At 41.0% G+C, this 120,937-nt stretch overlaps 6 protein-coding genes and 1 long non-coding RNA gene across 14 annotated transcripts; 3 read left to right on the top strand and 4 right to left on the bottom strand.

The window, feature by feature from the left end:
• Positions 1–6,213: 6,213 nt before the first annotated feature.
• Positions 6,214–9,784, top strand: rbbp9 (retinoblastoma binding protein 9). Its single transcript, XM_084686046.1, has 5 exons — positions 6,214–6,369; positions 6,460–6,502; positions 7,669–7,774; positions 9,238–9,323; positions 9,461–9,784. The coding sequence occupies exons 1-5, from the start codon at positions 6,274–6,276 to the stop codon at positions 9,682–9,684; spliced, it is 555 nt and encodes a 184-aa protein (XP_084542172.1). The 5' UTR covers positions 6,214–6,273; the 3' UTR covers positions 9,685–9,784.
• Positions 9,785–9,849: 65 nt separating this feature from the next.
• polr3f (polymerase (RNA) III (DNA directed) polypeptide F) lies at positions 9,850–18,904 on the bottom strand. 2 transcript variants are annotated; one of them, XM_084686045.1, is made up of 9 exons: positions 18,770–18,904; positions 18,090–18,207; positions 13,757–13,824; positions 13,604–13,671; positions 13,305–13,417; positions 12,696–12,839; positions 12,375–12,482; positions 12,009–12,200; positions 9,850–10,650 (listed from the first exon to the last, which is right to left on the bottom strand). In XM_084686045.1, the coding sequence occupies exons 2-9, from the start codon at positions 18,144–18,146 to the stop codon at positions 10,573–10,575; spliced, it is 828 nt and encodes a 275-aa protein (XP_084542171.1). In that variant the 5' UTR covers positions 18,147–18,207; positions 18,770–18,904; the 3' UTR covers positions 9,850–10,572. The 2 variants fall into 2 exon arrangements, with proteins under 2 accessions (XP_084542171.1, XP_084542170.1); XM_084686044.1 differs by lacking the exon at positions 18,770–18,904 and adding an exon at positions 18,371–18,727.
• Positions 18,905–19,269: 365 nt separating this feature from the next.
• Positions 19,270–45,513, top strand: dzank1 (double zinc ribbon and ankyrin repeat domains 1). 4 transcript variants are annotated; one of them, XM_084686040.1, is made up of 21 exons: positions 19,270–19,404; positions 21,189–21,308; positions 21,586–21,739; positions 22,085–22,211; positions 23,013–23,085; positions 23,416–23,525; positions 23,959–24,041; positions 24,206–24,323; positions 29,419–29,532; positions 40,705–40,797; positions 41,019–41,141; positions 41,511–41,675; positions 41,794–42,025; positions 42,363–42,466; positions 42,675–42,758; positions 43,704–43,812; positions 43,973–44,055; positions 44,303–44,425; positions 44,568–44,695; positions 44,817–44,891; positions 45,222–45,513. In XM_084686040.1, exons 2-21 carry the CDS (start codon positions 21,200–21,202, stop codon positions 45,388–45,390), a joined length of 2,376 nt encoding a protein of 791 aa, XP_084542166.1. In that variant the 5' UTR covers positions 19,270–19,404; positions 21,189–21,199; the 3' UTR covers positions 45,391–45,513. The 4 variants fall into 4 exon arrangements, with proteins under 4 accessions (XP_084542166.1, XP_084542167.1, XP_084542165.1 ...); XM_084686041.1 differs by lacking the exon at positions 19,270–19,404 and adding an exon at positions 20,649–20,759 and having other exon boundaries at positions 44,342–44,425; XM_084686039.1 differs by lacking the exon at positions 19,270–19,404 and adding an exon at positions 20,649–20,759.
• Positions 45,514–45,663: 150 nt separating this feature from the next.
• kat14 (lysine acetyltransferase 14) lies at positions 45,664–51,312 on the bottom strand. The gene is made up of 10 exons (XM_084686043.1): positions 51,054–51,312; positions 50,599–50,720; positions 50,247–50,368; positions 49,914–50,086; positions 49,090–49,521; positions 48,051–48,631; positions 47,705–47,838; positions 47,284–47,459; positions 46,505–46,695; positions 45,664–46,306 (listed from the first exon to the last, which is right to left on the bottom strand). Exons 1-10 carry the CDS (start codon positions 51,310–51,312, stop codon positions 46,133–46,135), a joined length of 2,364 nt encoding a protein of 787 aa, XP_084542169.1. The 3' UTR covers positions 45,664–46,132.
• On the bottom strand, positions 50,770–54,297 carry pet117 (PET117 cytochrome c oxidase chaperone). The gene is made up of 3 exons (XM_084686047.1): positions 54,066–54,297; positions 53,372–53,561; positions 50,770–51,336 (listed from the first exon to the last, which is right to left on the bottom strand). The coding sequence occupies exons 1-2, from the start codon at positions 54,159–54,161 to the stop codon at positions 53,403–53,405; spliced, it is 255 nt and encodes an 84-aa protein (XP_084542173.1). The 5' UTR covers positions 54,162–54,297; the 3' UTR covers positions 50,770–51,336; positions 53,372–53,402.
• Positions 54,298–59,405: 5,108 nt separating this feature from the next.
• rrbp1b (ribosome binding protein 1b) lies at positions 59,406–89,125 on the top strand. Of its 4 annotated transcripts, none has more exons than XM_084685113.1 (30): positions 59,406–59,471; positions 62,015–62,695; positions 62,948–63,105; positions 63,651–63,773; positions 65,174–65,326; positions 65,964–66,082; positions 66,415–66,568; positions 67,394–67,532; positions 67,789–67,982; positions 68,153–68,190; positions 68,298–68,411; positions 68,552–68,594; positions 68,767–68,804; positions 69,137–69,224; positions 69,447–69,575; positions 69,829–69,869; positions 69,982–70,069; positions 70,571–70,663; positions 70,924–71,016; positions 71,155–71,253; positions 71,368–71,457; positions 71,760–71,852; positions 71,944–72,015; positions 73,968–74,060; positions 75,274–75,357; positions 75,902–75,973; positions 76,971–77,054; positions 88,082–88,162; positions 88,386–88,529; positions 88,632–89,125. In XM_084685113.1, exons 2-30 carry the CDS (start codon positions 62,044–62,046, stop codon positions 88,668–88,670), a joined length of 3,408 nt encoding a protein of 1,135 aa, XP_084541239.1. In that variant the 5' UTR covers positions 59,406–59,471; positions 62,015–62,043; the 3' UTR covers positions 88,671–89,125. The 4 variants fall into 4 exon arrangements, 3 of the variants coding, with proteins under 3 accessions (XP_084541239.1, XP_084541241.1, XP_084541240.1); XM_084685114.1 differs by having other exon boundaries at positions 59,428–59,518; XM_084685115.1 differs by lacking the exon at positions 75,902–75,973.
• A 16,713-nt stretch (positions 89,126–105,838) lies between these two features.
• On the bottom strand, positions 105,839–106,652 carry LOC146238018 (uncharacterized). The gene is made up of 3 exons (XR_014740519.1): positions 106,514–106,652; positions 106,097–106,299; positions 105,839–105,990 (listed from the first exon to the last, which is right to left on the bottom strand). It is a non-coding gene; the product is annotated as an uncharacterized LOC146238018 (long non-coding RNA).
• Positions 106,653–120,937: the final 14,285 nt, after the last annotated feature.

Genomic DNA, 120,937 nt, shown 5'->3' with positions numbered 1-120,937 from the left:
CCCATAATCATTTCTACAGCAGACCCCCGAGAAAAAGGTGGTTAACTTTATTTTGCGGCTACAGCGGAAGTTCATCAGTACGATTTTGCACGTACAGAGCCTATTCGGTCGTTTGTGGAAGAAGTACAAGTACTATAGCGACTGCCCTGATGCCTACGGTCGGTGCCACTTGTGTAAAATTCGCTGGCCAATGTTATACCAGTAATATCTGTTTTATTTCTACAATAGCATTCTTGTGTCATCTAAGTCAGTGTTATGGAATATGACATATCAAGTCTCAGTTTATAGCCGGGTATACACCGGCCGGTGCAGTAAACATAGGGGGCTATAGCTGCTAGCTTGCTTGCTACAATTTCAGTACAGTAATATCAAAGATTCTTGCTCAAAATTTCTCAACGTTGGTAAGATTCTATTCACAAAATGCAACAAATAGTACTGTAATGGTAAATATTACTTGTGAAAAGTAATCCCCTGAGCCCCATTTAAGATGGTTCGCTGATTAGAGCATGAATATGCTGCACAGTGTTGCGGCATCTTGTTTATTCTGCTGCTTGCCTGCTTTTTAAAAATTATTTTAAAATTATTTTAAAATTATTTATTAAATCTTTATTAAATCTTCACGATACAAACAGTAAAGACAAGCAAACAGTCATTAATACACAAAAACATAAGTCAAGAGGGGAGCCAGGGGGAGTTTCAAGTATATACATTAAAAATAGAGCATAACTGAATGGTTTTAGCAGCTTTCTTATTTTCTGAATCATACATGGTTTTGATGTACTGTTCTGTTTCCCTACCAAAAGCAATACAAGAAGGTTTAGAGTTACTAAATTTGGCTTTGTGAATATGATATTTCCCTAAAATGATCAATAAATTAATTAGGTACATTTCTTTCTGTTTCTTACTTTTGATGTCATGGAAACCAAACAGTACATCCCTCCACAACAAAGAAAAATCTAAGACAAGTTTATCAGAAATGTATTGAGAAAGATCTTTCCAGAAAGTGGAGGTGTAAGGATACTGCCAGAACAGGTGCACCATTGTTTCTGGACATATTCCACAAAAAGTATTTGTAAGGAAGGTTCCGTATATTCCCCCAATTCAGGTTGTCAAAATAGTTAGACCAATAGGGAACAACATTAGGGGTGCTGGTGACATCTCTCTGGAACAAAGAGCGAATGTTGCAATTATTATTTCTCGTTGCGGTAGCGAAACATATATTACCAACTGAGGTCAACTTGGGGTCCAAAGCTGGTAGGCAATCTGGTTTTCCAGTCCCTTTCAAAAGAGTTAAAATACCAGATGGGATGGCATCCATAACAATTGCAAACTCTCTTGGGGTGACTGGAATGCTAAAAGTGTGAAGGAATTCAGAATAATTCAGCAATGATCCATTATCATTTAGTAGTTGGGATACTAGAATTATGTTATTGCTAAACCAGGTTTCATAAAATAAAGATTTATTTTTGAACATAATCAGTCGATTATTCCAGATGAAGCACCTATGTGGGGAGAAATTATGTTTGTAAATTAACGACCATGCTAAGAGCATTTGTTTATGGAATTTAGATAAGATTATGGGAATCTTGTCTATTTTATAATCACATAAAAGTAAATATTCTAGACCACCAACCTTAGAGAAAACATAATTAGGTATAAAATTCCATGTAGATGAGGGATTATTTAGAAAATGCTTTATCCAGTTTATTTTAAAAGTATTATTAAGGGTTGTAAAATCAAGAAAATTCAGACCACCACGTTCAAAGGGGTTCATAATTACAGATTTTTCACATAATGTGTCTTGTTTTTCCAAATAAAATTGAAAAGTAATTTATCAATGGAATTACAGAGCTTTTTGTTGACAAATAAGGGGATAGCTGCATACGTAAGACGGGATAAACCTTCTGCCTTTGTCAACAAAACTCGTCCTTTCAAAGATAAGTCTCTCTGAAGCCATTGATTAAGTTTCTTCTTTGTCTTATCACTAATCAAATCAAAGTTTACAGAGCATCTCTCCTCCTCATTTTTCATTATAGTAATCCCCAGGTAAGTAATCTTATCCTTGATTGGTATGTTACATATCTGGGAGGTGTTGCTATCTTTAAGAGAAAAAAGCTCACACTTCTTCAGATTTAAGCAGAGTCCAGAAGCTGCGGAAAATAATTCTATTGTTTTGATAGCGATTGGCACTTGGCTGGCATTTTTTTTAAATAAAGTAGTATCATCTACAAGTTGTGTGAGGATAACTTCCCTTTCTGCAATTGAAATTCCTTTTAAAGCACTATTTTTTATATGGGCGGAAAGAAGTTGTGTACATAAAATGAATAGGTAGGGAGAGGCAGGACAGCCCTGCCGGATACCTCTTTGCAGCTCAAATCTTGGCGATGTCCCATTTTTTTATCTGATAGAACATTGTACTGCAAAGGCAATAGCTCTAACAGCTTTGCAGAAAAAATCACCAAAACCAAATTTCTCAATAGTCTGAAACAAAGTTATGTTCTACTGTGTCAGAGGCTTTATAGAAGTCCAAGAAAAAGATAAAACTATCATCAGGACACAAAAATGAATAATCAATTATATCTAAGACAAGCCGAATGTTGTTTGAGATATGCCTTTTTCTCATGAATCCTGATTGGACTTCATCAATAACAGGGTCTAGAACATTTTTTAATCGTTTTGCAATAATTGAGGCAAAAATGTTGTAGTCAGTGTTAAGTAATGAAATAGGTCGCCAATTATCAATAAACAATGGATCCTTTTTGGGTTTGGGGATTAACGTGATTAAGCCTTGGGTCAGTGAAGGAGGTAAAGAACCTTTTTTAACACTTTCTAATATTACTTCAAGTAGAAAGGGAGTTAAATCTTGTGTAAAAGCCTGATAAAACTCTGCAGAAAGGCCATCCACTCCAGGAGATTTATTAGTTTTACAATGTTCAATTGCAAACGTGATTTCCTGCAAGGTTATAGGGTCATCGCAGAGTTTCTTATCTTCTTGAGAGATTGGTGAGACGAAAAGAGGGTTCAAGAATGTAGCGGTTGATTGATGGCAATAATTCGATTTGTATAAAGTTCTATAGAAGTCCGAACAGAAATCAGCTATGCTTTTTGGATTATCTGTTACAATACCGTTAATATTAAGTTGCTGGATTAAATTGACTTTCCCATGATATCTATCTAAGCCGAAAAAATAGGCAGAGTTCTGTTCCCCTTCTTCAATCCACCTTTTTCTTGACCTTATAAAGGCACCCTTTGCTTTGTTGGAATAAATCTCATTTAGTTTAAGTTGTTCCGAAATTAAAGTTAGCCTTTCCTCCTCTGATATATCTGCAGGTTCCTTCTGGTATAAAGATATTATTTTAGAGACCACTCTTTCTTCCTCCAATTTGCGACTTATGGATAAGATACTGCCATAATTCCTCAAATATTGGCCAGTTTTAAATTTCAGAAGTTCCCAATTGCTACCAAAAGCAACCTCGGACTTTGCTTTATTCCAAAATTTCAATATTATTATTTTTATGTCTGACTTTACCACATCATGTTGCAAAAGCGAACTGTTAAGTTTCCAGTAAGCATTTCTACATCTTGTAGAGGGGACAGAATGCAAGGGGATAAAGATGGAGACTGCAGTATGATCTGTTAAAGGGGTTGTGATGATATTAACTGATATTTTCTCAATATTCAAATGATCAGAAACTAGCCAATAGTCCAATCGTGAACGTCTGGTGGCACTTCTATTACACCAAGTGAAAGCATTTGTGTTAGGGTTGTGAAATCTCCATACATCAATCAAGTTAAATTTCTGCATAAATAATTTAAAGTTTACATTTACTGCAGTGGAAACCCGCGAAGGCCAACAGTCAATATTGTGGTCTAATATCATGTTGAAATCCCCCCCTATTACTACACCTGAATTTGGAAAGTCAATAAAGGCATTTTGTATATGCTTCTCTAAGGTTTCAAGCATTATGTCGTTCTCATGGTTAGAGTTATAGCCATATATGTTAACAACTATCAAAGTAAAGTTTTCAACGGACAATACTTGAAAGACAAAATGACCTGATGTATCACTGACAGATAAAATAATATTCCCTAGAAAATTATATTTTAGAGTCGCAACACCGGCAGAATGTTCAGATCCATGAGCCTGCCACAGATCATTTCCCCATTGGGATCTCCATAATCTAGCATCGTCCGGAACTGAGTGTGACTCTTGAATAAAACAGAAATCAGATTTGTGCTGCTTGACAAACAAAAATAACGCCTTGCGCTTAACAATATTCCTAATCCCCCTGGCATTGAGAGTAATTATAGATAATGATGTATTAACAACAACAACAGCTAGAACAATGTAAGAAGTAAAGTTGGATGAAGCTAGACTTTAACCTTACCATGAGGAGCTGCACCATTTTAACATATATAATGTGCATAGTGAAACTTAGTAAAGGAAGGAAAACAAGGAGGTACCGAGGTTCTCAGTCGACAAATTAACACCTACCAGTTATTGGTAATTACATTACAGAACGTGCTAGTCTCAAGGAAAATGCAAAAAACTGGATCGAACGTAATAGATGTTGTCTAGTGAACATATTCAGTTGAGTGTCAATAGTGTGCTAATCAGCCCATAGAGAAATATTTAGAAAATAAAGTGCTTCCCCGAACAGATCGAAAAATATAAACACAGTGCATGACAAGCATTTTGGCTGTCATAGCTTAACTTTGGTGAAGGCACATGTTGACACAGGTGTGGCGTTTACCACTTTCAGGTATCTGGATACAGTTCGGCCCCGTTGGCAAAGGCTCGATCTCCCACGAAGTAAGCAGCTTTCCCTTGTTCTCGCGCATCCTCCGCTCTCTGACTGCAGGGGACAGGTCTTCGGCAAAACGTAGGTTGTTATTTTGGAGGAAGGCGGACTTTTTTGCAGCTTTCCAGCGTCGCGGTATATACGAGCACCAAACTGTAGAAGTATCACTCGAGGCTGGGCGGCATCTTTCTTTAGTTGGCCAAGACGGTGCACTGAGTCAATAACATCGGGGAGTTTGGCCTTGTGCTCCGGAAGCACGGACTGACAGATGTGTATAACCTCTTGGCGAACGTTCTGGTCTGTTTTCAGCCATTCCATAGAGACGCAAGTTCCATCGTCGCGAATAATTTCCCAGCTCAGTTGTTCCAGTATATTTGCCTTTTTCTCCGCCACGTTGACTCGGTCATCAATGTGTGTCACTTTACCCTTCACTTCACGGATCTCAGCACAGGCAAAGTCAACAGTCTTCTTTAGCCCCTCAATCTTCAGAGTATTATTGGAAATCATTCTTTCCACACTTTTTTCCAGAGAGTCGATCCTCGTGTTGAAGATGACTGAGATTTTCTGCACAATACCTTCACTGTCAATATCTAAAGAGCGCTGCGACTTCATTTTCTTTGAGGCAGGAGGTTTGGAGGGAGTTGTGGAAGGAGTTATGGGAAGAGGGGTGAGATCTGGGTCACCGAGGGAGATCACAGGTGCATCTGGCATGCAGTAGTCGTGTAGGTTATTCATAAGCGGATTCTCCGTCGGAACCTGCATGCTGCCGTAGTTATGGTACGCTAGCTATGCTGTTAGTCAAAGTTTCTTTTCCCCCACGTGCTTTGTTAAGATGCGAGAAGTCTATACAATACGAGTTACCAATAAGTTGCCACGATTCACTCAACTCTGCATTAAGATACCTCCAATAATATATTTTAAGTAACTATATTTCACTGATATGTAAGTCTGAAGGTGGACAGCTCCAAAGCATGCGTGCACTCACACCGCCATCTTGGAAGGTCACCAGCTCCGAAACTGCTGCTTGCCTGCTACGCAACTGGGAATTTGACCTTTCCAAGATGGCGGCCGCATTTCTCGCGCCCAGCAGCCAATGCGGCGTCTACTCTTTATTATGTCAATGATTGTAACCATATAAATCTATGCTCGCGACTGGTTGTCGCAAAGTATGACGTGTACAGTTAGTTGCAAGCGTGCACGAGGTCTCGGAGCAAGGGAAAAAAAGAGCCACTGTTTAAAGCTAGACCGGAAGACACGGAAGTGGAAATATGGCCGCGTCCAGTCTCGCGCTCACGCTTGCCTCACTGCACCACTGAGCACTTTTCATAGAAATGAATGGGGACGCCATCTTGGAAGACAAAAGTATCTTACTCTAGTTATATTAACTCTATGGTTCATCCGTATGCCGATCACGTGGTCATGAGTTAAGCAGGAAGTGGTTTCTATTTATTTCAAACGTGAAGTTAAAACGATGCCTTTGACCAAAGCTGTAATTGTTCCAGGGAATGGGGCTGGAGATGTGGAACGGTGCAATTGGTATGGTTGGGCCAAAATAAAAATCAATAAGGTAGGCTATACACCATATGACAAGTTGACTTGCATTTTGTGAGGTTTTGTTTTTTACTAGCCTACAACTAATACTTTCGTTGATGTTTAGATTCCAGAGATGACTTGCCTGCTGGAAAACATGCCTGATCCAGGTTTGTAGGTTTTTTAACCCTTGTTATCTTCGGGTTATTGTGACCCACTGTCGTATTGCGACAACTTTTCCTCATACTAAGTTGTCCAATGTCGCCGGCCGGTATTCATATTCAATGAACTGCGAACAGGTGCGCATGTCAGAAGGGAGCGTGGAAATATTAATGCAGCCTTAAATATTAAATATTAAGGGCCTTGCGAGGAGGAGGAGGAGGAGGAGGGTGTCCCGCATTTGGGGTTGAGGAAGTTGGCAACCCTACAGACCCCCCCACATTGCTTAAAGAAAATTGTTTTTGTATTGGGTAGAATGGGGTAAACACAACCATGGTTCTTTATGAACCTTTGGGTCATGTGACCCGAAGGCAGCACATGGGTTAAAGGCTATCTGTGACAAGGGATGGATTAACCAACGGGCCTACCGGGCCCAGGGGCCCATGAGCTCAGGGGGGGCCTAACCCAGAGCCTCTGCGTATGTTTTGCGTATGCTCGCTGTTACTAACTTGATATGTACTAGTGTATTGATATGATGATATGCGCCGTAGCTGGTATATGCTAGGCTTAAGTCATTAATGTCTTTAAAAGGGCCCCAAAAGTCCTACTGATTAAACAAAAAAATAGCCTAAACATTCAATTTGAAGATGTCACAAGAAAGAAACCATCATGATACCTTTCAAGTGAGTGTTTATCCCCTCAGTGTATCTATAGGACTTTAGAGGGGCTGAGTACTCCATACAATATGGGCCCTTCAACTTTGTAGGGAGAAATCCAAAAAGCAAGTGCAAAACAATAGCATTAGAGCTGTGTCTAAGCACCCACAACACACTATTTATTATTTAATATTGTTAAGCCTATGATGGTCATTTTTCAAGAAAGAGAGACGGTTGTGTGGGCTACAAATGTACACTCGAGTCTATGGTTACAACTATCAAATATTTTTGGAATATAGACGTTGTTTATTTTGTTGATTACTCGAGTACTTTTGCGTTTTTAAACAACAATATCAATATTATTCCAGATTATTTTTTGGGGGGGCGGTGTGTGTGTGTGTGTGTGGGGGGGCCTTGACACATCCAGGCCCAGGGGCCCGTGGTTTCTTAATCTGTCCATGTCTGTGACAGTCAACGTGGCAGTCGCTAAAAGAGCCAACTGAATTTTGTTCTTCATACAGTGACAGCTCGAGAGAGCATATGGTTGCCATACATGGAGTACGAGCTGCAATGTGATGAGGAGACAGTAATCATTGGTCACAGCTCAGGAGCAGCCGCAGCCATGAGGTAAGTGATAATCATCATATTGCTACTGTATTACAAAAGCAGAAGCATTACAGTGGGGTCAGGGACAGATTCAAGAAGTCGAAGAACAGGTTTAGCAAGGTGGTGAGGGAGGCTAAACGACTGTACTCAGAGACACTGTACGCAGGCCCCCCTGCCACCCTCAAGAACTGTGCTGACCAGCTGTCTCCGGTGTTCACCTACATTTTAACACCTCCCTGGAGCCAGCCATGTGCCAGCCCTGTCTCAAGTCCTCCACCATAATCCCTGTGCCCAAAAGGCCAAGGCCTACAGGACATAATGACTACAGACCCGTTGCCCTGACTTCTGTGGTAAGGAAGTCTTTCGAGCACCTGGTGCTGGCACACCTTCATAATCCATCACAGACCCTCTACTGGACCCCCTGCAGTTTGCCTACAGAGCCAACAGGTCTGTGGACGATGCAGTTAATCGCCCTCCAATTTACAGCACCTGGACTCCCCAGCATCCTACGCCAGGATTCTGTTTGTGGCCTTCAGCTCTGCATTCAAAACCATCATCCCTGCCCTGACCTGGTGCAGCCAGAACAACCTATAGCTCAATGCTCTCAAGACAGTGGAGATGGTTGTGGACTTTAGAAAAAATACAGCCCCACTCACCCCCATCACCCTGTGTGACTCCCCAGTCAACACTGTGGAGTCCTTCCGCATCCTGGGCACTATCCTCTCCCAGGACCTCAAGTGGGAACTGAACATCAGCTCCCTCACCAAGAAAGCACAACAGAGGATGTACTTCCTACAGCAGCTGAAGAAATTCAACCTGCCAAAGACGATGATGGTGCACTTTTACACAGCCATCATTGAGTCCATCCTCACCTCATCCATCACCATCTGGTACGCTGCTGCCACTGCCAAGGGCAAGACCAGGCTGCAGCGTATCATCCGCATTGCTGAGAAGGTGGCCGACTCCTCCCACCCTGGACACTCCCTGTTTTAGTCACTCCCCTCCGGCAGAAGGCTGCGGTCCATCAGGACCAATACCACACGCCACAAACTGTTTCTTTCCATCCACTGTTAACCTCTTCAACAGGGCCAAGGGTTCACACTGACCTCAATGACTTTAATGTCTTAAACACATTGCATTTTGCACTGCATTCCACAATTGTATCTCTTGTACCATTTGTATTTTTTGTAATATTTGTATCTTTATATTGTAACATATTTATATTCTTCTTAGTTCTAAATCCACGTACTATTGCTAGTTTATGTACCCTTGGTATAGTTAGTCCTCATATAGTAATCTTAAATGTAATATGTTTAATGTATGCACCTTCCTGCCAAAGCAAATTCCTTGTCTGTGCAAACTTTCATGGTGATTAAAACCCATTCTGATTCTGCACACAATATTTAGTCAGTTGTATTCCAGGCATGAGCTAGGACTAGCAAATAGCATTGTGTATGGAACATCTCTGTAACTTTGCTGTACAGGTATGCTGAAACTCACAAAGTGTTTGCCATTATCCTGGTGGGAGCATACACCTCTGATCTGGGAGATGCAAATGAGAGAGAAAGTGGTAAGTTTACAGATGTTAATCATAAACTAAACCCTTCTGTATGTACCAGTCAAAATTATATGATTCACCTCCATCCAAAGTAGTTAACTTTCAGGTCAGAATTGTTCCTCATCACTCATACAATACTTTCTGCACAGGATATTTCAACCGACCCTGGGAATGGGAAAGAATAAAGGGGAATGCTCGCCATATAGTTCAGTTTGGCTCAACAGATGACCCCTTCTTGCCTTGGGACGAGCAGGAGGCTGTTGCAAAAGGCTTGAAGGCTGACCTGCGCAAATACACGGACAAAGGCCACTTCCAGAACACACAGTTTCCAGAGCTGATCAACGTAGTGCACAAACTGAGAGCCGGTACATAGAAGACAGCTGGAGATATCACCTGCAATAAAGGATGACTGATCTTGTGAAACTGCTAAAAGTCAACAATGACATTAAACACACCACCATTTATACACTGCATTTTTTGGTGTGGAAGTCACTTTTAGTATGACACTTTTTCATAGTGATACATTTGTGAAGACATACAATATTGACATTAATTTATTAAATTTTTCAAGAACACATTTGTTTGGTAGCTGAGCAAACCAAGGCTAATCAATGTCAAGGGCAGTCATACAAACCTTGGTAAATGACCAGCATTTTGCTTATAAGCAATATCACAATCAATGCTAGTGGTAGTTGTGTGTACAGTAGCAACTGCCAACAGGTGGCAACAATTCCAAAGAGAATGTCAAAGCTGGAGAACTCTGGAGGCTGCGAAAGTGAAGGACAGTCTCTCTCTCCATCACAGCTTTAAGCATGACCAGATTTGCCATAAAACAGGTTTTCCAGACTGACTGCTGTGCACAACATTTATTATTATTATTATAAGAAGGGAAAAATAATGACAGCAAAACTCAAAGGTCACCAGGCTACTTTCCTACATTATAGAATCCATTGAATGGGCAGTTAACTTCTAGTTTGACCAAATTCCTTGATATGTTTCAGTGCCCATCACATATTCAAAGATCTGAACAGAACATTTAAACGTATGTTTTAATATGCCAGATAATGATATTTGGATTTTGAAGGATTATTTATATAATGTTTTTACAGGAAGATAAGTGGAAATACTGCTGCAATCATCTGTTCTTTGGATGTGTAACCAAGCGTCCTATAAACATTTAATTATGTTCGTAGCTGTAACAATATGCAGATTTACTTTCTCCACAGAGAAAAACAATACCAAAAAAATGACATGTCGCTTCTCAAAAGTTGAGCCATTCTGTCATGTAGATACAGTTGGAGGGTGAAATCTCTCCTCCTTCGTGACAGTCATCAAACACCTGTGGAAGATTGAGACAGACATTATAATGAGCATTGACTTTGAACAAACATGAAATATTAATCATTTAAAATAATACATTTTCGGCAATGTTTCCATTGAAAATGTATTCCTTTACCAAAACCAAGCAGACGGTCTTGGGTCTTGTACTTACATTTTTTTCTGCCCAGACATAACTAGTTGGAGAATTACTTAGTCAAGGGCAACAGGGGATTACACATGTACTTTGGTTTCCTCAGCCTCATATAGGGATTATGCTTGTGTGCATTTCCCAAGCAAGGACCCCATAATTATTTAGATATACCATATCTTAACATACCATTGAAACTAACATACTTAATTTCTAAATCCCTCAAAAAAAGTTTGGAAACGTTATTTCAGTCGATTATTCCTCCCTTTCACTAATACCAATTGGTATTGTAATTTATATAATTGGAAAGTCTGATTAGTCACCTGTATAACGAGGTACAACTTGTAAGGATTGTGCTTTTGTGGAATGAGCAACACAGAATGGGTAGCGGCCCAAAAATATGTGCAAAAATCCTCTGCAATATTCTTCTGTTGGTATTCATTCTCGTTTTGAGTTGCTTGGTGGACTGGATACTTAAACTCTCCCACAGTAATAAGGAAAAACCAATACATATTGGCCATATTTACACTTTCAGGGACCTCAGCAGTGTGTGGAAGATCCATACGCAGCCACAACAGCTTGGCACCTCCTCCTCATGCTGGTCACCAGCCTGGTCACACACTGCTGTGGGATGGCATCCCATTCCTCAACCAGGATTTGTCGCAAGTCAGCCAACTTGTTTGCGTTGGTCACTTTGGCACATACAGCACGCCCAAGCTGATCCCACTTGATGCTCAAAACGAGAGTGAAGACCAACAGAATACTATTGCAAAGTATTTTATTTTTGGGCCGCTACCCACACGGTTAGCAGTGTTGCTCATTCCACGAATGCACGATCCTTACAAGTTGTACCTCGTTGTAAAGGTGACTAATCAGGCTTTCCAATTATATAAAATACAATACCAATTGGCATTATTGCAGGGGAGGAATAATCGACCAAAATAAAGTTTCTTGAGGAGTTTATATTAGGCTGCTATATTGTATACTATTTTGTATATTTAGGAGGTTTATTTTAGCTTATCATAGATGTCATGTATGTTCTGAGTACTTATGTTATGCCAGGTTGCTTTACGTTGTCTTAACCCAAGAATTTCAGTGCCCAGTCTGACCGTGTTGTTCTTTGCATCTGACAATAAAAGACTTGAACTTGATCTAGCCATCTCAGCCGAGGGACTTCCAAAAACAAGACTGTACTATTCAAATGAGCCAGCTGTCTGGTGTTGGCTCACCGGACAGAGGCCACAGGGAGCCTTCACCAGGCCCGTGGGCTGGATGATGGGGTTGACTCCTCGGTACAGCTTCACCTGGCCGTCCACGCTGCCCACCGTGCCCTCCTTGGCTGCTATGATGGTCATCTCAACCTTCCCGTCGTAGATCAACGTGTTCAGGATGGTTTCAATGTCTTCCATCGACAGGTCAACCTGTGGTGAGCAGTACATTGTTGACGCATGAGTATAGAACTCTATTCATTTCAAGCATTTAATGTGGTTGCAGGTCTTCATGTACATTGGAACCGGAAGCGCGCAAGTATGAAATAAAGGAATGTAAAGTGAAAGAAATAAGTGTCTAAAGCCCATTGCCTGAATTGGTCTCACCTTGCTAATCCCCAGTTCACAAATATACTTCCAAACTTCATGAGAGGTAGCAAAAGAGCTGTTCCTTTGCACCATGGGGCTCTGTTTGCTATCCCTTGCTGCGTCAGCCTAGGTAAGAAAGGCCAACATGACTGGAGTACAGAGTATACAAAATAAGAGTGGCTAAAATCCAATTCAACTATCCAGTTGTAATCACAGGTGCATTAGTAAATAGTATCCATTTGTATCTGTAATGTTTTCATACAGAAAACTTGTATGCTTATTATAATCATTAAAATTCCAAGTGTTTGCCATTCCAGAGCTGTGTTCCAGTCAGCATACCTTGCTCTGGAGGAACTTGAAACACTGCTGATTGAGAACCTCAACAAATTCAGACTCAAAGTCTTGGTCACTGTACCAGGCTCCCCCAGTCACGGAGCGGTCAGGCTGCAGGTTGTACAGCATGTAAACCTTCTTCTTTGAGGCCTGAATGACCAATTTGGACAGTGAAAAAGTGCACACTGGGATCTGATCAATGAAATCAACATTTAGGTGAGAGATTTAGATTTAGTGACAGGTTGGTTGTGCCCAAAAAACTTGAGCTGCGATTGTTAACCATTACCCTATATAATATGCTGTTTATTTAGCTGATACATCAATATCTTCTCCTTTATTAACCTTACATCATGAACATGTGAAGTACTTTGAAGAATTACTTATTATTATTTTGGAGGCTGGTTTGACTGAGTAACAGTGTTTACTATCACAAGTGAACAACTTCACTGATAGGCGACAGCAAAGTATTCACCCGTGTCTGATGTTTGGCATGAATGGTTTTGAAACAACTTAAATCAACTTCAAATACTTTAGTACTAATACAAAAACATTTTGAATCCCTTTATTGATCCCGAAAGAAATTCCAAGAAAATTGCGAAGAGAGTTCTCACTCACAGCCACAGACTTGACAGCCTTGATGAGCTTCTTGCTCTCTAGATTCTTGAGGATTTTGTTTATCTCTGTTAGAGGAAGGTTGCTTTTGTATCTAATATCTCTGCTCCATATCCCTGTGTGAAGACAATGCATGAACAACAATGAAGAAAAGGGCCACTCATTAAATAGAGGACAATAAAAACCAATGAATGGCATCATTATTAGTGTGTGTGTGTGTGTGTGTGTGGGGGGGGTGGGTGGAGGGGGGGGGGGCAGACATTTCAAAATCACATCGATTTTGTTGGAAATAGTAAGAATACCTTTGTTCCCTGCATCCTCTATGACCTGATACACCAGCTTCTCTTGATTGTCAGAGCCTTTCATTTTGCTTGAATGGTAAATAGGAAGTCAGTATCAAGCCCGTCAATTATCATAACATGTGTAATGAAAGCATAATGACAAAGCAGACGCACCTGGCTGTTTGGGTATTTTTCATCCGGTACAGAAGTCCAGAGCTGTTTCGTAGTAAGTCCAGCTGACCCTGAATAAATTCATATTTGGTTAATTCAGCCTCATGGTTCAATGAATAAGTATCTGACCAAACCATGAATCTAACCCTGCTGGTGTCCTCAATTCCAGCCCCTCAAATAGCCTGACCGACAGATTGCTAGTCGAGTATTTCACTCGCATTTGCGCCTAAAAATAGGTATGTGCGAAGCAGAATGCGCGAGTGAAAGGCTGTTGTCAATACACGGAACAACAGCGTGATGAAGTGAAGCATACCATTGATTTCACATTAAAAGCAAGTGACGGAGTCGCGACTGCACGATGTGAACATAGCATAATGACGCCTGAGCAACAATTGGAAACCATTGGGCCAGAGACATATAAAAAGAGATCTACGACACTCTTTGATCTCGCCGACACGTGATCACTTGGTTCAAGTGGCTCGCAAAAAAAACACTGCTGACAACCTGTTTGAATTGTTTTCAACGGGACAGACAGCAGCAGCATCTCGATTTACTGACATTTTCGGTGTACTAACACGTAATATCAATTGGTTACTGGTGTGTTGTATTATGTATGTCTGATACTTGATTAACATTTATGTATTACATTAACATGCTCTTGGTCAGCAGGTCCTGCTTCCACATCGTCAGCTAAGTCTAAAATGTCTCTCACCAACTCCCTAGAAAGTTCATGAAGATCCTCCATCGTCTCTATCCAGGAACTCTACTTCAGACCAACGCAATGGATCGGACTAGATATGCGCTAGCCCCACCCACTGACTTTGATGGGCGAGTTTGACAGATAACACAATAAATGAAGCACTGCAACACAACTCGTTGTGAAATGTAGCATTGGGAAATGTAGCATAGGGAAATGTAGCATTGGGAAATACCATGTACCATGTAATACTTAAATAGTGAAATAATTATATATGTATTTTACATTAAATTAATTGGTATTTCAATTCATGACATTTAAGAACACATGTATTTAATTCCTATTTAAATTAATTAATGACCGTTTAATAAATTAATTAATTACACATTTAAGTCATTATTTAATGGTGTATTTATTTAATTCATTGTGGCACTTTAAGTCCTCCATACTAATCAGATGTGCATTTGGAATCTAACAAGCTATATCTTAAATAAACTTTAAGTAAAGCCAGCTGTATAAAATTTGGGTGTGACCAGACGTCCTCTTTTACCCTGATATGTCCTCTTTTCGAGACCTAAAAAATGCATCCGGCAGGGATTCCAAAATTGTCCGTGATTTTGCCTTTTTTATATGGCCCTGGGTCTACCTAGCTTTGACTACCAAGTATTTTAATCTGTGGCGTGCCTACATAGTCTATAATGTCCCAGTATTTTAAGAAAATATGAACTATAACAATATACATGTTTCTTAAACTATGTGTTTTAGTTCTATCAGAGTGAAAGTTGCTAGTTATCAGCATTAACTGTTAAGTCAGTGGCGTTAGACATAAAACTGTACTGGGGCACAGGCCCCTATTCACATCCCTTCTTCCAAGCGTGTTGCGCACAATGTACCATTAAAGGGGCAATTGACTGCAAAACCGATTTTACTTTGTCATAGTTGAATAACGACAGTTCGGTGGGTAAAAGGAACATACCGTGAATATCAAAGTCCATTGACACCTCTTTCCTATTCAAATCTCAAAAAGAAAAAATTTGGCTGTAAAACGCTAGCTTTTCAACAAAGCTAGCGTAAGGGGTCCCATTATCGTCCACCTAGCTCTCGACGCTCGTTAGAAATGTTACCAAAATGTCGTTATATTTCAAATTAAAAACTTTATGTCACAGCTTTGTACTTTAATATATAGATACACACCTATATTATAACATTCCGGTTTTGAAATCCAATCAGGATATGCCTAGAAATGTTACTTTCCTGATTTTAGCAGTTAGCCAGGGGGTCCCATTATCGTACACCCAACCACTTACAATGGATAAATGTCAGTTTGACGCTGCGGAAGGCAGATGCTACACATACGGTTTGAGAGCGTATTTACATACTCAAATCTCAAAGTAAGAAGCTGTAATTTGGTGTGCAGCAATATAAGATGTGTACATATCGATGAGTTACTTTCTTTCGTTGCTGCTGCATATCTTCTTTAAGAAATTAACGGAAGAAACGGTTGTGGACGATAATGGGGCCCCGAACATTGGAGATTTAGAGTGGACGATAATAGGGCCCTTTACACTACCGGTCTGACGTAGGACCGGGGACCGCCCTTTTTGGCTCTGGTCTGTATCTTAGTCACGCCCCCGAATTTACATCCAGACCAGCCCGAGGTAGCGTCTATCTCCGATACTAGTTTACCTGCGCGCTGCTCTGTGTAGGCTACTTATAAGGAATTACAAAGAAGAACGTTTTGAATTATAACAAGGATATTGAAAATGGACCACGGTCGTAAATGCTGTGTTCCAGGCTGTACAGGGAAGGCTAACACTCACAGTCTTCCCAAGGAGCCAAACATTCAACAGGCATGGCTGCTGTTGTCTATGAGAAGATCCCGGCAATCATTCATTTGCTCTGAACATTTCACCCAAGACAGTTTTGACAACCTTGGACAATTTCAAGCAGGATTTGCTGGGAAGCTGAGCCTGGAAAGAGGTGCTGTTCCGACCGTATGCTCATTGCAACTGCAAGCTATAAGGACAGTATGATGTTGTGCTAACAGTTATTAGCAATGCTAACGTTTCCTGTATATAGCATACCAGGTAGAATGCGAAATAAGTTTCTACACACATCAAATGACTCTAGCTAGACTGGCTGTAGTCGGCATTAGAAGGGAAGCTTCCGAAAAATAGCCAGAAAACGAACAGCAGTCTGGCTTAATGCCAACGCCTGTCTAGATAATCTATTTGAAAGAACTGGAGAAAAGGCAGGTGCTTGATACAGGATACGTTAGCATTGCTAGTAACTGTTACTAGTAACACCTAGACTGTAGGCATGTAAACAAGTTTAGCTTGCTAACGTAAGAGCATAGGTAGAATGTGTGATAATTTAGCCTAGTTTATTGGCAATGGGGCTAACGTTGATTCATGTTCCTGACTGTGTTTCATTCAAATAAATAACCTGTGTAATGTAAATCTACAATTCACAATGCATGTTTGTCCAGATCTTTGTCATGTTATTTTTCAGCAAGTTATTTAGAGCTAGCTAGCTAACTGAAGCCGAGTAGAATCACGATATGGTTTGGTTGCTAAGCTGTAGCCTAACGTTCTACCCACCCAAGTCAATCCAGTTTGCTTCAACAACAGAAGTGGAAACAAGTAATGTTATCATCTCAAATGATATATAGTCAGTCTGTTGAAAACAGTGTTGTGTAGACACAATAGATTTATTTGCGTGTTTTTATTTCAAGTCTCCAACTTTGGTGTTTCAGCGAGTGCTGCTGTTGGCTGTGTTGCGTTTTTGCTCCCCAGCTTCACTCGCTGAAAACCAACCAATCAGCGCGCAGCTTATCTAAGTATTAATTAGCATACCATAAATGGAGAAAAGCTGGTGTTTTTTAAGGGAACATTTCAGAGGATTTGTCAGTGGGCATAGAACAGCACATGGCTTATTTTCAACCCAACCAATGTTACATACCCTATTTGGAGACCTTAAGGAACAGTGTGAAATACCCCAAAAAACCCAGTCAATTGCCCCTTTAAGCTATAGAAACTCCCTTGCTTAACCGACTATACAACAGTTCAGGGCAGCAAGTTTGATATCAGCTTTGGCAGGGACATCTATAGTTAATGCAAGCTTTGTGTTTTCGGTTAAACTGCTTTGATTTTACAAGCGTTGATTGGGATATTGCGTTCATTTCTTTCGGGATTATCAACCTTAATTAATGCACTGACTAATAAAGTAAATTGTTAAAACTCAAACTTTAGATTTTACTGGGGCACAGCAGATTTATAGTGGGCACGTGCCCCTTTAAAATGGGTCTAACGACGCCCCTGTGTTAAATTATGTTTAATAAACGAATACAATAAATAAAAAACACTGTGCACCTACATTTAATTTGTGTGCTCCAAAAAAAAAAACATTTAGGAGCACCTGTACTCCTTGATGAAAACATTAGCGTAGATCCCTGTGCACACAGATGTTGTCCTGTTGAACTGGTCAAGTGTCATTAAATCTATATGGCACGTTTTTTTGTGTCCAAATGTTAGCCTAAATTGAAACTCTTACCAACTAGTCGTCAAATATACACTTTAATTTAAACTCGTGTCAGTGAATCAGTTAACCGGATTGATGACTACTGCAACTGTTACATACCAGTGACAAAAGTCTGTTGATTGCCATGGCTCTGAGCTGTGCTTCCAAGTTTGGCATGTCATTCTGGATGACCTGGTCAGTTATCCCGTGAGGGAACTGTTGGCAGAGTTCTTTTATCCTGTGTAACAAGAAGCATGTATGAAGACGACAATCAATCAATACAAAGCGTATTCTACATATCTACACAGCTAGCTACAATAATCGGTCTTAAGGAGTCGATTTGAGCTAACTGGCTAATTAACCAACCAAGCCATAGCAGGGTGATGAAACGCCAAGCCAACCTGTTTTCGATGTCAGAAACATCTGTAGATTCTTGTTTTACTTTGACATCCGTCATTGTTGAGTCAATTTAAATCCACCTTCTACAAACCTCAAATATCATGTACACAAAAGTCGTTAGCATGCTCAAGTTGAAGTATTCATGTAAAACCGTCAACATTCGAACGTGCAATACTGGGTCCTCTGTCTCGTAGCGTCAGAAAATGTCTAATAGAGAACTGCCACTCTCGGGAAACTTCCGGGTTCTGAACTGGTTGAAGTTCCATGTGAGGGCGCTAACAAGCGAGTGCAGAATGAATGGAGGTCTATGGAGCGGTACTGTCAGGTCAAATTGCAAATAGTGTCCTAGGGCCAAATAGTCAGAGCCTGTTTATTAGACATTATCTGAAATAATGTCCTACCTGACGTCACAATGCCGTTCCGAAGCAAGGACGCGTCCGTCGCTATGCCGACCTTAAATTCTTGAGATCTATGCAGGCTAGCAGGAAACTGTCATGGTTGCTATACTCATCTATGGCTATACTGGTTACTTGGTAGGAAGTTTTGTATTTAGGCTTATTTAAACCAGTTTATTCTACTCTACTATTCAAACTTTTCACTCGTTTGATAGCTGGTGCTAGCTGGCTAGTTGTTTTCATTAAAAATAATCTTATTTAGCATCAATTTAAACAGACCGGGAAGGCAACACTTACTTTTCTACCTGCGCTTTGCTGTCTCGGGAATGTCGAACGAGTGAAAACTTTAAATAGTAGAGTAAAATAAACTGGTTTAAATAAGCCTAAATACAAAACTTCCTACCTAGCAATGACAGTTTCCTGCTTGCGCGCGTAGATAGGCGCGTTCATACAATGCCGGCGGCGCCGACAGTCGGCTGCCTTGAATCTGAGAACGTAATTGGCTGCTTCAAGTCAGCCGGGCTGCAGGCGGCTGCAGACAACGCAGGCGCTGCATGAAGTCGAACGCACCGGATATCTCGGAATTTAAGGTCGGCATAGCGACGGACGCGTCCTTGCTTCGGAACGCATTGTGACGTCAGGTATGACATTATTAGGCCCTAGGACACTATTTGGCCTAAATTTAGTAACTTTAAACCTTCTTGTATTGCTTTTGGTAGGGAAACAGAACAGTACATCAAAATCATCTATGATTCAGAAAATAAGAAAGCTGCTAAAACCATTCAGTTATGCTCTATTTTTAATGTATATACTTAAAACTCCCCCTGGCTCCCCTCTTGACTTATGTTTTTGTGTATTAATGACTCTGTTTGCTTGTCTTTACTGTTTGTATCGTGAAGATTTAATAAAGATAACAAAAAAAAAAAAAAAAGACACTATTTGGCCTGACAGTACCCCTCAAAATCCACTTTTCTCAGGATTTTTGTCTAGTAATTTGAATCCTGTATTCGAAATGGGAGGCAAAAAAAAGGGCATCGACAACACAGCTGACAGGTTGGGCTCTCCCTGTCAATACACATGCTAGAAAGAGTTTTGGCATAATGTTGTTGCTAATGTTGCTAATGCTCTGACATTCGGATTCCGCTTCGGATGCCATCAAGCGGGAGTTCTGGTCGTATCAGTCATATATTGTATGTCCTTCACTAACCAATCAGCATTAATTAGCAGAATGCTAGCGTCTTATGGACAACAACGACTCACCCTTTAAGAAATCAAAAGGACATAAGTACTCGTTCATTCAACTTTCGACCTATAATCCATGTTGAACATGCAAAAACTACAATCAAATCGGAGATTTCTCAACGACAATCAGGCGAAAGAAACAAATTTCGCCATTTAGCTCCATAGACTGCCATTCAACATGCACTTGCTCGCGATCACCCCCAGTGGAACTCTGGTGGAACAGCAGCCAAATTCGGTACAAAGGGGCTTAATAGGGAGTGGCAAGGCTCTCCTTAAACAGGCTCTGGTAGCGTGGTCTCATATGAGTGTTTGGCAGTCCCGACTTTGCCTGATAAAAAATACAATAGCATTCTCGACAAAGGTACGCTTTATAATTATTTAAAACTGGATTATATCCGTAGTCTTTTATTTAACTAAAAACATATAGAATAGTCATTCACGGATCCACTGTGTAAAGTTGATAAAGTAAATTAGAAAAAGATACACGTTCCCGATAAACCCATTCCAGTAAGTAAAATACAACTATATATTCACTCAATTATTTACGTTTTAAAACAATAAATAAACAAGATATAAGGACAATGATTTCATTTTGTTGAGAATATTGCTATTGGTTGGTAGCGTTGCTAAGGCGTTTGATGAAGACCAATGGTGTTGGTGAATGCACAGTGCAGCGTCGCTAGATACATTGCCAATATCAGTAGGCTACAACTAATGACCTTAAACATTCTCTTTTCATAGACGTGGCAACAAGGTGAGAGCTTACATCGAAACTGTTTAATAATAATAATGTTTATTACCTAAATTATGATGAATATCCTACGAATTGTTCAATTAAATACTTGCCCTCACCAAATGCTTAACCTACCAGATGTAGCCAACAGGTCTAGGTTAATTGTTTTTGTTATGGTTATAGCTACTGCTTGTAATTTTTTTTTCTTTTTATAAATGTTAATAGGGGAAAAGTAATCCGTAATCTAATGCATTAACAATTCAAATTGGTATTTGTAGTATTTGTAGTCTTATTTCCATGGGTGCCGTTTCTTTTTAAACATAAAAATGCAAATATCAAACAAACCCTAAATATTGCCCAGGTGAGCATTGTGTGGGCCTATTTGGGGCATAAGCCACTAAGCCAATCACTTAAATGTCATCATTTTAGACGTTTAAATTTCTTGTCCAGCATCCAGAAACATGACTGCTGGTTCCATCGTGGTGCCTCACATCATACCCATTCGCAATCCTCAACCTGGGAAAGCGAAGCACGAGATCGATACCACAACTGTTGTTGAGATCAAATCAGGTTAGAAATTTCTCATGCTTTTAAAAATGTTTCTTCTTCTTAAAAATGTATAAATAAAACACACTTGTAGTTTTTAACTTTCAAACGTTTCAGGTATAAATTGTATAGAAGTTATAGAATATTAAGTATTGAAACAAGCCATATTGTCTATAGCGTTAAATATTGTGTATAGGGTTAACTTGCCATGGATAATTAAAGTAAGCTACATTAACAGCAATGTTGATCAGTGTGCCCCATCAGTGTGTCCTTTAAAATAAAATCATTCATTTTGGTCCAGACACACTGGATGTCACCATCTACTACACTCTGGATGGAAGTAAACCTGAGGTTAGGAAGAGACCTGGGTTTGGGGAGAGCAGCACTCTAAAGTACAGTAAACCAATATGCTTACCTGACGGCAAAGTGACTGTCAAAGCAGTGGCTGTCACCAGGTGGGAATGCTTCAGAAAGATTATTGCAAATATTCCATAATGTATAAGTAATAACTGAAGTTGTCTAAAAGTTGTCTAAAATGTATAACAAAACATGGCAGATTATGTAGGCCTACTTAGTGTCCCCTGCTCTTTTTCTCTTTTCCTATCTGTTTTTCTATCTGTGTCTGTCTTTCTTGGGATGTTTTTCTCTCTCCACCCCTGTCTTCATTCACTCACTCACTGCCCCACCAGCTGCCCAGTAACCCCAGTTTCTGTAAATGGGTTTGACCCTCAATCCGAAGTATACTGTGCACGAGGGACAATTTTCAGAACTGAAATGATCTGATGGTCAATTGTCTTTAGAGATGGCAGGGAGAGTGTTGTTGTTACCAAGCTCTTCCTGGTGGAATATGTGCCTCCAAGCGATGCATTATCCACGGACGACAAAGAGGAACATGTCTTGAAGGACCATGAACTAGGGATCAAACAGGTATTCTACACTTCTGTTGAAAGTTTCTCTTTTAATCTATCATAATCACAAGGGCGTAACGTTTAAGACATTGGAGGGGTCCAAATGAATACCCTTCCCCATAATTGTTTTTGGTTGTTAAGTGCATTGCCTACAGTTCTATATTTATATATGAAAATTTGCACCTTTAGAACATAGTTTCGAGGACTACATTTACCATTTCAATTTACATATAAAGCAAGAGTGTAATTTCTCAGAGACAGTGACTGCCCTTTTGCTTACACATTTAGCTCGGTATCACGTTACTTACTGTCTGGAAAAAAACGTATATGCTTGGCTGCTGGTCCAGTTTTCTCCGCTTTTTAGGAAATCTCAAATCCTCCATTACTCTACCTCCTCTCTAACAAGTTAACTAACGTTACTTTCTTTGCTCTTAACTGATTGATGAAAAAGTGTTAGGTAATCATGATAACGCAGAACGACGCAAGGTGGATTCAAACGATATCACACAAGTGTACAATTAGGAGGGGGGATTCAAACTTATGTTTTTCATAACAAACTACTAACTAAACTAAATTGAAAATAAATAAGACATAGCAAGAGACCGATCCATTGACAGGGTTTACAAAAGGAGAACATATATTTTACATATTTTCTGCTGTATATTGGGGGGGACAGATTGGTATTTTCTCAATATTGTGGGGACACGCCCTTGCATAATCATAATTATACCTCTTCTAGATATCGTTTGAGATGAAACATTCAAACCAAGAAAGTGGAGTCTATGCTTTTGTTACTTGTCCAATTTGTGGGTTCTCAAAGGAAACTAATGGCAGCATCGCTTGGACTACGAGGGCGGAACATGCTTCAGGAGAGTCTTCACTGAGGCCACAGGGTGTGTGGATGACATTATGGCGTCATATCATAACTGTAATACAACTAACTCAGAAACAGAATCCAATGCATTGAAAAGATGAAAGTACCATGTAACAATAAAGTGTGTACAATAGGATCTAAATAAATTAAGAGCCATACAGGATGTACAAAAAAATCACTGTATGAAGTAACTCAGACTACATATTGGACTTTGAATTAGAATTTGGACAAATTTGCCACTTAAACCACAAAAGTCACAAAACCCAAAATGTCCTGTTGACAGTTTCGAAATGTCATTTGACTGTTACTGTCAGTCTATACTAACAGTGTTTTTTTATTTTGTTTTTAGGACCGAGGATGAAGGAAGGTAACGGTAAAAGAGCCCCTAAAGCTCCTCGCTTCCTCAACAGTCATCTGGGCCTCACATCTGAGCCTGAGCCTATGTCATCTCACACATTGGTATGCCTTATTTTACCCTGTTGTACAATAAATTCTTGAATTCCTATCCCCGCCAGTCTGGCCACTGTTAAATCAAAGGGTAATAGAGGTAAGGAGTGTAGAGGAAAATTAGGTTAGAGACAGCAGAGGAGCAAACAGCGATGCTGGTGCAAGTGTTAGTAGGGGTCCTCACTGGTTAAATGACAGCTAGTGCAGTGATTCAGCCATAAGACTGACAAACAGCTAACGTTTGTCTTTGAACACCAAGACCCCACCCTGATAGATCCAGAGGAGAGTAGGTCTACATGAGATGCCGTTATCTTCTTGATTTTGGGAACCAAAAAATATCCAGTTTTTGTAGAGACCAGAATGATTTTAAAAACAATCCCACTATTTCTGTTATTTTAAATGGATGGCCAGTTTATTTAGATTAATCATTGATCATTCTTTATAGAACGCAAGCCTGGAAGAAAGCATCTTCAATAACCTGACCAACACGCAAATATCCAGGATTCAAAGAGAGACAGATTTCTTGAGGTACGCATTCTAAAAAAAGAGATTGATTTGAATCATGGTCAGGTTAGGTGTCATATGGTCAATTTGTTTAGTTAGGACTTGAGATATAGAGATAATTTTGGAAAAGGAATGAAATGTCTTGAAGACGGACCATCATTGATCTCTCCGGTCTCCTGTCTGTGCAGGTGCACCAAGTGCTTAAGCCTTCGTGCGTCAGACCCGTTTGCCCGCTTCTGTTTGCAGTGTGGTACTGCTGTACCACTGGTGCCGGGGAAGAGGCTGTCACCCACAGAGGGTGGACAGGTACACTGCTCAACTTGTGTACTATTATCATTTACACTGTTTATGAATACACATTTCCAAACGTTATCAATTTCCATAGTTTGGCGCCAAACTTAATTTAGTTCAAATGGGTTACCTTACTGTAGCAAAGGAGCCCAGGCTGGCCACTGTCAAATGGTATGTTGCTCGCTAACGCTTAGAGGCAAGGAGTGCTATCCCTAGATACATCCACTCCGCCAAAGTCAAACCTATTTCCATGCCTATAAATGGTGAATTCTATGCTAGTGTCTTGACTGAACTAATAATGTGTTGTTCACCCTGGACACACACTGTTCCAAAACCTCACGCCACAGGAACAGTTTCTTTCATCTGCAGCTGGCCTAATCAACAAGGCCCAGAACTCCCAAACAGGGCCGGCCCAAGCCTGTATGGGGCCTTAAGCAGAATTGATTTGGGGGCCCCTCTGAGTCGCTTTTTATAAAAAATAAAAATAAATTACATTAAACTGTACTTTCATGTGCTCTTGGGGGCCCTCTGGTAGCCACGGGGGCCTTAAGCAGCCGCTTAGTTCACTTATGCCTTGGGCTGGCCCGCTCCCAACTGTCACTAACACTGTCATAAAGTCCATCTGTCACTTTATTGCACATTGCACAATGCACCAATCACATTGCACTCTTCTTCTTTATATCTTATTTTATATTTAAAAAAAATACATTATATAGTATTGGTTATGGATGGGGATCGATACCCGGTTCTCTAAGGACATGATTCCAAATTTCTCAAAACCCGAAGATCAATAAGTTCAGAGCTTATCGATACCGCTATCGAGACTAGGTAGGCTAATATAATGTAAAGTCATGTCATTTAAATCAAATCACTGGGACACAAACATACATCGATTGTCTAATAAAATTACTAAATTCAACTGAATGGTCTGTCAAACTCCTTTAAACTAAAAGAAGAAGAATTTAATTGGCTCACGCCCTACTTCGCTTTATTTCTAATTGTGTTGCTAGCTACGATGACTGAACGTAGTAAGCGGTCCAAGGCTTGGCTGCATTTTATTAAAGCCAAAGTTAAGGACAAAGCGTATGCAACGCAGAGTTAGTCAAAATTAAATAAATAAATAGGTAAATAAATAGATAAACACATACATAAATAAATATGGCTATGAAATAAATTCTGAAATTAAAAAAGATGGCAATAAATATATAAATATTGCATTGTATACTTATATAGCTGAATCCATTTACCGACATCAATAAATAAATACATTTATTTATTTCAAATTGATGTTTTTGTAAAGACAACATTTATTTATTTCATGGGACTTTTATTTCCTAATGCCACATTTATTTATTTTTTAGACTTTTACACACCACATTTATTTCCACATATATTTCCACACCACATTTATTTCTGTGCTGTATTTATTTCCGATCTAACATGCAACGAGAGGGGCGTGGTTATCTTCAGACCAACGCAGCTGCACACAAGATCGAAGGCAGATATAGGGACACCTAGATTCGGTAGATGATGGAAGACATTAGTCGTGTCAGAGATCGCATGCTGGCCTTATAGATTAAATTGATCAGCATGGCTTGTCAGGATGTATTATTTTGGCTCACATTGTAGATTTTGTAGAGGCATCCCCTGAAGGGGGAGTTTGAGCTCTTGCCTTCAGGAAGAAGGTATAGAGCTCCCACACACAGAACAAAAAGATTTGGGGACGCTTTTGTTTGTTTTGCTATTGGGAGGCTAAATGTGCATAAATGAATGGAATGAAGTTTTTTATGGACGGAATCTATTCTGGGTTTTCAATATCAAGTGATCCTTGTACTGTATTGTAATGTATTGTGTGTTGTCTTGTGTGGTGTCAGGTATGCTGTTTATGTAGTATTTATTATGGATGGAATGTGTTTTAATACCTGTCTACAAGCAAATTTCCCCTAGTGGGATCAATAAAATTGACTTGACTTGACAAGGCCGTAGCCATGGAGTCAACATTGGGGGGGGACAAACAATTTTTTTAATGATAATTTCAGACAGCGTGCGTGGTTGCCTGTCGTAGCGTAGCGCATTTATATTTTTATATAAATGTATTGGCAGGGACATTTTTACCAGATTTGAATATTGGGGGGGGGGGGGGGATGTGTCCCCCCAATATGTATTATGATTATGGCTTTGCTTGGGCGGATAAGTGCTAAGTCTTAAATGGTTTGAGACTTATCGAGCACCGTGTTTGTGTGCAAGACGGCATGTGTCGAAAGCCACAACAAGAATCTTTCTTTAGGGTTTAGCGTATTTTGATCGTAACCTATTGTCTGGGTTCACAGTGACGATTTAAGTAGGCTCATTTGTAAGATGTAGTTTCATAAGGGGCTGTGGTATCGTGGGACATTTGGCTATTGCCTCAAACCAACCCCAAATAGGCCCACGATAACCAGCTGTTTTTGATAAACCCAGGCCATACTAAATGTTGCATAATGTCAATAAATGTGCGACTACAAGCTCCTTTCATCCATGAGCCTGAATAGCTACAACGGACCAACAATCATGTGTTTTGCTCTCGTCGATCGAAACCCACTTTATGCCAGCTTGCAACAGTTTTATTTTCTTAGGCTACAAGAGCAAATATGAGATGCAACTTCAAATTCGCCAATAATGTTGAATGTTGTGTGAATTTGTGACAAATCTGGTGATAGAGGCCAACGGCAGCTGCTGCTGTTAGGTGAACGCACAGCTCGCATGCTTACGGAAACCAGGTAGTCTGGAAACCAGGGCGATAACACCGCGGGTGTCCAGCTCCTAGCTGTAGAGCTACCTGTATGGGGGTGACAGTGGCATCGCACTGCCGAAAAGCATACAATGTAGACAAGCTTTGCCCACAATGTCTGTGTCGTCTCTGCCTTTTTAGCTTTGGTTCCCAATGGGAGTGATGGCAGTGACCTAGTAACCTAGTAGTCTGGGAACTTGGTCTTTGATAACTGCGACTGAAGTTACTTTTGTAAACATTGCTTTAGCTCGTGTGACGTGTAACTCGTCTGCAAAGCTAACAATCACTGCCACCACAACGTCTTCCTAGGTGGTATTTAAAACTTCAATATCTATGTTCTGTGTAGAGCACTTATCCGCCCAAGTACCTCTACAAAATCTACAATGTGTGCCAAAATAATACATCCTGACAAGCCATGCTGATCAATTTGATCTATAAGGCCAGCATGCAATCTCTGACACGACTAATGTCTTCAGAATCTGAATCAGAAAGGGATTTATTCGCCATGAAGGTTTGCACAGACAAGGAATTTGCTTTGGCAGGGAGGTGCATACAATAAACATATAGGAATCTTCAATTTAAATGTGGTATAACTATACTAAGGATACATGAACTAGCAATACTAAGTGGAATACAATTTAAATAGAATATACAATAAAATAAAACATAAGTTGCCAATTTACAATATAAAATACAATCTATGACAGCTTCCATCATCTACCGAATCTAGGTGACCCCATAGATCTGCCTTCAATCTTGTGCTGCGTTGGTCTGAAGATAACCATACCCCTCTCGTTTGCATGTGAGATCAGAAATAAATATAACACAGAAATAAATGTGATGTGGAAATAAATGTGGTGTGGAAATATATGTGGGAATAAATGTGGTGTGTTAAAGTCGAAAAAATAAATAAATGTGGCATTAGGAAATGCCCATGAAAGTCCCATGAAATAAATAAATGTTGTCTTTACAAAAACGTCATTTTGAAATAAATGTATTTATTATTTATTGATGTCAATAAATGGATTCAGCTATATAATTATATAATACAATATTTATATATTTATTGCCATTTCTTTATTTCTTTATTATTATTTCATAGCCATATTTATTTATGTATGTATTTATCTATTTATTTACTTATTTATTTAATTTGGACTAACTCGGCGTTCCATAGAAGCGACGTGTAAAATATGTTTGAAGATCATTTCTTGTTGGGGGGAGGGGGGGGGGAATACTACTGCAATGAATAAGCACCTCAATGTTGTGCATCAGTTAACGTAAAACGCATTAGTCTTCGAGAAGCAACAGTGCCAACTCCAGCTGCCGTTGCAGGACAATCCTCCTCCTCCACCCAAGGTATGCATGGTGAGCACAGTCAGCGCACTCCAACTTTGTAGCAAGTATCCATCGTTGACAATAATAAGCCTCAATAATAAGAGCCAGGGCTCTACAGTGTATCTATTTCACTCGCATATGCCTAAAATTAGATGCGTGCGCGAAACAGTTTTTTTTTTACGAGCACAGTCAGTGTGTGAGTAAAGACTAGCCTCCCCCGCCCCACTGATCATTCAAAACATAGTCACCGGGAGCATGGCACTGTGGGCTGCTTTAGCATCTTGTTAAACAATAACAGAGACAGAACAAAATAGGGATGGAATAAGAAGGTTTGGTTTGGTTAGCTGGTCATTTAGCTATATCAGGTGCCTTTTGTTGAAACTTGTTGAACTTTTCACAAAGTCTTGAACAATGACAGTTTGTCAATGTCACTTTTTGTCAAACAACCAATCACAGTCATTATACTACTCATCCAGGTTGTGGATAGTACATCTGTAGTGGACAATTGTAGATTTAGCCAGAGCCAGGATCCATTGTGCCAATATGGGCTCCTTTTATCCAGTCTCCTCCTGAAAGCAACACGTTCCCCTTGTTCTATTTGACATCCGTTTTACTTCAGTTATTCTTATAAATGTTGTTCAGTAATCTTGTTTATATAAAGTGTGGCATGGGTTGTGTGGGTGCTGCTATATTTAACATTTGCCAAATTCATTCATTCAGATGGTGGTTAGCTCAAGCTCACCCCAGAAAAGTTTTGATAGTGGTATCGATAAAGACTCGGATTGTTAAGCAGTGTCAAAAATGGTATCGATATCGATAAAAATGTACAATCCCCATCCCTAGTATTGGTTAGAAATTATTTAGATACTGTTTACATTTTCAACATTTTATATTTATAATTCTTATGTGTTTACCATATGCACCTTCCTGCCATAGTAAATTCCTTGTTTGTGCAAACTTACTTGGCAAATAAAGCTGATTCTGATTCATATTTTTTTTTAGTTGGGTTTGTGCCTTCACTGTAAAACCATAGTGCCCATGAACACTGTGTTGTGTGTGGTATGTGAAGCCCCTATTGGCCCACAACTGCAGCCTCAAGCCAGCCTACGACTGCAGGTAAGGACAAAGGAAGCTAGCAAAAACACACTCTTACAAACATTACAGCAACATTACATTTACATTTAGTTGACCCTCTTATCCAGAGCAATGTACAGGGACATTCCCCCCGAGACAAGTAGGGTTAAGTACCTTGCCCAAACGTCATTTTTATCAGCTGGGAATCGAACCGGCAACTTTCTGATTAATAGCCCAATTCCCTAACCACTCAGCCATCTGACCCCCACTGCCACAACATGCCACACATACACAGCAACATGCCACACAACATACTCAGAATTTTGTGAACCTTTCTGAAAACCTTTTGGAGTCACTCTGCTGTGCAAAGGCTAACCACTGTAACTTTTTTCAAAAATGAGTTATAATTAGGGTTCCTCCATAAGGAGGAAACCTATTGTTTTCGTTAGTTTTATTATCATTATTATTATTCCTCTTCTCCTTGCGCCACAATAACTCAACATGGTATTGGTAACAAATTTTCTAATTTGGCACAGTGATACTAAACTGAGTGGGTACCCCCACACCAACTACGGGCCACATCAGACCATAGGGGGCACCACAGGAAACGCCCAAAAGTCCGATTTTCAAAGTGATAGCATTTCCACCCCATTGCTCAAATTCTTCTGAAACTTGGTGTGCATGCCTTATTTCCCATGGCAAACATAAAAGCCTCAAGGACCCATGAGGTTCGCCTGATGGATTTCCCTGTACAATGATAATTTGGGAAAACCTTCAAAATTCCTCTTCTCTTGAACCAATGGTCTAATTAACTTGACATTTTGTACATATATGTATCATTGACATATTTAAAAACGTTACTTATAGCAATTGAATGAAATACAAAATGGCTGAAAGGGGTGTATTTATGTAAATGTCCACATTTCCTCAATATGTTTGTGTCACTAAATCAAATGACATTTTGAATGATGGGTTTTCAAACCTAATAGGCTTTAAGGCAGGGGTTTTCAAAGTGGATGCCACGGCACCCTGGGGTGCCGGGACGCATGCTCAGGGGTGCCGCGGAATGGCCCAAGACTTAATGACTAAAAAAAATAAAATAATAATAATAATTCTATATTCATTTTATTGATATTCCATTAGGCTATTTTGGCTATTTGCGGCACAAACATCAATCGGCTACAGTTCACAGTCGATTCAGGGCTTAACGTCAACAACAGTTCTTTGGGTTGACTTCGTTCTTTATTCCGTATTGACAGCAGATGGAGAAGCGCAGGTAGGGGCAATGGGTACGTTTTTAAAGAGAATGCATCCACCTCCACAAGAACAGACATCGGAATCGAATTCAGCAAAGAGAAAAGTGAGGCATGATAACGACTCGTACCTCCAGTAGGTAACGTGCCCCACCCCAGTATGTCTGGTCTGCAGGGAGACGTTGGCTAATGCAGCCATGGTGCCTAGCAAATTGGCAAGGCACCTGGGGCCTCATGTATAAACGTTGCGTACGCACAAAAAGCTTGCGTACGCTGGTTTTCACGCACACTTTGTGATGTATAAAGATTTACTTGACGTGAGAATGCGCGGGCCTTCACGGAAACTTTTGAGCAGACGTGAGAACCTGCGGACCGTACGCAGTCTTGTCTGGCTCTGTAACATGGCGAATTCTAACTGAAAAGTGCAGAGACTCACCAAACATTACAAAATAAAGTTTCCTACGTTTATGACGTTGACTATTCAAAAAACATTAAAATAAAAGTTTGATCATTAATGTGGATAATCACAACAAAATGCCAAAACCCAAAACGGGAAATGCTATGTAGCCTTCTGTTTATAATACCGCCACCACTTAATAACTTCTGTTAAACTTGAGGCTGTCAAACGAACAACAAAATCACTCAGGAAATGCATGTCACGCAACCCTATAGCTGCCATGCTGTTACAATGCGCTACCACTCGTTACTTCATTTGAAGTTTTATATCGGACCATTTCTTCTTAATTTCTGCCATGGTTTTTTTTTGACCGCACGTGAACGAGCCACTGACCCCGCCTTGCCTCCTCCCATAAATTAATATGCAGATAAACTATAAATGCGCTCCTGAGGTCATTTCTTCGAAAAAACGCCTTCCTCGAGGAAAAGCCGGACCAAAAATGAAAGTTAAACGCTGCAGCGTTTATTCGAAGAAATACGGGGACCGTGAGATCGAGAGAGCATTTTATAATCACTATGTAATTACAATGTATTTACTCTACTTTGAATTTGTCCATAACGGGGTGGACATATTTTGCCATTTGCATGTACATTGTCTGTTTGCAGTTAATTTATAAAAAGTGTTGGAGCTTGACCATCATGCATTTCTAACAGCATAACATCTATTTAATGAAATAAATATGAAGTTCAATGAAAAATCTAAATTTTGGGGGGGAAATGTGAAAGTCTCAAAGGCACCTTATGGTGATATTGACCCACACGCACGGTAGAAAGCATACGTTCGCTCTGTGTGGTATTCTGTGTTTTAAGTCTTTTAAAATATTCAATGTCTTTGTTCTGGTGTGCCGGGTGCTTGGTCTCCAGGGGCCTCATGTATAAAGGATTGGGCAGCTTTCATACCAGAAGATGGCGTACGGCCAAAATTTGAAAAGTACCTACGCACAGAAATATTCACATGTATTTGGTAAAAAAAGTATTTGGTTAATAATAAAATTATGGCAAACCATTTGTTTCTCTACAAAATCTGCAAGAGTTTCATTTTATTTTCTAAATAAAATCTAATAACAAAGATATCTGGTCAGACTTTCAAACAATACTAATTGGCCCTCATTTGTTTATAAAGGAATCACACAAAAGGCTTTGCTAACTTGTGAAAATAATTTGTTTATTTTCATAAAACATGAAAATGACCGGGTGGACAATGACATGACAGAGTGGACCTTGGGCATGACAGGGTGGACATGTTGTGAAATACCATTAAATTGGCCTCATAAATGCAATACGTGATGTAAAAAAAACAGTTGGACAGATTGGTTTTGATCCACTCTACCTGCATGCGGCCACTGAATAAAGATTCCTTAATTTGAGCCAATAATGTGGCTTTCTAGTGTTTAACTCTGTACATCATTTTTCACAGTGAAAGTCAAATATTCAACAAAAAGAAAAAAGTGGAGAACGGTTAAACATTAAAACATTGAAAATGGCATGTTACAGAGAGATCACTTTCTGCAGAGACATGGCTCAATTCTGCAGTTGCTGTTCCACATACTTCCAGTCAGACGCTTCAATCTGTACTGAGTGCTTGTTCAGAGCCTGTGGTTCTGGTATTAGGCAAAGTATCTGCCAGTCATGGTACCAACAGATATCCTCCCGGAGACTTGGCCAATGGAACTTGTTAATGCCATTGCGGTGCATACACTTAACTTTCACACTGTGCCCTTCTGCATCCATGATGACACCTGGGTATGCTTCTTTGTCGTAATTAACGATGCACCACTCTCCAATGTGCTTTACCTCAATAATTTCTGGTCTCCTAGAGTTATCTGTCTTGCCACATGCTGGGAACTCATCAGATGAAACAGGAACATCCGCTAGAGTGACCTCTTGAAGGTTAAAGCAGGGGCAGTCTAAAACACCTTCCTCCCTTTTACACAGACATGAAATGTCTCTGTATTTCATCTGGCCGGGTATCAGACTGATAGCTTGGTGGATACTCGTAGTGCCTTTTACGGCAGCTATTGCAAGTACCTATAGTGAGGGGGGGGGGGGGTATCAAACATTAATACACTTTACTTAACCTTAAGACATGAAAGGATCAGATTTGACAAAGTTTGTCTGTAATCTGGATGGGAGAGGGGGGACAGGGACCTATAGCTTTTACCTCAGTCTTTGATTCAATATCCCTCTCTTGGACGAAGAACAGCTCTACAGATGTGTCAGATGTGAAATTCCACGTTATTTCTTTGAAGCCATACATGTAGGGTTCCGTTGACAGGTAGAAGAAATTTCCCTTCTGTCGATACTGCGCTGCAGGACCGTCGCTGAAAAAATGAAGCTTGCTGACTTAAGGGTGTCATTCTCTCACTACCTTCAGAACTGAATCAAGATGGGCCCAGATGGCCAAAGGATCGTGTCTTCTGGAGGGTGATATGGAGCAGAAGGCATGCGGCGCTTGTTCACCAGCGGTGTAGAGCACTCCAGTGTGCACACTGGCCTGCTGGTGTGAGCCTCCAAAATGCACAGATTGTATTTCTTCGCCGTACTTGCATGTGTAATTTTTGCTGAAATCTATATGCAAGAGGGACTCATTGTGCTTCAGGCTCCTCCTGAGCTCCCTGTAGGCATTAAACTGCCATTTAATGTTGAAGACATGGCGCCTAAAATGGAGAAGCCTCTCCTGGAAATCTTTGTTAAGGTCATGCTCCATTGTTGTCGTCTCCCTTTTCACTGTAATTGTTGACACCTTCTCATCCTTTGTAATCTTCTCTGTCATCCACTGAGATAAACAAATGTTCTCTTCCCCAGTAGTTTTCAGCATTGGGTGACAAGTTCAGAGGCATTCACTGCACTCACCATAAGCACAGACCTTGGATTTCGGGTCGCACGTGGTTGCTTCAGACATTTCCTCAATGTTTCTTGAGGACAGAAACCCTTGGCTCTGCAAGGCATTGGCCATGAATTGCAAGTTCTCATGTTTTTTGCAGAGACGTGTCACGGTCAGAGGAAGAGGGGGTTACCACCCAAAAGGGTCTGAGACGGCAAAAGGAGGTTTATGACACATGGCCAATGTGCTCAGAGAGAAACCTCCTATGCAAGTTTTTCCTTGTATCGGTAAGCAACCTCACCTGCATCTTTTTCTTTAGCCGTGTGACCATCTGTTTGCGGCCAGTTGTCATTCGACTAACATCATCTCGAAGAAAAAACGATGTGACGTTCTTCTTGATCTCATTTTGACTGACGCACCCCCTCCCACTGTAGGAAAGATCCACAGAATACTTTGCTCTCTTCTTAGAGTAGCCAAAAGCAGTCTGGGCATGCTTTTGGAGCTTGTATTTCTTTAGAATGTTTCCACTGGGTACGTTTGCTATCAACTGCTTCTCCCTGTTTGTTTTAGCATTTTTATATTTATTTCTAATGTCTTCAATCAGGGATGTATGAAAAAGAAGAGCTCTTTTGATGGGTGAATTCACTTTTTGACGTCCCAACAAAGAATTGACTTTTGAACGTGGTGATTTGGACGCACTTTCTTTCTTGGTCCTATGGAACCTCTTCTTATATTTCTCGGTTTTGGTTTTCTCTTTTGCGAGCTGTGCCTCCAATATTTCGATCTGTTTTCTCAGTTTCGTCTTTGAACTCCTTCGAATGCTTTCCCCTTGACGCCGTTGCCTGAAACACAAAATATTTGTAAGGATTTTAACAAATTAGTTATCAATATGTTATTTTATGGGGACATTAACGACGCGAAGCGGAGTGCCGAAAACCCCCTTACCTGTTCTAAAATCAGCGTAAACCACGGCCTCTTGGGGCTTATTGCTTAATTTTACAACAGCTATTACCCACATTTATCAGCATGTGGCATAAACTATTTGCAAGTCCTTCCTGTCACGAACCATGTCCACCCTGTCATGGAAGGCTTGCTGACAGGGTGGACACTGACAGGCTGGACATTTTTGGCTAACGTTAGCATTTAATGAGCACATGGCGGACCTTCAGTTAGCAACATGATTCAGTTAGCAAGGTAACAGTTTACTGTTTAACAAATATATTTCGAATTTCTTAAAAGTTTTTATATTAATTGATATTTCATTATGACAGAGAAGACATGTTAAGCTTTATAACATCCGACTACACACATAATACGATGAAAATTAAGAAATATAAGTGTAAATACTTACTCTGCAACAAGCCACTGTTTCAGCCTTGATTGAAGAAAGACAAAATTATGGTAGTGATGTCACTGAGTACATTAGTTGGTTTCTTAAAGGGGCATTTACCCCATAATGACAGGGTGGACAGCAATTTCAGGGACACACGGAAAATGTTCAATATGATTATGAAAATAGTATATACATGATCAAAATGACTAATTTTATCAAGTAACCTGTTGTGGACAATACAACTATATAATTTTTTTTTGAATTTAGTCTCATTTAAACACACATTACACATACTGTAGTTAGCAGAGCTGTGCGTGGGCCAAAATCAAGTACATCCAATGAAAAAAAACTGTATAAAATGAAGGAAACACATTTCAAGAGGCTAATCATTGTACTTGTATGTGTTTAAATGTTTGGTCATTTATAATAAGACCTCAGAATTTCATTAGTCTGCTACATTTTCATGCTGAGTGAGTGTTTCTGATGAGGACACCAAAGGCACCGTTTGGTGATATTGACCCGTGTATGAGAAGGCACAAAAGGCTTGTTTTTTTTAGTTGCCCAGTTGTTTGCTAAATCCAAAAAGCCACACACTTTAGCAGTTGCTCATATTACCAGCCTGCAAAAAAATGGATGAGATGAGATATTCAGGGTGACAGTGATATAATTGTGACACGGACAGACGTTGTCTGTTCATATTCTGTTCACTATTTATTCAAAAGTTCTATTAAATGAGTTGAATTAAAGAGAGTGGTTCATATGAAAATATAACAAAAATGAGAGAAACCCCACTTTCTCAATGTAATGCCTATAATAAAAGCAGTTATAGCCTATTCAACATATCACAAGGTTAAATCAAATGGCATAAAGTACAAATATGACACAAAGGAGGTTGAGCGTAAAAAGTAAAAAATAGGGGTGCCGTGGATGGAGAGAGATATGTTTAGGGGTGCCGTGAGCCAGAAAAGTTTGGGAACCATTGCTTTAAGGTGACACGCCCCTGAAGTACCATAAACAATTTCACCTTGATATGTCAAAATATGACTGAATTACAAATGTTTGAACTTTGACCAAATCTGACAATGCTCGCCATGGGAGAAACCGCTTTTTTTATTATCCAGTTACTGAACTTTTTGTATTCCATGCCTGGGAATGGCTCAATTGACAATTGAATCAAATACAAAATGGGTGAAAGAGGTGTATTTATGTGAATGTACACATTGCCTCAATTTCTTTGTGTCAATAAATCAAATTTTGACTGATGGTTTTTCAAACCTAATAGGGTTCAAGATGACATCTCTCTGAAGTACCATAAACAATTTCACCTTGGTATGTCAATATGATTGAATTAGAGCAGTTTCAACCTTGGCTGAATTGAACAACGCTTACCACAGGAACAACAGCTTACTTTTTTGTACAGTAACTGAACATGCCAATATTCAACACTGAGAATAGCTCAACGAACTGGAACGGTCACCTGCAAAGCATAAGGTCGTAGGTTCGAATCCAGCCACACTGAGTCTGTCTTAAATTTGAATATATGTTTAGTTAAACAGGATGACATCGTTCTGAAGTACCATGCACAATTTCACCTTGATATGTCAAAAGGTCATTGAAGTACAGCTGTTTAAACTTTGGCCGAATCGAACAAGCCATGCTACAGGAGATACGGCTTTTTTTTTTTTTTGACAGAAACTGACCAGAATTTTTCAGCCTTGCGGGTAGCTCAATGGGTTGAAAAGTTATCCTGCAAAGCGCAAGGTCACAGGTTTAAATCCAGGCAGTCTTTTGGCCTGTCATAATTTTGATTACTTGTTTAGTTAAACAGGCAGACATCATTCTGAAATACCATGTCCATTTTCATGCAATTTCACCTTGAAATGTCAACCATTTCTTAACCTTTGTCCCAAAGCTGACCAAAAACTAATACTCATATCACGCAGTCAGAGCACAGCTAGATAATGAAAATCAGCACCCTTGGGTACCCAGCATGCAGTGCGACATGTCAGAAAAAACTTAGGAAAAACAACGTAAGAAAAAGATATCCGCCAAATTCATGAATGCTTGAAAATGTGTTCCTACGCAGCAGAAGTTTTCTGAGCTGTGCTCCCCGGCAAGAGTTTTCTTAAGTTGAAAGCGCGTCCTCGTGCTCCTGAATTGGCATACATACATGCCCCGACAGCCCCTTATAATGGCACGCAACAGCAGTGACTTGTGCCGTCAGAATCAACACAATTAGGAAAGCAACAGGAACGCAAGTTATGTCCAAGCGAAAAGCACCGGTGCAGAGGTGCATCGAGGATATCTGTTATGGCAAGCTGTTTTATCATTTAACCAATGAATTGTTGATATGAAGAATTCATGTTTTTGATATCCAGACTTGCATTTTGGATATCAAGAATTCAAATTTTGAATATCAAGAATACATTGGTCAAATTATAAAACGGCTTGCCATAGTCTGTAGAGTTGATGTGAACGCAATTGCCAACGATTTCTCACAAATTCACTAGCACTTCTAACAAGGAGAGTTTTCTTAAATGCGATTCCCCTTGTGTTTTTTTAAGGAATCGCATTTGAGACAACTCTGGGCTGCGTTTCCCGATAACGATGGATCGTAGCTGTTACGAGGGTTTTCTACGATCAAAATAACAATCCATCGTTATTTCTTACGTGCGTTTCCCGAACATGCTCGTAAGGAGAACCATCGTACGTGTCTCTGAAGTTGCACTTAACAAGACGCTGTCCATTGTACTGAAATGTGAATCTTCTGACGCAACTTTAAGACTTTAAAATTAAAACGTTAACTAAAATATTTAACGAATTACGGTACACAAAAAAATATTTTCTGTCGCTAAAGAAAACGTTACATTTATTGTAGGCTCCTTATTTGAGTACTTATCAATGTACATTGTATCATGCTACATGAAGCAAAGACAATAAGGTGAACGTGCAAACTATGCTGCATCTGAGTTTTACACCGGTGTTGAAACCCTGCAATCAGCGACACAGGATGCTAAATACCAATAGGAGGTCTTGGAAATTAAGTGGTCTTGTCTCCAAATTGAGGTGAGGAAGCTCTTGTTTGAAGAAATTAAGTTCACAAGGCCCTCCATTTCTTTGCCTAGTATTCTGCCCAATCAAAAAGGTAGTGTCAAATTTAGGTTACCTTATAGCCTAAGCATACAATATTTATTTAAATTAAGTAAAGGCTGAATTGTGTATTGTATCATATATTCAGTGTTGCCTGTCCAATCCTTACATGTTTTTTCACCTAGATCCTTGTGAGGAGCAGCAGCAGGGAGAACAAACTCCCATAAAACAACTATTTCTCAAATTACTTGTGCCTTGGTTTTTAACTTTTCTTGGTACTACACTTTCCATAGGCAAATATATATACGAGTCCTATATTTACTTCTTGATTGAACTACAAGGTTAAAAACCATGCATATAAATGGTATCACACATGGCATGTCCCAGCTAGCAGCCTAAATAATTCAATGTACAAATACAAACATCTCAATCCAACATATTTACTGTCTTATTTTGTAGTGCTGACTATGTCTACAATCTTGCATAGGCCAACAGCTTTCCAAGACCATGTTTGCAATCTCATAATTCTCAAATATTGGCCACAAATGACATTGTGACAAATGACAAACACATAAGTAATGAATACCCCATATCTTCAACATGGAATCAGTGTTTCTGACATGAATAATCAACTCTAATCGATGGTTGATCAATTAAGATATGTCAGATGACATCATGATATCATGATGCTCCTGATCCATAGAAGCAGACATGCAGAGGTTTAACAAGGAGGTCCTTTGCACTGACCCCTGCAACCCAACTACTGGCAGTTTTAAGGTTCTATGCCGCTGGCAGTTTTCTGGAGGTTATTGGAGATGGACATGGGCTCTCCAAGGCCCCAGTTTCAAGATCTGTGCAGGCTGTCACAACTGCATTACTTTTCCACATCCCAGACCACATCCAATTCCCCACAACCAGAGGGGACAAGTCTGCGGTGCAGGATTTAGGCTATCTTCAATGGCTTTTATGATTTTAGTATTAGTAGTAGTTTTCACTCCCTCCTGGCCCCTTCACCCTGTGTGACTTCCCAGTCAACCCTGTGGAGTCTTTCCATTTCCTGAGCGCCACCATCTCCCAACATCAGGCTCGGCTCTGCCACCACCCTCTTCATCCACCGGGCTTGGCGTGCTACTATCCCTATAATTCTAATAAACATCTTCAATGTTCAATTGTTGTTGTGTTATTGTACTCGTAAAAGCGTTACGTTAAAGCATTTCTAGTTACTATTGCATATTACAACAGGCATATTTCAATTTTATAGTATTTTGAAGACTGATAAATAAATAAAAATACCTTCATTGCATGCGCCAAACCCACCGAATCAAATTATTTTGTGTAACCTAAATTTACTTGACAATAAACCGGATTCAGATGTTTTCGGCGCTTAAACTTGTATGGATTAACAAATATCCCAGTTCCGTCATAACTGTTGTAAAAAGAGAACCAAAATAATCTTATTTCCATCGGAAGTAACTTTCAGCATGAGTTTAATGTAGTTTTCATGGTCGGCCTACGTGTGTCTCCACTGAGTCTCTGTGCTACGATGCATTTAGCGATCTACGACTGGTCTGGAGCTCTCGTTAATCTACGACGATTTTCAAGTGCCTCTTTAGCTACGATGGTTTCGGGAAACGGCCCGTACAACTAAGATTCATCGTACGATGGACTCTACGATCAATTTGGCTTACGATGCTTTCGGGAAACGCAGCCCTGGCCGATTTACGACTGGTATTTCGAGTTCGGAAAGTCTTCTGAAGTTCAGAACAAATCCCTGATGAGAAAACTTTCATGAATGCCAAATGTTTTCCTAAATCCAATTCAGAAGAAATTCCTTCTTAAATTCTTCTTAACTGCGTTCGAGAATGAGGCCCATTTTTCTCAGTTTCACTGTTTGCGTAGTTACTGCAGTTAGCTTTTGCAGGGCAGTACTGTGTAAACAAATGTTTCACCGTTAGTGAGAGAGCCATCAGGGTTTTTTCCTTTCTCAATATTGAATCTATCCATCACTGTAATATTATGGTGTGGATTGTGGAGTATCTAAATAGGCATAGGACCTTTTGTCCTATATTATTGAAAAAGTTACAAATGTTATTCTATCCATGTTCAATTTAGTGTAAAACTGTATAAAAAGTGAACAACAGCCACTTGAGCACATAACACACTTATCACACACATTCACAACACACTTATCTAGATTGATATATGAGTCGTACAATATGTGATAATGCACATGATAAAGTCTTGTTGTTGTGGTTTAGGACAAGCTGATTTGTCAGTCTTGTGGAACTGGAAACCCAGCACATATCTCCTTCTGTGTCACCTGTGAGACCAGGCTACCACAGCCCGCTACTGTAAGATTATAGGAGATATAAGATGGAGAGAGACTCCATCTCTGTTGGCCTCATTCTGTATGCTGAAAATGTAGTTTTCGTTTTTTCATTTGACTACTTTTATGTCAAACTTTCTTCTGGATATTGCTTGTTTCCCACAGTATTTGTTTCTTATGCATTTAGCCAATAAACACACAAGAATGTATCACAATTAGCTTGAATGCTTTGTATTTCCTCACTAGGCTGTTCTGAGTGGTCAGAGTGCTCCACCTCTTCCTTCAGGAGAAAACAAGACGGTGTCTTGTCGTAAGTGCAGTCGGGTCAACCACTCTGACGCACGTTTCTGCGATTGGTGCGGCGCCAAGGTAAGAGAGGTCTTGCTTCGATCATGTACACTGCACCACTGATGAATAGCAATCTGGAGTTTTAAAAAGCTGGAATTGCAACGAAAGTTTAGGTAGTGGCTACACTAAACAGACAACCTCACACACTAACATTCCTTCTATTTTTGACATACCTTACATACACTATAATAATTCCCATAGCATGCTCAGTCAAAAATAATTTGAAATCTATTCCTACGCCCATGAATTCCAAACCCACCATCCTTTTCATTCATCCATACAACCAACCTACATCCATCTCTGGCAGGTACTATTTATACTATAACTTGTTTCCGTCGCTCCTTATGTTTTATCCATATCTACTCTTTGTTTGAACTTATCTCTCCCCAGCCCGGCCATGCAGCCAGCTGTCTGATTTGCTCCCGATGCGGGGCCAGCAGCCACCCCTATGCCAGCTTCTGTGGCTCTTGCGGGGTGTTTATGGAGGGACCTTCCAGGGGTGAATCCCGTGCCAACATGGTCTATTCCACCGGGGGCGCTGTCGAGCAAGAACAGGTATGAGGCTGTAGAGCCGGAGGAAATCCACACTGAACGTGTTTGTCTCCAACTGTAAAGACGGTCTCTTCTGCTCCCTCTTCCGACTCTCTCCGTCACTGTCATGCAACGTCTACAGCCATCCACCCAGCCCTCAGACGCTACCACATGGCAGGCCGTGCTTCCCCCTGGATCTCCCGTATTGGGCCCGGCGCCAGGCCACGTGGAGCAGCACACCCAGACGACAGGCCTCTTCTACCCGTCCAGCACGGAGCTCCACAGGAAGGGCCAGCAGGCGTCGCTAGAATTCAGCAGACAGAACCAGATGAGGGACAGAAGGCCGCTGCTCACTGCTATAAGTCCAGGGAGAGGTACAGAGCCGTGGGCAAAAACAAGTTCCCTGGTTCCTCTGCTCTCTACTCTTCTCGCAGTATCAGAGGAAAACAATGAGATAAAGAGAGAAAACTTAACGCCTCTTTTGGTCTTTACTTGCATGTGAACTTAATGAGTGGCAGATGTTGATAAGCTTTTTAAATATTGATATCATAAATTTGAGTAAAAAAAAAAAGGTTTTTGGGATAGAGTCTCATCTTGGGTTTGGTGGGATTTGGATGAATCTGAGTAGATGTGCTTTGCTGTGTCTGAGGATTACCAGTCTAATCTCTGAACCTCTTTTTCCCTTTCTCTCTTGGTCTCTCTCGGTCGCAGGCTACTGGAGGAAACAGTTGGACCATGTGTGTGCACATCTGCGAAGCTACACCCAGAACAACACGGAGTTCAGAGCTCTCGTTGGGGAACCTCGAATGGGCCGGGTAAGATCAGGGCCCCATGAGGCCTCCACTACTGAAGGAGTCTTTTTCAGATGTCAGTGTTTATACTCAAATAATGGGACTGCAGGGTTATGTACCCAAGTAGGTTGTAAAGCAATATTATTATTACCTCACCTGGTTGTAGAACTAGGAACATTTGGGAAGGAACTGTCAGTATAAGAAATTGAATAGTTTGGTAACTTTCCTATAGATGGTTTCAGCTGTGATTGAGGAAGACAATTATGAAGTCAGTCTGAGGATAAACTTTGTCTCAGCTGAACATGAAAAAAACAAGGTTGGTTGTTATGTTTCTCCACTCTTTTATACTTTTTTTACACTAGATGTCCTAACATGTTATATAACATTCATTTAGCATATGATTGTATCCAAAGTAAAGTACAAATAGTGCATATAGATAAGTCAGATAAGATAAGTACAGTAGAAGATCAAGGATCAGAAGTGCATCATTCTACAGTAATCAGAGTCAAGTTACCGGCCACATAGTAAAGCAACCACATCTCGGCCATCATGCACGGTTCAACAAAAAAATATTACAATTCATCAATAACATCTCAATGACTTGATTACAGTCATGGCCAAAAGTATTGGCAGGTGACATACATTTTGTGTTTGCAAGTTTTCTGCTTCAGTTGTTGTGGCGTTGATTGTCATTGTTACTTAATTATTGTGCAGAGTGATCACGTGCATTTTAAATAAAGCTACATCAGACAAAAAAAAGAACATCACAAAAAACAAATTTCACAGTTTTTGGGCCCTGGCATAAAATGATCAGCTAACATAATTTCACTAAATCACATGATCAGCACATAGGAAGAGTCAGGTAAATTCACTCAATCACTGGATTATAAGAGCAGATTGATTGCCATACACAGCCTATTTAAACGTGAAATGTTTGTGATTTTTCTCCAGTATGACATTGAAACTTACAAAAATAATCTACAAAAACTGAACCAGCAAACTTTGCACAAGACTAAATTGGTCACTGCCAATACTTTGGCAATGGCTGTACAGTGCAACAATAACATCTCAATTACAGCAGCTTGCTAATGAATGTATGGTGAATGAAAGAAAATACTACAGTGTAATAATAAGGTAAATTCAAAATATAAATATTTAACAGATAATGTAGGGAGAGGATTAGAATGGAACATGTAATTGTGTTCTCGTCACACATTTGAGTCCACACTTTCCATCCTCTTCTCACAATCCATGGGGTCAGTTATGCCAGGGGGGCAAGCCTGAGAAGAGCATCGCCCTATCAGAAAGCCAGAACCTCAGCAGTGTGACAGAGGGCAGGAGTGTGTTGTCCTCCATTCAGACCAGTCTGGGTAAGCATGGTGACTCTCACACGCCACTCCGTGATCCTGCACACAATCAAATGGATATGGGCACACATTTAACACATTTAGACAAACATTTCTCAACTGTGGTATTTACATAGGTTTATTTTTAACCAAATGCATGTGTTTATTGTTATATTTATGGTAGGTAATGACAGGTCTGGAGCCAATGGAAAGACATTAAAAAAAAAAAAAAAAAGCTTGTCCTCAGATGTCATAAAGCAGGCACCGGTATGTGAACCTGTCTGTCAAGGGCTCTTCCAAAACAAATGTCTTTGTGTCTGACTTGTTTCTGAGTGAATGCAGATTCAAGTGCTTCTCTCTTGGAGCTAGTCCAGATGTTTAATAATTGAAACAAATAAATTACAGACAAATATAGTCATAATTCCTTTTTTCTACTGGATTTGTGTACAAATATATTTGGTAGCTTGCAAATTCTTATGTCATGTCCGTAACTGGGGTTCCATTACCAATTCAGGTGATTCCTGTGCAAATGGTTGATATTTATTTTTCTCAGCCAACCAAAGACAGCCAGCTTCTAAAGGAAGTGGGCCATGAAGGGAAAGGGCAGATCTCTGTAGTCCAACAACTGCTTGACGAGGTAAAGTATCACTGGTTCAACATCCATCTTGATACCTTTTCAAGACACCATTTTTATTACGCAAACAAACATTCCTCAACATAAAATTTGCTAAATTTGAGAAGTGGCCAGGTGCCTTGTTAACACGGTAATGTCATGCCAGGGGGCTGATCCAGTGTGCCAGGGGGCCGATGGGCGTCCTGCCCTGGTTGTTGCTGTGGTGAATGGGCACACTGACGTCATCCCAGTCCTGGTGCAAAGGGGTGCTGACATCAACCAGCAGTCTGGACCGTAAGGGCTTCAGTCCAGAGACCATCCATTCTTACAGTCATTCTAGAGCGCCCTCAGCTCAAACGAGAGGGCTCTACAAAAACCAACCAGGATAAAGAGAAAATCTCCTTCTCTCTCATAGGTCGAACAATACAGCTCTCCATGAAGCGGCTTCCATGGGGATCAAAGGGTTGCTGTGTGCTGAGACACTACTGGGGTAAGAGGTACTTTACCATACAGTCAACTACAGAATTATTGGCACCCTTCAATTGAAGTTAATTTATTTTGAGAAATTTATAGTGAAACCATGTGTGCCTATTGTAGCATGTATTCCTTCTAAAAGACAAAGGTTGGAATAGGTAATTTTCTAATGTTTCTACCTCAGATAAAGACAGGCCATGGTGTTTTTAGACTTTTTGCATAAACAGTAACAACTTGACTATCATGAAGGAGTCATCCATCACTTCCTCGTATGTCTCTATCGTATTATTGCTATAATGTCTACATCAGTACACTGAAAACAGCCGTCTCTTCATCTGGGGTTTAGGTGCAACGCCAGCATCATGAAGAAGAACAACAGAGGTCTGACTGCATACGACCTTGCTGTCATCACCGAGTGCAGCCCCGTAGTGTCTCTCCTAGCTGCTAGGATGGGCCAGGGGATGCTGGACAGGCTGGTCAGACCTAGAACTAACCTAGGACTAGACGTGTTCTAATGAGATCACTGCTCATGGTTGCTTTTCATTGTCTTTGTCATGTTGTGTTAAAGTCCGACCCATGTGCCATGATGCAAATAGACATTTGTTAGTGGCCTTGTTATTAAATCCAGTTTCCAGCAATCTTTCCAGCAATTTTCTTGAAATTATTTAATTTGTTAGACATCACTGTTTTCTAGTTAATTTATGTTTTCAGCAACGTGAATGAATATATTTGTTTCCACCCTAACTCTCAGCTGAGGGCCAAAGATGAGACAATGAGAGGAGTCGGTGTGAATGTGACTATCTTTATGCAAAAAGTGAGCTGCAGAAGTGTGCATAAGTGTGAGTTGTATTACAAAACCATAATAAAGCATGTCCTTTAGATACAAAATCAAATTCTTAGTTTAGCAACCTAGAGCCAGGGGGCTTACATGTGTGTAAACAACATACCAATATACAGTACCAGTCAAAAGTTTGGACACATTTTCCCAAATGTGTCCAAACTTGATGTGTCCAAACTTTTGACTGGTACTGTACATGTATTTCACTGAACACAACAAAGGCAACAACTTTACCATGACAATATACAACAAAGACACACAACCAAATACAAACATACATTCCGGACACTGATATGGTTGAAGAGAATATCAGTTGGCTCTCGTATTAAATGTCCCAATTACTCAATTACTTTTTCCGTTAAAGACCTCAGAATTCCTTCAAGTCACGCCCAGATGCTGGCAACCTCTCAATTCCTGGGTCAACGACGTAAACGCAGGAAGAAAGCGTGGCGACACTCCTTACTGTCCACCGGGTAGTACTTGTCATAGAAGTCCAAGATGTATTCCTCCGTCTTGAACCCAAACTTCTGGTAGAGCAGCATGGCCGAGTTACTGGCTGAAACGTGCAGCGTGACATCCTTTCCCATGCAGGTCTGCACAACATACACCAAGTACACAAGATACAGAACGACATCTCAATTCCACAATATCCCCCCAATAATGTCAGCAAATACCTCCCACAAACTGTACAATTTTTTATACTTTATTTATTCATGTTCACAACAAGATGTGTTTTTGATATACAGTGTGTATGTGTAACCGTATTGTTGATAGAGAGTTGAGCTCCAAACCTGGATAAGATGGTATATCATGAAGGTGGCAATCCCAGCCCTCCTCCACTCGGGGTGCACCAGGAGGAAGGAAATGTACGCCTCGTTATACTTCACGTCTGGCACCATGAAGCCAAAACCGATCACCACCTTCTTGTACAGCACCACCACACTGAAGTCTGGGTACTGGAGACACTCTGAGAGATCCACTCCTGACAGAACCACAGGAGGATAGAAGTCATTCATAGAGCCCACACCCTGTTCCGGTTGTGTTTACCCTTCTCACTTAACAAAACAGTCATACCTAGCCACAAAAACATAAACTGGCTCAACTGTGGATGAGGTGACATGCATCAAAGAACATAAGTGGTATTGTCTTAGAGCAGTGGTTCTCAACCCTGTCCTCAGGGACCCCCCTGTCCTGCTTGTTTTAGATGTTTCCCTGCTCCAACACACCTGATTCAAATGCATGTTCGTTACCAGGCTTCTACAGAGCTAGATAACGACCCTTTTATTTGAATCAGGTGTGTTGGAGGAAGGAAACATCTAAAACATGCAGGACAGGGTTGAGAACCACTGTCTTAGAGGTATACAAACCCAATGGTAGTGGTGATACATTAGAAAGAGGCACACATTTCCTTAGCAAAGTTCTAAACTGTTGTCTTTAAGTGGTTAAAAGAGTCAGTTAACATTCCCAAGTTGAGGTGTGACTATTAGAGGAGTCCACAGGCCCAGAAGGAGTGACATTGGTGGGGGTGTGGCTAGTGTCGGGAACTCAGCCTGCTCTACTGCTGCTCTACCTGGCCAGAAGCTGTCGTGGCACATGGAGTTGACGGAGGGGATGTGGTTGGGCCGGACGTAGCAGTAGTCGATGGGGGCCTCGGGCTCCGGGGCCCAGCCAAGCTCCGTCCTGTGGGGGTGGGCCCGGATCTCAGCCAGGAGCCGCAGCTTCAGGGGCTTGTTCTCGTAGTCTCTCCTGGAGGCGGCAGAACACAAGCAGGTTTGTTCTTATGGTCTAGCTGTGGTTGTGTGTTGAATAATCATGTTGAAGTGGGTTAGCAGCCATGACTCATGACAGAGTGAACAGATGTGTCTGTGAACGTAAGCTAGAGAAGTAACACTGAAAATCAATGAATCTGTCAGTCATCACTCATGTGACTCATCTTTTTAGTTTTGCTTGCTTTTACATTGGACAGTATTATTGGCACAGCCTTATTGTACCTTATGTAAGGTTTGAGGATTCGGGAGGTGTAAGGGCTTTTGATGCCCTGGTCCACGCCAGCATCAGACCCCATGAGCCTGTGCCAGAACGACACAGAGGGTAGGTGATAGCCCCTCCTACTGGACATGGTCGTCTAAAGAGATCAAACACACAGCTCAAAATATGAAAACGTTTTTTTTTTTTTTTTATGACTATTGCAAATTGAAATTGATCATAGTATCCATAGTTAACATATTTCGTAAACGATGTGCTGTTCATAATCATAACAAGCTTGTAAATTCATTAAAGGCATGCAGTCACTGATCCCAAAAGCCATATAAACTGGCCTCTGGCAGAGAGCAGCACCTGGAAGCGGTCAAGGACTCGGAGGTCGTGGCTGGTGGTCCGGAACCTCCCCCCTCCAGAGGCAGAGTGTCGCCCGCACCCCTGGGCCCCATACAGCCCCCCCACCAGGCTGAGCATGGCACTGAGCGCCTGGTCCACATCCAGCAGGGGGAGCCCTCTCTGGCGCTTGGCCTGGCGCACCAGCAGCTTCCTGTGGAGCCTCTTGGCCTGAGGGGTGACGGCGAGGGCCAGAGGACACGCCTCCAGGCGTCGCAGAAGGATCCGCTCCTCATACAGGCTGAGTGGAACGTAGCGGGGGCCAGCACTAGCCTCCGCACAGGGCCCCTCCCCTTTCTCCTGCAGGCCCCTCCTCCTGTCTGCGGCCCCTCCCGGCCGCCCTCTGCCGTCGTCCCGGCCGCCCGGGGGCTCGCAGTCGATGTCGTCTCGGACGCCACGGATCTCCTCGTCCTCACTCTCCGCCTCTTGCTTGATGTGAGCTGTGGAGGGGCGGAGCTTCTTGCGCACCGCCAGGGCGGCGCTGGGAGGGGGGAGGTACTCCATACCGGGGTCAATGACCCCTTCTCCGTCCAGCTCCTCATCATCTGTGGCCCATAGAGACACAGGGGGTTGACACGCTTCCAAAACAGTTATCTTGTTTACATCACATGAAGATTCTTAGAAATACAATCCTTGTGTAGTATCTGCTTTTGGTAGTGTTGCACATAAACAACAATGTCCTTTGAAGGATTCAAATTGTGGGACTGAGATTCATTTAATTATCGTGTTTCTGGTCAAGGTAACCTTATGTTTTCATACAAAGAAAGATTAGATCGTTGTACCTGCTACAGGTTTATATTGCAATATCCGTTATGATAATAAGTATCATAATACTTACAGGTTTTTCATTATGTCTAGCCATAGGCTTGCCTTATACTCTATGTACCGGATGATATTATATTTGAAGTATGGGCGCATTTACAATAAAGAATAAAGAAAAATAACAAAGACACAAGAGAACAAAGAATGACACCATAATGAGACTGCGGTGTGACTGGCTTACCATGAAACAGTGCCTGTGGCGGCATGACGTCCGGGATGAGGTCAGCCTCCGACAGCAGGCTGGGCGTGGCAGAGTGGGACGCTGGCGTGCCAGGGGCGGAGAAGTCCGGGGAGGGCGAGGGCGAGGGGCTGGTGAGGGGCGTGCGGTCGGAGGAGCTGAGCGAGGAGAAGTCAATGACCTCGCCCTTCTCCAGCACCAGGTCGGGCCTGCGCCCACCCCCTCGCCCCCCCCCCATCTTGACGGGCGTGGAGGAGGCGCTGCGCTCCGTGTAGCCGCCCCCCGCCGCCTCCTTCTGGGCCCTGCGGATGTCCTTGGCTTCCTGGGTGCGGCAGCGCTTCTCCTTCAGCTGCATGGCGTTCTCCACCGGGTTCCTCACACCACGCTTCCTGAGGCCCTCCACCGTGATGATGGGCTCCACCGACGGCTTACAGGCTGCAGAGCACAGCGAGCACACAGACACAGGGAGACACAAAGAGACACAGCAACATAAAGACACAGGTGACATTATAACAATTGTGCAACTAAATAAAAACAAGTGTAACTTTAAAGCAAAACCCTCTGTATTCAAGTGCTGCATTATTTACTTAGTATAACGCCACTTCTAGGATTGCTGTTCTAGAAACAGGGTGCAGCTAAATAAAATGGGTCTCCAGGCCCATATATCTGGGTTGCAAGGCTAATCCAACATGAATTCATCCTTTTTTAATGAATTGTTCTATTTAACTGAGTCAGTTTTGTAACTGGATGAAGTGGTGTGGACACATGAAGATGGTTTCATGAATTCCGGACCCTGGTAAGTGGAAGCACCAAACACAGTTACCAACCTCTGGCCTTCACAGAGGACTTGTCTCCCTCGGGGCGGAGAGTGGGAGGGCGGTTCTGAACCAGCTTCCACCAGCCCGGCTCTCCAAACTCCTGGGCCCCTGAGCGGAAGAACGTGGGGCTCCCCACGGACAGACAGCCTGCCACGGTGCTCCACCAGGTGGAGGTCTTCTTCCTGTTAGAAGAGCATCGGGTCAGCTTTAGGGTGTTGTGTGTAGCTTTCCAGAGGTACTCAAAAAGATAGAACCGATACACAAGGTCACATCTAAGACACAAGCCTTCCTCTGCACGTTCAAACAATTCACTGCACAGGTCATCAACGGACAGTCTCTCACCTAGTTCCCAGTAGGAATGTCCAGTGTCTTCCAATGAACGCACATATGTCCTCCTTCCATCTGAAGTAGCCTTGCCGCCCAGTGCCCTCTAGTGACAGGTTATACATGGCCAGCATCACCACCTAGAAGTGAAAAAGATAGTATAACTCAGTCCAACTCCTGATGTTTAAATGGAAAGGGCAAGTAACGAAGGATAATTTTATTTTTTATGTGTAAAAATGTGTCCAAATATTTTGGATTCCAAGCCTTTGTGAAGAACTTTGTGCCCTGCAAATATAAGCATTATGCATCATTACTTAACTGTCAAACGCCCACAGAACCCCCTGGCCTGTGGAATGTTTAGCCTCCGTACCTGTTGCCAGGTGAGTCTCATTCTCTCAAACGTCTCCTTGCCGTCCTCTGAACAAGCATAGCAGGTGAATTTGAAAAAGTTGTCTCCTTTAAGGTAGCTAGGCTGCTCGTCGTGTAGCTGCGCTAGATTCCGGGATTGGAGAGAAATACCAAAAACTGCTCAGAGACCGAGCGCAATCATTGTTGTTCTTTATTAGAGCAGCGAGGTGAAACAGAAGACAGCATTTCAGTAAACGCTGCAGTATCAAGCATACTGTGATCCCACAACCCACTAACTAACAAGGCTAAACCAGCTGCAATCCTGTGCAACAATTATGAAGCATTCATGGTTCAAAGCAAACACCTATATTCACAAGAAACATCTATTAAAGTGCTGAATTCTATCTGGTTAAATACGGTGGGTGCCCCAAAGGGGAAGGCCTCTTCCTCTCCAGCTTGTGCAGCTAACCCTCTCACCGGTGGGGATCCACTTGTGGCACTTGTCACAGTAAAAGGCCATGTCCTCGCACGCCCAGCCGCTCTCCCCCTCTTCCCCGACGTCGCTGTTGAGCGAGTCGCCGCTGTGGTCGTGCGATAAGTCCACCGAGGCCTGGTCCTCTGACTCCACGATCAGCAGCGTCTCACCCTCCACCTCTCCCTCCTCCAGACCCTCCGACGCCGAGGTGCACACTGCCTCGTCGTCCACCTTTCCCCTCTGTTCTCCGCCACAATCCATGGTCCCAGCTGAATTGATCAGAACCTGGGAGAGGCCAATGTGGCATCAACGACCAATGCATTCAGATCAGTAAGATTAAGGGGATCTTTGTCGTCCCACAATGTAAAACATTTACTTACACCCATGCTGCAGCCGGACACGACAAACATTCAGAATACAAATGTGAGTGAAACATACAGCGAGGTTTCTGCAAGCACACATACTGTGCACAGACATGAAAAACATCAGTAATTGGCAAAAAATCTGCACCCTTTAATACGAGCAGAGATCCTCCATTCTGTCCTGGCCAAATCCTTTTCTTATCTGCCCTTATTTAAGTCTTACGGACACAGCATGGGCGTCGCCGCAATGTAACTTGGGGGGGGGGGGGGGGGGATGTCACGTCCCCCTCACTTAAAAAAAAAAAGTTGTTTGGACCCCCCCACATTTGCGATCAAAATATTAGTGCATGACTGGTCTACTAGTCCAGCGATCTTTACATTGCATCACAAACAAATCCGTTCCACTTTATCAACACCCATAGCAATAGAATTCCACTCCGCGTTTTCTAGACAAACAGCGTCACACACGCAGATTCAACTCCCATACTCTTTGATCGACGCATCACGCTTGCAGCTAGCACTTCAGAAATCAACTGTTCCACAGACAAGATGAACATAAGGTTTTTTCGAGGAAGAGGAAAGCAAGTCAGAGTTGCCCAAGTTTTCCCTTCAGTGGCCAAAGCACCCTTATGAGACATTCTCTGACTATAATAGCATTGGTTAGCGTTAAGTCACAAAGATCCTTCTGCAAACATTAAGATTGTAGCTAGCTAGATAGCTAATAAATTAAATAATAATAATAATTCGGTATTGGTAATTGGAGTATATGGATAATACTTTTTTGGGCTGTGCCATTTAGGGAAACTGATTCAACCACCTAAACCATGTATTTTCTGAAAGCTTACATCCTAAGGATGAGATCTGTGAAAAAGACTACAGGTTTGAACACACATTTCTAAAACTGTTTGTTCCCATCCTTGATTGTGATTGGCTATATCGCGTTCCATGTCGTTGTAAAATCCAGCATAACCTCACAGGTTGTCCTCATAACATTCTTTAACATTCCATATTACTGCGCATCGAATATTTCAAATTGAAAAAGACAGCAAAGATGTCCATCTGGCTGTTGCGTGGCAACGATTTATGTAGGAACTATACTTTGTAGTAGTGGAAGAATTACGGTTTATTATTAAACTATTTTGTTTCTAATAAAGTTTTTATTGATGAAACCATAGGCTATCAAATATTTGTAGTAACAGTTTTAGAAAGCAATAAGCCCCAAGAGGCAGTGGTTTACGCTGATTTTAGAACAGGTAAGGGGCTCCGCTTCGCGTTGTGCCTAACAACTCCCCTTACCTGTTCTAAAATCAGCGTAAACCACTGCCTCTTGGGGCTTATTGCTTAATTGACCATTTCTGAACTGTCCAGTAATGCTTTAAGGAGATGCTATTTTTTTTATGTAACCTACATCATTATTAGGCTACTAAGCCTATACCAATTGTGAATTTGATATGCTGATAACATTCAATGCATCTCCATGTCTCCTGATATAGCCTAGGTGGTTGAGATTGAGAGTGAATCAGAGGCAGGGGCAGCATGCAGGAGCAGTGCAGACAGCTCTGTTGCTGAGGTGAGTGCTGAAAGGTGACAGGTAGTTGAAGATGTCCCATTGCTTATTGGGAAGTTTAGTTTTCAAAATATTTAAATATCCAGCCCCTCAGTATATGTATAACAACTATGGTAAATAGTTGTGGTAAATGCACCAGAATGCAGGAAATTGCATCTACATCTTTAAAATTAACTCTGGGGGACAAACCCCCAGATCCCCCGGCAAAATGTGTCCCCACTCTCAAAATGCTGCTGACGCCCATGGTACACATTTATGGTTACATCTATTTAAACAGCAACTCAGAGTTAGTGGTTACTATCATGTTTTTGGTCTGAAGGCTTGAGACTTATTTTAGTCAAAAGACAGATCTGCCTTTTCAACTAGCGCTGCGCTGGGGTTTGTCACTTACAGTAGAGGAAGCGGTAATTGTCTACTTCTTGTTAGGCGTGTGGCTGATCGGGGCTCTGAAGAGCTGCCGCCCTTCGGTCACGCTCTGCCTCAAGCTCCTTGGTTAAAGTTCTTTGTTCTTCAAGTACTCTCAGATTCTCTTTTTTTCTTTCCATACGTTCAAGATCTCGGAGTACACCTTCGTGAAGTCTCTGTGGAAAACAATACAGAAGCAGTGCTAGTTGGTTTTTGTGTGCTTTTTAGTGATCATGTGTATAAGATTGTATATCAATACAGGAATCCAACTATACAAGTCAAGCTATGAATATATATGCCATAGCTGTAAGTTATACTCGCATGATAACCAGTAACTTATTACTGAACTTAATGAGAAGCACATTTCTTCTGGCTAAATGGAAACAGGCTGTACCGTTGTTAGAGACTGGGCACCTACTGTTGCTAGTTTATCCGTTTTAATAGAGGTAATTAACAGAGCTCTCTTAACCTGTTCACGAAGAAATATAATACTGCAAGGTATGTTAGTTACTAGCAATTTCACTAGCTGGTGCAGAACTAAAACGACGTGGTAGAAACAGATACATTTGGGGAATAGCTTTAATATAGCTAGCTCTAGCTATCGTTTGTGCTAAATTTTTAAAAGTAGGTTAGCCAGTGTTAGCTAACATCAAGGGCAGCTGACTATGCTACTTGTTTACCTCTCGATCCCAGGTTTGCTTTAAATGTACTCCCGCTACGGTACTCAGTGTAAGCACAACAGACACGCCAAGTACAAGTTTTGAGGTTTTAGACATAGCTGGAAGCTATGGGGGATATGGTCACTTCTACCATAACAGTCCCTCAGGTCGACGTTTTCAACGGTAGCTTTAGCTAGCTAGACAGTGTGTGCCCCACTGTCCTCTACAGGCTGTGCAGTAGATCATGAATGAGTCAGTTCGTACAATTGATGGTAGAGTGCATCGAGCACTAGGACGTCATTATCAATCATCGTCATCATTACTACTAATTAATGAATCAAAATATCATTCTGTTCTTTAGATTAACTAACTCGATGTCAAACGTCATGTTTGGTTCGGTACACATTGCACTTTTTCTCTAAATCTCAGTTTATGGTCCCATGACTGGACTAGCTCTTTTGATACCCTATACCCTGCTCCTCTGTAAGTTTGAAAGTCTAACCGTGCGTGTCCACTACAGCGGAGCGGAGCGGCGCGGCGCGGAGCGTCGGCTTCCAATCCATTTTCAATGAAATCGGGCGTTGACGCTCGTGTAGGGCATTGTGGGAGTGTACGCGAGCGTCAACCCCCGGTTTCATTGAAAATGGATTGGAAGCCGACGCTCCGCGCCGCTGAGCTCCGCTGTAGTGGACACGCACGGTAATGATGAACAAAACAGGCAAGCAATACGTGGATGCAACTGTGCCGTTCATTTTGACCTGTTTGGCAATCTCCCTTCATATTTCTACAGTAGTCTAGATGAGGCATTGAATGAATACATTTAGGTGACACGAGATGTTTAGCCTGGATAGCAAAGCTTGCACCATACGGTCTTTGTCGATATCGTTAAATATCAAGTCAATATCAACCAGGTGAATCGCAAGTCTAGCGCACACAAAGTTTCCCAACTGTATTTGTGTAAAAATGGTAAGAAAAAAGTTCTGAAAAATCATCACCAGTGTCCTGGCTAAGATAAGGTAATCTCAAAAGCTGCCCCTTTCTGCACATTTATGTAACATTCCATTGCATAATAATGAATTTAAACGCACACCGAGGGTATAATGGCCTCCTTATCTGAAAAGTTAAAACATAAGTAGGATAACCTTTGTAACTGCTATTCTAGTTTAATCCCGAAAATATAAGTTGCAGGAACAGTTTAGTTTGCAATCGTTCTCCTCAAATAAAAGTGTGCCTCCATGTGAACATGACTGTAATGTATCCCCCAGTCGAAACCCTCCCCTCACCGTCTTGAACTAAAACCAAAGTGGACTTTTCAGCACAGTACACAATGTTCCAAATCGCACTACAGCAACAAGAACTCTTAATAATCCAGACTGACTACACTTTTTCATGTGGCAAACACTGAAATGTGTTAAGGTTTTTTTTGCTAACATAGCACCTAATATTTTTGCCATTGTGAGTACATTTTGAACTTCAGTGCAATAGCCATGCTTTCACTAATTGCAACATTGACCATTCTAAACAGAGACAAAAAACGAGCTTCTCTTATCGTTTATGATCAAATTGGACCCTTTCAACTTCGGACTTTGAAATTTGACTTGTCTTGACAAGCCTTTGGCATGTTGGGGTCACATAATAATTAAAGGCTTGCTCACCTTTACCTTCATTAGTTCAGTTTCTGGCTGAAGCCATATGGATTGTGTATCAGAGTGTGACTTGTGAGTACGCACACATGTGTGTGTATGTGTGGAGTACAGGCGTCTTTTTTTGGATACACATCTGTGAAAGCTAAGGCAAACAGCGAGACTTCAGAAATATTTCATACCAACCCTAACTGTGCCTCCCTACACCCAAGATTTCCATCTGTTGAACTAAGACCACAATTAGACCAATGTCACATTTTCCATGAACAACAACATTTTGTTATACATTTTTAACAAAATCCCATGTAAAAATTTTAACCTAATATTTGAGACTTTTGGTAGAAGTTTCCATTTATTTATCAGAAGTTGTGTGTTTATTGTCCCACATTGTGCTTGGCAAATCTGTGTTTTGTTGTCAAATTCTCAGGTTAAGTGGATAGGAAGAATATTTGACATTTCACACTTTCTTTATACAACAAAAATATTTCTGCAATTTTTTTTTAGGAAAGAGTCCACTCCCAGCCAGTACACACCTTTTCAAGCAAATGTGCTGAGCAAACACTTCCTAGGGTGCAGGCTTAATGTTACTTCAAATATGGTTTTCCATTCCAATACACATTCAAGCATTTCAGCACACATCCTGCATGCATACATTTTTACACACTATCTAAATATTTTTCTCTAGCATTCCTTTTCTCTCAAATTCTGATTCTGTTTACCATTTACCTCAAATATGCTTATATCCCCACAAGACTTGACATTTGAAATGCATAGGTTGACAAACATTGGTCAACTGGTGTGTTGGGGGGGGGGGGGAGCTAGAAAAAGAGAAAGAGAGGATAGCCGGGAAGGGGGAGTTTCCACAACTTTGTTTGTTTTTTCACCTCTCTGAACAACCCATCTCCTCCAGTAGGGGACTGGCACGTCAACATACTGGGTGTAAGGCCAGGGAGCAAAGTAAGCTGTGTCAACGCACTAAGCACAAAGGTATGTCTGTGTGGCTGGATGCAATAGTAAGCAAGCACACTTCAAGCAACTAGCTACTTAACACTACATAGTATTTGGAATATATTTTTTTATGTAGAACTTCCAGTTGAAGCATTAGATGATCGGATGAATCTTAACTATGTTGAATCTTTGTGGGTTTGATTGAGTTACATTTACATTATATTTAGTCATTTAGCAGACACTCTTATCCAGAGCGACTTACAGTAAGTACAGGGACCTTCCCCCCCGAGGCAAGTAGGGTGAAGTGCCTTGCCCAAGGACACAACGTAATTTGACGGGAATTGAACCGGCAGTCCACAAATGATCTCAAGATAACTTTTTCTTGAGTGGTTGGGAACATCAGTTCATTTAGTACAGTAGTCTGCTATTTGTTTAACAAATAGAGGTAATGTACTCTGAGGTGGTATTTTTGCTCATAGACTTGGTACTTCACGTGCCTAGGAAGACCACTACATCAGTTTTGCAGATGTGAAATTCAAGTGACTTTTACAGTAGAAGTACTGTCACAACAAGCCTTTAGGTGTAATATTTAACTCTATGATATAACACATGTACACATGACTATGTTTGAGTACATTTCCCTGCCTCTGACAGGGTACCGAAAAGCTAACAAAGTCAGACTTGCCACTATTTATCTATTTCACTATTTAATGCTATGTTACCTGTGTCCCTCTTTCAGCATCCAACTATCATAGAGGGAAACCTATACTATATCTTGTATACAGTATAACAACACTTGATAGGGCAACATGATATGATGTGGTGATACAAATGTTCTGATACTTTACAGCAAGTTGAGCTTCTTGTATTCATGTTACTAAGCACTTGATTGGTTGACTCAAATAAAATCTACTGATGAAAAGCCAACTACCATTGAATGGAAGCCTAGTTTGACTAATCGCTGCTATTATCAATAATGTAATCTTTAGGGGAACTTGAAAATAAAAAGGATGATGTAACCCCCTTTCAGTGGTGAGATTGTGACCTGTAGGTTATGTAATCCAGGTAACTGTAACTTGAGCCTTTGCAACACTATAATTCTTCCATTAGCTACTTCCTGGCTACTAATGGAAGCTTTGTGCGTTGGTTCATTCCCATGAAACTATAGGTGTTGTGATATGTGATACTTTTTGCTGGAAATATAAGCCATCTCTTCATTTATTTCTGTCCAATTTAGACTTGCAAGGTAAAGTTGCACCCAATGGAAGTAGGCCAACGTTTTCCAATATAATTTTTTGGGGGACTAAGTATCTGATAAATGTTCCAAAGACTGTCCTGTATTGTGAGATGCTCCAATGCACAATTATTTAGAAGTCCTAAGGTTTCTCTATGTGCTTTTAATTGAAGGTGAGACATCAAGTATTGTTGAGAGTTCATAATGTGAAGACATTAAATGAAAAGTGTCCTTTAGTCTCAAAATATAATGCATGAAGCGTTAATGAAACTGGCTCTCACAAATGTGTTAGCAAGTGCAGGTGCTCAATTGTAGGTTCACAGCTGACACAAAGCTGCAAACCCAAACCATCTCTTAGTCATCCACTAACCTATCTTTGACCATTAACTTCTTTCATTCATTCATTCATTAATTCATTCATTGAAGAAAAAAAAAATCTTCCATTCTTGAAAAAAGACCCATACATTATACCTTCAAAAATATGTGTACTTTGGATTAAAACAAGACTACTCCCATAAACACAGAAATGTATCACCTCACTTCCACAGAAAAATGCAGGGTCCTTAGGAAAACTCAGTTGGTCCACTGTGAGATGAAACAGTAGACAAGCGAGTCTCCAAACAGCTGTTTTTATTAAGCCGAACAATAGATTTTGGTGTTTCAAAACCCATTGACATTGTATGACTATGTTTAGCTTGTGTTCTGCTCCTCTCTCTTACCAACCGTCTCTGGAGGAGGGGATCCCTCTCTGAATTGCTCCTCCCAAGGTTTCTTCCATTTTTCTGGGAGTTTTTCCTTGTCTTCCTTGAGGGTTTAGGTTGGTTGAGGGGCAGTTCTATGGGCGTATGTGAAGCCCTCTGTGACATGCTTGCGTGTAAAAAGGGCTATACAAATACATTCGATTTGTATTTGGTGACCTTCTCGAGACAGGAAGTTAAGATAGAGACGGGAACTTTAGAACTTCTGGGCATAGTTGTCTTCATGTTTCTTAGATCAGCTCAATCTGGGCATCCTGGTGATAAAAGAGAGGCTCTTGTATTTAAATCCAATTTGAGTGTTGTTTTAATTTAGTTATTTCAATATGACTCCTTCATATAAAAAAAAACTGTACTGAACTGACAGTATTATCGGTCACCACAGCAAATATCAACTTTAGTTGATTGTTTTAGTTAGTTTGCCGAACTAATACTGAGATATATGTTATGCTGTGTTTGCTTTCTGCATGCATGTGGTAGTGCATGCTTATTTCAGTGTGTGTGAGTACTACGAAACAAATTGAGGAGTATGTGTGCAATGTGGGTGTGCCTACGTGCATTTAAATGTGTGAAAGTAACACGTGGATCACAGAGCCATTGAAGCAGAAATGTAAAACTACAAATCCCAGGAGGAGTAAGACGTTCCTTGGTCTTGCCTCTTCGTTTATGTGCAGCCTTAGAATGACGTGATTGGTTTAAATTCTTGTGATTGACCATTTCTGCACCCAATGAAATCTCTTTTTGAAATAAGTTTTTGGGCAGTAGGCAGGCATTTTACCAGCTCAGAGAAAGTGCCACGACTCCACACTCGTCGGCTATTCAGAAAGAGAGAACTCAAGTCGTTGGGGTAAGAAAGTTACATTTCTACATCATTTGTAACGTGGCAAAACATTTGTAAGTATTTTTCAATTCAATATGGTGTTAGTAACTTCCAATTGACGTCCCAATGCCAGTTTTATAGGAGGTGCAAAAGGACGAATGAGTGTAGTTTGAAAATGAATAAATTTTCTCACATCAGGAAAAAATGCCCCCTCGAAGTGGAACATTTTTTCACAGTTACAGTGTTGCTGGATATTTTTTATTTAACAATTCAGTGTGAGCTTGAAATTGGATTCACTAACCTGTGACTAAAAGTTTTTCTTTACTTTGCAACGGGTTTCTGTGTAAACAATAATAAGCCGTTTGGGGCAACTTACGACCTGCGATTGTTGATCTTGAATCATAGCAAAATGTTTTTTATAATTGTTTGTCGAAGGAAAGATTTTTGTAAAGTAAAAAGTTTAGTTTTATAATTGATTGTGTATTAACCATGGGTGTACTTTCACCCCTCGTGTATTACTGATTGTAAAAGAAACGAAAGATGCAGACGTGCAGAAGGCAGTCAGGACTGATCAATCAACATCCTCTAATAAAATAAGCTACTGTAATGAATCTTCGTCTGGAAGAGGAGGAGGAGGAGGAGGTGGTGGAGCATATGGAAAATTGCATCACGACATTAGGAATCCTTTTCGACTTGTCTGACTCGAGAACCCAGTAAAATATTTACAGTGAAATTACACATTTATGTTTCTGAACTGTTACCAGCGAGAATAGAATGTTTGAGTGTGACGTTAACATTTCGATAACCAAATACTGTTCGACTAGGTGGTTAAATTGTTCTGTTGTTGACGATTAATTAATGTATTTATGTTATTATGTGTGTGTTAAATAAGTTATTTTGTAGCAAATAAGTCGTAAAGTTAACTGAAACGTAAGGCAAGTGTTGTACTTTGTTACATAAGTTCCAGCACAAGGGGTTAATTGTCTGTAAAGACACGTAGCCCCCTTCAACTCCATGACTCTTTAGAGACTCCAATGTCAGCATAGTCAGTGTTTGTAGGTGGCCTACATTTTACAGTGTCAGTCATACAATTCCGATTAGGGCTAATTTGACACACACACACACATATATAAATGCAATCTATTTATATATATGTAATCATTATTTATTACTCCTAGGTTTTACAATTAATTATGTCATTAAGTATTCTTCCAGAACTGAGATGAATTCATATGTCAATAACACTGCTTACAACATAAGTGTGCCATTATAATATAAAGAGAGGGGGTGTGTCTTTGTTTGATGCAGTAGTAGTCAGCACTTTTGTCACATAAAGCCTTGAGTGTTTGGGCAAAACACACATCCATATGATTAAGCAGTCAAACCAATCTGCACAGGTTATGTTAATTAGTTATCACTATGTAAAAGACGCATAGCATAGCTTGTGTCATCACTATATCCTATGGACTGGGGTTTTTTTTTTTTATTATCTTAAGGAATCGATGTGGGCAGCCCCTTTTTAAATAATTTTTATTGGAAATTTACGTTTTGTAGACTGATGACAGAATGTTGTCTTTGAATTTGTGGCGGAGGGAAGCCAAGTGAGGGGGTGTGTGTGTCAATCAAAGGTGTTGCATCACATGCATTCTCCTGTGGTCTAGAGGTTGAGACTAAACTCATCGTTGTTTTGTCCAAGTCCAGACAAATTTCTACGTAGCACATATTAAAACAAGCAGTTTTAGCCACAGTGCTGTACAATCAGCCAAGGAAAAACAAGGTATCAAAATAACAAACATTTATCACTGTCCAGTGACATTTCAGGCTGTTAGAAGTGAGCCCTACATTTGACCACCTTTTAAAATGTCTCTCTATATAAAAATGTGTGTATACTTAGTGTTAACATTTCTGTTGTGTGCTTATAGCATGGAGTTAATATACAAAAATATTTACTAAGGCTCATGCCTTCTAAATAGGCATTGGTAAGGAAGTACAGGGTTTGACACACATTTTTTGTGTTACTATTCGTAATGGAAACAGAAACAGATCTGTTAAAAATGTATTTAAGTAGTTTCTGATGTCTAAATTTGCATTTGTATTTATTTAGCTAACCTTTTATCCAAAGCAACATACATATTGTGCATATAGAAAGCACAGTAGATCACGGATCAGAAGTAGACAGTTTTACAGTATGTTGTTGTTCAGAATCAAGGAACAGTCTGTATTTAATAGTTGCAAATATCTTCAAATTCTAAAATGGTAATTGTAAAACACTAGTAACTGACTAAGGAATAAAACACCTTAATGCCAACAAGTCAAATATAGGTGACTGTATTACTGTGTTGCGGTCTGGAGCAGTTGCAATGCACTCACCAGGGTCCCATTTGCAATTTCTTTAATATCTGGTCACAGTGTCACAATTTCATATACTAATAATGAAAAGAATAATGGGCAACAGAATCGTTTTGTTCATTGCAGAAAGTGGAGTCATGTTTCATGGCATTCTCTGTTTGATGAGTAATGGTGACCCGTAATTATTCTGGCCTGTCTGTGTATGTTTCTGTCTGGCCCAGGCTTAGCGGAGGGACACGATTAAACAGACATGGACGTCTACGACCCCCAGACTCTCGGCTTCATGGTCTTTGGTGGATTCATGGTGGTGTCGGCCATCGGGATTGCACTGGTCTCCACCCTCTCCATGAAGGAGACCTCTTATGAGGAGGCCCTGGCCAAACAACGGCGTGAGCTTAGCAAGACCCAACCCCAGCGCTCCGAAAAAAAGAAAAAAGAGAAGGTGTCTGAGAAGAAAGGCAAGGCCAGGAAGAAGGACGATCGGCCCAACGGTAAACTTCCTGACTCGGAATCAGTTGCTGAGTCCGTGGAGCCAATTAGTGAGCCTGAACCCGAACCCGAACCTGCACCAGAGTCCTCCGCAGCCCCCGAGCCCAAACCTGCTGTCCCCGAACCCGCTGTTGTTGCTGCCGCTCCCACCCCTGTAGACGTGGAGGCCCCTCCTGCCCCATCCCCGAAGGAGAAGAAGAAGAAGAAGGTTGCAAAAGTGGAGCCCGCCCCTGTACTGGAGACTGTCAAGGAAGTGCTTGTCATGGCTGTGCCGCCTGTAGCAGAGGTTGCCCCGGTGATTGCCGCTGCTCCTGTTCCGGTCACCACTGAGTCACCAGCTGTTAACAAGGCTGAAGAGACCAAAGCAGCGGCCCCCTCCAAGAAGAAGAAGTCCAAGGCGAAGGCAGAGCCAGGTTGGTACTGTTGCTGAAAAGGTTATCTTTTTTTATGCCATAAAGTAATACTGGCCTGGTCTAGAAAAAGCCTTTCCTACCTAACCCTTTTTAATATAGAGTATGTTTGGAAAACGTTTAATCAGTAAAGTAGCTTGATGGCTCAGCTCACTGGAAGGATATCTATTTGATGTACCGACTGTTGGCACAGTGCACCAGGAAGTCAAAGGATTGACGTGGATGAGATCATGTTCTTCTCTTCTCTCTTGGTAGTGTCTGCTGTGGTGGACCCTGTGGATGCGCCCCTGCTTCTACCCTTCAAGACCCTGCTGTCCACAGTCAGCAGCATGACGTTCAGCGAAGGAGAAACCCAGAAGCTCATTGAGATCCTCAGTGACAAGCCTGGTCTGGCTCAGGATACCTGGCAACTGGTATGCTATTCTTATTAACACACATACCTTCATTGTATGTGTAGTTAATAGACTTACTTTCAAAAGTTAGACCAACAATACAATCAAATACAATACACTACAACACAATAGCTGAGCTTACACATATTTAGGTGTCACACACAATTCAGAGAGGAGGGGAAAGAAAAAACTGTCCTGTGGAAACCGTGGTTACAGTTAATCTGACCTAGACATGATGGTGCATGATAAATATCTTTGTCCGGGTTGAACACTCACTATGTGTCAACATTTCCCGCCTGCTCACTTCCAAACAGCCAAAGGTTGTGAATTAATGAAGACAAGTAACACCATAATGATAGAACACTCAGAGGACTTTCAAACATTTGAGGAACATTTTACGAATATTGAGACCTAGACTGCGTTGTTGTTGGCACAATTATGTCATGGTCATGATTAATATTTTTGACATGAAGCATTTTTGAGTATGAAGATGTGTCATGACATAAATGTGTTTTCTCCCTGTTCCATATATATATCACCAATGTAATGTTTTGATCTTGTCATAGGCTTCTCAGAAGGGTGATCCCCTGGCTGTCCTGAAGAAGCATCTGGAAGAGAAGGAGAAGCAGCTGGCAGCTGAGCAACATGATACCACCACTGCCAAGAACCTTGTGAAGGAGCTGACCAAGGTAAACATCAGACCGACCCTCTGCAAAGTGACGAGACAGCAGAGCCTTTTTACTGAGAGGTAATATGTCGCTGACGGGTTGAAAGCCGGTTTGTTCAAAACCGTTACTTTTAAGGAAGTAAAATATATAAAGTAATATATTCCTCCCCTTCATTAATACCAATTGGTATTGTATTTTATATCGTTGGAAAGCCTGATTAGTCACCTTTACAACGAGGTACAACTTGTAAGGATCGTGCATTCGTGGAATAAGCAACACAGCTAACCGCGTGGGTAGCGGCCCAAAAAAATTTGCCAAAATCCTCAATGCAATAATATCCTTCAATATTCTTCTGTTGGTATTCACTCTCGTTTTGAGCTTTAAGTGGGATCAGCTTGGGCGTGCTGTATGTGCCAGAGTGACCAATGCAAACATGTTGTCTGACTTGCGACCAATCCTGGTTGAGGAATGGGATGCCATCCCACAGCAGTCTGTGACCAGGCTGGTGACCAGCATGAGAAAGAGGTGCCAAGCTGTTGTGGCTGCAAATGGATCTTCCACACGCTACTGAGGTCCCTAACAGTGTAAAATGATAAAGTGTAAAAATTGCCATTATGTGTTGTTTTTTCTTTATTACTGTGGGAGAGTGCAATTATCCAATCCACCAAGCAACTCAAAACTAGAGTGAATAACAACAGAAGAATATTGAGGGGGATTTTGGCAAAATAAAAAATTGGGCCGCTTCCCACACGGTTAGCTGTGTTGCACATTCCATGAATGCACGATCCTGACAAGTGGTACCGCATTTTAAAGGTGACTAATCAGGCATACCAACGATATAAAATACAATACCAATTGGTATTATTGAAGGGGAGGAATAATCGACCAAAATAACGCCTCTGAACTTTTTTTGAGGGGTTTGTATTTTTTAATCTTTCTTTCTATATATATATATATTTAAAGACACAATACCAACTTTGATGATGCGGTGTTCAATTATTTAAATAATTGGTATTTAAATAAATGGTCAGATACTTACATGCCTGTGCTGTGTGCAGTACTTGCAAGATGGATGCGGGGGGAGCTGCGATGTTTTGTTGACAGTTGAAGTATCCAACTTAAAAGATTTAAAAGATTTTGTCATAAACTCTTTTTAATACTTTTAATTGGCTAAATGTTTTGCCAATGCCATCAGACAGACATAAAAGGTGACCAATAGCATTGATTAATGAAAATACAATTATGAAGGTTTCCAGCCTGCAGTGGAGTGTTTTGCATTTTTTCTCAAGTTGAAGAAAAAATGCCAGCAAGTATTAAACTTTATTTAGACAAGAAGTCCTCATCCAAGCAAAGTATTTGTTAAAACGAAAGTTAGTTTGAATCATCAGGTATGTCATGTCAGGACATTCTTGTCAACACAGGAGCTCAACGCAGAGAAGTCCAAAATGGCGTCGTTGGAGACCCGTCTGAGCTCCGAGCTGAAAGCCAGCTGCCAAGAGGTGAAAGCCCTGCAGACCCGCATGCAGGCCTCCTACCAGGATCACATGGCCGAGACTCAGCAACTCAACCTCAAGGTCAGAGGTCATGTCGGATGATGGATCTGGAAATTGACAAGATGCCTAAGATATTTTATATTTTATGTTTATTGTCCCTTTTACGTAAGCAATAATATTATTTGATATTCAATATTTTATATAAATATTCAAATATTATTAAAGGCTGGATCGGTAAGTTTTGCGATCCTAGCAATTTTGGCTTGAATTTGAAAGGATTCAAACCAAAATATCCCACCACCAAAATAGCCACTCCCCCAAAACACATGAATTGCTGCCTGACTACTGCTCCGATGTAGGTAGCTAGGCAGACAGACAAGTATCCTGTCCAATCATTGCATTCAGTCCGAATGCCGTCCAATCATTAAGTTAGGTCCTAACTAAATAATTGTACGTGTTTACACTCCTGCGACTCCCACAGATATCAGATTTATTTAAATTTGGCTGTCAAACCTTTAGATTTATTGGTTGCAATCAGGATGTGAAGTTTATTTCAGCAAATATGATGAAAAGTGTGTCTCAACAACATTACCTACCCTGCCTTTAAATTAGATTATTTTCTAAACATTTGACCCCATGGGCATGAGACATACTGTTGCCTGCTGGTACAAAGCACAGCCAGTACAGATGTTTTGCCTGGCCCGTTTCCTCCACACAGATCCAGAGCCTGCAGGAGCAGCTGGACAATGGTCCCAACGCACAGCTGGCTCGTCTGCAGCAGGAGAATTCAATCCTGAGGGACGCCCTCAACAAAGCCACCAGCCAGGCTGAGAGCAGGTAGGGCGTTTCCACAAGCAGTCAGCATTTTGTGTGCAAACTCTCCTACTTTAGTTTAGTTAAAAACTTTAGATGAGGCTTAAGTGTTAAAAGCTTTTTTGGGTTTTAGGGCAGGTCTTCATAATCTGACAGGCATCACATGCTCAAGTCTAGTTCCAACAACATGCTCTTCGGTGGTTTAGGGTGGGCAAGAGTGGGATTGTCTTCTTCTTGGAAAAAACTAAAGTTTAACACATGTTGTGACAAGAGACATTGTCTCTCTTTATCTCTCTCTCCCTATATCTTTCTCTTTATTTCTCCCTCCATCTATTTTTTGTCTGTCTGGCTTCTAGGCAGAACGCAGAGCTGGCCAAGTTGAGGCAGGACTGTGTGCGTCTGGGCAGGGAGCTGGGAGAGAGGACCGAGGCGCTGCAAGTGGATGAGGAGCGCAGGAAAGCCCTGGAGGCAAAGGTGGCGGCCGCAGACGAGCAACTTTCCCAGATCCAGGTGAGCGCATTCCTACCCAGAGATTCCACTACGCACGCTGGGTAGGCTGCTTGCAGCGCGTCCAGGCTCAGGTGGTGGTCCCACAGTGGTCTCATGCAGTAATCTCTGCATGATGTGTGCAATGACAGACCTATTATGTCTTAATTTATCTTCTTCTCAACCAAAAAACCTACATTACAAATCAATTAATACTGTCATTATTTTTTATTACTCAATGACGTGTTTGAAAGACCACTTACAATCTGTTAAAATATGGAGTATATAGAAATGAGGATATACTGGACTGAAATAACATTTTAGTAAATATTATTTTAACATAGTAGTACATGCATTTGTAAGGGACAGTACCACATTAATATGTCCTCGCTAAGCAAAAGCCTACAGGATTGGATAGTGTAGGGCTCCTGACCTCTCTATTGAACCTCCAACCACAGCCCAGATCCATAGACCTAATCAGGACCTTCCTTGTAGCAGCCCTTTGCCCAATTCAATATCCTAGACTTCCAACCTTGTGCATAGATATACTGTTGTATAGTAGATTACATAAGTATTATCCATATGGATGTTTCTTTAAAGCTGATTAGAGAGCAAGGTGTGTTCTTTCCACCTGTCTGTATCTTAATTTGCGTAATGAACCTGAAGTATGCTAAGGGCCTGTCACCTTTCCACTCTCCTTACATTTCTTTCTTTAAACTCTTTAACGCCGGTCATCCCATTGACTTGCCCTGCCTATAATTATTATATAATAATAAAATAAACGATTGTAATGATCGTAGGATCATACCATGAGATGCCTTATAACACGTCTCTCATTGGCTGCTGCAGGCCATCCATGCGGAGGAGGAGCAGGCGCTGCGTGAGAAGCTGGAGGGGGCGAGCCAGGAACTGAGAGTGGCCCAGGAGACCAGCAGCACCATGCAGACCCAGCTGGAACAGGCCCATCAAGAAGCCCTGACTATGGCTGGTCAGTAGGGCACAACACTTCTCACACACAACACCCCCCATTCCAAGACTGTTTCACTTGCATTCTTCTGGAAGGGCGCTCTGCCTTCATGGGCAATTTACAGATTCTTGATTTGTTGGCTATGCACAAGACCAAGGATATTGTTAAGTTATATACAAAAAGGAAGAATGTACTTGCATATATTTTCATTGGGGTCTATTGATAATGATGGCGATTATGGGGTGATGAAGATGATGAGGATAATGATCCTCCACAGAGCTGCAGGAGCGTGTCACAGCCACCGAGGCAGAGCTGAAGGAGCGCTGTGAGGAGCTGGAGGCCCTTAGGGCCCAGAAGAAGCAGACGGAGAAGGAGGAGGAAGTCTTCCTACAGGATGAGCCAGTAGAGAGCCAAGCTGAGGAGCAGGTGATTGAGACTGTTACAGAAGCTGCCATCCCCTCCGAACCACAGGTAAGCTCAATTCCTTAGATACTGTAGCAGGTATTCAACCCTACAACCCTTTTCTAATTTTTGTCATTGGTTGAACTCAATTCCCCTCAAATCCATGTTATTGCGTCCGATTAACACACAACTTCTGTATCTTTGCCATAAAATCTCAACATATTGTTATTTCTTCTCAGGATGATGTTCCAGATGAGATACAGATGCTAAAGAACAGGTACTTCAGTTATATTCAAAATAAGTCCAATTTAATCAGTTAATCGATTTCTTAAATCTTTGAACCAGCCTTCCTCCTTAACAAATGATTTTTTCTTCTAATTTTAGTCTGAAGGAAAAGGAAAGCCAGGTAACAACTCTGGAAGAAGAGCTAAAGCAGTTAAGAGATGAACTGGAGCTTGTAAAAACAGCACAGACCATCCAAGAACCGCAACAGAATGGGTATGTGTTGGCAGACAGTACAGCCTGCTTTGAGTCTATACTATACTGTAAATACATTCTGCTGATGTATTTGTGCTTTTAGTCTTTCCATAAAGACCTTGCTAACCTTAAATATATGTGTTTGTTTTCTGGCTCTTCAGGGTGAAAGAAGAGGAAGACCAGATTGTGCAGATAGATAGTTCTGTAAGTTTCTGATAAATTATGTCTATACTCGGTTACTCAGTGGGTGTCCTCTAGTGGTCTGGGGTGGTTCATATTGTTTTAATCTTGAACCATTCAGTGTCTGCTATCACTACTGCCTACCTTTTTAAAGGCATGGCCATGTCTGTTTTTCATATTTGTTTCTTTTTTTTAGGCTGCAAACATGGTTGAAATCGAACTTTTACAGAACAGGTATGCTCAGGATGCTTGATAAACAAATTACTTTGAATTTGATTTCGTTTTGTATATGGGAAGCACATGTACACACATTTTGCCCCAGTTGGAGAGCTGGATTGCACATGTGTATCTTAAGTTTGGATTCAGTCCTTCCTTTCATTTAAATGTTGTGGATATCTAGTTGTTAATAGACTTCAGATAAAATGAACTTAAAAGCTTTAATAAGAACACATTCAAGTGTCATGTAATTAGGTTCAGGATGAAATTTGTCTACATCATTTGACAAAATAGGACATTGGAAGTGGTGCAATTGAAAACCATAGCAGATTTTTTTTTTTTTTATATAGTTTGCAAGAAAAAGAGAGCACGATAACATCCCTCGAGGAACAACTACAGACGATGAAAGCAGAGCTGGAGGCAAAGAGCATTAAAACTGTAAGTTGTCTTTTAACTTTGTTTATCCATGTCCTGATCTTAGATGGTTACCTGGGCACATTGTTACTAATCAGACCAGGGTCATAAACAGAAATAAATAAGCTGTTTAACTAGCACCATCACAAACAAACCACTGGAACAGTGCCAAAAAAGTAAAATACTGTACTAACCTAAACACTGCTCCTAGATAGTTCTTAATGATGGCTTTCATTTATTTATCAGCCTGAGAGGGATGTGGACACAGACCAGCTCCAGATCAGTCTGAAAGACAGAGAGAGCCAGGTGGCAGCATTGGAGGATGAACTCAAACAACTGAGGGACGACATCGAACTGGGAAGAAGCACCCAGGCTGTAAGTACAAATGCACTTGTAAATGTAATGGCTTGAAATGCAGCTAGTAAATAGTATCTTAAAAGACTCCTAAAGTTCTCTTTGTAGAGTATAGTTCCATGAATCAAATTTAGGACTAAAAACAATTATCTAATTAAGTCTTAAGGCTTGAGCTAGAAGCTTTCAATTTCAGTAAGATGTTGCTGCCTGCTATAGGAAACGGCTCTGTTTGTAAGTGTGGTGACTATTTGTCTTTAATGTCTCTTCAATCCAGGGGTCTGGGAGTGAAACTGAAGCAGAACAACCATTTGAAAGGTATGTGTCTGCCCCCAGTGCTATAGACGGGCCCATAGCCCGTAGTTCAACTCCAAAATGTCTTTTTGAGTGCAAAGAAGGTGATCGACTGATAGGTATTTTGTGCTTTTAGTCTAGAGAAGGATTCACAGATGTTGTCAATGGAGGAGGAGCTCCAGCAGCTGAAAGAGGAAATGGAGCAAGTCAAGAACAAAAGTAACGTAAGTTGATGCCATGTGGGCGGATTCGCTCTTTTATGTCGTTTTTAAGTCAATCTGGCATGATAAGGCTAGTCTAGGCCAGTTCCCCCTTGGGACTTAACAAAAGGTTCATCTTGATTGTCTAAAAGGTTTATGCTCATGCCAGCCTGACTTGTGTTGGTTATTGAATAAAGTCTGCAAAACAGAGGTATCATTCGGAGTCCCTCTTTCGTAGATATGACCTGTATTAAAGGATACAGAGATAACGGGAAGATGTTGTACAATCCTATTAAGTTTTGAAACTGAACAAGAGCCTCAGGCAGTTCTTGGAATTTTAGTCGAGAGTTGAAATGTATATTACTAGTAATATGTTTACGTCTTCATATAAGGCTTGATTTTAATATTGAATTTAAAGTTGAGACAAGATAACACTTTATTAATATCCAGGCGGTGGGAAATTTGCCGGCGTTCAACATTATATCCTCAGGGTCCAACTAATCCGAACTAATCTTCTGCTTTTAGGACCTCCGTGAGAAGAACTGGGCAGCCATGGAGGCCTTGTCTGCCGCTGAGAAGATGAATGTGGAGAGACTGGCTGAGGCTAAGGGGGCACTGGTCAGTAGCAGCACACCATCCTGATTGACCTCATAGAAAGCTACAATTTACTCACAGCTAAACCATTTCAATTGTTAATCTACTTCAAGTGCCTATTTTGAAGAGTACAGTAGTGGTGGTAGTTTTTGCATCCGACTGTTTTTTATGGCCCTAGTGGTAGATACAATATTCAAATATTGTATACTATATACAATAATTACAAATATTAGTCTTGTTCATCTAGAAAAATGAATAACGTGTGGTGGTGTTTTTGTTTGTAGAGCCAAGCTGAAGATGCACTGACATCCTTTCAGACAGAGTCCATTAAGACTCTTCAGACCCTCTTCCCCAACATCCCCTTAGAAACTGAGCAGGTGAAAAGGACAAATGGTTAACCAGATGTGTTCATTTTTAAATAATTCATATGTAAACATAAGGGTTCTGAGTTTTAACTCATTCATTATATGGTATGACGGAGTTTGACCTAATAAATGTATGTTTCTGCTCACCAGAACAACTGGCTGGACTTATTTATCCAGCAAGCACAGGAGAGTAAACATCTACAGCATCAGGAGGCTCATCAGGAGAGCATTCAAACAACAGACTCTGGGGTAAGGACTGCAGGTCTTTTATGGTCTGTTTACTTTATGACTGTAATGAATGTTTGAGCTTGTATCTAAAAACATTGAACAAAGTCACCAACATGGCTTCTGTCATCACTTCAGGAACTCTTATCAAAGCTTCAAGAGGCAGAGGAATCACAGAAAACACTACAGGTGGAATGTGAGCAGTACAGAACAGTCCTAGCTGAAACTGTAAGGAAACATACTACTTCTAGAGTATTTACTCTAGCTTTACTCCCAACTTCATTTAATTTGATGTGTGAGGGGATTTCTGTATTTTCAGTAATCAGTCATTTCAGACAGGACAAGATATATTGAGGTGGGGCACATGTATGAGAATGCTGGAAGGATGAGACTAGAGATGGCTTTGCTGAGGAAAGTCATGAATAATTGTCAAAAAGGGAATGTCACACTGCAGCATGAAACACAGTCTGACTGCATTTCTCTCTCTCCCCCTCTTGTGGTCTCTTTCCTTTTTTTCCATCTCCCTCCAGGAGGGCATGCTGAAGGACCTTCAGAAGAGTGTGGAGGAAGAGGAACTAGTCTGGAAGGCCAAGATAGCGGAGGCTGAGGAGCAACGGCAAGCGGTATGTGTTTTTTTCTGAAGTTTGTTCTGTGTCTTACCTCTCATAAACACAATATATTTTAACAAGATCCATTGTGCTTTTTGTCCTCCAGGCTCTAGATCGGGTGAAGGTGTTGGAAGAAGCCCACGAGGCCATGACAACAGAGGGTGAAAACACCGACCAGGTAGAGGACTCACCTATTTTGGCCATGGACAAACAGTGCCTAAACTTTAGTCCATGCCTTAGAATTAGTGGTGGGCCGTTATCAGCGTTAACGTGCTGCGTTAACGTGAGACTCTTATTGGGCGAAAAAAATAATATCGCCGTTGATCTATTCTCAAAGTTGGGTTGGGAGCTGGGTCTACTACGCAAGACATGATGACTTTCACCTTGATATTAACACGGATGTATACCTAGCCGAATTGATCTGTAGAGGCCGAAAACGAGTCTTGTATGCCTTGTGTATGAAATGATCACATCAAACGTGACGTGCTAACATGGATGCAGCTATGAAGCTGCTGGGTTTGCTTCAGGGAATTTTTTTTAAAAAGAAGCTTCCCAAAGGAAACCTCGACAAGACTAAGGTTGTTTGCACTTTGTGCTATGCGGAATTAGTGCGGAATTCGTTTACTGTAGGAGTTCTCCAGTCTCAAATACCACCTAAACTCAAAGTATCCCTTAGCTAATGCGGAAGATGCTGGGCCAAGCACTGATGTAGCGCAGGGGAAGAGTCGTTGTCAAACTACAATGTTTGAGTGCAACCGAGGCAAGCCCGTCAGCTCTATCAGCCAAGTTAACTAATCTAATAAACAGTTAATAAACACAAGTAGGCTACGTCTTATTGAACATAATTTATTTTCATCACCAATTATCATAGTAGAACAGCTTTCTCAAGCAGTTTGTGCATTTTGGAAACAGGAGATGAGCCCCTGGTTTAAATGTGCCACCTGGCTTGAGAAACCCATTCTCAAAGATTTACTTTTAGTCATTATATGGGTAGCACACATATTCTGAATGCCTTCAGTGGAATTCAAATGAGCCATTTTAATCTAGATAATCTACATTAATTTCAAGATTACAGTCAGACAAATCTAGATTAAAAAAATAATCTATGCCCACCACTACTTAGAATACATGCATGTTGCAATACAGCAGTATAGTTTGTGAGTGAATAAAACTCCCTCACAATTTAAGTTGTGTTCCATCTGAAATTGTCTTATGGACATTATCATCCAGTTAGTTCTATCTGAAGTTTTTAAGTACACCCTTGTTGTTATTTGTTAATGTTATTTCCACAAAAAAAATCATTTATTAGGGTAAAATGTAGGGGATTGGCCCCAAAAAACAAATTCCCCTATGGTTTAAAGGAAGATGGGAAAATGAACAGTCTATCAGCATGAACCAAATAATGCCAATACCAATAGAATTCCTGGTATTTGACTTAATGTGTTAAAGCAGAGCAAGAATGGTCAAAGTACGGTTAAATGAAATAGGCATTTAATAACTTTGCAAATGAATGAAATCAATTACAAGGCAAACAGGTTACAATATGAAAGCTTTAAATCTTACCTACTCTACCATAATCATTGTAAATCAGAGAGAAAGCAAGAGGTGAGTAAGGAGTAGGGACAGTAGGACAAGGGAGAACTGAGGAGAAGGTCTCAGGAGATGAAGAATCCATAAAGCAATGAATTACAATTCCCTTTATACACAAGTCCAACCAATCAGACCACATCTTGAATGGGGTGTGAGAGCCATCAAGTAGAGACCATCCAGAAACTTCAGACTTTGGCATATGAGAGGTGGGGGAAGGTTTGACACCCAGCCTTACAATGTTAACAGATTAAATAGATTGAATAATTTTGCGATTAATCACGATTAATCATATGAAAAAAAAAAAAAAAAATATTTGAATCGCTTGACAGCCCTAATATAGAAACCTTGTCGAGGTTTTATGTATATATAATTTATTTATTTTCCCCATGAGAATATTGAATGAAGTTGGTTGAATGAAGTTATAGTTCTATAGTGCCAACTAGTTTTGCGTCACCCATTAGTTTTACCAGTTCAAAAATTATATTTCCTTGTATAGATGTGGAAAACATTGTTGAAAAATGTGTATCCTATTCTCTACAGTTGAAGGAACAGGTGATGCTTCTTGAAGCCCAGCTGGAGAAACAGTTGGAATCTATTAGCTTCAGCCAGACCTACGCTGAGGAGGTGGCCCAGGTAAGACTGGATTGTGAAGAGGAATCTGTTTTCATTTTGATAAACTATCAACTACTTTACAGAAGACAAAAGATATTGCGTTTCAGCCAATACAATTAACTTCCTCCTTATACGACCCCAATTCCCCAAAACTTGGGACGATGTGCAAAACGTAAATATGAACAGAATGGACTGATTTTCAAATCTCAGAAAGTCATATGACATTCACAATAGATCATTGAAAATATATCACATGTTTAGACTTAGTAAATGTACAATTTTATGGAAAAAATATGGTACTTTGGAATTTGATGGCCGCAACACGTCTATAAAAGTTGGGACGGGGTCAATAAAAGGCTGGAAAAAGTAAGTGTTACAAAAATAAACAGCTGGAGGAACATTTGCAACTAACTAGGTTAATTGCAAACGGGTCAGTAACATGATTGGGTTTGAAAAAAGTATCTTTGAGAGGCAGAGTCTCTCAGAAGTAAAGATGGGCAGAGGTTCACCAATTTGCAAAAACCTGTATCTACTTATTGTGGAACCATTTCAGAATAATGTTCCTCAACGTAAAATTACGAAGACTTTGAATATCTCATCATCTACAGTACATAATATAATACAATTATTCTGAGAATCTGGAGAAATCTCTGTGTAAGGGTCAAGGGGGAAAATAAATTCTGCATGCCTGTGATCTTCAGGCACTCACTGCATAAAAACCAGAAATTATTCTATAATGGAAATCATTGTATGGGCTCAGAAACACCTCCTGAACTCATTGTCTGTGAACATAGACCACTGGTCTGTGGTCAGACAAATTGCCTATAGAATGATCAGCTTGCACATCTGGAAAGGCAACATCAATGCTGAAAGGTATATACAGGTTTTAGAGCAACATGTGCTTGCATCCAGGCAACATTTTCAGGGAAGTCCTTGCATATTTTAGGAAAACTAAAAATTGTTAAACCACATCCTGCATCTGTAACAACTGTATGGCTTTGTAATAGAAGAGTCCACGTGCTGAACTGGCCTGCCCAGTTCTTTCACCAGTTAATAACATTTGGTGGATCATGAAACGAATAATATGACAAAGAAGACACCAACGTCCCAACTTTTTGGAATTGGGGTTGTATATCAAATATAGTATTTCTGAAAGCTACATGCCAGACTGCTTCTGCCGCCGTCTAGCATAGTATTGCTGTACAATGACTATGAATCTTCTTTGTTCTCGCAGCTGAAGGGTTTGTTATCAGAGACACAGAGCCAGCTGGAGGTGGCTAAGTCAGAAGCACAGAACCAGGCAATGGAACTGTCACTGGTACGTTCAACCTCTGTTCTCGTGGACATGTTTTTATCAAGCTCTCTGGGCTGTGTGGTCTACTGTTTTACAATAGCCATGTTTGAATACCCTGATAAATCTATCTCTCATTCGGGGCGCTTGTGTGATGGAGCTAGAGCTCTATAACTGAATCTTTTTAAAGAAGAGAGGTCCATGAGGGCAATTTTCATTATCTGAGACATTCCCATCAAAAAGACAAACAGACTGCCACTGTGTCACAGTCCCACTTCCACGACATGTAACTGCATCTGTAACAAATGCACCAACTGTCTTAATGACATTGCCATGAGATGCTGTCAACTTAATGACAGCATCAGCTATGCAATCATTAGGTGCCTATCTGCTTTTGCTTCCCACTCAAAGTACCAAAGTGTCCTGTTAACTGCAGATCTCTCATCAGATGACTCCATCCCCAGTACTAACCTGACCCACTGAGGGATGTTGAAAACATCTGAGCCATTATCAGCGGTTCAGGGCCACATGTACTGTACTCCACTTCATAGATCCACGCTTCCTGTTCCAGGTCAGGGGGCAGCTGAGCGAGGCGGTGGAGCGTGCGCAAAGCGAGGAGACGCCCTCCAAGACCCCCTCTCAGGTCAGGGTGCCAGGCCAGCTGGGTTCACCCTGTACTGGCCTCAGAGAACTATCAGACCATGGCGCTTTCCAACTAGGCTAACAGCATCGCCACATTACTAAAAACTTTGTACCAGTTAAACTACCATAAACCAAGCTCTAAGTTTGGCACTTTATCTTGTACGACTAACACTATGTATTGATGACTGATCTAGAACATCCATGGAATTGAATTGTGGTCGTTAGTCTTCTTTGTGAATTTTTTCGGGGTTGAACATTGTCACATACCGAAGATTTGTCCCATTTCACCCCTGATGGAACAGTTGGGTTGAAAAAGGAACAGTGTTTGGAAGGTTCTATTATCCAGTCTGATAGTTGGCTGCAGCTTGTAATATGAGGAGCTAACCATGGCTTATATTCTGCATGAAGCAAGCAAGTCAACTAAACAACTAAAACTATCACCTTAAAGACTTCTGTATTGAACATATTTGTGTGGATAAATGCAGACATGCCAATACCAAATAACAGTTTAACACTGCACACTTTGTAGGACCCAGAGCTCAGTGGTAAGGGAGCAAGGTGCTTCCTACATTGTCCAAAAGCTTTTTTAAGAGCACCACTAATCACCTAACTTTCCCCAAACAATGATATGACCAATTGTGAGTACCTCCCATTTCTTTTCAGCTCCTGTGGGCTACTACATCAATGATCTAGTATTTCCTTTGAAAAGCTGTGAAACATGAAATGTCAGCTTTGAATGAGCAAAGGAAATCATGCTATTTCCAGGTCCTTAACCTGAAAAGGAAAAGAAAAAAAAACATTTCATAGTTAGAAAGTGCATTTATAAACTATTGAATTTATTGATATTTTCATGTTTTTGCATTTGAGAAGCTATATGAGATGTATAGATAATGCAGCAGGGAGCTGGTTTGTAGGAGGGGGATGTTTTAGAACTGGGCACAGCTCTGGTGTTGTCACTTGTCTAACACTATGTGTCATTGTCTGTTTGCGTCCCACAGGTCCAAACCCAACTTGAACAGTCCACAAATAAGCTGCAAACAGAGGAGGAGATGAGACAGCAGCTGGCCAGTGACTATGAAGAGGTAACACCACGAACAGTCAGACAGGCCTAATCTAGTCAATCCCAGTGTTTTACTAATGAAGTGTGGTTTGTACGTAAAATTGCTTGACCTGGTATGCTTATCTTATTGATACAAATTACAGACAGACTGAACCTTTTAAGACATGTCACTGTCAATTTAAAGAAATTAAGGATGTAACCTTTATACTGCATGAAAATAACTGTGTGGAAATATTTCATAATAATGTCTTATGAAAACGGATCTGGCGTGCAAAATAGATATGAAACATGTTGTATAATAATCATTAGGGGTGGAACGGTACATGTATTCGTACCGAACCGTACGGTACGGGCGTCACGGTTCGGTGCATGAAATTACACAGAGAATACACGGTATAAAAAATAAATAAAACTTGCGTGCAAATTAATATAATGCAGAACTACTGTTAGATACTCGTGTTCTTTAGGGACATCTAATCTGTAGCTCTGAAGATCCAATTGGCGCCGCCATGAGTCAGAGATAGAGGGTTTTCACCAACGTCACGTTCTGGGCGGAAACCCGGATGCACGGCCATATTGGAGGCACTTGGTGTAAACAACTGAACGGAGTACAACCAAAGAACGTATATTCTATACTCTTTGGTACAACCGTAGCCTTGTCTCAATGGCTGAAATGGTCATCAAAACAAGTCCAAGATCCAAAGGCATTTAGGGAAGGACTTGGACCACAAGAAAAGGGTCGATATTATGAGAAATTAGAATTTATTGGCGGCACAGATCCCTACCAGTTGACCTAGCTCCCTCTACTTGGATTCGTGACGACCCGGTGATTCTGCCTTCAGTTGAATATCCTGATATTGTTAACTACCTTTCTCGCCGAACCCATACACATGTAGTAGTTTGATATGAATTATATTATGTCAATGTCAGCTTTACAGTAAAATAAGCACAGTAAAAACAATAAAAGCACTCATTGTTTTTACTGTTTACTATTAAAAATATTATCATTACAATTATAGAACATTTGTTAGGAGCCGCTGAAATAAACATATTTCACAATACCTGACAAGAAATGTGCCGAACAAATTTGGATGTTGTCCAGATTTTTCCCTGTAGATCTTGGTTGAGCATTGCCAACCACAAGCGCCTCCTTTGCTCAGATAATCTCTGGCATTCCTCTCCCTGGTTTTTAATAACTTTTGGAAGTCGATACTATACCAAATGTTTTTCTCGATCTGTCCTATTGGTACAACCTGAAACACGGCAATAATTCAACATTTTCCTTGACGACGTTCGGGATATACTTCAGTGCCAGTGCTTTGTTGTGATGCGGAGTGCCTCCAAGATGGCGACTTCCGGTGCGATGACGCGTCGTGAAAACCCTTTATAGGCTAGCTATATATTTTTGCGCCCCAAATATATTTTGTATATATTTTGTATATACAATATATATTTATTGTGAGAATGCTGTTTAGCAATTGTTTTACAACTTCTCAGTTCTTCCGCCGTTTTTTGGCCTTTAACTAGTCCTGCATACTTTCACCGATTCCTACAAGTTTGGAATCAAAACATTCAGCTCTTTCATGAGATGATGGCTATGACTTCTGGTATTTTCTTACTTTTATACTTTTTAAAGAATTAAGGTTTTTGTGCAAATTATTGTCCCATTAAAAGTAATGGTAAATCCTTTAAAATCATTAAAATGCTTCCTCCTCTTTCAAACGTAACTATTTCAGCCTACTTTCAGCTAGACACCATTCAACTTAAAATGTTCACAAGACATTCAGCTATTCCCAAATGATTCAGCTTTTTCAAATATTCAGCCAATTTTGAATCGTGACAGTTTTAAATACATGAAAAATTTAGCTCCTTCTTGATTTTTATGGTTGAGCAGCCAGCAGAGTGGCACACTGCTGGCTGCTCTTTTTCTGATATTCAACTAAATTGTCAAACAAATTCCTCTGACGTTCATATAGTTTAACTTACAGAAACAAGTTATACCTTAACATGTAGGAAAACTTGTCTCCTTTCAGTTGATGTAACTACTAAAGAGCTCACATTTACAGATGTTCAACTTTGAGCCTTGAAGCGAGAGCAGCCTTTCAAATTCTCTCACTAACTTCAATGGAGAGGTGGGTAAAATTTGTCAGAGAATTTCAAAAGTAGACGTGTTTTTAAACTGCCAATAGAGTCGTATTTCTGACCGCACAGACATATAAAGGACATGTCTGGTTTCGGGAGAGTCTTCGGTCTCTGAAAATATCCTCATTTTTTGGATTGGACGTATAGTTTTGCGTCTAGGTTAAGTTGTTGGAGGTGTGGATTCCAGCTAAATTTGTGATTCTCTCTGCCCAGCTTGTTAGCGATCACAGTTGCGCCATCACCGTGGCAACCAAACAGACACGCACCATGAAAGCAGAATTGGGTGACGTTTTGGAAACTGCCAAAAGAGTTTTATTTCTGACCACACAGACACATAAAGGATATCAATGGTTTTGGCAGAGTCTTGGGTCTTGGAAAATATCCTTATTTTTGGGATTGGACATGCAGTTTTGCGTCTAGGTTAACTTGTTTGAGGTGTGGATTCTAGCTACATTTCTCATCGAGCTAGCGTTATGGCTCTCCATAACTAATAACGGTTGGACTTTTTTTCCACAATCGACCAAATTGGCCAAACAAGGTATGTAGCTACATTGAGCTTAAAGTGTACATAATCCAGCTAGATCGTTTTTATTTTAGCAAGTTTTACAGAAATCTGCAAACATCGAGGCTCGATTGTCATAGCTGACCGTCACAAACAGCCAAACCAGGGCTGGGGTGTTTGTTGCAGCTGGCGTTAATCCTACGAACAAACGCTTCGTAACTGGAAAGTTTGTACTTTTAATCGACGATATCGAACACAGATGTAAAGTAACTTGTCTTTACTCTAAATATCTTCTCCGTTTTCAATTTGAAGTAGTAGATCTACATACCACTTTGACAAACTTACAAGAAATGATCCGCCGGTTAGATGTAACATGATCTTGTTATTTACGTATAAAAAAACTCACCAGGGACAACGACAACATCGGCAAACCTGCACTATGAATTATTATTCTGATGTAATCTTAAATTAAGAGTTTGAACAGAACTGGGTGTGCAGGCACGCATGATTAGTTTCTCCGTCTTGAACCTGAAACCTAGATTGGAGGTTAGAAATGTGCCAATGACCAACAGTTGCTACGTTTTTCCAGCAAGTTCAAGTCATTCCAGTATTGTCCTTTTAACTTCAAATTCGTTCAACCCAGACTTGAGCAACTGGTTTTCTGCTCAATTTTCACTTTTTCCTGCAGCTCATCTTTCTGAAATGTTCCCCTTTTTGTTTTGCATTTTTCTTCTTTTCTGTACTTTTCTGCCTTCATCTTCCTTCTAACATACATTTCAGGATTTTAAAAACTTTTCTGCTAAACTTTCACATTTGTATGCATTGTTTCTCTTCTTTCTGATTTCGTTCACTTTTTCTTCTCTTTTCTGTAGTTGTATGCCTTCGTCCAGCTCCAGCCCCTATTTAAAATACCTTTCGGGAGCTTTGAAGATTCAGCTTATAACTTTTAAAAAAAATCTAAATTTTGAGGTTTTTTTGCATGGTCAGCTATCCCCATTCAGGTTTTCAGCATTCTCACTGCTGTTTCGCAGGAACAGCCTTTTCTAGTTTTTTATTTTTTGCCCCCCTAAGGCTCAGTTAATGTTTGGACTACATAGACAATGGCTGTGCTAAAATATTTGTCTTGGTCTCGATTGAGTTGCTTGTATCCGGATTTACGTTCCGTTGCACGGTTTAGGAGGTTACAACGTTTTTGTGGGGACAAAGTGCTTTTTGTCGACGAAGGGTGACCTGTGCTATCTACGTCACCACGTCAACACACGTTAGCAACGACGCATGGATACAACGTGATAGAGACTTTCTAGCTCGCAAATTGGAGCTTGGATCACGAGTGAAAAATACCACCCTCAAAAAATCACAACCATTTGGCTTTGTAGAGAAAGCGATTTCGAGTGGAACTGCAATCTCGCATTTTTGATTTAGGTCATGACAGTCTTTGAAATTTGAGCGAGTGCAGGTTGCCCGTGAGACCGCCTCGTGTTTTAGGCGGCAGCCATGCTAGAAATCGCCAGTAGTATTTTTTTGTAGCTAATTTTATAGTTCAATTTTACATGAAAAAACTGAAAGAGGGAAATGTTATGACGATATGACTATTGTGAAAACAGTCAGGTTGTGAGATTTTAATATAGGTTGCTGTAAAAACGTTGATTTGTTTGCTACGTGAGAGCTGGTCAGCCTCCACTGACAATTGCGGAAGCAACAACAGTGTTGACACTCAGTCAACTGTCGAACTGCGTCTGGTGAGTATTTTCTTAATTTCGTACAAGAGTCAATTCTACATCTAAATAGACAGCAGTGTTTTAAAGATATGGCGATTGCGAAGACAGCCAGCGGGTCAGCATAGTTTGTTATTTGTGTAAAACTTGGAATTTGAGTGAGACTGCGTCTTGTTCTGACGTTACTGTAGCCACAGAGTCACAGACTCGGCTTGCCCACTGGCAGTGTAGTAGTGATGTGTCGTTCGTGAACGATTCGTTCATTTTGAACGAATCTTTATAAGGACTCGGAAGTTACGAGTCCTCTCAACGAGTGATTCGTTAATTTCCCGACTCGGTCTTTCTACGAGTCTTTGGATCCTTTTTTCACGTGACCCGCATTGTATTTTTTAGTAGAGGAAACAGTTTCCTTATTCCCTTTTGCGTGGCCGCTATTTTAGTAAGACGTGAATGATATACGCTCAAGTCATCATACTGACTGGTTTTGTTATTTTTGTAACATTTGCACTTACAGTTTAGTGCAGTGTAATTGTTTGACGTGATAATTAAATACTAGTGTGATAATGCATGACAAAATCATACAAACTCATGATACATTATTTTAATGCAGGAATTTCTTTTGAAATAGTATCTGCTGGTGCCCATGTCATGCACTAACCTACATGAGAATATGATACGTGTTTGCAGTGTTCCCCCCCCCCCCCCCCCCGTATTTTGTGTTTACGTCTCTGTAATCTAACATAGACGTATCATACAATACTGGGTATGAAGACACATAGGATGAGTTGCTCTTCCATCTTGAAAATTGTCAAACCTAGAAATGTTTACCATTACCAACAGTTGCTACGTTACAAGAAACAAGAAACCAACCCGATTGGCCATCGCTGGCGTTTTCACGCTCCTCATTTACATAAAGTTCAGAAAATCCAACTTTCGCTGCCCCGCTCGCCTTCCCACAATGCCCTATGCGAGCTTCGCCGCCCCGCTCACCTTCCCACAATGCCCTACGCGGGCGTCAACGCCTGGTTTCATTGAAAATGAATGGGAAGCCGACGCCCCGCTCTGCCCGCCCCGCTGCAGTGTGAACGCACCGTTAAAGAAGATATGCAGCAGCAACGAAAGAAAGTAACTCATCGATATGTATACATCTTATATTGCTGCACACAAAATTACAGCTTCTTACTTTGAGATTTGAGTATGTAAATACATTCTCAAACCGTATGTGTAGCATCTGCCTTCCGCAGCGTCAAACTGACATTTCTCCATTGAAAGTGGTTGGGTGGACGATAATGGGACCCCCTGACTAACTGCTAAAATCGGGAAAGTAACATTTTCTAGGCATATCCTGATTGGATTTCAAAACCGGAATGTTATAATATAGGTGAGTATCTATATATTAAAGTACAATGTTGTGACATAACGTTTTTAATTTGTATTATAACGACATTTTGGTAACATTGCTAACGAGCGTCGAGAGCTAGGTGGACGATAATGGGACCCCTTCCGCTAGATCTGCAATCAAAAAAAGGGGTTCCTCCAAGTAGCCTAGTCTGCGAACGCAAACTTTTATGAATATTTTTTTCAAGCTTGTTGTTTGGCCAACCAATGTCAACATGACACGCACGCTTTTCATTTCGAGTCTTCGGGTCTGTAACTCCCAGAGCCCCAGACATGACTTCCGAAGTTTGTGGTCACGAAATTCTAATTCGTGGCCACGAAATGCTATTTTGGGGATAACGACGTAGCCTAACTATTGGGGGCATTTCTGCTATACCTGTGTGGGGCTACCCAGAGCAAGCTAAAGGTGCAGTCATGGACAGAGATGATTGTATTGTATTTTAGGCTGGTGAATGACTGTGGTAAAGTTGGTTTGAAGTTGGATTTCAACAGATATTCGGACGCCCAGCATTTTGTTATTTTAACCAGTGTTAGCAACGCGACCACCGGCCGCTAAGCCAATGCCTAAACAACGCGTATGTTTAGGGACCATCAACAAATTACACGTTTCAAAAGTCAATAGCTTCTCAACAACATGAACTAGGAGCGTCAAAATAATGTTAAACTGTTGAAGATGTATGCATTCATGCTGCAAAGCCTTTATTTTGTTCATTTTCATCTCAAGTTATAAAAAATTAATTCTTTATTCAAAATAAACCTTCAAACTTCAATAGCTTTTTGTGACCTATAATCCTCAAATTCATTTCAGTGTTCACTGACAATATATATATATATGCATAATGTGTATATATTTTTTATATATTTCCCGAGGAGTATGCCCCGGACTCCCAAGGGGGTTTAGATCCTTGTCACCTTTTTATCCCTGATGAGTTTGCACCACTGAAAAAATATGGGGAAGGATATTCATTTGGACCCCCCCAATGTCTAAAACATGGTTACGCCCTTGGCGCCAGGCATCAGTTTAGTTTAAGTCTCTGTAATCGACCATAGACGTATCATACAATACTGGGTATGAAGACACATACGATGAGTTGCTCTTCCATCTTTGAAATGGCTAAACCTAGAAATGTTTACGATTACCAACAGTTGCTACGTTACAAGAAACCAACCCGATTGGCCAACGCCAGCGTTTTCACGCTCCTCATTTACATAAAGTTGAGAATATCCAACTTTTGACGCCCCGCTCGCCTTCCCACAATGCCCTACCCGAGCGTCGACGCCCCGCTCGCCTTCCCACACTGCCCTACGCGAGCGTCAATGCCTGGTTTCATTGAAAATTAAGACGACGCCCCGCTCTGCCCGCCCCGCTCCAGTGTGAACGCACCGTTACAGTAGCTTGTTTCAAAGGGGGTTCCTTGTTTCAAAGGGTGTTCTTAATGAATTATGCAATATGAGTAAGCTAAATGCTTGAAATATCGCTAGAAGGGAAAACGGACCCACCTGCAACTGAAGCAAGCAAGCACACCCTACAATTTCCTACAATGTATTTACGTTTGAATGTGTTCACATTTATTTATTTATACTTACATGTATTTATACTTACATTTATCCACGGTGTAACTTTCTGTAGCAAAATAAATCCGTCGTCCCCCGTGACCAAGTCAGGGGGCGGGTTAGAGGCTCTGATTGGTGAATGATAACACACCAGGCAGACTCCACCAGTCGATCAAGCTTTCTTCAATCCAGAGCAGGGGTCAGCAACCCTGGTCCTAGAGAGCCGCTGTCCTGCATGTTTTAGATGTTTCACTGCTCCAGCACACCTGATTCAAATGAATGGGTCGTTATCAAGCTCTGTGGAAACCGGGTAATGATCATTCATTTGAGCTGGTGCAGGGAAACATCTAAAACATGCAGGAAAGCGGCTCTCTAGGACCAGGGTTGCCTACCCCTGATCGAGAGGGATCCTCTATCGCCTCACTCTGCAGCTGCTAGGGGTGTGCGGCACTGCACAATGTGGTATAGATCCAATACCAAGGAGTAAATACAGGGCCAGTATTGCCAATACCGATACTTTTGGCTTAGAAAAGCAGTTTATCTACTTTCGTGTCGGGGAAAGCAATGCCTCATAATTGAGTAAGTGAATGCATCATCAATATGAATATTTGAATGAAAATTTTAAATTTCATGATCATTCAATGATTTTTCCTTTAATTAATCGTTCATGATTATGATCATAATAAAACACAGGACAACGAGTTTTGTCAAATACTGTTAATGTGTGCCGCTGAGTCGTGTTACTGCACGTACATGCCAGCAACAACTCAGCATAGCAGGGGAGGGGCAAAGTGAGTTTGAGTGAAGTTAGACGGTGTTTGCACAACCACTATGATGTAAAGGGAGTTGTGTACTGAATGTAGAATGAAACTTAGCTATCGTTCTTATCACGCTAGTATCAATCAGGCTATTGATACCACTGTTGGTATCGATATTGGCCGGGTTTCCCAGATACATTAAGCTCTTAGCGTTAAGAGCTTCTTAACGAATCTGGGAAACCCATCCACTGTCGGTCTTGAGATCGATTTGCCCACCCCTATTCTGTATCATCTCGCCGAGGATCGTGAACACATTTTTATTGATGTCTGCGTCAGTTGGGGCCAATATCATTGCTATAATTTCAGCGAAGCTCGCAATATGATGTAAAAAAAAAAATCTCTTCAGCTACTGCCAACATTTCGACCACTATAGCAGAGCCTGTTTAAGGAGAGCCTTGCCACTCCCTATTAAGCCCCATTGTACCGAATTTGGCTGCAGTTCCACCAGAGTTTCACTGGGGGTGATCGCGAGCGAGTGCATGTTGAATGGGAGTCTATGGAGCTAAACGGCTACATTTGTCTCTTTCGCCTGATTGTCGTTGAGAAATCTCTGATTTGATTGTAGTTTTTGCATGTTCAACATGGATTATAGGTCGAAAGTTGAATGAACGAGTACTTATGTCCTTTTGATTTCTTACAGGGTGAGTTGTTGTTGCCCATAACACCCTAGCATTCTGCTAATGAATGCTGATTGGTTAGTGAAGGACTGATACGACCAGAGCTCCCGCTTGATGGCATCCAAAGCGGAATCAGAATGTCAGAGCATTAGCAAAATTAGCAACAACATTAGCAAGCCAAAACTCTTTCTAGCATGTGTATTGACAGGGAGAGCCTAACCTGTCAGCTGTGTTGTCGATACCCTGAGAGAAAAAAGTGACCAGAGCTTGCCGAAAAGCAGTAGCTCTGATCGTACGATGTGTATGACGTCAATTACATTTTCAAACGCTTTTTAGAACAGAAAGGCGACTTTAAAACAATCTAACAGCCAGCAGTGTGTATTTTTTGTGCCTCCCCTTTCGAATTCAGAATTCAAATTACTAGACAAAAAAATATATCCTGAGAAAAGTGGATTTTGAGGGGTACCGCTCCATAGACCTCCATTAATTCTGCACTCGCTTGTTAGCGCCCTCACATGCAACTTCAACCAGTTCAGAACCCGGAAGTTTCCCAAGAGTGGCAGTTCTCTCTATATTAGACATTCTTTGACTGTAGCATGCAATATTTCATGCATTGAATCCGGACAAGGTGCTGCCATCTTGGATTAGTAAAAAGCAGTCGATTCAAGTTGAACCAACAATCAGAGGCTTAACCCGCCCCCTGACTTGGTGACGTGGGACGACGGATTTATTTTGCTGCAGCAAGTTACACCATGGATAAATAAATAAATGTAAGGATAAGTAAATAAATGTCAGTATAAATAAATACATGTATTAAAATATATATATATATATGTGTACACACAAATACATGTAACATTTATATATTTAGTGTCTCATTTAATTAGTAATTTTTATATTTTGTTTGTCAATTAGGCATTACATTATAATTAGTCATTTATTTAAGCTTTGTGTTATAGTATTTATTTATTTAGTTTTGACCCCTATAATCCTCCATAGGTAGGCACTGACTACCTGCCAAAATTAAAACGTAAACATTTTTATTTAATCATTTTATTTAATAAACTTGTATTTGTATTTTTACAGTTTATTCTTGTGATTTATATATGCAATATGTGTGTTATCCAATTGTTTAGACATTACGATGACGAATGTATCAGTTACGCATAATCAAATACAAAAATAAATGTAGAATAAGGAGTGCTTTTACTGTCCGTTCACTGCGGACGACAAGCAAAAAACTCACTTTCGCGCTTCGATCCTGTATTCTTCAACATATACAGTACCAGTCAAAAGTTTGGACACATTTTCCCATTCAAGTGCCTAGCCTCTTAATGAGATCACCGCACGTTGTGGGGTATGTGAGTGTAAATACATCTAACATGCTAACGCATATAACACATCTGGCGTGTGCTAAATGACTAAATATATCCGACGCCATCACCCAGGTGTGTCAATCACTGGAATGAGACAAAAACAACTCAACTTCTCCCTACAGTGCATAACCAGCCATTACATACACATACAATTAGGGCCACATTTTTTTTGTTGACGCAATCGGAATTTACATGTCATCTTCAATGTGCCATATTCACTCGTAGAGGAACCTGGTTTGTTTTGCTTTTCCCTCCGTTGTACCGAACTCGTACCGAACCGTGATGTCTGAACCGCGGTATGAACCGAACCGTGACTTCAGTGTACCGTTTCACCCCTAATAATCTTGCATGAAGACTTGATTTTAGACAACTCTGTACCACCATTTTTAGGGCTGGCTTGTGGTTGGGTCCACAAAGCGCACGACACAAAGCGTAGAGGTTCAGGGGGGGGTTTATTGAAACAAGAGACAGACCGGAGGAACAATGAAGGGCAGACGGTACAGGGCAGACGGCAGGGCAGTCAGGGTATGGTAGATGGAGCTGGTGGATCTGTAAACAAAAAAGGCAAGTAAGGATCTAGTCAACAGCTGAATCAACCAATAGGACTGACTGCGTAAACAGAGCAGACGATCTGGCGGTGAGTGGAAGGAACACCATGATTGAAGTACTGTTGGGTTGATGAAGTGATGGATGGCAGGAGTGAAGGTTTGACGGGTAAGATTGAAAAGATGGTCTTGAATACCGGAGCCTGGAATCAGAAAGTGGAGGGCGTGACAGCCATAGACTTGTCTCCTTGCTAAAAGAATAAACTGTCGATCTACTTTGACTCCAGCGAATCTGCATTTCTTGACGAATTATTTTAATATTAAGCAATGACATATAGTTTCGCTAGAATGATATGAAACCCATTTTTACTTTTTCCTACAGACTCAGAAGTGTGTTGCTGCGCTGCAGACCCAGATGGACCAAATGAAGGTAGCAGAGAAGTGTTCCTCTGCAGAACTAAAGGTCAGTTAGCAGTAACTTCCTGAGCACTTATTTCCCTGTATCAACTATTATCATGTCAAAACAGTATGTTAAATAATATTTTCAACCAGTTATTGCCAAACTTCACTTTAGGGGAAGAGTCAAAGATGAACATAAAATGAACACCAATTTGAATGGGACTCTAAACAGAAATAAATATTTATTCAACCTTATTGTTCTTGTCCGCTGTGTTCTACTTCTACAGGAGAGATTAGAGAAGGAGAAAAGGTTGACCAAAGACTTGGGCCAAGCAGCCACCAAGCTGCAGCAGCTTCTTAAGGCCACCCAGGAGCAGCTCGCCAAAGAGAAGGACACCGTCAAAACCCTTCAGGACCAGCTTTTGGGACAGGTAGCCTGAGTTCATTCTGTCAATACCAAAGTTACAATTGGTTAATAACTGTAAACGTGTTCAGAAGTATCTGTTAGCTTATTTCCTGCTGTTTGTTTCCAGAATGAATCCGAAGAGCCAAAGGAAGGGACGTCCGTCTGAGAAGACAGAACGGACATGACACAACTTGCCAACATGCCTTAAAACTTTATACTCATTGTTTTATTGTCTTCTACTCTGTATCGTAGTTTATTTAGTTGAACAGTATCAAATGTGTTAAGGTACAGGGAGTATAGCAGTTTTGTGTATGCATTTTTATTATGTTGAAACCAACAATCAATCGAGGATCTGTCTGGGTATGTCAGAAAGCTCTTGTGTTTTTACCTTTACATTCCTAAGAACACTTAAATTGTCCAGTGTTATTCAAAAGGGAAAATGCTGGCATGTTACACGTGCAGCGACTGGTGCAATCACTTTGTTCTCTTGTCTGACCTTTTGTATGAAAAGTAAGGTTATTCATGGTACAGAGGCAATTCAACATTCATGGATTTTACTTTTTGTAGTGGATTGCTACCAAATGTGAGAATTCATAAGTAAATAAACTATGTAGACAAGTATCGGTTGTGTTTATTCAATATAATGTTCTGGTAGCCCAAGAGAAACATGTTTTGGTCCTGTCAAAATTTTCTGTTTACATACTTTGGAAAGGAATGCTAAACTGCAACCGTTTTTTTTTCGAAAACAGGTTGAATAGGTATGTCCTCAGATGGCTACCTAAACACATTGACAATGTTACTTTCATTTTCCTTGAAAGACTGAATCAAGTATCTAATCTGTAAAGGATTGCAATTCAGCCTACTACCGATCCAACCCCATTATGTTACAGATTAAATACACCGGGTTTTAGGTAAATTAATGTGTGTTTGAGAACTTTTTTTAGAAAGTTTGGACAAAAGTTGGTTATATTAGTATGAGTAATGCTTATCAAGCTCTGTGAGATTTAAGCAAGAACACAAGAAGCCTTCTTTAGGACTAAGAAGTTGTCAGTCAGCATCTTGGTTCATGCAACTTACCTAAATATCACTGCTATACACTTCAAATGGTTCTTTGTACCTTCTTGGCTTAACCATACTTTTTGACTGAACAACGAGGCACACTAAACATGCAGTACAGTGGATTTCATCCTACCTTTCGGGAAGATCCTACCAGGTCTCCTGGGGAGGCAAACTGTCAGACCCTCGCCAGTACTCCACTGGTGTCCCACAGGGCTCCGTCCTTGAACCCCTCTTTTCTCTGTACATCCCCTCACTTGGACCAATCATCACCTCCGATGGCTTCTCCAACCACTGCTATGCTGATGACATGCAGCTGTACCTGTCGTTCCCCCCGACCGATCCGGGGATCTCAGCTAGGATTGAGGCCTGCCTCGCAGACATCTCCGCCTGGATAACCAAGCACCACCTCCAGCTGAACCTCGCCAAAACAGAACTTCTCATCATTCCGGCCAAACCCTCCATCTCCCACGACCTCTCAATCACCCTGGGATCTGCGACGGTGACCCCTTAATCCTCTGCCAGGAACCTTGGGGTTACCATGGATGATGAGCTCTCCCTCTAGGTCCACATTGCTGCGGTCTCCCGGTCGTGCTTGTCCAAGTACTTGTCTTCTCCAAGTTGGACTACTGCAACTCGCTGCTTGCTGGTCTCCCAGCATGCGCAACCCGCCCTCTTCAGAGGATTCAGAACGCAGCGGCACACCTGGTCTACAATCTACCCAGACGCTCCCACGTTACTCCGCTCCTCATATCCCTCCACTGGCTACCCATCACGGCCCGCATCAGATTCAAGACCCTGGTACTGACCTTCCGAGCAGTGAACGGGACTGCACCCGACTACATCAAGTCTCTTCTGCAGCCTTACACCCCCACCTACGGTCTTCTTCAGACAACTGCCAGGTGGTCCCACCGCTCAAAACAGCCCGGTCCCAACACAAGCTCTTCTTCTGCCTAGCCCCCAGTGGTGGAATCAACTCCCCACCTCCATCAGAGACACAGACTGTCTCTCCACCTTCAAGAGAAGGCTCAAGACGCACTTGTTCCGGGAGTACAACGGTACTTAGGAATGGTTTGCTGAACCCAATGCTAGTTTCCTCAAGGATCACAATGACTCTTGCTTAAAGACTTGTTGCTCTTGTTGGTTAGTGGTAACTGATTTAAACTGTTGTATTCGCTGCGAAATATTCTATTTTAGTTAATCTTATTTTTATTTTTACTGTTGCTTGCTTTTTCTACAGGTACACTTGCCCTCAGAGATTCATGTTGTTTAATTGTAACTTGCTTAACTACATGGTCTTATGGTTCTTCCCTTTGGCACTTTTTTTTTTAGTTGTTCACAATGTGTTCACAATGTGTGCTTCTTGTTTTGGCTACCCGCAATGCTTTGGGGCTATCTTGTTGTTATTATCAGTGACCTATGCACTTTGTAAAGCTCTCTCTTGGAAGTCGCTTTGGATAAAAGCGTCTGCTAAATGAATAAATGTAAATGTATTTCATTGAATTCATTATTCAAAATGTGTGTTGTTGTTCTGTTTGTTTATGAATGTACCCACATAGATTGAATACAAAGTAATGTTGTGTTTGGTTTGAAGGTTGTATCCAAGGTAGCATTAAGCTTGAAATGACAAAACTGGCCATTCAGGTTTGGATTGTTTCTGGAAAGTGTTTTTCTCTGCAGCTAATAGAACAGGAGTTTCTAAACACCAATAAAGAAACATCAAATGAGCAATATATCTACTCTAATACAAATGACTGTGAACGTCCATTAATGCAAAGAGAAAAGAAGAAATGAACAATATAATGACGACCACCACAGGCATGACATATTCAAGTAAATTCGTAAAAGAAAATCTGAAATTAGATATTGCAAGTATGCATTTGTTCATTTAAGCTGTCTTGATAGCTGATTGAAAACTGTATTGAATTAATGTAATGGATGTTGACATGCTCCTGTATAATACAAATAAATCAGTGTTATGATGCCCTTGAATTTGAGATGATAGTGTTGAGACAGTTTTCTTGAAAAACTGTTTAGTTTATATTGTATATCCTCCTGTGTTCAGTATCGGAGTGGCTTTAAAATGAATAAATACATGTGGGAAGTCAGGACAATTTCATATTTTTTCAGATGTTGTTTTCCATACGGAGAGGAAATTCCCTCCATCGCTCAGAGCTGAGGATTGTGCTTCTGGGGAACATAAATGGGGGGAAGAGTTTAGCAGGAAACACCACCCAGGTAAAAAAAAGTATACTTTAGAGTACTTCAAGCATATTCACATTTTCAATAGTACATTTTAAATAAACTAAGAAAAAGTGTACTATCTGTAAATATATAAAAAGTATACGACCATCATGCTTTAACCAATTTTAACGTTAATACTTTGAACACACTTTTTTTAAATTGTACTACAGTACACCTTTAGTAAATATATTATTAAAAATATATACTTTAAGTAAAACGTATATATGTAATTTCTAAAGTGTACAACTGGAACGTTGTTATTAAACATATTATTAGTATATAATGCATGCTAAAAATAATCTTTGTAACAATGCACTTAAAGCTTACTTTAAAAATAAACATTTGCTGAAATTTTGGGATATTTTAAGTTAGCCTACTTTCGAAATCCCTTCATTAATTCAGCCTTCAGTGTACTGGTATACATTTGCTGTACTGTAGTGTGAAGTAAAGTAAAGTACTTTATTTTTTTTGTACAGTTTTCTTGTGCTTGTGTGGCTTCTATTTCGAAGCGGCTTATAGTCCGGTTTTAGAACAAAAAATTGGCTTCTTTCAAGATCTCTAACACTTTCAAGAACACTTGAACGGGGGCTTATTACTTGAATGAGGATTTTTTTTCTGTGTCGTCTCAGTTACACTATCAGGGCTTGGAAATACAGACTTGCTAATGTAGGCAAATGGCTAGTAGAACATTTCATAATAATTTCAGTTAATCAAACAGCTGCAAGACCCAGTGAACATTACTAACATTACGACTTTGGTAGTGTAACCAAGCTCTTTTTAAGTTATTTTTAGATATAATTGTATATGATCGTGTGGACAATGATACACAGACGCGGTCTCCTTTCAAAACTTATATTTTACCGCTGATCTTCTTGACATAGCCATTTGAACCAATAGTATGAACCTGCAGAGCCGGAGGCCTCGGAGAGCCGGAGAGATGCAGTTTCAGGACCGCAGTTTCAGGACCGCAGTTCTAGGCATAGACATTAGAGATGTGTCGTTCGTGAACGATTCATTAATTTTGAACGCATCCTTACAAGGACTCGGGAGTAACGAGTCCTCTCAGAGTGATTCGTTCATTTTCTCGTGGCCGCGCATCGGGACTGTTGCATAGGCTCGTCCAAGTAAACAGAAATTATTTGTTAATTTCCCGACTCGGTCTTTGGGTACGAGTCTTTGGATAATTTTTCACGTGACCTGCATAGGCCCTGTACTGGTAGCTAGAGGAAACAAACGATTTGTTAATTTCCCGACTCCGTCTTTCTACGAATCTTTGGATCATTTTTCACGTGACCTGCGTAGGCTCTGTACCGGTAGCTAGAGGAAACGAACGATTCGTTAGGCCGAATCCCAATACTCCCCCTTACCCCTTAGCCCTTCCCCTTAACTTACCCCTTCCCCTTGGCCCTCGAAAGTAAGGGGTAAGGGCTACATAGCCCTAGGAAATGGGACACCACTTGGTTACAGGTACGTCATCTAGCACGTATCGATATCTCCAAAGCAAGTAGTGTTATGCACTGATTTAAACGAAATTCGCTGCTAATGGAGTTTACTTTAAACTGTAGACATGCTAGTCAAAGAAATGCGGGACTGTTGTGCAATTCAGCACTGTAATATTAGCGTACCAAACTAGCGATTTTTTTAAACGTTTCAATTAGGAAAATGGTTGCAAATATATATGTTCATGACTGCATATAACACAAAACAAGACTGTCATAATTTTTTTATCAATTAATTAAGCCGAAAATATTATATTTAGCGGACTCTCTGGATGATCTGGCCGCCATTGTTGCCGGTTGCGCAGTTTTCACATAGCCCTCGGTTTCAAGTAAGCTCCCGACCTCACTTGGTTTTAAGGGGTGTATACCCCTTAGTCTTAGCCCTTCCCCTAGCTCAAAAAGAGTATTGGGACACCACTAGCTCTCACGGGAACGCGCAAAACGAAGGGGAAGGGGGAAGGGGAAGGGGTAAGGGGGAGTATTGGGATTCGGCCTTAATTTCCCGACTCGGTCTTTCTACGAGTCTTTGGATCATTTTTCACGTGACCTGCATAGGCTCTGTAATTACAGTAAACCAACGATTCGTTCATTTCCCGACTCGGTCTTTCTACGAGTCTTTGGATCGAGGAAACAGTTTCCTCATTCCCTTTCGCGTGGCCGCTGATTTAGTGGGACGTGATATGCGCTCTCAAGTCATCATACCGACTGGTTTTGTTATTTTCACTTTACATTTACACTTACAGTATAGTGCAGTGTAATTGTTTTCCGTAATAATTAAATGCTAGTGTGATAATAAATGACCAAATCATACAAACTGTCGTGATACATTATTTGAATGCAGGAATTTATTTTGAAATAGGCCTAGTATCCACTGGTGCACATGTCATGCATTAACCTACTTGTGCAATAAGCCCCAAGAGGCCGTACGTGGTTTACGCTGATTTTAGAACAGGTAAGGCATGTGTTAGGCACGACGCGAAGCGGCGTAACCTATATGGCCTACAAAAGTTACATGGTTAATTTTTAAGACAGTGGCTGCAGATTTCGTTTCCACTTGCTTTTAACCAATCATTTTTTTGAAGTTTTATTAATGTGCTGAGTTTATCATAAGGCACAGTAGTTGGGCTTGCCAAAATATTTTGCGCTGTTATCAGACATGATTTATTTATATTTGTCTTTGCTCCAGAAGAACATTCTATAATGACGCCTTAACATGCCACAATGTATTAGGCTATAATTACGTTTGTCATGCTATGAACATATTAGTATTCATTACAAAATGTAAATCTGCTTCAAAATAACAGAAATAAACAACTATTTAAACAACCGTCATGTAGGCCTATGTGTGCAACCATTTGTAAAACTGGTTACAGCAAGGCAGGCACACTGTAGATTATTAGACATTTTTAGGCAACTTTTCTTCGGATTGGTTTCAAACTAGTAAAACTAGGTATAGTAGTGTGAGTCAGGTTCTAGAATTGAACCAAATTTATTGCGGGAGATAGGATTGGATAGATGACTGGAGTTAATAGAATAAAGTCGACAGGTCGGGTACCAAATCTGAAATGCAATACCACCAACACACCGGTGCCGTAACCTCAAACCGAGGGGCCAGGGTCTGAGGTGAACACAAGTACCACCTTGTACCACAAGTACCAGAAAGTGGGCAATGTATGTATTGCAGCGTAGCAATAACCCTTAACATTGAGGCTAGTTTTTGCTTCTGTGGACCGTGAACTGTACGTAGGCCCTACCTACGGTTGGGTTATTGTATTTTTAGCTTCATGTCATTGTTGATGTAACTTTGTTTGCGCGTTCCATGTTTTTTTTTGACGGTCTTCACATCGTGAGTTATTCTTTTCGAAACTGCGTAGCCTAGTTTGCTGCATATTTAGAGCTACCTAGCATTAAACAAGTAGCAACGGTACCATGGTTGTTTTACTTGCTAGCTTTGTTTGGGTCCATGGTTTGATCGTTTAGGAATATCAGCATTTTGTAGGCCTACTATGCTGCACAATTTCCTATCTCTTGATAACATTTTCTATTTGTATCTATTTTGTACACTAAATTGCCAAAGTATTCGCTCGGTTGCCTTTACACGCTCATGAACGTGAGACATCCCATTCTTAAATCATAGGATTTAATATGACGTCGGCCCACCCTTTGCAGCTATAATAGCTTCAACTCGTCTAGGAAGGCTTTCCACAAGGTTTAAGAGTGTTATGGAAATGTTTACCATTATTCCAGAAGTGCATTTGTGAGTTTCAACTGCTGTTGAACAAGCGCCTGGCTCGAAGTCTCTGCTGTAATTCATCCCAAAGGTGTTGTATTGGGTTGAGGTCAGGCCACTCAAGTTCGTCCACACCAAACTCGCTCATCCATGTGTTTATTGGCCCTGCTTTGTGCACTGGTGCACAGTCATGTTAGAACAGGAAGGGGCCATCTCCAAACTGTTCCCACAAAGTTTGGAGCATGAAATTGTTCAAAATGTTGGTGAATTATTATCGCTATATTGTATACAATGTATATATGTTATTAACGTAGGCTAATAGACTATTAAATATGCAAGCTGTCTTTTAAACACTCGATGTCCAATACTTTTCATGTCTGGGAGTGTGAGAAAGGTGTTTGAAACTCGATTAAGACGTCGTCAATGACGAGAATAGACTGAGCAAAGTTAAGTGTAAAATTAAGGATAGAGAAATGTCTGAATCCGTTCCAAAAATGGGCCAGTTCCGTAGAATGATACTAAGAATGTAGCATTTGTATCAGATCTGGAACGGATCCGCAAAACGGATGTGACTGTTACGCGGATCTGCCGGAACTCAGCCAGATCCGGCGCGGAATCAGCTGCTATCTGGGTAAGTATACCTATAGGCCTTAATGTAATTGTCGTCCTTACATTACATACAAGTCCTTTACTAAAGTGTATCTTCCCTTTCATAAAGTAATTGTTGTAATCAAAGCTTTTAAAGAATGGATCTCTGCATGATGGGCCTGACCAGAGCACAGGTGGCCTGACAGAACACGCTTCAAAGTTGTCACTTTCAAAAGGGTGGCATTTTAACCCCGTTTGTCCAAAATGTCTAACAGTTGGTACGCATGCCTTATATTGCTCATGGGGAACAAAAGAGTATCAAGAACCCATAATGTCGGCATTGATCCAATTGTCTTGAAATGTTGTGTACATGTATGAAATACATGTCTGTGTCATGTCAATTTGGTAATGGTTTGCAATGTTAAGGAGGAACCCGCCATTACTGCCTGCCTATATTTCTCCTTTGATTTCCTCCAGCTGAGATTTATTGTCCTGTCGAAAGTCTCTTAATTCTTGAAGGATCAAGGCTAAATTAGCCGTTGGTTCTCTGTCAGGGCTAGCCGCTTCAGAATTTCCAGTTTGTTTGCACTGTTTTTTTAGGGTTCCTCCGGTAGGAGGGAACCTATTGTTTTTGTTAGTATTCCTATTATTATATTTCTCCGCTAAATGGCCCAACAACTCAAAGTCCTGGACCCGATTTTTTACAATTTGGCTCAATGATACAACAGGTCCTTCACTACGCCCACACGGCTAGTGGCCCATGTGCGCCCATAGGTGGCGCTATAAAACACGCCCAAAGTCTATGTGATTTCCCCAGCGCCTTATTATTCCAAAATGCCTGAAAATTGGTATACATGCCTTATTTCTCATGGGGAACAAAAAAGCCTCAAGGACCCATAAGGTCCGCCATGATAGATTTTGCTGTACTGTCCAAATTTGGTACAACCTTCAAAACCCTTCTTCTCGTGAACCATAGATCCAATCGACTTGAAATTTGTTACAGATGTGTAGAATACATGTTTTTATAATTGGTCAAATTGAATAAGAAATGCAATACAAAATGGCTGAAAGGGGTGAATTTATGTAAATGTCCACATTGCCTCAATATCTTTGTGTCAATAAATCTAATATAATTTTGACTCATGGTTTTTCAAACCTAATAGGGTTCAAGACGACATCACTCTGAAGTACCATAAACAATTTCACCTTGGTATGTCTATATATGGTTGAATTCAATTGAATTGCTCCACAGCACACGCTCCAAATTCTCACAGGCTCATTCTGCTCCTTGACACTAGGGTGACCACCTGTCTCGCTTTGCGTTGTGTCGCACAGCATTTTCACCCCTTGTCCCGCACGTCGCATATTGAATATGCTCTGCGATACAGCGCAAAGAGGGCGAAGTGGTCAACCTACTTGACACTCAAACTAGTGCACGACATTAACGTCATCGTTCTCAGCCACTCCCTCTGTTCGCTGATTGAACCTACAAAAAATGTGTTTCTAGAAACCGACTTCAGAGCCTAGCTCCCAGACCTACTACTGAAGCGAAATCCAAATTGAGTGGAAGTACGTAGGAGGGCAGAGCCAGGCTATATTTAAAGGTCTATGACGGTCAGAATTACTGTTTACAGACAAAGGTCGAGCTGGTCTTTGGTCAGATGTGTATATTCACCAGTTTAGAGCTAAATACTCTTGCCAGAGCCTGGAATCGAGCCAAATGTTTGGAGTGACTTTGCATGGCCGGGTCTCCATCAGTTCAACACATTTGGGTTCAAGTAATGCCACTGCATTTCACAGTCAAAACTGTAGTTTATGTCAAGTGTAGATGTAAAAAGCTTCATTTTTCACAACTGACATGGATCCTTTCTTCACTTTTACGGGTCTGGAGGGTCATGCAGAGGCCTGCTCAACAGAGTTAAACAGAGGATGCTGAGAGAAAAACAGATCCCTTGCTGGACTACCCCCCTCTAGCTGGACAGCTTCTCTTCAGCCCTGACCCCAGGACGGCTTTATCCAGCTGGCCTGCCCTGACTGCCTGCCTGCAGGCCCTGCTTGCCCCTGCCTGCCAGCCCTCCAGAGACAGTCACCCCACAGACACAGTAGCTCTGCAGCCTGCTTTTTTGACGACATTGATGAAAAAGGAAAATCCAGCATTTTTTACTTTGATGAAAGTCTAAATGTTTAATCCTTTCCATTTCCCAGCATGCCAAGCTGCTGACTTTTAGTGTCTTAACAGGGCTCATCATAATTTTTTTGGGGCACTGGCCCCATCGGGCCAGTGGGTTTGAAACGTACTGGCCCCTAGACCATTTTTACTGGCCCCCCCCTCCAAAAGTTTGGAGGGGGGGGCCAGAATTTATTTTTTATTTTTTATCATTGTTACAACAAAACCAAAGACTTATAAGTTGTGTTATAACTGTTAACATGTTTAACCATTTATTAAACACATCCTGGATATAAAAATAACAACAATTAAATCACATTTCTCGTGATAAAAAATAAAAAGGTAATAGTCAGCAAAACAATTGACTTTTAACGTCAAACATGATGTGCTATCTTCCCTGCTGACAGCCATCTCTGCACGACTCTGACAGAAACTGAAACCTCTGGTTCGTCGATGCTAATATATAAAAACTTCCATAGCATTTCATGAGTATGATACTAGTAAGTACCCAAGTCAACACCATTCTTCTGCTGCAGTTCAATAGCCTGAGGGAACGAGGCGAACGGCTGGCCCGTCTTGATCATGTGATATGCCGTTGTTATAAGTCGTGCAATAACATGATGGGCATCTACATTTAAATTCCTGACCAGCATGGTCAACGGCCTGGAAGATGGATTGTCAACCATCTGTTTAGCTGTCACACAAACCAGGTGCTGTCTGCTAGCATGGCTGGTCAGGGATTGTTTTCGAGAAATGGTCGGTGCCTTGGTAAAAATATCTATTTTTGTTTGCTTTAGACGGGAACATACGACAGACAACACAGAGCCAGTTGTAAAAAAAAATATTGAGATTAGAGAATTACAATATGAGGTCTTGTCACTCACTTCTCAACTCTTGATTTGCCAACTGTGCGCCCCACGAGTTGCAAAGTTATTTATGCATTTAGCAGATAGCAAAACATATGAAGGATGTTAACTTTTACAATTCAAATTTTTTCAAAAATTTGCAGTGGCCCGATCGGGCAAGTGAGTTGCTAGTTTAACTGTCCCAATGTTACTTTTTACTGGACCCTGGCCATCGGGGCATCGTTATTGTCGAGCCCTGCTTAAGTAATGAAACCAGTTCAAGTTATAGACTTTTATCCTGAATCCAATGATTAGTCATCTGAATAAAAACCACTCAAGAGAAGTACTGCTTCTTGGATGATTTGTGCTCCACATCAGTTCATCTCACACATTTGCCTTTGTTTCCATGGGATTCATGGAATTGCTTGATTCTGCTCCACCATTGTGTCATAAAAAATATAATTTAGGACAGCAATTACATTTTTGTGTTATCCTTTCGCATTACACACATTTAGTCAATGTTCTTAAACTTGAACGATTGTTGTCATTTTACCATACTGTTCATATTCAACAGACATCAGTGTTTGGGAAGATTACTGTATATTTCCATTGTAAGTTTGGTCTTTAATTTATTTTGGTAGTGGTATTAAAAGGTCTTAAATTTAACTTGTTTGTACTTGTAGACACCCTGTGAAGCCCTCACCCCCCACTCCAGAGACAGTTGGTGACAAGAGAGTTGCAGACATTAAGTTAAAGATAGTCATGCCTTAAAAGTAGAGTAAAAACAATTGAGATTAAATGTGTGAATGGATGTTGAAACTCAGTTCTCTTTTTTTTTTTTTGATTTGATTGAAACTCTCTTTTATACAAAGTATAGTTGGATTTGACATTCAACAGACATTTAATTCATTTAGCAAGTTATTTAACTCAAACAACCATAACACAGTACATAGGCAGTGTTGGGTAAGTTACTTAAAAAAAGTAATTAATTACTAATGACTAATTACTTCATCAATATTGTATTTAAAATACGTTTGTAATTACTCTGTCTGAAAAGTAATTTTTTTACTCAATAAGTAATGAAATGCATTACTTCTTACAATCCCTATAAACCTTGAATTGATAGACAACAGAAAGGAAACTTTCAATAATTAAATAGTCAAACTTAATAGTTTAATAGGAATAGTTTAGCCTTTTAGCTTTTCAAAACATCTTAGCGTTTTAAAACAGCCTACTGATACTTAACATTTTAGTAACACATGTAACCTTCTTTACTCTTAGTTACCAAACAATATGTGCATAACGCAAAAACTTAACTTTAAGTTAAACATGACATCACAGGATTCTACAGTACGCAGAGGTAGCATTTCTTCCTGCAATCTAGTTTGCAAAAAACGTTTTAAGCTCACCTTCAGACACTTTCTGCACTGGCGATGTAAAATCAAGTTTGCCTGCGTAACAGGTGTTGCTGAGGTGTTATCTGTCGATGCCAAAGTAAATTCCTTGTCTGTGCAAACTTTCATGGCGATTAAAACCCTTTCTGATTCTGATGAACATGTATTGCTCAAGTGTTTGCCGATGCTGCCTTGTGAGGTGCTTCAGTACTTGTGCTAGCCGCAGCCGCATATCGTTTTTTCTCCCCAGGACATAGCTTGCACTTTACATTAATGTTATTGTCAACCTCAACCTGTGACAAAAAGGTGAAGTAGGTAAGATACCCTGGGGTTTACATACACTCGTAGGTAACCCTCTGTTATACACACTAGGTTAGAAGCTAGAGGCTGTCACCCTTTGTCTTGTAGCAGTGAGGTTAGTTGTAGTTTAGTTGGTGTTAGGAAGAACTTTGTTGTTGTCCCTTTGTTGTTGTTGTCCCTCCCCCAGTGATGTTTGTCTATGTAAATGTATATGTGTACTTATTAAAACCGTGTACACGGCATTCTTGGTTGTGGCAAACACTTTTATTGGCACTACCCTCCCGCTTCCTTCACCACTGTGCGGCCTAGGGCAGTTGCGTGCTCCTCCTCTCCCGAGCCATTGGAGGGGACGTAACAGTTGGGGGCTCGTCCAGGATCCAAGAGTAAGCCTTCGGTCCGCACGTTGGTGAGCGTTGCGGGTAGTTGGCGTGGTTGTGAGCCCTGGGTTTTTTTGTCATTTGTGCCACATTTAGTTAGCGTTGTTGGCTTTGTTGTGTGTGTGATGGCTGCCTCGGCCGTGTCCTCTTTTATTGAGGAGCCTTCCGTGGTTCTGCTAGAGACTCTGCGTGTTGAGGACCTTTGCGCCATAGCGGACCACTATGGTCTGGAGCCCCCAAAGCAGGCCCGTAAGGCTGTAATGGCCTCGGTCAGGGAAGGCTTGGAGGAGAAAGGGGTGTTGGTCGAGGGAAAGGAAGACGTGCAGGAGGATGTCGAGAGACAAACGCCACCTCCTTCTCCGGGATTGTCGACAGACAGCGTTAGTGCCACTCCTGGGTCTGTTGCGGCTAAACTCAGGGTGAGGTTGGCCCGACTGGAGGGCGAGAGGAAAGAGCGAGAGCAGGCCAGGCTGTTTGAATTCGAGCTGGAGAAACGCAGGATAGACGAAGCCAGACGCCCCAATTTGACGTGAGCAAAAATATAGCTCTTGTTCCGTCGTTAAGAGAGATGGAGGTGGACTCTTATTTTGGTGTTGTTGACAATTGCTACCGCCTTGAAGTGGCCCAGAGAGGTTTGGCCGTTGCTGCTGCAGTGTAAGCTGTGCGGAAAGGCACAGGAGATTGTGTCGGCTTTCGGCTTTGCCGTTGCAGGACAGCGCACAGTACGAGTGTGCAAAAACGAAGCGTATAGGCAAAAGTTTCGAGGCCACAAGAAAAGTCTGGGAAAGACACATGTTGAGTTCGCTCGGGAGAAACAAATGCTGTTTGACCGGTGGTGTGCAGTCAGTAAGAGCAGTGACATTGCTTCTCTCCGGGAGCAAGTGTTGATGGAGTTCAAGAACAGCCTGCCAGAACGGCTGGTGGTGTACATAAACGAGCAGAAGGTAGCGACATTGTCCCAAGCCGCTGTGCTAGCTGACAAGTTTGCCCTAACGCACAGGACAACGTTTAGCGCGCCCCGTCCCGAAGTCTCGGGGTATCGCTGCCCCTAGTACTACCACCATACCGGCTAAGAGCGCTTCCTGGCCACTCCCCCCCCTCAGGTCGTCGCAGTGAACGAGAGTGCTATTACTGTCACCGGAAGGGACATCTCTTGGCAGACTGCAGGAAGCTGCAGAGACAGAACACGCGTAACACCCCGTTTACCAAACCCTTGGCGTTGCTCCAGACCACGTCTGGCAACAAGGGCCAGTTGTGCATACCACGTCAGTCACCCGACGCTGGTTATGGTCCATTTACATTTACATTAATTCATTTAGCAGACGCTTTTATCCAAAGCGACTTCCAAGAGAGAGCTTTACAAAAGAGCATAGGTCACTGATCATAACAACGAGATTGTCCCTAACATTGCAAGTAGCCAAAACATGAAGCATACATTGTGAAAAAGCTAAACAAGTGCCTAAAGGGAAGACCCATAAGAGAATGCAGTTATACAAGTTACAAATTAAAACAACATGAAGCACAACATGAACCACATTTGCCGGGTCAGTCTCGTTGACTGGCGATGCCGAGTCTCAAGTCCCCGTTCAGATCCTGCGCGACACCGGAGCTTCCCAGTCCGTCATTCTGTCCGATGTGTTGCCATGGTCTGACGGGTCGTATTGTTGTGGAACTGTTTTATTGCAGGGAATAGAAATGGGCTACGTTCCGGTTCCTTTGCACTTTGTGTATATCTAGTCGGATTTAGTTAGTGGACGTTTTAGAGTCGCTGTCGTACCTAGTCTCCCGGTAAAAGGGATCACCTTAGTTATGGGGAACGACATTGCGGGAGGCCTGGTGAAGCCAGTGTTGGAGGTCCTTGATGTCCCTGAGGTACCTGCCACCTCATCTGGTTCGTGCGCTGTGTTCCCAGCGTGTGTGGTGACGCGAGCACAGTCACGGCGGTTGGGTGGTGTGGTTGGGCTGGACGACACCATATTTGCCCCGGTCTTTCGTGCTGATGATGTTTCCTCGTTTTCTACTAGTCTACCTAAGGAAGCACCACATAGCCTGGGCCAGTCTTCCACGGCTGGAGAGTCCATGTTGTCAGCTACGCGGGACGACTTGGTTAACGCGCAAAAGTCAGACCCCACACTCAGGGCTTGTTTTTCTGCGGTTGTGACTCGTGAGCGGGCTGATGTGCAGGCCTTGGCTTACTTCTTAGAGAACGGAGTTCTGCTACGAGAATGGTCTTCACACCAAGGACCCGACACAGAGTGGAGCACAGTTGTTCAGGTTGTTGTGCCAACTCTGTTTAGGTCACAAGTCCTATCCTTGGCTCATGACACTCCTTGGTCAGCACACTTGGGTGTTACCAAAACCCACAACCGTGTCTTGCAGCCCTTCTTTTGGCCGGGTTTGAAAGTCGACGTGGCCCGTCACTGCAAAACCTGTCACACGTCAGCTAATGGGAAAACCTAATCAGGTTATTCCGCCGGCTCCACTCCACCCAATTCCTGTGATGGGTGACCCTTTTGAGAAGGTGATAGTCGACTGTGTCGGTCCATTGCCTAAGACGAGGTCTAGAAACCAGTACCTCCTAACAGTTATGTGTGCAGCTACTAGGTATCCTGAGGCTATACCATTGCGTAACATCACCACCAAGGTAGTGGTTGCAGCCCTGTTAAAGTTATTTTCCACGTTTGTTCCGCCGAAAGAGGTCCAGACAGACCAAGATACCAACTTCACTGCTGACTTGTTTGCCCAGGTGCTTAAAACCCTCTCTATCACACACAGGGTGTCCAGCGCTTACCACCCGGAGCGCCAGGGTGCTCTAGAACGCTGGCACCAGACTCTGAAAGCGATGTTGAGGAAATACTGTATGGACACAAAGAACGATTGTGACGAGGGTGTTCCTTTTGTTCTGTTTGCGGCTAGGGAGGTAGTACAAGAGACAACAGGTTTCAGCCCTGCTGAGTTAGTCTTCGGACACACAGTTCGAGGGCCCGTAAAGGTTCTAAAGGAACAGGTACTAGACATGTCAAGTCCTCCAAAACACGTCTTGGATTATGTGAGTGCGGTCCGCGAGAGACTGCATTCAGCGCGCGCTCTCGCTGCAGAGATGTTTGACCGTAAGGCCGTGTATCGGTCCTTGCAGCCTGGTGACCGTGTCTTGGTCCTCCTGCCTGTGCCGGGCTCGTCCCTCTCTGCCCGTTTCGTTGGTCCCTACAAGGTAGAGAGGAAGTTGAGCGAGACAGATAACGTGATCAAGACGCCTGATCGTAAACGTCAGAGCCATGTCTGTCACGTAAACATGCTGAAACCATGCTGTACCACTCCAGAGATGACTCCCCAGATGCGACTGCTGTACCTGTGGTCTCCTTGGTGGCTGCAGTGGTGCTGTCCCAAAGTGCTAACAACGCACCTGTGTACGACGAGGACGGGTTGAGTCCTTGTATGGCTTCAGCTCAGCTCATGAAACGGGAGGTTGCTTACCTGCTGGAGAATGGGTTAGCCACTCACAGTTCCGGTCCTTGGAGCTCACCGTGTTTGCCTAGCTAAACCTGACGGCACCCGTAGATTTTGTTAATTTTTTCAGTGCATAAGTTATTACAGTAACGCGTTACACCCAACCCAGTCAGCAAATGTACGTCTGTAAGACGTCTTGCAGATGTATGCAAAAGATCTGGGGAACATCTGCAAGACGTCTTCTACACATCGTTTGCACATAGGGAAAGCGTCTCTGAGACGTTTATATCCGATCTTTAAACAACCTTTAGCCGATGTATTCCAGATGTACATGATGACGTCATAATAGAAGCTACATCGTATTATCGTCTTATAAAGGTCGTTTGCACATAGGATAAGCGTCTCTGAGACGTCTGTATTAGATCTGTAAACAACGTTTAGCCGATGTATTCCAGATGTATAATTAGCCTGTAGTGAGGGGTAAATAAGACAGTATGTACAGTAAATGATATATCAAATGTTTATTAAATAAATTGTAGGATTAGGCTATTTCTGTTCGGATGCCAATCTTAAGAAATCCTAGAGACACTTCTCGGCTTCAGTGGCATGCACCATTGGGTTTCTCATGGCAGCCCCTGCGAATGATAGGAGAGAAACAGGATTATTTGGTAGTTATAACGAAGCACGCTTCCATCTAGGCTACTGGTTATAATTCAGAGGGCGTCAAAAATTAAGAACAGCAATAACATTTCCTCTGGTGGACAGCCAGCAGCAGACGGATCAAGAACTTTCCAGGTAGGTTAATTATAAATCCTCTGACGTTTAAAGTATTTGTATTTAGCCTATGTATCCTTAATTATTTCCCTATAGTATCGTTTGTATATTAGCTGAACTATGCGCATAAAGCAAATCACATGGTTAGCTATATGCGCATAGTTCAGCTAATTATAGCTAGATGCTAGACTAAGCCCAATGATTTACCCACATACTACTTAATTTAGGTAGCCAGCAAAGATAAGTCATAAAGCTGCTGTGTAGCTGGGTTTGCTCTGAGGCTCGATAACAGGTCATGTGTTTAGGAAGATAAATGTAGGTTCTGTGAAAGTGTGTAATGGCGGCAAAGGAAATCACGCAGAAACATAATAAGACACAGACATAGCCTACATTCTTATGTACTTACCAATAATTACTGCTGCACACCTTGAGGCTTTCAGGCCCCTCTTGTCTCCTCGGCCACACCAGTTCAGCTGTTAAGCCAAGCCATTGGCAAACACTTTTGGGCGATTCTCCAGACAGTCTTTGAGATGGTGTGCCCTCCGCTCTGGGACAGTACATTGATCTGAGAAAAATGTTCCAAACAAAGCAAAATCTAAATAATATTAGCTAGTGTAACAATTTGTAAAAATGTATTCTTTATTAAATAATATACAAATATACAATCTTACCATCTTCTTATTTTCTGAGCTTTGGAGATGCTCCTCAAATCTGTCAAGGACCTCTGTGTCCATGAGGGGAATTTGGAGGCAGTCATCCTCTTGCTGTGGCTGACGTCTGTGTCCACCCTGCATCAGGCTCTCCACCATGGACGTTAGATGGCCTATCCGAATGTCCATCTCCCGGATAGCCTCTAGTAGGACTCTTTCGAAGGCTGCATAAACAAGATGTGAATATTAAATTACTTTTTCTTTTGGTTTATATTTTGGCTCATAGGCCAATTCAATTATTTATAACTATAATATTTTAGGTTCAGGAAGAAGGGATTAAATATATCACAATTTGATAACACTTTAATATATATTTACATAGATTCCCAATAATGACAACAAACATGGGACCCCACATGTTCAGTGTGTTACACTTACGTGTGCACTGTGTGGTGGGATAACGCCGCCATCCCTGCAGGGTGTTGCACAGGGTGTTAACGCAATTCATATATCACTTATTTCTCTTACGACTTACTTGTGCTTGGGTTGGGAAATGGCCAGTTAGGTCGGCCTGGCCTTGCATTTAGTGCTGTTGAACAGAAAGTGAATAATTGAATGATTATTTTTAGTTTGGAAAATGGATAGCTACAGTGGCATGACAACTACAAAAAACGTTTAATTACACAGTAATGCTTGCCACTCTGGTATTACCATGCTCAGAATAGGAAGTTTAAGTAAATACTCACGGGTGTTTGATGGGGTGGCTGCCTAGTCTTGCAGGTTAGCTAAATTGATAGTTTTTTTGGAATGACAGAGAAGCATACAGAAAAGAAAAAAACATGTAAATGGTTTGTTAAATAGTGAGACAGTTTGTGTCCTAATTGCTTAAGTATAGGTGCAGTCACATAAGGACAAAGTGTGGGACACTTTGTCCCCCTCCTGAACTTCCGTAGTGGACAATCTGATGGTGAGGAAGCGCTGAATTTTTATTAAAAAATTTAGTTGGATTGTACAAGGTGTTTATGGAACAAGAATCACTCAGTACAAGCGCAAATAACACTGCTGGATGTAATCTTCATGATAATCATGAAATTGAATGAAAAAAACGTGTGTGAGGAAAACAAAATATATATAAATATAAATATTACGAGTAATGTTCTTCCCACATTCAATTTCTGCAGTCTGACTACAGTACGGTCATCTGCGTCGCCAATTCCAACTGTTTTCAAAATGTGCGTAGGCCTACGGGAGGGTCAGAGTTTGCGTGGAGGACCGCACATTCTCCCGTCAAGTTTGTTTTTTATAAATCACAACCTTTGCGTGGAAAGTGGCGTACGCACATTTTCAGACCGTTTTGTGCGTACACAAGCTTTATAAATGAGACCTTTGTTATACAGCATTCAAGGGCAGTTACAAACCCCTCCCCCGCCCTGCTTTTGGGAAGGCTGATCACACCTCCATTCTTCTGCTCCCCACATATGAACAAAAGCTTAAACAGGTCAGACTGCTGGTTGAGAGGTCAGTTCACCTATAGAGTGACGAGAGTGTGGCGACTCTCCAGGACTGCTTTGACACAACTGACTGGCTGATGTTCAAGGAGGCAGCAGATGGGGACATTAATGAATACACGGACACTGTTTCCAGCTACATCCAACACTGCATTGATGACGTTGTCCCCAAGAAGGTTGTCCGGTCTTTCCCGAATCAGAAGCCCTGGGTTGATGCCGCGGTCCGGGCCAAGTTGAGAGCCTTTAACTCTGGGGACCCTGATGAGTACAGGAAGGCCAGATACAACCTTCTGAAGGCCATCAAAGCAGTGAAAAGGGCTTACAGGACCAAGGTGGAGTCCAGCTACCATGGCTCTGTCCCCAGGCGCATGTGGAGTGGACTTAAAGCCATTACTGACTACAAAGGGAGAGGCTACAGTGAGACCCAGTCCTCTGTCCTACTGCCAGACAAGCTAAATTCCTTCTACGCTCGCTTTGAGAGGGACAGTGACCCCCCTGCAGTGGAGTTACCTGAAGGCCAAGCCAGTGGTGTGCCTACGCTAACTGTAGCTGAGGTGAGGCTGTGCATTAAGAAGATCAACCCTCGCAACGCAAGGCACCTGGCCCAGACGGCATATCAGGTAGGGCCCTCAGGGGCTGCGCTGACCAGCTGGCAGGGGTCTTCAGTGACATCTTCAACCTCTCCCTTAACCTGTCTGTACTCTCCACCTGCTTCAAGAGGACTACCATTATCCCTGTGCCCAAGAACACCAAGGTCACATGTTTGAATGACTATTGCCCGATAGCACTGACCTCTGTCATCATGAAGTGCTTCGAGCGGCTAGTCAAATCATTCATCTGCTCCTCGCTGCCCCCCAACCTGGACCCTATGCAGTTTGCATACCGGTCCAACAGGTCCACACACAATGCCATCGCTCTGACTATACACACCGCTCTCTCCCACCTGGACAAAGGGAATACGTATGTGAGGATGCTGTTCATTGACTACAGCTCAGCATTCAACACCATCATCCCCTCCAGACTTGTCTCCAAGCTTGTGGACCTGAGACTAAGCACCTCCCTCTGCAAGTGGAAGAAGTTTGGTATGGACTCAGTCATCCTCATTAACTTTTACAGATGCACTATAGAGAGCATATATATATAGCATGTTTTATAAAGCCTAAAACACTGCAGTTCCTTGAGGACAGTTCTATCAAATGGCTTGTGTGAAATGCACATTTCATTTTAAATGTAAAGAGGCGGGACTTTGATAAAACTGCTTATGTCCCGCCTCTTTTCAAAGGAAAAGAAATGCTTATTTCATTTTAAATGAAAAGAGGCGGGACATAAGCCATTTGATAGAACTGTCCTCATGTTTTTTCCTGAAAATGTTTAAATGGCCCTAAAACGTAACCTGTAATGGTTTATGCCTGGTGTGGAGCTGTAGAACGGTGCTGGCAGCCTGGCACAACCAAAACGCACACACTTCTCTGACCCTCTACCTGATCATGCGCTTGCTTCAATAAACGTGACTGTGAACAGGCCACATGTTAACAATAACATCACTTAAGAGATTTCTATTTATTTATTTAAGTATTTATTTATTTAAGTATTTATTTATTTAAGTATTTATTTATTTATGTATTTATTTATTTATGTATTTAATTTTGGCACATTTAGTCCTCCATAGGCCTGAACGTTAGCAAGTAAGATGGTTGGAAAAGCAGGTTTGAAGCCCCGTTTCCAAATTCGAACAAGAACTCCAGCACGCTGGCCTCGTTTCTTTTTCCTCCGTCTCACAGGTAAACAGAGCGGCGGAACTACAAAGGGCCAGCTGCAGTCCGAGCTCGCACTCCAAAAAGTGGAATTAAAGTTCGTAAAATAATCCTTGGCAAATTACAATTTACTGTCCAGAAGTGTCTGCCGGTCGTACTGAATAAACGACAATATAAGATTGACAAAACAAGTAACGAACGCTAACATGACAAACAAAAATCTAGGTTTTTGCAGAGCTCGCCATTACAAAAAAGAAGTATACACTCACAGAAATATTTAAGCCTAATCTTTTAGATTTATGTAATTGAATAGCATATAGAATTTCCATTCATTTACATTACATAAGTTTGAATTTAAACAAACTAATAAACTTAATGATTTGTATTGGTCAATGTAATAAAACGTATTAGTTTGAAATGCATAAAAGCAAGTTTATGTTCATAAGACTATTTGTTTGAAATGCATTATAGGCAGGTTTACAGGATAAACCCTATTTATTCAAAATTGATAAAATGCATGTACTTTTTATAAATACCCTAAGGATGTTAAATCCCATAAAATGTAGGTAAAAAACTGGCAGCTGTGGTTGCCTGAAATCTACTGTAAAAAATATGGTGGAAATGTTCTTCTGTTAACAGTATAATTAGAAGTGAACTGTGACATTTACAGTAAAAACTTGCAGTTTTGGTTGCTACAAAAAACATTCAAAATTGGTATGAAAAGCAAATACTTTTTTATTTACATTTATTCATTATTTAAACAGCACAAAGTCAATACATACTTTGGACGTTTGCTTCAGCTTGCAGAACAAACATTTTGAATAATTGCAATCTTTACCAGAAAGTCACATATTCAATAACCTTAAGACAACGCATTCTACAGAATGGATTAATGAACCAAATTCTTGGGTTAGAACTTTGTTTTGGGCGGGGGGTTCGGACAGACCTGCCCCAACTGCTAAAAAAAAGGGAGGAAACACTGCACAAGTACACATATAAACATAACTATTGCTAGAGCTATCCTTTTCTAAACCAAACACTACAATATAAAGGAAAACCCAGGTCCATTCCAACCTATTGAGTTTACAGGCTTACGATATACAGCCTGCTGTAAAAGCATTTAGGACACACAAAATGCTATAACTTATAACAGTGATATATATTCTCAGGCTTAACATATTTGTATATTTGTATGCATCTTTACCCCAACTGATGTTCTGGGCATTGATGGTTGTTTGGCGTGTGGTCAAGGCCAGAGATAACATCTGACGCACTCTCCCTAGTACGCTACATAACTGTTGGCTGCTCAAATACCAATAGTACTATAGAATAGAATATCTTTTCAAAGTAAAAATTTTTGTACAATGACTATAAAGATATTCTATTCTACTAATGGTATGGTACTATAAAGAAGGAAGAAAACCATAAAATACATAAAAACATGTCTTCACTGTGGGAATCTGAAGCCAATAGAAAGAGAGAGTTGAGTATTGGGGGGTCAGATGGCTAAGCGGTTAGGGAAGCGGACTATTAATCAGAAGGTTGCCGGTTTGATTCCCGGCTGTGGAAAATGACTGTGTACTTGGGCAAGGCACTTCACCCCACTTGCCTCGGGGGAATGTCCCTGTACTTTCTGTAAATCACTCTGGAGAAAAGTGTCTGCTAAATGTAAATGTATTGCACTACTCAAGTCATTTTTTGATGAAGAAATTAAAATCTAATGAGACCTGTTGCTAAAGACATAAGAAAGTCAATTAAAAAAAATCATAAATACATAAAAAAACAATGTGTCAAGATTTTTTAACAATGTGTCTACATATATATATATATATGGTGAAGGGCTGTAGCATGGGCCAACATAATTATGACCATGATTCGTCATTAGGCTCCTTAAAATCACTGCAAAAGAGCTGCAGTTCCTGTGCAGACAGGGGAACCTAGCAGAACAACCATCTCTCCATCGTAGCCAAAGCCCACCTGAGAGGTCACGACAGCTAGTCAGACTCGTCAGATCAGAGAGGTATATTAACATTGCATCGTTTGAGTATCATAAAAGTCGAGACTTCAGGGCCCCGGGTTCTGGACTGGATGGAGTGCTACAGAGATGGTGTTCTGCTAGGTTCTCCTGTCTGCACAGGAACACTGAAACTATGTAGGAGTGTCTCTTTTTAGTACAGGTTTACTGTGCAACACTAGTTCACTCCATACATACACACATGGAATAGTACAATTCTAATTGTCTATAGCTGTACTGTGATTACAACTCAAAAAAACTGTATTGGTTGTAACAAAACCAGGCTGCAACACCACTCTGTCCTTGAATGTAGAGTCTACAATGTGCCATGTTCTCTACTCATACTGGAACACAAGGGAGAGAGGGGGTGAGGGGGAGAACGATAATGTCTCTTTACTGGCATAGCTTTGTTTTCCAGCTATGAGACTTTCTTGACAGTTCACTCGCATCCAGCTCCATGATTATTTTTGAAATGTCTTTAACGTGTAGCGGAGCTTTGTAGGGTAGTGCATGTTCAAGGTAGCCTGACATTGTCAAACTCATAATTCTAGTCAGATAATGAGTCTGATACTGCTCCATTGGGCTGTGAGTATGGGGCGTGTTTCAACCGAACTCTGAAAAAATTGCCTCTCCACTCAATTGGATAGATCTACAACCAATCAGAGCAACGTAGTATGTTGTTTGTTGAAAACAAATTCAACCCAAGCGCTCTTTGGTGGCGTGTGGTTGAATTCGTTTCTGTTGATCATCTGTCCATCATCGTATGAAACCCACCCCGACAATTGATTGGTCCGAACAGCTCTTGTTCGGACATAGTTTTTCCCCAACCAAGTGACCCCAGATCCAACTTCCCGACCAAATTTTTATGTGGGCGGGGCTAAGTTCGGCTGGCATCCAGGCTATGTTCAAGGCATAAAACAGCCCAAACAACATTGCAGAAGCAATGCACTCTCAAGATCTTGAAGCACCATCACACCGTCGAAGACTATCCTGACATCAGAGGGTTCTGATGTACTGCTGGCAGTGTCTTTCACGACATAGATCCCCACTGACGTTCCATCTATGGCACAGAGGAAATCGTCTCAGCCATTTCCTGGTGAAAATTAAATACAATGCAATTCTTTAATGATAGGTTCAGCATTTTGTCACTTGGCTTGTAAACAATCCAACAGGGTAATCATTTCTACCTTTAGCAAGGATAAACTTTATCTTATCTGAAAATAAGACAAAAAAACATAAATAAATCCACTGTTTGAGGTCCTACCCAGGCAAAACCACTGCAGGTTGGAAGGTGTTTTCTCTCCTGTGTGTGTTTGAATGTTGGTCTGTATGTGTATGAACACATAAAAAAAAAAAACTCCCAGACCGATTTGTATGAAAATTGGTGAAGGGGTGTAGCATGGGCCAACATAATTTTGACCATGATTCTTCATTAGGCTCCTTAACAATCACTGCAAAAGAGATGCAGTTCCTATGCAGACAGGAGAACCGAGCAGAACAACCATCTCTCCAGCTCTCCATCGTAGCCAAAGCCCACCTGAGAGGTCACGACAGCTAGCCAGACTCGTTAGATCAGAGAGGTATATTAACATCGCATCGTTTGAGTATCGTAAAAGTCGAGACTTCAGGACCCCGGGTTCTGGACTGGATGGAGTGTTACAGAGATGGTGTTCTGCTAGGTTCTCCTGTCTGCACAGGAACTGCAGCTGTTTTGCAGTGATTATCTCCTATGTATGCACAAGAACACTGAAGCTATACAAGTGTCTTTTTAGTACAGGTTTACTGTGCAACACTAGTTCACTCCCATGTTAATGCTTAGCTATAAAAATAGCATTTGCATTCGCCTGACCAACAGCTGAGTTAGCTAATAGCTAATCCTAAATTTGGAGCCGGGAAAACCTACACATATGTTTATATAATTTGAACAGTACTTGCTACGAGTCTCTAGCTCAGGCAACATACTGTACTCTATGTTCCTATTTTACTGACGCCAGCCACAAATTAGCCACCCTATCTGAAGGTTCTAGCATCGACCATGTGAGACTTAGAGCTAGCTATCAAACTAGACGAAAATGTTTGGTATCATGACGGATTTACTGGATTTCATTGTTCAAATATGAGGTACACTATTAACTGCACAAGTAAAACATAAGTAAGTACATGGATTACAAGCAGATATCTTACCGTTACAGAGCAAAAGTCACGAGACTTTTCTTCATTAGAAGAATTCTAATGAATACATTTTGAGACAATGACTATTTAAATAAAATCAAATAGATATAAATACTTAATTATAAAATATGCCATGATTCATTTCTGTGAGTGTAAAGTACACTATACGTATACTAAAATATGGATAGTACACTTTTAGTCCACTTTTGATATACTTTTAAGAAGTATGCTTAGAAAATAGTTCACTTTTGATATGCTTAAGTATGCTTTGAAAATAGTTCACTTTTGTAAGAAGTATACTTAGAAAATGGTTCACTTTTGATGTACTTTTAAGTATGCTTTGAAAATAGTTCACTTTTGTAAGAAGTATACTTAGAAAATAGTTCACTTTTGATGGACTTTTAAGTATGCTTGAAAATAGCTCACTTTTGATATACTTTTAAGAAGTATGCTTAAAAACTTGTATACATTTCTTCTGGAGTACGATGTATGTTTTCTATTAGTATACAGTATACAAAAACAGTCCAAATAATTTAAGTACATTACAGGTAACGTGTTTAGGACCCATCTCATTCTAATTATTAATGTCTATGAAAATCTATTATGCATTGCACATTGAATCTTTTGGTATTAATTACTGCCAAAACATTCTGAAGCCCTATGATCTTATACTAATAATTATTAATTGGAGTATTAATGGAAAAAAATGAAAAAGCTACTTGATAAAGAAGCAGACAGAAGGGTTGCATTATGCATTTGAAAGTTATACTGTCAAACTGACTGAAGAAAGAAAAAACGCCGTGAAATAATGAAGATAGTGTGGCTCATTGGCTAGTCATTTCCCATGATGAAAGGCGGTAAATAGTGTTAAAATTTGCTGACAAGTTTACAGTTTATTCGAAATACAAATGAAACTTCATGAATTTTGTTTTTTAAATGTGTCTGCTTAGAATGTAGTGTTTTGTTGCGTGGTAATTGTCATTGTTGTGTTGGTTTACCATTGTAACCATGAGTTACATGACTGTTACATTTCATAAGAACAGCTGGATTCTTGAACCGTCAATGCTTACGCAGTAAATAGCTTCTTTCAGCTAAGGATTTGCAGTGAAATATTGCAAGGCCCCCGTTCTGCCAAGTGACTTCAGATCTGAGGCATTTGAGGAGCCCCTAAACATTTTAATTAGTGCTGTCAGTTTAACGCGTTATTAACGGCGTTAACGCAAACCCAAATGAACGGCGTCAATTTTTTTATCGCGCGATTAACGCTCATTTTGGCCAAGCAAAATTATTAGTTTTTTTCACATGCTGTTGCAACAACTACCGACGGTAGAAAAACTACAACACCACACCGGATCTAGCTAGACCGGAAGCAAAACAACAGGCACGCCACACACACTTGTTTGGCTTGCAAGCCGGCTAAAGAGTAGTAGCAGAGCCCGTTTACAGATATTAGACATTCTCTGGTAGTAGGTTAACGTTACGTTTTGAGTGGATGGCGAGCACGAGACACCGAAATAGATGCAAATAAGATTCTGAATGGTTTACTTTTAAAAAGTTGTCAAATGGTTCCATTGACAAGACCAAAGTGATCTGTGTGTTTGTCGTTGTAAACTGAGCTATCATCGCAGCACGTCCAGTCTGAAATACAACTTGATGGCCAAGCACAGATGCAAATTCTCCGCCCCCTCGTCAAAGCCAGGCGATTGCAATGTTGTTTTCAATAAAATAAATATTTGCACCAAGCAATCTGAACCACTTTTCTATGTTGATAAGAGCATTAAAGAGCATTTAAAAAAAGAATGGGACCAAAAGAAATCAAGGGACATTTAGAATAGATAAAAATGTGCGTTTAATCGTGATTAATCGCATGTTAACTATGACATTAATGCGATTAATCGCGATTAAATATTTTAATCGTTTGACAGCACTAATTTTAATACATTAGTGTATAATAGTAAAATTACATTTATAAGTTTACTTCTTGACGTACTTACATTAAATGAAAGTGCACTTGAAAGTATTGCAAAGTATACTTTGAGGTTCTTTAGGAAGTATACTTGATGAACTGAAAGTGCACTACACAGGCTACTTTGCAGTATTCAAAAGTAAACCTTGAAATACACTATAAGTGTACTTTAAAGTGTACTAAATGACCAAAAAATTGGGCCAATTCAGTTTACTTAGTACAAAAAAAGTATATAAATAAGTACACTGCTAGTATACTTTAAGTAACATGATAATAGAGGGTTTTCATGGCGCGTCATCAGACTGGAAGTTGCCATATTGGAGACACTCCGCATCACAACAAAGCACAGGCACTGAAATATACACCGAATGTCGTCAAGGAAAATGGTTAATTATTGCCTTGTTTCAAGTTGTACCAATAGGACAGATCGAGAAAAACATTTGCAATATTATCGACTTCCAAAAGTTATTAAAAACCAGGGAGAGGAATGTCAGAGATTATCAAAGTAAAGGAGGCGCTTGTGGTTGGCAATGCTCAACCAAGATCTACCAGGGAAAAAACACGATTGAGAGTCACTTGGCTACACCTTGAGTATCGCAATGATATCATACAATTAAAGTTAGGTTGGTTAAAGACGTTATTGCATTACTTACTTGGCCTTCACAACACAACGGTCTTTGATAACGTGGTACTGCGTCTCCCTAACCCATCCACACACCATCTGGTTACAGGCCTCCAAACCTTTGGAGGATTTAAGGTCTTCCGCTGTGTATGGGCTCGGCGAGAAAACCAGGTAGTTCACTATATCGGGATATGCAACTGAAAGAAGAATCACCGGGTCGTCACGGATCCAAGAGGGAGCTAACGCTAACTCGTAGGGTTCTGCACTGCCAATAAATTGTAATTTCTCTAAATATCGCACATTTTCTTGTGGTCCAAGTCCTTCTCTGTGGTTTTGCATCTTGGACGCGTTTTGATGAGCTTTTTGGTTGTTTGGACATGGCTACATTCACTTAAAGTATCCAAAGCGCATAATACTCTATTGTACTCCTTTCAGTTTTTTACACCGAGTGCCTCCACAATGGCCGCGCATCCGGGTTACTGCCCAGAACGTGACCTTGGTGAAAATCCTCTATAGTATAGCCTACTTTTCAACGTCCTTTTCTTAGCTCTATAACTAGCGACTACTATCGAGATATTAAAAACAAACAGGCCAGTTAACATGTAGACACTTGTATGTTGACACCCCTTAATACTATCAAATGTTGGTTGCAATACATATTGAGAAAGTGTATGAAAATTATGTTTATAGTTTTTGCTGCTTTGGCTACCTTTCATAGAAGGTCGGCACCACAGGGAGACATATATTAAATGAAAGAGTACGTTGTTTTCTTCAAAATAAGGTATATTTAGTCAATTTTAAAACATACACATTTTGAGAAAAATCGAGTTGAAGACATGTTGATGAAAATCCCATAGGAATGCATTGAAATCTGAACGTTCTATTGAGAAAAAGGTTGTTTTTTCCCTTGTAATTTGTTCCCGCATGTCGGCACCACCCTGACACTTCCTGAAAAGCAAGGTTACGTATATAGACGTCATCAGTCAAATTTTAAAGGACATCGAAAGACATACATTTTGTGTTTTGGTTCACCGAATGAGTCTTTGTGCAACCTATGATGTCAGACCCTGTGTGCCTCAGAAACTCCCGCGCTGAATTCAGCCTAGGCTACTTCAAATGCTCACACAGATTGATGTACATAAAGTAATGAGTTGCTAGCCCTTATATATAAACCCGTATGTGGATGCAAGTATCAATCATGGTTACTGGTGTAAAAATATATATTTTAGACTTTACATGTATCTTTTCAGTATGCAGAACAAAAAACAAACATTGGTAATACAAAACCCTTGGTGAGGTTTTACATACATTTTTCTACCTAAATGATTCATGGAACTGATATGCAAATGTTATTGTCACGTAGCACCAATCGGAACCAATCATTACCTTTTTTGTCTGTCAGGAAATGCTAATCTATATTTTTTTTAAGCGCAAATATTCTTTCTTTCTTTCCAGCAATCAATTTAGCAAGAAAATAAATTCTATGGCAGATGAAAAGACAAGAACTAGGCCCACTGAAATTGCATTCGCAGGTGAGGGGGAGCAATAGCCTGACGTTGTCATACTCATAATTCTAGTCAGAATATGAGTTTGAGAACTCTCCGTTGGGCTTTGACTACGGGGCGTGTGAGCCTCTTCGCTCAATTGGATAGACCTACAACCAATCAGAGCAACGTAATATGTTGTTTGTTCAAAACGAATTCAAGTTAAGGGCTCTTTTTTGACGTGGGTGATTACGTTACTGTTGATCATCTGTCCATCATCGTATAAAGCCCGCCCTGGCAATTTCATTGGTACGCCCAGATTCTGTTTTTCTGTAGTTGTTTCCCAATACGAGACCCTCCAGACCCAACTTCCCGACCAAATTTTTTTGTGGGCGGGGAGAAGTTGGGCTGACAGCCAGGCTACGGGAGCAACACACTTGCAAAAGTTTAGGTATCATTTTAGATCCAAATAGTCTTAGGGTTTGTGGCAAATTACCATTAGAAACATTAACAAATGGGATAATGATCGAGATTATTACGCATAGTCACAATTAGCATTTAAAATGCCTGCACACCTTGTAACGTTTAATATAGTAAAAAATTACTTTAAACTCCACGAATGTAACTTTGATGATAACATATGAAAGAGAATAGGTAAGTAAGCTTATAAAACGATTCAATAATTTAGTCAGAGTTAGTGATAAAGACTCATGTCTAGGTGAGGTGTTTCAGCTACCGCCTCAATGGGTGGAAGTTGCAGAAACTCCGCCCTGCGCGTCTCATGATGCCTGTGAGACAAGTCAAAATGACATTTTTGATGTTAGAGAAGCGAGTGATTTAGTGATTGGTTTACATGAACAACTTAGCATAGTTAACAACACTAAAATAGAATAGGCCTAGAAGTAGATATAGATAAATTAACTAAGGAACGTAAAGATATGGGGCTTAAAATATACCAGGCTGAGAAATAAATAAAATCGCTTCGAGCTGAATTAATCAAATCTACGGAAAGACAAAGTTCGGTCAAAGTTCGGTCAACGTACGTAACATAAATTGAAAAATTAAGAGGAAAGACCTTCAAGTAGATCACCTTAAAGCTCAATGTAAAGGGAATTTGCAAGTAGCACATGAGTTTGAGCAGGTAAATGCAGAGCTCAAAACAGAGAGAGAGACTAAAGCAGAACATTATCAACTTGCAATTCCAAATGCAAGGTCTTAGGGTAAAAGATGAAAGCAAAAACCTCAAGAGGAAAGATGTAGCTTTACCGGAAATAATTACCGATTTAAATTACCAAATACTGGACTGGCGGGATCGAAGTGTTAAAGCTGAAGATCAGACCAGAAGCGTGTTAAGGCCGATTTATACTTCTGCGTTTTTACGCACACGGGGAACGCCCTCTCCTTCAAGAAACGCCCTCTGCGTGTCTTCGCAGAGCCCTCGCAGAGCTCTGCGTGCGCCTCCTGATTTTCCTGATTTTCCGTCTGTCCGTGCGTCTTTTTACGGATACCCCTTGGCTATGATTGGTCCGTATTGCGTCAGGGGTGGGGGGCGGGGTTGCCGTGACCAACAAGAGAACAGAATCCTTTGACCGCCATTGTTGTACGCTTTTACAACTCTTTTTTTAGCTAAACAGTTAAAATGTGATGAGAAATGGACAGTGTAGTTGCTGAAAAAGTGCTTATTTTATTGATGAAATGGTTCATTTGTAAATTTGCTCCGACTTTTCGATAACCTAGCTAGCATCGCAGTGCAGCGTCATCTACTGTTCTGGCTGTGAATTGCTTTCAGCACGCAGAGCTGTCGGAGTAGTATAAATTCAACCAGTCCGTCCGACTCCGTGCGTGCGTCTGTCCGTTAACGGAGACGCAGAAGTATAAATCGGCCTTTATACTTCTGCGTCTCCGTAAATGGACAGACGCACGCACGGAGTCGGACGGATTGGTTGAATTTATACTACTCCAACAGCTCTGCGTGCTGAAAGCAATTGAGTAAAGACAAGTTTCTTAATATGTGTTGTCAATATTGTCGATTAAAAGTCTTAACTTTTTACTTACAAAGAATTTGTTTGTGGGAGTGACGTGAGTTATTTGAGCAAAGAATTATGTGTCCGGCTTGGCCGTTTTTGATAGGCAGCGATGACAGCAGTAGCACGGTTTAGCCTCGAAATTAGCAGCTTTCTTTGAAATTTGGAAATACAACATGAACTAGCTAGATTATATAAACTATAAGCTAAATGTACGTGCCTTGTTTGGCCAATTCGGTCGATTGTGGAAGAAGTACAAGTACTATAGCGACTGTCGTACAGTCGGTGCCACTTGTGTAAAATTCGCTGGCCAATGTTATACCTGTAATATCTGTTTTATTTCTACAATAGCATTCTTGTGTCAGTTGTGTCATCTAAGTCAGTGTTATGGAATATCACATATCAAGTCTCAGTTCATAGCCGGGTATACACCGGCCAGTGCAGTAAACAAAGGGCTTGGCTAGCTTGCTAGCTACAATTTCAGTACAGTAATATCAAAGATTCTTGCTAAAAATTTCTCAATGTTGGTAAGATTCTATTCACAAAATGCAACAAATAGTACTGTAATGGTAAATATCACTTGTGAAAAGTAGTCCCCTGAGCCCTATTTAAGATGGTTCGCTGATTAAAACATGAATATGCTGCACAGTGTTACGGCATCTTGTCTATTCTGCTGTTACGCAACTGGGAATTTGACCTTTCCAAGATGGCGGCTGCATTTCTCGCGCTCAGCAACCAATGCGGCGTCTACTCTTTATTATGTCTATGCTATTGGCCGTGTTGCGTTTTTGCTCCCCAGCTTCACTCGTTGAAAACCAACCAATCAGCGCGCCGCTCATCTAAATATTAATGAGCATACCATAAAAGGAGAAAAGCTAGTGTTTTTTCCCGGGAACATTTCAGAGGATCTATCAGGGGGCGTAGAACCGTACCCGGGCCATTTTCAACCCAACCAATGTTACATACCCTATTCAGAGACCTTAAGGAACAGTGTGAAATACCCCCCCAAAAAAACAGTTAATCATCCCTTTAAAGGCAACACTTGATAGGAGCTGATCATTGGCTGTGTCCTAGCAGTGATCTACGAGGCTATTGTGGCTTGACTGAGATCTACTCAAAAAGGGTCTACCTGCAGTTTTCAAGCCATCTTTGAGAAAGTTTGTGAACAGTGTTGTGGTTAATGTTGATTGTGGAAGGCAATTTTTGGACTAAATCTAAACCTCAAGCAGCTGCTGCAGTAATTAGGGAAACGGCGTGAATGTACACGTTGCCTTTGTGTCAATAAATCAAATATAATTTTGACAGTATCAATATCAAA

Source organism: Hypomesus nipponensis, chromosome 21 (genome assembly GCF_054491055.1).
Source record: "Hypomesus nipponensis isolate SF chromosome 21, ASM5449105v1, whole genome shotgun sequence".
NCBI lineage: Eukaryota > Metazoa > Chordata > Actinopteri > Osmeriformes > Osmeridae > Hypomesus > Hypomesus nipponensis.
The sequence above is the reverse complement of the archived record's forward strand: the minus strand, read 5'-3'. Positions and strand labels throughout refer to the sequence as shown.

Excerpts from the sequence above, each read along its gene's own strand:
- rbbp9 (XM_084686046.1), top strand. The coding sequence starts at position 6,274 with ATGCCTTTGACCAAAGCTGTAATTGTTCCAGGGAATGGGGCTGGAGAT. Across the intron at positions 6,370-6,459 it reads CCAAAATAAAAATCAATAAG|ATTCCAGAGATGACTTGCCT; the intron begins GTAGGCTATACA and ends GTTGATGTTTAG. Across the intron at positions 9,324-9,460 it reads TGCAAATGAGAGAGAAAGTG|GATATTTCAACCGACCCTGG; the intron begins GTAAGTTTACAG and ends CTTTCTGCACAG.
- polr3f (XM_084686044.1), bottom strand. The coding sequence starts at position 18,426 with ATGACGGATGTCAAAGTAAAACAAGAATCTACAGATGTTTCTGACATC. Across the intron at positions 12,840-13,304 it reads AGGCTGTCAAGTCTGTGGCT|GCCTCAAAGAAGAAGGTTTA; the intron begins GTGAGTGAGAAC and ends TTGGTCATTCAG. Across the intron at positions 10,651-12,008 it reads CTCCCTGTGGCCTCTGTCCG|GTGTTTGATGACTGTCACGA; the intron begins GTGAGCCAACAC and ends AATCTTCCACAG.
- dzank1 (XM_084686040.1), top strand. The coding sequence starts at position 21,200 with ATGACTGCTGGTTCCATCGTGGTGCCTCACATCATACCCATTCGCAAT. Across the intron at positions 23,086-23,415 it reads GTCTTCACTGAGGCCACAGG|GACCGAGGATGAAGGAAGGT; the intron begins GTGTGTGGATGA and ends TTTTGTTTTTAG. Across the intron at positions 44,056-44,302 it reads ATGTCATAAAGCAGGCACCG|GTGATTCCTGTGCAAATGGT; the intron begins GTATGTGAACCT and ends TTACCAATTCAG.
- kat14 (XM_084686043.1), bottom strand. The coding sequence starts at position 51,312 with ATGGATTGTGGCGGAGAACAGAGGGGAAAGGTGGACGACGAGGCAGTG. Across the intron at positions 47,839-48,050 it reads GAGTCCTTGACCGCTTCCAG|ACGACCATGTCCAGTAGGAG; the intron begins GTGCTGCTCTCT and ends TGATCTCTTTAG. Across the intron at positions 46,307-46,504 it reads TGATATACCATCTTATCCAG|ACCTGCATGGGAAAGGATGT; the intron begins GTTTGGAGCTCA and ends TATGTTGTGCAG.
- pet117 (XM_084686047.1), bottom strand. The coding sequence starts at position 54,161 with ATGTCTAAAACCTCAAAACTTGTACTTGGCGTGTCTGTTGTGCTTACA. Across the intron at positions 53,562-54,065 it reads AGCAAACCTGGGATCGAGAG|AGACTTCACGAAGGTGTACT; the intron begins GTAAACAAGTAG and ends TGTTTTCCACAG.
- rrbp1b (XM_084685113.1), top strand. The coding sequence starts at position 62,044 with ATGGACGTCTACGACCCCCAGACTCTCGGCTTCATGGTCTTTGGTGGA. Across the intron at positions 71,254-71,367 it reads TTCAAACAACAGACTCTGGG|GAACTCTTATCAAAGCTTCA; the intron begins GTAAGGACTGCA and ends TCATCACTTCAG. Across the intron at positions 88,530-88,631 it reads AGGACCAGCTTTTGGGACAG|AATGAATCCGAAGAGCCAAA; the intron begins GTAGCCTGAGTT and ends GTTTGTTTCCAG.